The 137,548-nt window shown below is 46.9% G+C and overlaps 2 protein-coding genes across 3 annotated transcripts; both read right to left on the bottom strand.

The window, feature by feature from the left end:
- Positions 1-61,293: 61,293 nt before the first annotated feature.
- AMOT (angiomotin) lies at positions 61,294-117,649 on the bottom strand. 2 transcript variants are annotated; one of them, XM_050310548.1, is made up of 13 exons: positions 117,501-117,649; positions 93,030-93,195; positions 90,706-91,624; positions 83,941-84,397; positions 82,024-82,168; positions 80,579-80,671; positions 77,797-77,942; positions 68,736-68,885; positions 67,029-67,219; positions 64,992-65,114; positions 64,097-64,329; positions 63,049-63,273; positions 61,294-61,994 (listed from the first exon to the last, which is right to left on the bottom strand). In XM_050310548.1, exons 3-13 carry the CDS (start codon positions 91,575-91,577, stop codon positions 61,894-61,896), a joined length of 2,736 nt encoding a protein of 911 aa, XP_050166505.1. In that variant the 5' UTR covers positions 91,578-91,624; positions 93,030-93,195; positions 117,501-117,649; the 3' UTR covers positions 61,294-61,893. The 2 variants fall into 2 exon arrangements, with proteins under 2 accessions (XP_050166505.1, XP_050166504.1); XM_050310547.1 differs by lacking the exon at positions 117,501-117,649 and adding an exon at positions 106,414-107,156.
- A 2,166-nt stretch (positions 117,650-119,815) lies between these two features.
- On the bottom strand, positions 119,816-131,014 carry PGK1 (phosphoglycerate kinase 1). Its single transcript, XM_050310549.1, has 11 exons — positions 130,834-131,014; positions 128,439-128,489; positions 127,729-127,884; positions 127,476-127,620; positions 125,273-125,376; positions 124,460-124,579; positions 123,423-123,537; positions 122,948-123,127; positions 122,223-122,400; positions 121,859-121,957; positions 119,816-120,267 (listed from the first exon to the last, which is right to left on the bottom strand). The coding sequence occupies exons 1-11, from the start codon at positions 130,896-130,898 to the stop codon at positions 120,227-120,229; spliced, it is 1,254 nt and encodes a 417-aa protein (XP_050166506.1). The 5' UTR covers positions 130,899-131,014; the 3' UTR covers positions 119,816-120,226.
- Between the last annotated feature and the right edge of the window lie 6,534 nt (positions 131,015-137,548).

Below are 137,548 nucleotides of genomic sequence, written 5' to 3'. Positions count from 1 at the left end.
ATACACGCCTTACACACACCGAGACACCCGCCCTACACACACATCCATACACCCGCCCCGCACACACATCAATACACCCGCCCTACACATCGATACACCCACCTTACACAGAAACACACCCTTGCACATCCACACCCTCACACCCCCCAGCATCCACCTGCACCGCCGTACACAACCCCTGCACATCCACATCCACAGACACACACACCCCTGCAGACCCACACACATCCACACTCACATCCATCCACCCCCCACCCACTTCCCTGGTTTGGGCTGGGATGGAGTTAATTCCCTCCCCAGCAGCTGGTGTAGGGATGTGTGTTGGAGTCAGTGTGAGGATTGTGTTGATCACATCCCGATGTTGTAGTTGTTGCTGAGCAAGACTCGCCCAAAACCAAGGACAGTTCAGTGTCCCATGCTCTGCCAGCGAGCAGGTGCACAGGGATGTGGGAGGGAGCATGGGCAGGACAGCTGACCCAAACTGGCCAAAGGGATATTTGATTCCATAGAGCTTTCTACCCAGTGTAGAAATTAGGAGAGCTGGCTGGGGTCATCTGTCACTGTTAGGGAACAGGCTGGGCACAACATCGTGGCATTCAATTGTTTTTCCTTTTTAAGCACCATTATTGATACAACGAGCCTTTCTTTCCACTTCACGCTCGAGACTTTACGCTGAAAAGTTTGTAATTGGCCTTATAAACAAGTCAAAGCCATGTCTTGCCCTTCTAATGATCCAAATTGTCGCCAAACTCCCCTAAATTTTGCTGAGATAGCATTAAATATCCTGGTGTGCCAGGAACACATCAGCTAAATCGGTCAGAGCATCGGGGCAAACGCTTCTCCCCCTGCAAACACCGCTAGGAGTCAACTCCGTATTTTATCGTGCAAATGTTGAGATGCCCTCCTTGTCCCCTGGGGTTCTGAGTAGCGAGGAGTAAATAATTCACAGCAAATCATTTATTCAAGACTTCTGCCTGTGTTTTGTGTCAGTCCAAGAACATAAAAACCACGTCCTCCTTGCTCAGATTCAGTCAACCCGTGCTTAGAGTTTGGGTTGGAAAATCCAAAGGCTGGGACATGTAAGGAGCTGCTGCAGGGGTTTTGCTGCGCTGTACATGCTGAGTGGGTGCAGTTGGCTTTGTCAATGCCATCCATTTGTCCCTGTTCCAGTGGCATGAGCTGAATTTACTGCCAGGGGATGGCCCTGAGCCCAAAGAAAGAGTCCCTTTAGCAGACAAGATTAGGTTCAGGTTGTGGACAGAAAATAGTTTTAGTGAGAAAGAAGGTCATTTTATAGTGACCATTTAGGTTAGGGCTTCTCTAGCCATTCCTCCTGAGTGGTGTTAATCATGTCCTCTCCTATACTCTCTATAGGATGTTTATTCTCCCACATTTTAGTGCAAATCCTGGCCCTGGGTTCTGCCTCTTACAGGGTGACCACAGTCTGGAAGAACGAACGGTGCACATGTTATGGCTGTTATGCCATCCCAGGGGATCACAGGAGAAGCTGATGCTGGTGGCACAGCCACCCTGAGAGCTGGGACAGCACTGCCTCTGTCCCCTGGCTGGGACAGGGGGCTGGGCAGAGGGGAACTTCATTCAAAAAGCAATGCAAAACACCCCCAAAATCCCAGAAATGCATGTGATTAAAAAACAGGGTGATGTTTAAAAAGCCATATTAATCCAAGCACCATTAAAAAAAAGAATATATTTGTATATCCTGCTTGGGAAGTCATTCCTTTGGAGCTACCTGAGTGATTCTATAATTCTATGTATCTGTAAGTTCCCTTTGGGAATTCACCCCTCTGGAGCCACCTGAACTAAATTAAACATCAAGGACCAGAGTTCCACATACACCAAGCTCTGGCAGTGGTATCAGTGTCAGTCAGAATCATGCCCAGCAGGGCACTGACGACCCATTTAATCTCACAAAAGCTGTCTGGTGCCAGCAATCTCAAGAACAATAACAATTAAAACGGACACAAATGTTTATTTCCCATTTCTTTGCCACAAACTGAAACAGGACAGTTGCTGAGCCCTAAAAATGGAAAGGGAAGCAATTATCCTTAGAAATAAAGCCTCTGGAAAATTTCTTTTTTTCCCCACTGTATTTCCTGTATGAATTCCTCCCTTCATGCAGAAAGGGAAATTTTGCATGTTTTAATTAGATCAGTTGAAAACTTGGGAAAAAGACAACCTGCTTTGCTGTGAAGCTCCTTATTGAAGAAAAGTTTTGAAAGTTCAGGAACTTGGAGAGAGCTTTAAATCTCCACGGCTAAAAATAATTTGTCCCTTAAGAAAATGCCTTTTTTTTTTTGATTTATTTATTTTTTTAATCTCTGCCTTAGATGACTTCAGGTCATCAGAACATGGAAACTGAAGTAGGAAACTGGAAAAATCTTTTTCTTTTCAACTTTCTGCTCTTCAGAATCTCTTTGTTACTAACTGGGCAGCGGGTGATCCCTGCAGGGCTGCCATTCCACTTGGCTTTGCAAGAAGTGGTGCAGCTTGATGAAATATGACTTGACAAGATGTTTGGAGCTACAGCTGGGGATGCAGACTCCAGCAGATTTCTACACCTCCTCTTCAGTAGTTTTAATTTTTTTCTGGATTACCTTTATTAGCCTTATTTTGAATTCTTTTCTTCTTTTTTTTTGCTCCAGTGATCACATACTGAGCAAACACCCCAGGCCAGCTGCTCCACTGGTGCATGGTCAGGACAGCTTGGGCCATGTTAAGGGCAGAGCACCAATTCACCTCAGGGTAAGATCAGGCCTCAGGACTTACACCTGCTGCTCCCACCAAACTGTACAGGAAAATTAGTGTAATTCCCATTGTCACAATACTCTGTCTGTTCTTCAGTGGACTATAGGGTCATGGAATCATTAAGGTCATAGAGTCCAACCACTAAGCCAGTACCACCACGTTCACCACTAAACCAAATGCCCAAGTGCTACATCCACACACCTTTTGAACACTTCCAGATGCAGAGATTGCACCACTTCCATGGCCAGCCTGTGCTGGGGCTTGACAATCCTTTGGGTGAAGAAATTTTTCCTGATGTCCAACCTAACCCTCCCCTGTTGCAATTTGAGGCTGTTCCCTCTTGTCGTGTTACCCGGGAGCAGAGACCAACCTCACCTGGCTCCAAACTCCCATCAGGGAGCTGTGGAGAGAAACGAGGTTCCCCATGACCCTCCTTTTCTCCAGGCTGAGCACCCCCAGTTCCCTCAGCTGCTCTTAATGACGCTTGTGCTCCAGCCCCTTCCTCAGCTCCCTTGCCCAAGAGCAATTTGTCTCCATTTACTTGTAAGGCTCATGGTCCTGTTTCCCTTTTGCTAACGCAGAATTCACACCTTTGATTCCTGCCCGCAGACAGACACGCCCTCGGGCTGTTTGGCTGCCCAAAATCCTGACGGGTATTTTCTGGCAAGGCTGACATCGAGCTGCATCATTTCGCAAGTGGTGATACCTGCGGGAGCCGGCAGGAGATTGATAACCTCGAGCAGCAGTCACCCCGATCCTTAACTTGATGCCATTTGCTCCTGCCGTGTGTGTGTGCCTCTCTCCCCCTGCAAACAGAGGGTGTGATGTATTTGCTGAGCCCTCCCGGCAATCCCTGTGCGTGTGGTCCATGCACGGAGCTCCGCAGCTCGTGTTGGTCCCAGCACGGCTTCCCTGCCCCTGCCGGCAGAGCTCAGGCTGGGGCACCTGATGTCTGCTCTCAGAAATGCCCCATCAGTTCCCCTCACAGGCACACACGTGGGTTTACTACACCTTTGAATTGTCAGAAAGGAAGCAAAACCTCAGACTGGGAATAAATATCCTGGGAAGAGTGTGCTGTGAGAGCGCACAGTGCCAGGGAACGGGGGAGGGCCTGGCAGTTGGGGGCACTCAGGCACGTCAGACTATTTGTATGAGACCACTATTCACCTCTAATTTTAGCCCTTAGGATGAATACCTTTGAAGCTCTTATGCTCTCTTGCCCTGGATATCTGTCCCAAACCTGGTCTCAGGTTTCAGATATTAGGAAGAAATTCTTTCCTGTGAGGGTTGTGGGGCACTGGAGCACAAAGCTGTGGCTGCCTGATCCCTGGATGTGTTCAGGACCAAGTTGAACAGAGTTTGGAGCAACCTGGTTTAGTGGAAGGTGTCCCTGCCCATGGCAGGGGGTGGAACAAGATGTGCTTTAAGGTCCCTTCCAACCCAAACCATTCTGTGATTCTATGATTCTATATATAAATACTCTGAAGCTAGTCATGGTTTACTTTGCATTAAGTGACTGGAACTATTTTACATTCCATCACTGCCTCACGTTATTTTTGCTATGTTCAGTCCTTGGTTCACAGGCTTCCTTTCCCCAGCAACTCTGAGCCACCCTGCATTTCAATAAAACCCCTGAAATCTCTAGACAGAACTGGAAATTTACTGGCAAAATCACTGCTTCCATCCCACATCAGCTGGGCAAAAGCAAATGCTCTCAAATGTGTGTCTGAGAGGGCAGTGGGAAATGTTTGCTGTCACCTTTACCTGCAGCAGGTGCAGCATTTCCCCTGGCATCTTATTCCCCATCCACAACTTCAGGATGAACCCAGGGGAGACCCCAGAGGCAAGAACAGGCATGGGGATCTGGAGTGCAAACTGCTTGAAATGCCAAGCAGGGAGGTGATCCCTTCTGTACTGGCTGGTTTGTGGCCAGCACTTCAGAAATAGAGGGGTCGTTGCAAAATCCACGGTTGGCTCTGGTTCAGACACTCAGCACTGTCAAAGCAAAGGGAAGGGGGCAAAAAAAGAAGGAGATCTGCTGGGGGTGGTGGCTGCCCAGTGATGTGGATTGGAGAGTTCAGCCAGAACTTCCCAGACAATATCTCAAAATGCTGTGGAACCACATAGCTATTTACTGTGCCTGCCCCAATATAATTTATATATATATATATATGCTGCAAATGGATGCAGCATAGCCTCATCTGTATTCAGTTAGGATTTGCATATTGGGGATCTTAGATTTAGTGCCCTATCCACATCAGGGCTCTGTTCTAGCTGAGTTAGAGAAAAAAAAGGCAGAGAAACGTATTCTGGATGTAAGGGGAATAAACAGCCTGGAAAAAAAGGCATCCTCCAATCTCTGCTGGCAATCAGCTTCTGTGCTGGAGCAGGAGGGATTAAAGACCTTAGAGAAAGATAAACTTCCTCTATCTGACACAGTGGAGAAAACTCTCACAGTACAGATAAAGCTCCCTATGTGCCATCTTCAGGGCTGTTTATCCTCTATGAATCTCCCAGAGTAATTTACAGGCAGTGGCTTTCTTTGTGTGCAGTGCCCTGCAGTTTTGATCCTTGTGCTCTTTGCTTTTGCATACCCTGAAAATCACGGACTCAGGAAAAAAAATCTGCAAATGCAGAATATGCAACAAATGGTTCATGTCCATCCTTCCTTCTGTGCATCTGTGCATCACCTCCCCAGCTGGAATCATTCCCATCTTTTCTCTCTCCCCCTCAGCAACTCCATGTATTTTAGTTCAGGATTTTGTCTTTCATACTGAGGGTTGCCCAGGTCCCAACAGTAAGACTGCTGGTGTACTCTGGATTTGATTGAGTCTGCAACCAGACTCTGATATCATTTATACACAGGTTGAGCCTAAAGAAAATATTGATTTCAGTGGTATTTCTTGTGATTTACATTTGTGTAGCAAAGTTGCTTCTGTTACCAATCCAATTTTGTCTTCTACTTAAAGGAAGTAGAACTTAATGGTTCTTCACGTGGGAATAATTCTGTTTGGCTTCTAAAACTGGCTGCACTGGGGACTGAGTTTACCAAATAAGAAACCCCCTGACTTTGCATAGTTCAGACTGCAAGTTATTAATTGGGAATATGAACCTCTTATTTCTCCCGTGGCAAACTTTTACAAAAGGAGTTCATTAAGTCGTATGTTCATACTTTACACAGTCATTAATGAGCTCAGAGATGGAGTCACAGTAGAGAGGTAATATGCTGATGATCACTTTTCAGTTTTATTGAAGCTCTGCTAGTGTCACGGGACTTAATATTGCATTTGAGAACAAAAAAAGTATTTCTGTAAGGAATCAGCATCTGTCTGCCATTTCAAGCCATGGTATCAAAATAGATCCTTCAGTAGGAACCTTCAGAATTGTTTCCTTTGCTTGTGCAAAGCCTCCAGTACTTTGCCCTTAGTTTTTCTATCCATTATCTTTTACTACCTTCTTTCCTTTTTATGACCCCATTTTTATTTACAGTACAACCCTTAATTTAGTAGTGCTAACACAGTTACATTTGCAGCAATAGCTTAATTACCATATATTCATGAATAGGGGGGTTAGGGATAGTAGCTACCAACATGACAGATTCATTTGCATCATTGTCATTAGCATGCTGCACAAATGAGTTTATGTTTGTGAAGGAACTGTTTAATGGGGCTTTATTGGTTCCATAAGAACCTAAGTCTGGAGGAGAACAGGGAGCTGCCACTAGCACTCTACTGGTCTGAAACTTCTGCAAATTGCACTATGATCATGCTGACAGATGGCGTGCAATGCCATTTTCCAACTCAGCAGAAAATGGAAAAATATAATAAAGACATGAGAGAGATTAGAGTCTTTATCAATGGGACTTGAAATCTAGTGCACCATATGCTTGGCATAAAAAGAAACATTAATCTGAAAAAAAGGAAAGCAGGGCATAGTCTGAATTTATCTGTTACTCTTTGTAGACCTCATGGATAGGTTTGAATCCATAATTTTAAACATAAATGTAACTGTAATGAGTGATAACTTGGTGCTTTAACGTCTTCCTTGCTCCCTGGTAGTGAGAACCTTTCTCACTGTTACGGAAATGAGACTCTCTCTATGCTGAGGTGATTTTGCCAGCAGGAAATGAGCTGGCACCAGCTGGCACTCCCAAACCTCCTCCCCATCCCATTTGTTGATGGCAGACCTGACCCAATGCCCGGGAGCAGATGGATCTCATCCAGCAGTGTCTGACCTTGCCACTGGCAAAGACCCAAAGATGCATCTTCAAATATTCACAGCCAGTGCTGGTGTTTCTGCAAGGATTGTTATAGCTGCTTTTTACTGAGAGTTCCTTGGTGGCAACAAAAGAGCTGCTCACTAGCCTTGAAGGACTTCACACAGTGTTTGAAATCTAGGCTTAAAAATTCTGTGGATAAATCCATCCCTTTCAGGTAGCATGCAGGGATAGCCATCATTCCTGACAAAATGCCCATGGCCAGTTCAGGTGTACAGGAAATGCTGAACTGCTGATGCCTGCACATGTTTCATTTCTGCACAAAGATAAAAACTGCACTTCTTGAATCTCTGAGACACTCAGGTACGTGCCTGATGCTTGGCACAGGAAGAGTCCCACTGGAGTTATTGCACTTGCTGAAAATCAGCTATTTACTGAAGTGCATCCCCTAATCTGGGTCAGGATCAAGTCTGAGGGAACAGGGAAGCCAAAAAACCACTGTGACTCTCCCCTGAGGACATGAACTCTATTTATGTAGCCATGAGATAAAGGTGGCTGGGAAGGCTAGTGATGCAGAGAGGGATGGAACCAGTGATGAGTCTGCTACCCCAGGGGCAAGGGGAGATTTATGTATCTGTGATTCACAAAACCAGTACTTTGAAAATATATTCATTTTCCTTTCTCTTACCCCACCTCTTAGCTTGTTCTCTGGGGTAGGCACTAGCCTAAACAAGATCTGCTTTCAGCCACTCCATGAGAAAACAGGAATTTGTTTGGAATGGGTAGAGAGGCCATTCAGCTCATTTTCATTCTCTATTCACAAGAATAAGATGAGAGAAAATGAGAGATGTCTTCAGTTTTCTTATTCATCCAGATGAGATTGTTGGGACTACAAAACCCCAAAGCTGTACCTGCCTGAGCCCTGGGAAAGCTTCATCACAGAAAATAAATATGAAGACACTTACAGTATAGCTTGTGTGGAAAACTGGTCTGAGGAGAGCTGAGCTTGATAAAAACTGAGCTCATCTGTGTTCAGAAACACCAAGCTGCTGGGTTTATCCTTTCTCTAAGGTCACTCTCAAGTCCCTACATAAGAGACCCTCTCTTACAAGAGAGAGAGACCTCCAAAACATCACTGCTTTAGGCACCATGTATTCAAATCCTGCTCACATCTGGTCTCCATGGCACGATCCTGAAGATATTAATGCCTTATCTGCATCATGGGTCTTATCAATTTAACCTTAACAAAGTCCTTGTTCTCTTTGTCCCTGAATCAGAAAGGCCTGAATGCTTAGGGGTGATAAATCCCATCATTTCTTGCCATTTTAGGTCCCTATTGGTTATGTGCAACACAAGGGACAGAGGCATACTGATAAACCCTTTGCTCAGAAGTTAGCAGTGTCCATGCTGGACCGTGCTGGACATCAGAATAGCAGACCAGAGAGATGAAAAATGGGGCAAGCACACAGAAACACCTTCCTAGGAAATGCTCCCACACTCCTACAGCTTTCAGCCCTGGCACTTCCCAGTCCTGAGATGTAGACTTTGTATTTTAAATCCCTCAGTGATGTTTTCTTTCTCTAACTTTCCCTGTTTGCTTTCAAATTCTGCAGTCTTCTAGAACCCGCAGCATCCTATGGCAAGGAGTTCCACTGCTAATTCACATATTTGCTAAAAACCCTTTTTTTTTTTTTGAAACTCATTATCTACTTGTTATCTTCCATTCCTGGAGTCTTGATTGACTCCCACACAGGCAATCTGATGGCCCTGGTTGTTCATGGATTTAGGATGTGTCAGCAGGATGCACTTGGCAGGGTTGCAAAAGTGTTCCATTGGAATAAGACTTGGTCTCTGTGTTCCCAAGCAGCAAACTCCACTGTATTACTCAGCAGTATATTCAAGCTATAAATACACGGTTTTTTTTTTTTGCATTAATTCATCCTTATTTACCACAGCAGATAACAGAACTCCAGGCTCAGATTCATGTGGCAATAAAAAACGACAGAAATTTCTCCCGGATTATAAAGATTTGTCATGTTGTCACTACGTTTATTTTCTCCATCTATTTCTCTCCTTTCTCTGCGTTGCTTTATGCTCTGCAGGGCCCTCAGGGGAGGAAAAGAGGGTATTGTTTTGAAAAATATAAGGGTTTTTTTGATTAAAGGATACAAAATTAATTTGCTTCACAGAGCCTGGAAGCACATTATTTGACAACTGTACTCCACTGAACAAACACAGCACACATGGCCAAATTCATCATGCTGATCACCAGACCCTGGCCATTTGTGCCTCATCCGTGGCGTCTCTTTTGCAGTTAGAGAATGTGAATTTGGTAAAACACATGGAACCACGAGTTGTTGTTTTTTCTCTGACTTGCAGGAGGTTAAAGTCGTGGTGTGGTTACAGCTGCCACTGAACTGGGAAGAGCAGCAGAGCAGGGCATTGACCACACTGCTGACACAGGACAGCATGAACACCAGTGGTGTCTGAACCACTGAACCTAGACTGAACCACTTCCACTGGTAAACCCAAACTTAGATTTGGTAGCAAGGACCCAACCTTAAGAGCAGGGAGATCAGAAGAGTCACAGTGGCTTTCTCTGAAAAGTAGTTTTTTCCCATTTGAAGGGCTGGGAAGCACTGAGGTTCAGAGTGACATCTGGATGGACACCAGAGGACCACCAATGCTCTTGTGCTGGTCCACATCAAAGCTACTTGTACTCTGAGGTTATTTTGGTTATTTGATGCTCTCAAAATAGGGCACTGTCTGTCCTTTGGGCAGACACCATTAGCAAGCTGGGAGACAAAGCTGAGCACAGTTTGCTTCCTGGGGTGTTTCCACACCAGGAAATGGGGGACAGCAATCTGTGTGGCTGCCCTGCCCCAGGAAGGCAGGTTTGTACAGTGCTGTCCCTGTGGATGCAGCTCCACTGGTCCCAGCTTGGACACCCACTTGATGCACAATAGTTACATTGCCTGTTACACCTTCTCTTTGCTTTGTGTTTTTGAGTGCACAGGGAAGAGCCCAACATTACTCATGCAGGCAGAAATGTCACTATGGAAACAAGGAGACAGTTTAGCCTGGTTTGGCCAGTATTGACAGAGCTGCTGATAACCCAGAAGATGGTGAGACCCTGGGTGTCGACAGGGGAGCTCCTGACAGGCACAGATCCCTGAATCTTCTAATATATGTGTATATACTGGGCATAAGAGACATTATCAACTTTCTCCTATTTTCACAATTCCTTCCCATATTTAAAGGACTTTGGGAGTGCACGGACAGGATGAGACCCGAGCAAGCCACGTAAAGACCCCATGTTTTGCCTGACTCAGCCTTTCTAATGGACCAGATATGAGTCTCTCCATCAGTGGGAGTTGGGAAATCACATTTTTTTATGTGCACAGAGCAGCTAAGGTCTGTTTCCTGCAGCCCCAGAGGGGCTGTGGTCCTGAGCTCAGGATGGAGAGTGTCCCATGTGCTCACAGGCAAAAAACACACAGGCAAAAAACCCCACAACCTGCAGCGACATTTGCCACAGCAAAACATCTCCTGTGTACAGTGCAACCGGTTCTGCCAACCCAAGTGAAATTAAAGTTATAAAAAGAATTTGAAATCCTGCTGCTTGTGAGCCCTGGAGAGTGCCTTCCCCCCCCCATCTCCCTTCTCCCTCTGACATTTCCATCCATTTGCCTCAATCCATGGTGGGTGCTTTCAGAAAGGTGCTGCTGGAACCACTTTCTCTGTAGCTGTGTTCTCTGTGGGGTCCTACACCACAGCCACTTGTCTGAAAGATGAGCATGAGGAATACTTGGAGATGAGACTCTTGCTGCAGATCAGCACAAGCTCTCCCTGCCAGCACAGACTCTCGTACCTCCTGTGGTATAAAACCAATTGAAGTTAAAAATACAATGAGAAGCAGGGAGAGTGTAATGCCAGTGTTTAAAATACCTTCCCCTGCACCCAGGGAGAAACTCAGTGTGCCATCCAAGTGGATGGTCCCTGTAGGGTGAGTGGGAAGTGCTCTCCAGGACCACCTTAGGGAAATTTTGGATAGTTATTTCAGCCAAAGGTGTGGAATGTACTTTTGTCTCCCACCACACCTCAGACAACCTCAGCTTGAGCCGTTTTCCTGTGGCAAACAAAGGAATTACTCTCACTGGGAGGGCTGTGCTGTTTTTATTGTTTCCTAGAGGCAATTATTGGTGAAGAAAGAAAAGAGAAGGAAAAGACAGTTTTTACCCATCTGTGTCTTGTGCAGATCAAACCCTCTCTGTCCTAGAATACCAAAAGTGGTCAATGGCCCTAGGCCTCCTGCAGTGAACCTGGGAAGCATTTCCAGTCCTGGTGGGAACCATAGGAGAGAGCTTCAGGGGAGGTGCTCTTGTCTTAGAATCTGAGAGCAACCCCCAGCTTCAGGTCAGCCTTTGAACACAAAACTCGATCCAGTGCTGTCAATCCCACCATCCATCCCTGAATGCCAAGGGAAAGCAAAAGCCTTCTATCTTTTCAAGACTTCCCCCAGCTCAAGTCAAGATTAACTTGGACTATTTTTCCCATTCATCTTCTCTACATGAAAGCAGCTGAGGCCATTCAGCCATGGGAGCTGAATTTGGGGAGAGCTGTAAGAGACACACACACACACTCCCACCCCTGATTTCCTTAGCATGCAGTAGATGATCCTTCCAGTACAACAGGCAGTTGTGATCAAAGGCCTTTCAGAAATTGTGTCCTTCAGAAAGACATGATATCCTCCGAAAATATAATTTTTAAACATAATAAATTGATCCATCTCACCTTTTTCTTTTATTCTTTTTTCTTTTGTCTGCTTTTTCCTCAGCCCATCATTCCTCATCTGTCACCCTCCACACAACCACATTCCTTACAACAGACAGCTTAAAAGAAAATTAATCCTAAAGAGTCAAATGTGTCTTGGTCCTTTCTGGGCTCGTGTCTCTGATCTGACCCATTTTTTCCATGCTGCTCAAAAGCAGTGGAAACAAATCTTCCTGCAAATCGCTGCCTCCTTCAGCCTGTAATCTCTATTACATGATTCATTTAGTTCTGTATGTGAAATAAAACGAGGAAAGATGATCATTTCCTTCCCGTAAGGCAAGTTTATATCTGGACCTCTTGGAGTCCAGCACTTCTTACTCTCCTCATTCTCACTGTGGTACTATTAGAAATATTTCCATGTTAGGAAGCACAAGAATTTTGTCTGAGGCTGCTCTAGTAAACAGAACGAATAATAGGTTACCCCAGAGCAAAAGATGGAATAAGTTCCCATATATAATATAATTTCTGTGGGAGGAAAACGTCTGCATCATTAGTTACATTGAACATGCTCTCGTTTGCTTGCACTGTGCTTCCCTTCCAAGTCTTGAGTCTCAGAAAGATTCCTCCTGGAGAACATAAAAATTAAGGACTTAAGAATTAAGAGTGAGTTAATTGTGTTCCCTAATTGTAATGCTCACGTTAGCCAGCCCTTTGGAGCAGTGGGAAGAGCAGCTGCTGCTCTGTCATGGCAAGGTTCTGTTCCTGCAGCCAGGGAAGAACTGAATGTTTGATTTTAATGCTTATTTCAGTCTCCAGCACCTCGTGAACACATGAAATGTTTGCTGATGCCAAAGTCATCCCCTATCCTGGGAGGAGCCTGGGCAAACTGCAGGGTCCTGCTGAGCTTTGCCAGAGCATTTGCTTTCCCAACATCTTCCCTGCTGTAGAACGACTTCAAATTCAGCCAGGAAGGCAGAGGTGAAGGAGTGCCACATAAAATGTAGCTTTTCAGATTCATTATGTCAGCGTTCAGTGATGCTTCAGCTTTCCAGGCTCCTTTGCAGACTGGAGGTCACCCTGCCTGGTTGACCAGGGTTGTTAGCAGTGATCCGGTCAGCCTGGCCTCTGGTGACCCCCCTCCCATTCCAGCATACCACAGCAGTGAAAGCTGGTGGCTGCAATTTAAGATCCAAATAGTGCTGTGTCAGCTGCACTCTCCCACTAAATATCACCCTTCCCAAGGGTAAGTTGTCTGCCACCACCTGGGGAAATGACCCATCTTTGTCAGACGCAGCAGTGTGTGCGGAGCTCGTGCCCTGGGCAGCTGTGGCAGGCGACTTCTCCTCTGGGAGCACCATTTGGATTCACACACAGCGTTCTCTGGGCCTGGTTTGTGGCCATCAAACCAGTGGGAACATCTCTGGTTGCGTGGCAAGTCTTCAGTGTCCCCCATCCTGGGGAGATACCACAGTGTCCCTTGTCATTGGGTGTGCCGAGGAGCACTCTGCAAAATCGGATGGGAAAATAAGAATAGTCCCAAAAGGCATCTATCAGTATTATTCCTCACTATTCCTGACTACTCTTAATTTTGGAAGTGTTTCTGCTGTGCATGCTGTCAGCTCATCAGCTCTTTCACTCAGCACGGGCTGTCTTGGACTAGTCCAGAGGTTCCTGCACCGCTCAGGAGGTGCAGTGGGGGAGAAGGAGAGAGAAAAGGCATCTGTAACTTGGATACTCCCTGCAGAGAAATGTTGTCTCTTACCCACAGACCAAGTGCTCTTTGAATTTCCAAGGTTCACCTCCTCTTCCAAAGTGGCACATAAAAGCCCCCAAACTCTCAAGAGAGTTTTATGTTCACTGACTTTACAACACATCATAATGAACAGAGAGAGGTAAAAAAGCCACAGAGAACCACCTGAGTAAACACTTTGGTTCTGGATGTGGCAGTGGCAAGACAGAAGACAAGCAGATACACACAGCCCAGGTTTTTTTTCATAAGAGTGTACTTTAAATGAATGTCATCCCTATAATATTTTTTTTAGCTTTTAATGAGAAGTTTCACCCCTTTAAAATTAGCTTCACTTTTGACATATAGTGATGCATTGCAATTCTTTGTAGAATCTTTGATTCCACATTAGCTGTTGAAATAGAAGACATTCCCCTCTTTTTTGAGTGTCTCTTAATAGCAAAGTTCAGTTAACCAAAAAAAAAGTTTTGTCTTCATACGCATTTCCAAGGCATGTGTAAAACCCACAGCCTGCTCCTGAACCCAAAGCCTTCCATGACTTTTTATAAACTCCACAATATCTCCCTGTCACGTCGTGTTTAACAGCAGGTGCCTTTAAAGGACGTGGATACGTCAGTGTAAGCCCCGGAGGAAATGGGAGAGGGGTGTCTCGGTTGCAGAGCTTTGAGCACGGAGGGAGAGTGACAAGTGGTGGGTGTTTGGTTCTGGCACGTTCCCCTGGCAGGCTCCTTGCCTCGGGGGGTGGAGAGTTACGGGACGACTCATGTGGCACCAGCTCTTTTATATCTAAATTGCAAATTTAGATCCTCCTTTTTTGGGGGTAAGTTGTTTTTTTCTGGGAGGGAGGGGGAAGGCGGGGTGCTACTTCTAGTTTAGCAAACATTTTTTTCTGATGTTCCTAAATGGGGAGAGGGGAGTGAAAGGAAATTCCTAATGATACAGGAGTCATCAGTCATTGTTTACACTGAATCAGACCGGGGTGCAAATGCACCATTATCACATCAGTGTCACCCCTGGACTCCAGCGAGAAGGTGGTGATGGACATTGTGACAAAATCATAGAATCCTAGAGTGGTTTGGGTTGGAAGGGACCTTAAAGTTCATCTCATTCCAGCCCCTCTGCCGTGGGCAGTGACACCTTCCATTAGACCAGGTGGGAGGTGTTGGAAGTTACTGGAAGTCAGACCAACGATTTTTAGTGTAACCCGGAAAACTTTTTCCCATGTAGTAAACTTTGAGCAGAAAGAAGCAGCAAAAATTCTGAATTTAGATCCCATCTCTGGATGGCACTTGCTGAATTTCACCGAATCTGATGTATCCCCAAGACTTGGCAGAGCACAGGGTGCTGATATTACCTGAATTTCCCAATCTAATGTAGGATCTCTTTTCTGCAATTTAATTTCAGACATACACTGAGATAAAAAAGTTCTCAGTGGTTCTGTGCACATGTATGTGTATATATATATGAATATGCCTATGTATATTCATTCATCCTGTAAGCTTTGCTGAGCCCTACTGCGAATCTGGAGCACAGTGTGCCTCAAGCCCAGATTTAGATAAAGGGCAAAACAGTGGGGTTTTCATAGAATCTTTGAATGGTCCATGTTGGAAAGGAACTTAAAAGATGATCTTGTTCCAGGGCCCTGCCATGGGCAAGGACACCTTGCCCAGAGCCCCATCCAAGGCAGCCTTGAACACTTCCAGGAGTGGGGAGGTGTTCAAGTGTTCATTTCATCCTGGCAATATCCAAAGAAGAAGGATTTACACCTTTGGGAACCCTCTGTTACAACTAGGCTCTCATTTGTACAGCAAATGGAATGCAATTTAATGTAAAATACTCAATAGAATTAAAAGCATCAAGGCTGTGGCCATGTAAAGTGAAGGAAGGAAAATGCTGGTTTACTGGTAAAAAGAAAGAAGGATTAATTTCTAATTTCATACCTATTTAATCATGGATAGTATCAATGAAGGCAAAATGGAAATGGTACCAGGAAGACCAGAAACCTCCCCTAAATCAGAGTTTCTCACCCTTTCAGGGGAGAGCAGTTCCCTACCTGAAAATCGCCATGATTTGTTATAAGAACAAGAAAGTGCAAAGGATGGTAAGTGATGTCAGTGCAACTGAGGCATGGGGTGTTGTGAGAGCACAGGAGAGGGAGGGAGTGTGCTCTGGAGCCAAGAGGCTGTCAGGAGATGGGGAGTGAGGCTTTACAACAGCTGGGAACCTGCTCAGGACTGCCAGGCAAACGCTTTCCAGTCTGGTGTGGATCCCATCTCCTGTGCACAGTGTGAAGGAATAAAAAGTAGGCTCTGGAGGAGATTAATGACATCATTAGTTGTTTCTGACTTACTAGCTCTCTGTGCCTGGAGATTGCCGTCTCCCGTGGACAGGAGTTGGGAAGCATCACTCTGAAGAGGTTGGGACTACACAGGGTCTCTGGGCTGTGGGTGGCATATCCATTTATATATACACACATCTATATGCACATTTATGTACACTTGGGCCTGTTAAAATGTAGAAAGCAAATGCTGTTGCAAAACAATATTTTTTGTGATGTCTTATGTTCTCTATTATATAGAGAACAACAGAAACAGGGAAGGAAATGGGTTTTTTTTTTTGCTCCAAGCAAAATAGCTGCAGCCCTTGACATATATTTAACTGGGAAAAGGCAGAATGATATTTAAAAAATAATAAGAACAGGAAAGCAAAGACCCATTTTTCAAGTTAATTAAACACATATAGCAGCCCAACTTCTTGGTAGACTCCTTTGAAATGCACAGAGTTATCACTCTTGCTTTAAAGCTGACTGTAAAGCACATCCTTTATCTTTACTCTCCCAGCCACCTGCTCGCTGTAGATGAGTCCAGCTGCAGTCCAAGGAATTGCAATAAAGCACTGCAAGTGGAGAAAGAAAAAGAGGATGACTCCCTGTCACATGTCCAAGGATCTCCTGGCACAATGTAAGGTGTCAGGCATGACATAGCGTGGGTGTTAGGTGCAGCTGTGTCCTCTAAGAGACAAATATTTCTAGTGAAAGTGGCCCTCAAATAAAAGTGGTCCCGCTTTTACCTGTGCCAGGGTGCATCCAGGGCCAGCTGGGGTGTTCACAGTGGAAAAATGGTGTTTTCACTGTCACTTACAAAAGAGATCTGTTTACCGCAGTCTGTTCCATCTGAGGCTTTCCAGATGCTCCTGCTGTGCATTAATCACCTACAGAAACCCTGAGGATGACTGGAAGAGCTCTCAGCTCCTGAGGGAGGCAAAGGCAAAGGGCTGGTGCAGACAACTGGAAGGTTTCTGCAACACGGCTTGTTTGCATCTGTGCTGCAATTTTGAATGTTCTTGTGATTTCAGACCACAGAGCACAGAATGGTTTCAGTTGATAGGGACCTTAAAGCTCATCCTGTTCCAATCCCCCTGCCATGGGCAGGGACACCTTCCACCAGCCCAGGTTGCTCCAAGCCCTGTCCAACCTGGCCTTGGACACTTCCAGGGCTGGGGCAGCCACAGCTTCTCTGGGCAACCTGTGCCAGGGCCTCACTGCCTGCACAGTGAAAAAAACCCTTCCTAATATCCAGTCTAAACTTACTGCATGGTTTCTTTGCACCAGTTTGTCTCAGAGAGTAGTGGGTGATACTGGAATTGGTGTTGGTAGGTGCCCAGCACTTCTTCTCTGTGGTGACCAAGTGACAGGACCCGAGGGAATGGCCTGAAGTTGTGTCAGGGGAGGCTTAGATTGGATCTCAGGGAAAGGTTCTTCCCCCAGAGGCTGGTTGGGCACTGAACAGGCTCCCCAGGGCAGTGGGCACAGCCCCAAGGCTGCCAGAGCTCCAGGAGGGTTTGGATGATCCTCTGAGGCACAGGGTGGGACTCTGGGGCTGGGTCTGTGCAGGGCTGAGGGTTGGACTGGATGATCCTTGTGGGTCCCTTGCAGCTCAGCACATCCTGGGGTTCTGAGTGCTTCAGACCAGCATTTGAAGCAGCAGATGATGTCTTGCATACTCCTACAGCTTTGCACCTGGGTCATGAATGAGAGGCATGGTTACATGGTCACATCTGTCCCTGGTCTCGTGGGAAGGACTGAGTTTGAGGGCATCTGCCTAAAAACTAGGTGATGCTCTGGAAATGTTCTCTGTCATTCTGTCCATCCCTGCCTGTGAGCAGGTGTCTGAGTGAAGCAGCAGTGACAGGAAGTGTCCCCCAGCCCTGCCCTCCTCCCTTCATCTAGTACAGCCACATCACCCCCAAGTTTGTATTCCAGAGCCTGTTCACAGGGCAGCAGACGAGAGAGCCCAGAAGGGACAGGGGTACCACAGGTCAGGAGTTCTCCTCCTCTCTAAAAACCAGGAGGTCTTGATAAAGATACAAATTCTTTCTCTCACTCACAGTAGTCAAATTGCCTCTGCTTTCCCTTCAATCCTGATATTTTCAGAAGTGTGCAGGCACCCTGGGAGCCCTCACAGGCCCCGTGGAGAGGCTGGGAGAGGAGGAAGGAAGGCGGGCACACGGGCACGGCTCCGCTCACACCGGCACGAGAGCACCGACAGCCAGGCCAGGGGGCTGGAAACAGGGAAGTTATTTCAGAGGTTTGGGGGAGGCACAGCAAAAGCCTGGCAAGGTCCTGGCGTGGATGCTCTGGCAGGGCTGGAGCTGTGGGCAGAGCCCAGGGCGCTGCTCGCGTGCCTGCAAACACGCCACTCACCCAGGTGGCTGATTCTGCGGTTTGGCAAGGCAAGATCTTCATTATCCAACTCCACTGAGTTCTGTGGAAGGAAGCCAGAGGCTTTCTGGCTCTGTGGATGCATATCACTGGCTCATGAAATGTTTAGGGGGGGGAATGTTGGCTTGATAATGCTTTCTGTGCCCGCTGGCAAGAGAGATTTTAATAGGGTCACTACCTGGAACAGCTGTAATGATACACTGTATATCCTGAGGGTATCATTTGTTGGAATTGTCACATTTATGGGAAAATCAATAACATTTTGAAAATGCTTTAATGTTTTATGTCACATGTACAGCTTAAGTAAAATAATGGAATTTATCCTCATTTATTAAGAGTGATATCTTCTTATGGAAACCAACCTCTTAAAAAATTAATTTCCACATCAGATGTGAAGCTGGATGTTTGATATGTAGATATTAGGTTTTTTGATTAATATCTTAGTTCCTCTGTTCATAGAGCGGTGTTATTAATATCGACAGGGAATATGGAGGCAGTCTTTCGTGCAGGTTTTTAATAGAAAATTTTACTTGAAACTTTATCTTCAGAAAAACAGGCGTTTCACACAAGAAAAAAAAAATTTGGTTAGTTTGCAGCCAGTTAGTCTGCTAAAAACCTGTTGCTCAGAAAGGTTTTGCTGAGCTAGGGGCTATTCCCTTCATCATTTCTCCTAGGAGGCAAGGGCATCGCAGCAAATTCTGCTGAAGAAGGCATTGACAAGAGATGCAGATTGACATTACAACCCAAGCAGCTGTCACAGCATGTCCTCATTATCACATCTCATATTTCTTTATCATCCAAAACGAGATGAAACCTTTATGGCTCTCTATGGCAACATTTCTGTATCAAATGGGAGGTTCCCACTCCCAGATCCAGTGAACTACGAAATGAGCCCAAAACCTGCAGGTGACTCTGGGCATAACATAGCCCAAGTTGGATTTCAACAACATGGAATTCTGACAGAAAACATCACTTTCAGGTGGGAAGATGGGCATGTTTCTGTGAAAAGAGTCCTTGTAAATAGCCAGAGGAGAGGAGGCTGGAGGAGCTGGGGGTGCTGGGCTGATGAGCTGCCTGCTGCTCTGGTGGTCAGAGGTGCATCAGAAGTACAGTCAAGCACATGGCTCCATAACTGACTACACAAATAACAATACAGGATCTGAGAATAAAACCAGCTTGGCTGTGATTTACATCTCCCACAGAGCCCATCACCCCCAATTCACCATTCCTCAAGGCACCCCTCTCAAAGGTGGTGGAATCCAAAATCCTCACTTGCCAAAAAAGTTTGCAAACTGGCACAAACCTTTCCCAAACCTCTTCTCTGCAGCACATTTCCCGTATCCTCCCAGCAAATGCCTCATGTGCTGTGAACATTTCACTGGCACAGTCCCTGGAGCAACCTACACTCAGCTCCAGTGCCTCCCTGCTGGCTTCTGTGCCCCAGAGGAATGTGCCTGGAAATGTAAGAAAACCCTCAATCAAGTCACCCTTGTGTGTGTTCATTCAGCTACACAGAGACAGGTGAGCTGCCATGTGAAAGGAACAGGAAAATGATTTAAAATTGTAAATAAATCTTTTTTTTTTTTTCTTAAAATACATTTCCAGGCTAAAGCCCACCAGGCAATACCGGTCTGTTAAAATGGCTCTGTCTCAGATTTTCTCTTGCAGGACCATCCTGGCTGGCTGGGTGCTGGAGATGCTCCTTGAGCAGCTTCCTCCCAGGGTGGATGCAAGCCCAAATCCTGACAGCCCATCCTTTTCCTCCCTGCTGAGGGAGGCAGGCTCAGCTGCAGAGTTCAGTGAAATGAGGACTTTCAGCCACACAGAGGTGATTGCAGCCAGAAGGAACAGAACAGGGATTTAATCAGGGCAATGTGCTTTTAATTTGCCTTTTTTCTCTCTGTAACAGGCCCACTGAACAGCCTGGGAAGAGGAATAATTAATACATGAGGCCTGAGAGCAGCCTGGGTAGCAATTGCAAAAATTTCATTGTGAGCCAGGTTTAATTGTGCCTGCCAGCAATCTTCCAGCAAATCCCTGCCACACCAAGCACTTTGGAGGAGAAAGGGGACCATTTGCTGAACTGCTTTGATGTTCTGGGCTTTTTCAGGCTGCCCTGGAGAACATTTCATAGCATCACTGGTTTGGGTTTAAGGAACCTTGAAGATCATCTCATTCCACCCTCCTGCCATGGGCAGGGACACCTTCCACCAGCCCAGGGTGCTCCAAGTCCTGTCCAGCCTGGCCTTGGACACTTCCAGGGATGGGGCAGCCACAGCTTCTCTGGGCACCCTGTGCCAGGGCCTGGCCACCCTCACAGGGGAGAATTTCTTCCCAATATCCAATCTAATTGGTGGGTTTCTCTCTGCCACACAGGGATCCAGCTTCTCTGAGTGAGACAGGGGAAGCATCTATATGGCATGAACCCAGAGCAGCACAGAGCTTCAAAGCATGAAGATAAGGACCTTAGGCTTATAGAAAAAAAGCTGATGTTGTTTCTCCAGTCTTTTTGAAAACCAAACAATCGCTTTTCTGTGAAATAATGTGTTCATGTTGATGAAAATCTTCAATGTTTTGAACTCCTTCAAAAAATATAAAATTCCCCATCTCCCTTTCTGCATGCCAAAGTCCCTAGACGTACTCAGATGAGATTCACCAACATCAGTCCTCTGATCTGCATTTTGTGATGACCAAACTACCTTCAAAACCTCTTGGGTCTAGGTGAGCCTATGGGAAGAAGTCAAACAAGCAGAAATTGTTGCCTTCTGGTAGTTACGCCATCACTGACATTAAAATAATGACTTGTGAAAACTAGACTGCCCTCCAAAAGTGGAAGCTCCCCCCAGGTCTTTAATTAGTGCCTGGATAATGAGAAATCTCGTTGTGCCAACCTTCCAGTAGCACAGGGCAGAGCTAACATTCATCTCCCAGTGTTAGGGACACGTCCTGGTGATGGATCCTTCCAGCTGCACAGGCCCCACCACTGCTTGCTGCCTATTCCTAAAACATTATAAGAACTGGCACACTGGAATTCCCAGTCAGGGCATTCCCACCACTTGTGTTGGCAGCTGATGCCTGGTCGGGCTCCGAGCCGAGAAAGGCCAGAGGGAAACTCCAGCTGGGAGGGGAAGAGCAGGACAGGGGGCACCAACTGTGCTGGCAACCTGGAGGCAGGTGCATCATCCAGGGAGGACACAGCAGCCAGCAATGCAGGGGTTAGTCTGGGGACACCATCCCAAATTCCTCTGTGCTGCCTGGACTCCATAACTGGCGGTGACAAACACGGCATCGGTTTTTCCCGACATCCTCGAGCCACTTTGTGAAGCTTCAGATGGGCATCAGAACCCAGACCAGGGCTGACTGTTTGAGACTCCTTTTCTGAAGAACTGGAGAATCATAACAGTGAAGGAAATGACAGGGGAGAGAAAAAAAAATGCGCTTTTTGAGCAAGACACTCTTACCTGCAAGACCTGGGTGGGACCTTCCCTCCCCCACCACTTCCACTATAATGTACAGTCTCCTGCTATAACAACAATATGATTTGGTGTTCAAACAGAACTTTTTAGAGGAGGAAACAGCTCCTTTCCACCTTCAGGAGAAAATGGAGGTCAGTTGTCCAGGGCTGCAGGGTGAGACTTGGCAGAGACAGCAACAGATGAGGGCCGTGGGCTGCCAGGTCCCCAGCTGGATTCTTGTCTCTCTCAGCCAAATTGCTGGTGACTCAGGGTTTTTTTTCCATCTTCTTCTGAATCTTCAGCAATTGTGAGCTGTGGGGGCAGTATGACCCCTGGACACAGAGTCCAATCAGGTTTTTCAGTTCCTAAATCCTTGGGTAGATTAGAAAGTAATTTTTGTTGTCATATTTAGGTTCATTAGTAGCCTGTCAGATAAATTATGTCCGATCCTGCTGATGACACTTGGCTGGGCTCCAGCTCCAAGCACACCATGATGCTGCTGCTGAATGCCTGTGTTATTCCCAGCCACTTGTCAGCAGGAGGAAAAAAAAAATCATTACAAATTTTGTCACTGTCATTTGGTCCAGATTGGACAAATTATGATGGAAACCTTAATGTTTCAGGAAAACAGAACGACTGAATGTTTGTTGGTGCTTCCTCTCTGTGCTCTTCAGAGCTGTCTCTGAGTCATTTCCGAGCAGCAAGTATTTGAAAGGGCTGGCTGATCACAAACAGGATCCCAGGAGTTTTACCTCCATGTGGAGGTTCCCATGGGAGAATGGATTTAAACTAAAAGAAGAGAGATTCAGATTAGATATTGGGAAGGAATTCTTCCCTGGGAGGGTGGGCAGGCCCTGGCACAGGTTGCCCAGAGAAGCTGTGGCTGCCCCTGGATCCCTGGGAGTGTCCAAGGCCAGACTGGACGGGGCTTGGAGCAACCTGGGCTGGTGGAAGGTGTCCCTGCCCATGGCAGGGGATGGAATGAGATGATTTTTAAGATCCCTGAAACACAAATCATTCAATGGTTCTATGATTTAAGCCACTGGCATGTGGTTGTTCTCCGCAGCCAAGGCCTTTGGAGCAGGGAGACAAAATGAAAGTCAGAAGTGATCAGCAACAACATCTCCTGCCTTTTAATTTATTTCCCACCAATGACTGACTTGTTGTTACAACCTGTTCACACTTTAAACAACATTTTGGCGTGTTTCCACCCCCTCCTATCACACAGATAATTCTCTCACGATGTACCAAAGATAATTCAATTAGCATGGAATTTCCATAGGCATGTTTTATATTATCTACTTAAAATAATCCTATTTCCTTCCCGTAATCTAATCTAGCTGTGACTTGGTGTGCCCTGAACAAGATATATGGTTGAACATAAATAATAAGCAAGGAGAGGATAAATGTATCCTTGTGTTTCCATTGAGGCACTGTGGATTTGGAGTAGATTCAGTGCTCTTTGTGTGACAGTGCATATTTTAAAGGCATTGCTGGTACAGAAATCATAGAATTCTTGTGATAAACATGGCTCCACCATCCCCAAGGTGCAGGAAAGGCACAGTTCAAAGCAAAATGATAACGGTTATTAGTACTGGAGTAAGATCTGACAACATGACTAGCAGGTTAAATAAGGATTAATGGGGCTTGGGTGACAAACTGTGTGTGTTTGTCATGGGAAACCCACATTCCCCACAACACGTGGGCACCAAGCCAAGGACAAGTCAGCAGGCACATGGAAATGCCGCAAGAAATGCCGAGCGCATCCCTGGCACAGCTCAATCACGCATTAATTACCGGGGAGGGGGGCGCTTTGCTCTGCCTGCGCCTCTCCCTGGCAGGGGAGCTGTGAGAGGGTCCCGGCCCTTCTCCCCGCCCCAGCCAGCGCTCCGTGCCGAAGGCAGGCCCTAATGGCAGGATTCATCACTGCCATCACACTTCATTACAGCGGTTTGGTGTTTAATGGAGCGAGCAGGGCTCTTCGCGGCGCTGGTCCCCCGGCTGCAGCTCGCCGGGAGGGAGGGGGAAAGGCTCATTAGGGGCTGTAAGCATTAATTTAAGGAGCCCGTCAGCAAGACAGAACTGTTTATCTTCATTTACCGTGAAGCTAAAGCCACGACACCTCCGGGGGGGATGCCCAGAGCCCCGGAGTGATGGCAGCCCCAGGTGGGACAGGCAGAGCCCTGGAGGCGCAGCAGCCCCGGTGGGATGTGCAGAGTCCCAGGAAGATGACAGAGCCGGGTGGGATGTGCAGAGCCCTGGGGCTATGGCAGCCTGTGGCCAGGTCCGTGGCACAAAGGAGGCAAAATCTGGCAAAAAAGGGGACCAATCTGCCCAAAGAGCACGAGCTCATGCTGCAGGTCTCGTCTCTACCCCAGCAGGAGGGTTCAGAGGGTTCATGGCTTTTGCAAGTCTCCTCTCTGATCAGAGCAGGTTTATTAAGAGTATTTATAAACATGAACACCGTAATGAGCAAATAATGAAGTCTCCCTAAAAATAGAGAATAATATACTAGTGGTTGAGCAAACAACAAGTGGTTTGGAAAAGTTAGAGGCAGTAGCCAAAAATCCTGCTGTGTGATCGTGTTCTGGATGCTGGCTGCCAGATGCAAAGGCACAGCCAGGTAATTTGCTGCCTCTAGAACTGAAACAACTTCATTTTTGTTGCTTGAAATGTTATCTTGGTGCCAATTGCATCTTGTGCTGCCTCTGTTGTGCTCTGCCTCCCCCAGCCATGCTCCTCTGTTGTGGGGTGATGTCAGTTGGAGAGATCTCATGATCTCTGATTTATTGCTCCTTCAATTCATCCAAATTCTTCCAGTTACTTTGATCACAGGACCAAAGAGGGCATAGAGAGCCTCCAATTTGATATCTGCATCGTGTAATACATGTAAAAGAGCTTGGAGAGTTAAGCCAGGCTCAGCTATACTGCTTTAATTTTTTAAATGCCAGAGCTCCCCAGAAAGCATCCTTTAGAGGAGGATAAGTACTTAAATCCTAAACAGTCTAATAAAAATGCTATTTAAAACATTGGGATGTATGAAAAAGAGGCACTTGAAAGTGCATAAAGCATTCAGCAGAGCAATTGTGCACACACATAAAACACTCACCCAGTGCACACTTCTCTGGTTTTACATTCTAAGCTGCAAATAATGATCCATGATTTAATGCTGAATGTAGTGTGAAGGTTACAGAATTAAATAAAGTACAGTAGCAAAAAGAAAAAACAACCCAAGCCCGAAAAATAAACCCTGCCTCCTGTCCTGAGCTGTCCCCAAAACACATGTTCCTGTTTCACCCATGAATTGTAGTGCCTGGTGTATCATCTGTCAGGGCTTTAATTTCATTATTTCATCGAGGGAAGATCGTGAAACTTGATTTTACAGCTACTGTACAGAGACTGAAAAACACCCAGAGAGGAGATGGAGTACACTGTTATTCCTGATGGACTTGAGCCAGTTAGATTGATTTCATCAGGAGGAGAATATTTATTAACATTTCAGCCACTAAATTAGCAGAATTATTTAGTGTCTGTGACTGTGATACAGGAGGTCACACACGTCCCTGCCCTCCCTGGAACAGACCTGATGATGCTGAGGAGTCTATTTCTCTGCAAGGGTGAGATTTTAATTTGTAGCACATTTAGCATAAAATATCAATATACTCCCTGCCCCATCTAGGGGCTCACTCAGCCCCTTTTGGAGGCCACCTCGTGCATAAAATGATCTTCCATCCCATCTGCATCTTCTTTCCACCTTAGTGGCCCCACCTCTCATCTCAAAGGCATCTTCATAAATAAACTGAAATAAAGAAAAAAGAAAAGCCAACCCAAACCAGCTCCAAATCCAGCTGCTATTGAACTACTGGGAAAAACTCAGGAACCACAGCCTTTTTCAAATAAAATCAGACACCTGCACAGCCTGCAGGAAACAACGCACTAAAGCAGAACTGTCCTCGTGCACCAGGTTTAAGCTGAGCCTCTTTTTCTTCCACCTTTCAAAATATTAATGCTAATATTAATACTCGGTCTAATTTTTAGGCTTCTGGTTCCCTGCTTCCCAGATGCAAACCAGACTGGGCCAGAGCAGCAGGTCAGCAGGGCAGAGCTCAGCTCTTGCCCTTCCTTCAGTCTTCATAACTTCTCTATCTTTCTAGACTGGATTTGATTTCGTGCCTATTGGCACAGGATAAGCTGGCTCCTGAAGGGAATTAATGAGAGAGCGTCTTCCTCAGTCACTGGAGAGCTTTTGGCCTGTCCATAATCTGTTACAGGCTATAGTGGTATTATATTATCCTCTGTTATTACATTATCCTCTTGTTCCTAAACTGAAGGATGAGTTTCATTGCTTGGATGGCAGAAGGGAGAGTTAGAAAGACCACCAGCTGGTGTTCATTCCTCAGGGACCTCTTTAGGGTGACACTGAGAGGGGGTCAGGGCCACCCCCAAGTCCTTGGGCTCCAAGCCAAGCCCAGGCACTGCCAGTCCAGAGATGTCTGTAAGGGTTTGCTTGACTCACAGACAGAAACTATGCAAGAAATCCTAGCAGAACCCCCTACTTTTATATTGAAAAGTGGAGGCTTAGGGCAGTGTTACCAACCCAGCTCTATTTTAGAACCTCCAGATAAGCTGGTGCCATTTAAATGACTGAGCTGGACCTATGCTCTGCCAAGGTTCCAGTGCTGTCTGCCCCTGCAGTTAATGTTTCCAAATATTTCTACATTTCTGTCAATCATTGTGAGACTTCTTGTTTCTCTTAGCGTGCCATATGCTGGAAACATCCCCTTAAAGGGGAAGGCCAGGGTGAATTCAGAACCTCATCTTGTAGTGAAAATGCTTTGTAGTGGCCTCAGGTTTCAATATATCAAAAATACAGATAAAATCCTTGTTGGCATTTGGATGTGCTCAGTTGATCCCTCTGGTAATAGAAGATACCCACCTGGCTTTGGGGACATCTCTGAGGACAGATGTGTTTGTAAAGCACTTGGGGATCCAGCAAGAAGCAGCAGTGCTGCTGTGTTGTTTAGAGCTGAGTCCTGTCCTTCATGAGGACAGCAGCAAAGCTGGGGCCCAAAGATGGTTTCCAAGACTTGGAGATGCTTCACCTTTCTACTTCGATAATACTTAACATTCCACACTCATAGAATGCATATATATATATATGAAAAACAATAAATAAGTTTTTTCTTTCCTGGTAATCACACAGCTGCACTATTCTGGGAACAATTTTAGTGCAGCATTTAGGCACAAATTAGTCTTGTCAATAATTCCTGAGTGACAAGAATGTTGTGTCATCTCCCCCTGGATGTTTCCATCTTTCCCTCACCAGACCAGCACTCCTCCCTTGCTGTTTCTCTGCACTGAGGAGCAGAGCTGTGACTCCTGTCTAACCCTGTCAAAGGAAATGGACACCCAGCCTCTCTTCCCAAATAGGTTTCTGCCAGATAAAAGGATTCTGTGAGCTAATGCTGGGATTTGGTTGCTCTGAGCTGAGCCTCGCTGCCACCCCATCAGCCCTTTGGATGGTTAGCCCAGAAATGGGGCATTTACCTCTTAGAGAGTATCCCAGTCCTCACAGTTCAAACAACCTTTTTTCTCCCTGTGTGAATTCTGAGGTGCCCATCCATTCCAGGAGCTGGTGCCCTCCTTCCTGGGTGTTCTGCTCTTCCTGCACCACACAAAAATCAGCATCCTGCAATGCCTCTGTGTGATGCCACAGGGCTGGGCATTGGGCCATGCCTTGGGTGGGAGATGCAAAAAGTTCATAGAATCACAGAATGTCCTGTGTTGGAAGGGATCCACAAGGATCATCAAGTCCAACTCCAAAGTTTAGTGCTTCCACTGAAATCTTAACCATGAAAACAGGGTGATAAGGGAAAAAACCTTTGGCCTCTGACCCAGAGTGTGTTTGGCCCTGGAAGTGTGTTCAGTATCTGTAGGGATCAGCAAAATTTTTGTTTTCTGCTCCTCAAGAAGAACCCCCAGTGTCTGCACCCATTGCCTTGCCTGGGGCAGCTGGCTTGGGGTGTGGGACCTCCCTACCCTCTCTTATTCCCTCCATAATGAAGTCAGAGCAACCTTTTCCCTTCATTTCCCTCTCTCTTCCCCAGCAGGCAGGGCTGTAGAGATTCAGACTTTACCTCCAGGCACAGGCAATTGTTTTGTACCAGAAAATCCAGCATCCTCCACAGCCTCATCCCTCCAAATCAAATCTGGCTCCTCACCAGCGTCTCGCTCCCCTCTCTGTCTCCTCCCTGTGTGCTGTCCTGTGTCTCAGGCAATCAATCACATCACTGCTCTTACTCAGACCTGCAGCTGAGCTAAAATGCTTCTTTTTAAAGAAAACACTTTGTGCAGAGCTGGCCACTGCACCTGTGACAGAAGCTGTTGATATGGGTGAACTCTCCACAGACCACAGCTCCTCTCACGGTGCTCGTGGCCCTCGTTGGGGCTGGGCAGTGTGGGCTGGGGACCAGTCCCCTCTGCTAGAGCTGATGGAAAATGCCTTTCTCAGCGTCAGGGCTCGATCTGCTGAGGAGAAAAGCTCTTTGATCTGTTTTTTGCTGGCGTTTTTGCAACAGAAATGCAGCAACAAACCTACTCCTGCAGGAATTTTCTACTTGAGATATCAGGCTTTTTAAGATAAGCTGAGGCTAAGCTGCCCGGAAATCAACACAACAGAGGCAGCTCAGCTCTTCTTTGCTTTGTAAAAATACTCTCAGACATGATTTTGGGTCAGGAAAAGGTGTGATGGAGCAGGCAAGAGCCTCCAGCCTCTCCATCGTGCAGGGAGGAGCTGCAGGGTGCCCTGTGATGGATGTGTCACAAACCATCCCAGAGAAAACAATTGCAATCCGCAGCAGTTTAGCTCCAGCTCTCACAGGAGTGGCTGGCACACCTCATCCCTCATCAATCCTTTCCAGCAGCCCCCACCAGCCTCTCTCACAGCCTGCTGGGAGAATGGCACCAATCTGATCCCGCTGTTCTTTAGTCTCTTGACAAACATTATTTCCAAATTACAGCGCTGGAAAAGCGTTCGACATCCTCAGCGGGAGCAGGGGGGAAATGAGGAGGAGATGGTGAGCTCAGCCCTCACACAACTGCTAAGAGGTAATGGGGAAACTGCTGATGACAACATTAAACCTGGCACTCACCTCGGGTGAGTTTCTGGGACTGGGAAAATTCATTTTGAGCTTCGTGGGCCGTTTTCTCTGAAAACAACTTTTGTGGTGTTAAAAAGCCTAAATATCATCCACACACGGCTGCTTACCAAGGAGAGAAAATCACAACCCTTTAGGAGAAAACGACCCCCCTCTGCCCTAAGAGTGGGAGATGCCAACTCCTCCGTTGGCATCTCGCTGCTGGATCCTCCAGGTGCTCATCTCCCCCTCGGGACGCAGCTCAGGGACTCTGGAGTGTGACACAGCACCTTTTCACCTTCCTCTTAAACCTGCAGTTCTTCCTCTCTCTCCCAGCCAGGTTAACATTTCTTAGCTTGTTCCTCAGTTCTTGAATAATTAATACAGCTGGAAAATAAAAGTTGTAGGGGTTTGTTTTTCTTCACGAGAGACTGCTGTTATTCTTTATTGTGGCTTTTCCCCCCCCCCCAAGCTCTGCCCACTTCACCTGTGGGCTTTAGAAGCCTCCCTGCATATCCTGGAGGGACTGGAAACATGTTCAGGTGCTTAATTAGGGATCTAATTACCTGGAAATCTAGTCTCATTTCTGATTTTTATCAGTAGCCCAAAATTAGGGTATGGCTTAAGGAAAACTCAAGGCAAAACCATTTTGGTTTCCTGCTAGAAACTGGAGGGGAATCGACTGGAACAACCTGTTAAACTGGGCTGAAAATTAGGGATAACTCATGTGTAGTGTCCCTTCTGACACATGGAACACAGCAGACATCCATCAGCCCCAGTTCTGCTCCAGCATCAGCATCAAGCAGGTGACTGCACACCCCAGTAAGGCAGGTCTGGAGGACAAGCATCGTTGCTGCATCGAGAGTAGAAACCCTCCCAATCACTCCTAACAGCCAAATAACTTCTAAAAACACATTAGTGCTCTCTGGAGCAGTGCTGGAGCTGTATTTCTCTGCCACCTTCTCCAGTAATTGCCACTTCTTTGGGCCTGTGGTGGGTCAGCAGCAGAGATAGATAGGCAATAATGTAGCAGGTTATTAATTATTCTGCTTTATAAACTCTCCATCTTATCTACAAGCAGGTCTTTACTCCGATGAGAAGCCTTTACACTCAGGCACAGCAAGTTACAAGGTGTTATTAATTGTACCACATCACTGTTTACAGAGATACGACCCTGCTTCCATCTAGAAATGGATTAAATGAAACCTCCTCCATAAATGTGTGTGAAAAATGGACCCCAAATGAAATTCTTCACCAGGATGCTATTTTTAAGCCAGAATTGCATTTTCACTCTGCACACACATCAGCCCCACAGCAGGGGCTTTAGATTAAACTGCAAAATTTAAATAAATGGCCCTTTAAAAATGCCCCGAAGTCATTCAGCTCCCGGAGATGAGATGTCTGCAGGGAGAGATCGTCAGCTTGGTTGTGGTGTGGGCATCTCCCCTGGATGGGGAAGCTTCTCTGCCCCACCCAGCCCAGCTCAGGAGAGCCCCATCTGACCCAGGGGCAGGGCAAAGCCTCGTCTTTCCCTGTAAAGATTGTTTGGACAGTCTTTACAAATCACAAAGCCATTGGACAAGAGGGAAATTTGCATTAAAGGTGGCCATGGCTCATGTTTTCAGGTCAGAAATCACTTGGCACCAGAGCTGGGAAAGCTCCCTCTGTCCTGTCCTGCTGCACCAGGAGCCCATTGCCACAATTTTCCCAACATAAACCCACAGAGTTTTTATTTCTGCTCTGTTCCATCAGTTGGGTTTTGTACAGGCTCAGAAATCTGGCTGAAATACGGGAAGGTCCTCAGGACACAGAGAATATGACCTCAACAAACCTCTTTGTTCCTATGAGCGTTTTAGCAAGAAATGTTTCACCCTCCCTGCCAGGCAAAGTTGTCCCTATTTCCCCAAAAACACCCAAGCCAACAAGCAACCTCCCCATCCTCCCCTCCTTGTGCCATTGTGACAACACAGAGGCACTTTAACATAACAACTCGCTGTTATTGATGTCAAATGTTGCTAAAATAATCTTTGTACAAAGTTGTTTGATTTATGGTAATTTTTTACTGCCGGGCAATTTTTTTATTTTTTTATTTTTTTTTCCTATTAAGAAAATCAATCCTTTTGTATTTTCCTCTTTGGAAAATTCTTTTGGTGAATTTCCTCTGAATTGCTCTGACAGAAATCCTGCCCTTTCTGCTTTTTAAGAAGCGGGAAAATCAGAGACAAAAAAATGACAAACCTCTGAGCCTCACTGACAGAAATACGACGGTTCAGAAAAACATTCTATAAATAACTATAAATATTATTTATAGTTATCCCTATTTTCATCATTTGTTTCTGTTTTTTCATCTGTGCCTCCTGAGCCTGTGATGGGATGGTATTTACAGCTTTTTTACATCTCTGGGATGGTATTTGCAGCTTTTCTCATGCAGGCACTCTACACCTGGGAATGACCCCTGTATTTTCCAGCCCTATTTCCAGAGGGGAACATGTTGGTAGGATTTGGCATCAGAAAACAGATACAAAAAGAAAAAAAACCCAGTATTTAAGGAAAAAAAGCACGAAAGTGAGCAAAAGATGATGTCAGGAGATGACTGCAAAATCTCAGTCCAACCAGGAGCTCTGCTGCCACGTCCTTGCAAGGAAAACCCAGGGATTTTTCCAGGGAATGGTGAGCAGTGTGGAGAGCTGGGCACAGGAGGGCTGGAGAGAGATCATCTGGCTGCAAACATGATGATTTGGGTGTTGTGGTGCGAGACGAGTCAGCTCCAGGAGAGTCCTCCCTCGCTCCGCACGGTCCTTCCTCCTGCTCCATCTCCTGCTCCCGTGCTGGTTTTTGGCAGTGAGAGGGTGTGGCACCTCCTGTCCCTATTTACACGAGCACCCAGCGGTGCTCCTCAGGAATTTCCCTCCTTGCTGCTGCTGCTGCTGGGGGGAAAAAGCAGGTGGTTAACTGGGATTCCCAGCAGCTCCAGAGGCTGGAGGATGACTCAGTGTTTGCATCAGGCTGTGAGAGCTCAATTACTTTTGTCCTTGTAGGGAACCAGTGTTATCAGCCTGGCTTCTGCTCGTGACAAGCAGTTTTTCCATCATTTTATGCACAAGTTCACAGTAAGGGCTGTTTTATTTTTGGATCTCGCAAAGTTTGGCGGAGGGAGACAGAATTTGGACGGAGGAAATCAGACAGGGCTCCACCCCACGTCTCTCCAGCTTGGGCAATTTGGATTTGAGCAGTGATGCCTTTTTTTTTTTTTTCCATTGCACAGAGTGGAGCTTTGGGACTGAAGCCCCACAGTGGGAATCCATAAAACCAACACCTAGTAGGCCTTTGGGAGAGCCAAGTTTCTTCCCCAGCCCCCTCTAGCACCCCTGGGGATGTCACTGGGGAGGGAGGACCCTCACCCTGCCCCTCCCAGCTCACACCAAGTGCGAGGTCACCCCAAATCCAACCAACAGACCATCCCTGCTGGGAGATGATTGCAAAACCTCCATCCAACCAGGAGCTCTGCTGTCACCTCTAAATCCATCAGATGTACCTTGTTGGGGGCGGGGGGAAAGGCCTGAGATTAGATTGCACTGCAATCTTCAAGAAAAACTGCTTTTGGATGACAAAGATGACGAATTGCTGTCCATTCTGGGTAGATCATATCCATGTGCAGCAGGGGATGGCACTCAGAGCCGTTCAGTACCTGTGGCTGGGGGCGATGACTCAGTGGAGTGGAACTTGGTGGAAAAATCTCTATTTTATGTATATATGCCCATAAATATATATATATGCATACACATACCTCCACACCTGAGTATCTTGAGTTTGAAACCCATTTTTTGCTGCCCAAAAAGCAACCCTTTGCAGAATAGCCAGGGATCTCACAATCACCTGCTCACGCCTTGGTTTGCATTTTGGGGGGTGCAGGACAGTATGCTGTGATACAGGATGATGCAGGAAATTCATAGTGGCCCAGATAATGAGGTTTCATTCACAAACTGTTTATCTGTGGCAGTTCAGTGACAGATTTCTCCCAGGCTGTAACTGGTCTAGATTGGGTGGGGCTTTGAGCAATTTGATCTACTGGAAGGTGTCCCTGCCCATGGCAAGGGGTTGGAACTACATGGGCTTTGAAGTCCCTTTGGATTCTGTGATTCTGTAATTCTATGATTTCATGAAAGCACATATAAAACACACAGCCCCTTCCCCTGCCAGCACTGTGGTTGATGTATTAATGGAGGAGAAAGAGCCAATCTATTAAAAGGCATCTGCTTTTAAAGATAAACCCAGCTCACGTTGCTATTGCCAAAGTGACTCTTTCATTCCCAGTTTATTTCAGCCACCAGCTGGAAATTGCTTGAAGGCAGGGCAGGGGAGGAAAGAGGGGAGATCATTCCCTCTCTACCTCAGCCCTGTGTAGCTGCTTCCCTGGGGAGAGGTTTGGCCAGGAAAGGGAAGGTGCTGCCCTGGCATCTGCTAAAGCCTCGGCAGGTTTTAGTGCTGCTCCTCGTTTGTGGTGGGGTTTGGCTGGTGGCTACAGGACCAGCTCTGGCTGCATAGTCTGTTTGCTGTCCAGGCAGGTTGCCATGTGAGAAGGGGTCAGGATATGCAAAATGTCCTCCTGCATCACTGCAACAGCTTGTAAAATATTTATGGCACCTGCAAACCATGCAAGACCAGGGGCTGACGTGACACTGGTCTTTCTCTTTCCCAAACAGGGATAAAAACAGCCTGTTGTCAGGGCCATATGTCAGGTTTCTTCACATCTTTATGGTGGCCTTAAATAATGCCTGGAGGAGGTGGTTTGTTTTTAAGCCCTGTCATTGATCCCTTGCACAGAAGTGGCCAGGAGCAGCAGAGGAGCTCAAGACACCTCAGCCCACACTTGTGGAGGTACATCAGCATCTTCATAAAATCCTGGAATGGTTTGTGCTGGAAGGGACCTTAAAGAGCATCTTGTTCCAAGCTCCCACCTTCCACTAGACCAGACTGATCCAAGCCCATTCATCCCAACCTTGAACACTTCCAGGGATGGGCCATCCACCACCTCTCAGTGGGAATAATCCCATATGGATGGGAATGATCTCACTGAAGCCTGTCCCTTTGGGGAGCCACAGGGCCCACTAGAAAGGGCAAAGGTGGCCCCAGGTGATGGAGAGAAGAAAAGCTGAGCCCCCCAGGCTGAAGGTGCCACTTGCAGCATCAACACAGCCTCTGGTTTCCCACAATATACCAACCCTGCTTGCACACACTATAAAAATGCCAGCCACAGCCACAGAACTATTAATAGTAATCATTTTCTCCTAGCTAATATAACTATTATTTATATGAGCCTAATAAACAGTGTTCTCACACTGATGGTTCTGCTCTGAATAATTGATTTACCGTCACAGTCAGAGACACACAATAAGACACTTTTCACCTGTGAGATGTTCACAGAGATTTCTTCAGAGCTTCCAACATCCCACGTCCCACACTAACATTTGTCCTGCCCTGCACGAGACCTCCCTGGGCCCTTGTGACCCCTTGCTGCACCTGACAGAGAGCAGGTTTTGATTAGACATTGGGAAGAAATCCTTCCCTGGGAGGGTGATGAGGCCCTGGCACAGGTTGCCCAGAGAAGCTGTGACTGTCCCATCCCTGGAAGTGTCCAAGGCCAGGTTGGAGCAACCTGGGCTAGTGGAAGGTGTCCCTGCCCATGGCAGGGGCTTTGGAATGAGGTCATATTTAAGATCCCTTCCAACCCAATCTGTTCTGTGATTCTATAGTTCTATGAGCAACATCTGGAGATGTAGAGGTGCCACTCTGTCCTGGACACCCCTGAACCCTATTTTGCATCATATCCCCCCCAGAACAGCTTCTGGGCAGTGTCACTGCACCCCTCAGTTTGACCAAGGTTTTTGAGCTGTTTCCTTCACTAGACCAGGAAATTCAGTGTCTTTGGAATGCAGTAAATCTCCATACAGGCTGTCTTTATAGATCCAGCCAAGAGGTTTGGGTGGATAATTTATAAAGGACAGTAATAAAACAGACTGCACAGTTTAGATCTTAATAAAACCGCGATGCCTCATGTCTGATTTTATAGACAATTTTTATTAACTTAGTGCCTTAGTACGAGAAAGGTCTGACAGGTTTCTCATGGCTGAGAGCTCTCCTGAGCAGGCAGGCATCTTCTGAAGAAGATCTGAAGCATGCAGTGCCCAACAGCAGGAGATCCCAAACCCCTTGCAAACCCATCCTCCTCTGATGAGTCAGGGCTGTGATGGAGCTGCAGGGAGGGGGCCATGCTGGGGAATCACAGAATTGTGGAATGGGTCGGGTTGAGAGGGACCTTAAAGAGCCTCCAGTTCCAACTGCCTGCCAGGGACAGGGACACCTTCCAGGACAGGGACACCTTCCACTAAAACAGGTTGCTCAAAGCCCTCCCCAGCCTGGCCTTGAACACATGCAGGGATGGGGCAGCCACAGCTTCTCTGGGCAAGCTGATGGTCCCTTGCTGCCCCTGGTTGCCAGGACAGCACGAGGGACAGCGGGTGCCTGACAGCCGGTAATTAGAAACGCTTTGCTGACAAATTTCATCCCGAGCCATAGTCAGCAGGACTGAAGCATCCAACCACAACACCCCTATATCCCCCCCTCCAATCCACATCACAGAATATTACCCCAAATTATGGAGATAAGTCCTGGCCATGTGGCTGTGACAGAGAGGGATATCCCTGCTGGAGCACTCCTGGGGACAGGCAGGGGTGGGATGAGACCATGGCAGTGGCCTTTCCTCCTCCCACTTGGTGCATGGATGTGTTTATCCGCTACTGATTATCCAAATTATTTGCATCTTCTCTAGGACTCAGCCCAGCTCCCCTTTGTGAGTGATCCCCTACCCATTTTTGCCTCACTTGATGTATCAATTGCTGTGGTAGGTGAATTCCTGCAGTGCTGACTGTGACACTCGTATATAAGAACTTGCACCCTCCACCCTGGCCATAACCATGGAATGGGGGGAAATGGCCTTGGGGAGCTTTCCCACCAGGAACAGCTGTTGTTTTCCTTGGAGAGCCTTCATCCTGATGCATGGCTCTGCCAGGGGAGGATGGGGCAGTACCAGGTCCACCAGGTTTAGCGTGTTCTGGAGATTCACTAACAATAAAAACCAGAACAAGGCATGAAGCAGGGCTGCTACAAGCAGCTCCCAGCAAAGGCAACTCTTATCCCCAAACCCATCATCCCTGGCTCATTTTCCTGCATTCACAAGAAATGCAAGTATGGATTTAAAAACAGTTATTAACAGCATCAACAGCAGTAAATATTTGACCCCAAAACCTTGTGCTTTCTCCTCCCTCTGCCTCCCTGGGTGCATGTGCAGTGAAGGTGCAGATTAACACAGGTCTTGATAGATCATTTTAGTCACTTTATTAAAGTAGATTTATGTCTGATCTATTTATGCCCTGCTTCAGCTGCTTCCCTGGGTGTGTGCTGGGTTTTTATTTTACAGCAGGGTTTTTGGAAGGTTCAGCACCTCACAGGTAAGGGCAACTCTCCCAGGCTGTGTTTGGGACATAGCACTAGAACTCTCCTTAAAAACCTGGCCTGGCTGAAGGGGTCTGTAGCTCTCGCTGGTTTCCCTCTCAGAAAATAAGAGAATTTGTGTGTCCAAGATCTTAGGAGGCCACATCCTGGGCAGTAGCTTTTCATGAAGCCTTGAAGAGCCCCTCCCAGACCTCGCTGAGTTTTATGTCCTACACGATCTGTTGGGTAATTCCAGCCAGATTTGGGGCTTTATTTCATTCTCTAATTTCTATCTCCAGATGACACAGAACAGTCACCATTCAAACTACTGGAAGAAGTTTCTACATGACATACATGCCTTCAGTCCTGGAAGGTTGGGTGAAGGACCATGCTCCTTGATGCCATTGATGGACAAAAGCCACTTAGTTGGTTTCCTGTGGAAGTAGCACAAAAATGAGGATAGAAATTATCAGAACAGACACCAAGGCTGTGAGAGCACTGCTATGAACAGAACATGGTTGGGTTAACAAGGCAACCAGAGCATCCAGGGATTCAGGACAGGGAAAGATGTCCAGGGGGGTGTCAGTCTTGGAGATCCCTGATGGACTCTCTTAGAGAAGTTTTTCTGTCTGCAGAAATTCATATTTTCCCCAAAAATAGGTGGAAGCTGTTCTTTCAAGGGCCTGGGTGCTGCCCGTGCCCCTTGCAGTGAGACAGTGCAGGATGCTTGGGTGGGATAAAGGGATTTTTGTCCAGCCAGTGATGAGCAGCTTTTCATTTACCCCCTCATGTATGTTCAGTGTAGAAAACGTCACATCCAGCCTCAAAACCAGCAGGGCACAGCCCTTATAAAGAGGTCATCTGTGTGTTTTACCCTGCTCCTTCCTGCAGATAGGACGATGCCAGCAAGATGTGGAAGGGTAGTGGGGTTTGATCGGGACTCAAACCCCATCCCAAAGGCATCCACACTGCTGGAAGACACAGCCAGCATCCTTCCCCCCTGCATTACAGGGTTAAAAAAAAGGGAGGAGGGGGAAAGGAAGAGAGAGAAATTGCATTCTCGTTTTGTTGCCATAGCAGCCTTCTGGATTATTGAGACTGATAGCATTTGTAAAAATTCAACAAAGGGTAAAGAATCACTTGGAAATGGGAGCAGATGTAACAGTGCATGCCATATGCCACCGGGAGAAAATCTATTGGCAAAGGCAACATCATCAGAATGAAAGCCTAACCCATATTGTGCCGTGGAAAATGTCACTTTCCCTAGATTACAGGGTAGAGCTATAAAGCAGGGAAAATTATGTTCACATTTGTAATTGCTGAAAGCCGTCCCCAGCAAAGAGCCGAGCGCTGCCGCCGCGGGGTGGGCTCTCCTCCCCTCCAGGACTTGATGAGCCATCATGTGATACAAAGGAAAGGTTGTTAACATTAAAAATTCATTAACCCTCACACGCAGCTTAATGGAACTCACTCCTGAGAAACGCTGCCTGCACAATAGATGAATTATAGGGGGCTCTGGGGGCGGGGTGAGTAACAGAGCCCCCAGAAAGCCACTGGCTTTGCACCCTGAGCTGCTGCTGCAGCAACTGCTGAATAATGACTGACCCTCTCGGAGCACAGGATCGCACCAAAGAGCTGCTAAAGGGCTTCAGAGGCTTCAAAGACCTTTAGCTGGTGGTGCTTCAGAGAGTTATTCTGAGCAGGGGTCGGGACAAAACACTCCCAGTGCAGAGGAAGGAGGGGATCAGGGGCTGCAGGCTGGCAAGGAGTGGGGAAGTTGTGAATGAGGGGGCTGCTCCTCATCTGCACCATCACCTCATCACTCATGAATAGCATTGCCCAGTAGCTCCCCTCATCCCCAGCTAACACGAGAGTCGTGCCAGAAAGGTCCACAAGGGCTGAACTGAGGCTGGCATGTCCAATAGAAGAGGAGGTTGGATGGGGCTTTGACCAACCTGTTCTAGTGGAAAGTGTCCCTGCCCATGAAAAGGGCATGGAATGAGGTGGCATTTAAGGTCCCTTCCAACACAAACCATTCTAGGACTCTGTGATAATACTTTGGACGGTGGAAGCCTGGAGGGGGAGAACTGTGGTTGCACCTCCAGAACCCTTCCTCCAAAGCTCCCTGTGATGGGAGAGACAGAAAAGCAAGAGTTCTCATCACCACTCACCCAAGGCTGCAATAATCAGTTATTAACATGAACAACAGCCCTGGGTCAGCTGAGTGCAGATGTGATGAGTTGCTTTGTCCTACATGTGCATTTATAGGCATCAATAGCCATAATGTGATGAGAGCACACCTTAGCAGAGCCTAATAAATCATTTTTTCCTGGGAAGAAATGAAGAACAGATGTTTTCTTGCTGCAAGGACCATCCTGAGCAAGCCCAAGCAGGAGAGGTTCTGGACCACCAGGGCGCCACCAGCATCCCACAGGTCCTTTCCTGACCCTTCATCCTGGGGGGGAAGCAGCCTGAGACCTGCTGGGGCAGCAACCAGAGCTGGGGACAAACCAGGGAAGAAGTGACCAGGACCACATGCCACATGCCAGCATGTCCATGGGCAGGAACTGGAGGGACAGGCCCTTCTCAGCTTTCCCTGGGTTCACTTTCCATCCATTTCTTTCTCAGCAGTGAATTTTGGAACCCGGATTTCATCTGGGTGAGGTCCCCTAGTGCAGCATCAACTCGGGTGATGCTGCTGCTGTGTCCTTCAAATAGACAGACCTGGACAAAGCCAAGGCTGTGAAGAACACAGGGATGGCCTTGGCAGCCTGGCAGGTGTGCAGTGTGTGGGAAGACTAAAAGATAAATCCCCACTGAAGGGATGGAATTGTCAGTCAGCATGCACTGGATGGATGGGATGGGGGAAAATGTGGTCATGATCAGTGAGATGGGCACAGGGAAGCTAAGTCAGAAAACAGAAACCTTTTTTCCTGCAAGAAAATGTGCCTTTCTCACTGCTCAGACGAGCTGTTCCATGTGCCTGTTCCCTGGGAAGCAGGGTGACAGCAGCATCACAGAGGCTGAAAGTCCTGTCAGAGCAGACCCTGTGGCCTGGCACCTAAAAGTGCCACTGTCACCCCACTCTGGGACTTTGCTTCTGGGGGAGCAACTGCAGACCTACAGGAGGGCTCTCAGGGAGCCCCCTCAGTGCTGGGCAGCCAGGAAAATATCCAGCCCAATCCAATGAACTCAGTGGAACTGAGGTCAAATAAAACAACTGCAGCATTTTCTGCAGGGACAATGCAAGGGCAGGGGTTTAGCTGAGGATAATTGGGCAGTTTGTCCCATGTACAAACGTGAACAAGGAGACACAGACCATTTACTGCAGAGGAGGGAGCAGAGCCACTCCCTGGCCCTTGCAAAGCTTTAAACAATGAATGACCCTCAGAAGATGTTTTCTTTGGTGGGTTTTACCCCTTTTCCCCAGCTTGGCACACATCACTAATGAATTCACTCCCAACCATCACCACTGTTAAATGTTTTTTTCCATGGAATGGGTAGGCTCTTGGATGGCCCCCTGTGCTGGCAGGCAAAGGGCTCAGATATAGAGGAGGGGTTGGCTCATCCCCAGGGTGCTGCACCCCCATCAAGGGGTCCTTGGGGAAACTCTGACACAGCAGCTACACACTGTGAGGCTTAAAGGGCATTTATTGTCACTTATTTATCAGATCCTCACTACCAAAGGGGCTATTAAATGCCCAGACCTTCCTGCTGCAGCTTGGGCAGCCATCTTTGCCATGTCCCTTTGCTTTCTGCTGAGGCAATTTAAAAAAAAAAAAAAAAGAATTAATCAGAATGGCCATGTAATTACAGCAGATGAAGACACATGTTAAGCTGGAGCAGTGGGGAATAATTATTTGCTGTCCTTCAACACTCGGCAGCAAACAAGAGTGGAGGGGAAACTTCCTGTGGGCAGGAGCAGGGGATGCCAGCTCAGCATCCTGCCTGCTCCGTGTTGGGGCTGATCCCGAGGCTGCAGGACCTGTTCCCCATCTACAGCACCAGTACAGCCCCAGTACAGCCCCAGTACAGCCCCAGTACAGGCTGCCAGGAAGGGGAAGCAGCCACCGGAGCCGCGTGGTTTCTCAACCGTGAGTGCCAGAGCCACGTGCAGAAGGAAGGAGAGGACATGGCTGGAGGCACAGCATGGGCAGAGATGGGGAAAGGAGCTGGAATATTCCAAACTGGTGCACACAGAGCCCCTGAGCCACCCCGGGCAGGAGCTCTGCCCAGCACCAGTCTCTGCACGTGGGCAGCCCGAGGGCAGCAGGGCTCAGGGACCAGCCCCCCACGCCTCTTCAGGGGTACATCAGGGCAATACAGAAACAGCCTGAAGGCCAGCAAAAATCACTTCATCTGCACTTTTCAAGGGGGAAGTTGCTTTATTAAATTACCAGTTTGTGGAAAAGGTAGAGCACGTTCCTCTCGAGAGGAGAGAGGCGCATAAAATTTAGGCTCATTTTGACAAGATAGCTGGAGTTAGGGTAAATCACTCGTAGGTTGGTTAACCTCCCTTCTCCAGCAGTCCTGCCAGTTAAATGACAAAACTTCCTCTCATCCTTTTACTGAACTTGTAATGAATCCAGGTATACTAATGTCTTTTTTTAATTATTGCTATAGAGCCAAAGCAGCACAGTGTCATTACTGCCTGGGGGCTGTTTGCCATCAGTACACTTGCTGTTTATCTTGTTTTCTCCTCAGATATCAGTAAATTTAAAAAAAAAATGGAAAGAGAATTTTGTCAGCCGTGACAAATAATGACATTTTTTTATGCGTATTCAGAGCAGCAGACCAGGCATTTTCTGATGTTCCTCCATTTACGGCACAAAAGGGACAGGATGCTGGGTACAGCCTCTAGCAGAGGCACACAGGGGAGAGTGGACAGGGTCACCATAACCAAAATACTACAAGAATATCAGAAATCCCCAGAAAACCCAGAGATTCCCCAAAGTGGCCACAGCCAGTTTATATCTGCCATAACGACGGCACCAGAAGCTCCCAGGGCTGGGGGTCGTGCAGGGCCCCTCCCCAGGTGATATTTACCTCCCAACATGGCTTCTCCTGCTGAGACACCGAGGCACTAAAGATGAAGTGCTTTGCAGGCTGCTCAGGAGCTATTTTAATTCGAGGCATCATTATTTGAAACAGCAATTATGAGACTCAGACAGAAACATCTCCAGCGTCCCATCCGAGCGTTGCAGGTTATTGCCCGTGGCATCCGTGAGCACCCTGATGGCCACAGGAGTTTTGTTCCCTTTGTGACCAAAGGAGGAGGATGAACATCTCTGTTCCTGGCTCTGCACACCTTCACCCCAAGGGATACAAGCAGTGTTTACCCCTGGGAAGATGCCCCCAGGATGGAGGAACCCCCTTCAGCTCCTCAGCTTCATCTGCAGCACTCTGCCTGTGAGATCACCACAGCACCATGAAAGGATCTTTGGGACCTTAGGTGTGTTTTACTCATGTGTCATACTCTGCAATGTGAAATAGAATCATTTTTAAGCCCACCTGTAGCAAAATTTCTCGTGTGCAGGGCAGAGAGCTGGGGCTGGGGCTGCTCCCCTGCTTCTCCTCCCTGCAGAAATTCAGATAAAAGGGGGATAAGAAATCCTCAGCTTCCTACAACCAGGCTCAGGCAAATCAGGGACGTGCCACTGACATGAGAGGCCTGATCCTGTGAGTGGCTGAAATGTTTTCTTGGATTGACTAAGAATAAAAGCTAATTTTTCTGGGCTCTTACAAGAGCAGGGACTGCAGCAAGGAGGGAGGGACGAGCACCTGCCCTGACAGGGGCAGTTCCTCAGCAAGGCTGGCAATGCCTCTTGCACTGCATATGGGAAGTCCAAGTATCTCTGTGATATGTCAGATAAGCGATAGTCCTTTAAAATAAATGCTGTCAAGGAAGGCTGATAGCAATAAAGGAGTTAAGAGAGGAAATTTGCCACTGAGAGAAAGATAACCTTGCAAATATTCTGTGTTCCTGCCGCAGAAAGAACAGAACTGACACGCTCCCTGCTCTGCCTATTCATCCCTATCCAAGGAATCTGAGGTTTGCCACAGGCTGAGAAAGGATGATGTTTTATCTGCTCTTCCCAGGTTCAGTTGAGGTTTCAGCAGGAGCCTGCTGAACTGTCGGTGCCTGCAATTAACACTCACAACTATTTTTACAGCAGGATCTGGGCTGGGTGTTGAGAGTCCCCGGATAGATGTTCAGATGAGCGCTGCAGTCAGCACAGCCCTGAGTCTGCAGGCTTCTCCCTCCCTCCCTTCCATCCCCAGGATGCTCCTGGATCCATGGAGGAAGCCTGAAAATCTTTGATCTTGGCCTAACTCTTAGGCACCCTAACACTGGGCACCCTAAAAGCAGGCTCAGCGTGGTCCTCACACCCTGCTGCTCCCTGGACGTCATCACCAGAACAGAGCAGTCCGTGATTTCCAGAGCCCTGGGGTTGGAAATCTGTCCAAAAGGCATTCTTTGGGCTGCAAGGGAGCCAGCCTGGAAAGAAGGGGCTGGAGCCAAAGCCTGGGGAGCAGGGGAAAAGCTTTGGGCTGTGCAGTTATGAGCTCTCCTAGCAGAGCCTGAATGTTTTTGAGAGCAGGAGGAGGCTGTGTGCAGGATAGCTGAGGGAGGCTGTGAGAAACTGTCCTGAGAATGAGATCCTGATTTATTTGGTAGCAGACTCAATCCAGTGCAGCTACAGCATTACTCTGGGTCCTTCAGCCCCAGGACATGCTGCCCACTGCAGGTGTAAATGTGTCCTCTTGTGACATGCCCATCTCTGCTTCGTCTGACATATCAGATACTTTCTATAAGCAGAAACAACGGGCTGGGTGTGGAAGATCTGGGGCATTAAAGTCTGGAACTGAATAGACCTTTGGCATCCCGAGGTCACTTCTGGTGTGACCAGGTCAGTGGTGACCACAAAACCCGTGGTGATGCCCAGTGCTATTGGCCAGGCTGAGGATGGGAAGCACAGCATGTTATTATCTTATTCCTAGAGTGCCCCAAGTGTAGATGGCAGGCCATCCTATGGGGCACTCATAGCCACCATGATAACATTTTTTCCTCTTTCTTTACTGCAGGCTCTGCAGAGCCATTGACCACCCACCCTGCCCCAAAGGGTACTTGCTGGAAAACCACAGGCCTAGCAGGAGTAAGTAAAAAAGCTTTCAATACAGGGGTTTTTTTGGGTATAAACCCAAGAGAAGCTGTACTGCCAGTGGAAGGAGACAGCATGGGAGGCACAGTATGGGGGGAAGGTCTTGGGGCTGCCACAGGCATTTCTGTCCCACAGGAAAGCTGCACGCACCAGCCTCCAACAAATTGAATTTGGAGAGAAGAGGGCTTAGTTTTGTATTTAAAGCAGTATTTCACTCCCCTCTAATGGCAAGAAGGTGCCCATTCTCCTCCCTCAGCAGCCTTTTTCCCTGGCAGCCACAATCCGAAGCTTCTGCTTTTTAATCTGCCTGGGAGAATGGGGATAATTAGTAACGAGGCACACGTGCTAAGAACATGCAATTATAACCATTGGGTTATAATTTGTGTCTCATCCTTCTGTGCAAAGTAATTAATATAGTAAAAGATTATTTATACCTAAGTGAGTAGAAGGCTCGGTGCTGAGATCCAGCTGAATGACTGAGCCCCAAAGGGGCTGGAGGCTGCAAACCCAGCAGGGACAGGGAGGGGCAGAGGAATTCCTGGTGGAACAGGAGCTGATGTTTAGGGAAGTCTCCTCTTCTGGGCACCTTACAGTGGAGGAAAAGAGAGATATGGCTGGTCCTGCTCTGCCTTTGCTCTGCTCCCACTGCAGCTCCTCTTCAGGGCAGGGGCTGTGGTGTGGGACAGGTCCGTTGACCCTGATGAGGTTTTGGGTTTTCTTGTGGGTTTGAGATTTGTTAAAGAATAATTTAGAGGCTCTGCTCCCCATCCACTTTTCCTTGTCTCCTTTCCACAAGCCTGCAGTGAGCAAGGCAAAGGCTGGCCTATCCACAGGCTTAAAGCATCCAACAGCAAGGTGGGGTAGGGCAGGGTGTGGGGCTGTGGGGACAAGGGACGTCAGCCAGTGCCACTGGGAAAGGAAACTGGGACCAGATTTCAGCTCCAAATACCATCATGCCTATGCCAGTGCAACAGTTTGAGCAAATTAGCAGGGACTGATTTTTTTCTGAGGATTCAGAAGCAGTCAGGACCCTGCAGTTTAATGAGTTTTCATTCCTCAGCTCTGACCTGCAGCTGGTCCCCACCATCATCAGTCCAGCATGCATATTTTTATCAAAAAACTCCTGCCAGGTTACAGAGATAGGGAGTTATTAACCTTTAGTGTTCAAGGGAAGGTTGCAACGTGCCCACACAGCTCAGGGATGAAGTTTCCTTGCCCTGTGCCTGTTGTTTGTGGATCTGCAAGACTCAGGGACTAGGGATGAAGGCAGCAAGGAGGGATGAAGCCCCTCCCCTGCCAGGACCACCTCGGTCCCTGCTCAAAGATGTATTTTGTGTGCCTTGGCTCTGTTTCCATGGCAATTTGCTTGGGAGTACCCTTGCAGAGGGAGCATCCAGAGGGGATGCACCTGGGAGCAGCATGGGCTGGACACATGGTGAGGTGGTGCCACAGGGTCCAACCCACCAGCCTGCTGGAGGGCTCCTGCATGGAAACTGTGGGAAAATAGCATGGACTTGGACTCAATTTCAATTTTTGACTTCAGCTTTGACTTCAGTTTAACTTCTAAACTGCTGCTCCTCTCCTGTGCTGGTGGGATTCACAGCTCTGTGTTAACCCCCAGCTCCAACCCATCTGGTCTCTCCCAGCTGGGCATTAAGGAGCTGTTTTAGCCACCAAGTCCCAAAGTAAAGGGCCAAATGCTGCTGCCAGCCTTTGGCATGTACAGACCAGCCAGGCAGGAGCATGAAGACAGTGGCTTGGGCACCAAAACAGCTGAGGGGTTCACCACTGTCATAATCTATGTCTATCCAAGCCAAAACCTGGATGCTCAGAGAGCCAGGTCTGTCTGGTACAGCCATGACAGAGCTGAGGGTGAGCATAAATCCTCCCTCCTGCAGAATCCCCCAAGAGAGCTGCGTTCAGGACGTCTGCAAACACATTTGGATCTATCTGAGCTGAGGAAAGAAGCCTCTGCAGGTGGTTTGGTGGCCAGAGTTGGCATGAGAGACCTGCTGACCCATGTTGGGTCTCCCCTCTGCAGGGGAGAGAGAAGAGGGGAAAAAGAGGGTGTGTGCTGAGCCAGCTGGTGCTGTGCCAGATGAGAGGTGACCCAGGGGAGGTCATGGCCCTGTGCAGGTTGCAGGTCCCTCATGTCCTGGATGGGCAGGAGCCTCTCCAGCCTCTCTGCCCGTGGGCTGCTGCTGCTGGTGTCACTCAGGGCACGATGGACACATGATCACTGGTTTCTGCTGCTGGACCAGAGCTGAGCATTTAATCCCTGGAGCAGGAACAGGTGTAAGAAGGCAAAATTAAGTTGGAGCAAAATTAAGTTACTCAGCTGGCTGCCTAACAGCAAGGTTTAGCCTTTTTTGTTGTTGTTGTTGTTTTTTTTCTGGCCCAGCCTGTATGGAGAGTAATTGCAAAGAACCCTTTGACAGTCATTCATCCTCCAAGAAAATGGGATAGTTTATGAATTATTAAAGGATTATTGTGCTCTGACAGTGCTGTAAACACACAGGTGTCGCTGGTGATGGTGCAGATGAACGGTCGTGTCCATCTGGCTCTGGCTCTGCCTCAGCTTACCCAGCCCTGGGGTGCAGTGTTGGTCTGATGATCTGAGCATCCTCACCTGCTGGAACAGCACTTGCTCCTCAGCTTTGGCCTGGTGGCTCCAGGAGCTCATCAGCACCACGGCAGAGCTCACCTTGTGCTTTATCCCACGGCACCAAAACTTCCTGCATGAAGATCCCATCTGGGGCACTTGTGCTCATCCTGAAGGTCACTGCCATGAATCAGGGGGATTAGTTCTCCCTCCAGGCAACGTGAAAACTCGGGCAGGCCTCGAGAAATGCTTAAAGCTCATTCCACAGGGAAAGAGGAGCATTAATCAAGGCAAGAAGGATGTGGCAGACGCTGTCAGCGGAATTTATATTTTAAATTCTTTCCGGCACTGTAAAGATGGGGAATTCAGCAGCAGGCTCTCAGGGGCCCTGGCTGGTGGTGGGTTTTGCTGCTCTGTGATGGAGTGGGATCAGCAAAGACACAGCTGCTCCCTTCTCCACCTTCCCTTCTCCTGCTCAGCAAGGATCAGCTCCAGCTCTGTGAAGTGCCCCTGCTCAGCTGCTGTCCTGGGCTTGAGTGCTGCTCGACAGTTCTGGTGGCCATGGGAGGGATTTGTTGGCAGATGCTTCTCGCTGCTGCTTTCAGAGATTGTATTATAAAGCACTGTCTTGAAAAATGAACAGATAGGGCCCTCCAAACACCACTCTGACAGCAAATGCTTCGGGGTTTTTTTTCTTCAGCCTCTTTTTGGAGGAGGCTGTGATGGTGCAGAACTCTGCAAGGACCCAGCTGCCAGCACCAAGCACATGGTGCCACCAAGGGTCCTCTCACCCTCCTAGCAGGGCAGCAGGAGCTCCTTGTTCAGCTCTCCAGGGAGGTGTTTAATCACAGGGAATCCGTGCAAACCCCTAAAACTTCCCAGCCAGCGCCCGGCTTTCTCCCTGCCAAGGAGAACATTCTCAGTGAGAGGCCAGTGACAGGAGAGTGAAGCTTAAGAGAAAATTTGATGTGTCAAAGTGTGTCAAAGGAAGATCTCAGGCTTAAAGTCCTATGAGGAGTCTCTGTGGGGGCTCAGCCTGGAGGAAAGGAGGCTCAGGGGGGACCTTCTTGCTCTCTACAACTCCTTGACAGGAGGTTGGAGCCAAATGGGGGTTGGTCTCTTCTCCCAAGTAACAGGACAAGGGAAAATGCCTCAAGTTGCATCAGGGGAGGTTTAGATTGAATATTGTGAAAATATTCCTCACCAAAAGCGTTGCCAAACATCAGCACAGGCTGCTCAGGGTAATGGCAGAGAGTCCCCATCCTTGGGAGGATTTAACAGTCATGTAGATGTGACACCTGGGGTCATGGGTTAGTGGTGGGCTTGGCAGTGCTGGGGGAACAGCTGGATTCAAAGGCCTTGGAGAGCTTTTCCTGCCTTTCCATGATTCTGTGATTCAGTGTCCAAGATAATCAGAGCAGGCATCAAGGACTTCACATTCAAAAATCCCTTACCCTGCAGCCTTTGGCAGGCTCTGGGCAGACTTCAGGAAGAGGCACATCCTGGGACCCACACCCAGCATGGGAGAGCCAGTGCACCAGAGAAACCTGTGAGCACCAGCTCCCTGTGACACTGTCAGCAAGGAGGACAAGCAGCTCAGGTGCGTGCTGCCTCTGGTTTAGGATCCCAAATCCCAGCACTTTGTGTTGTTTGTGGGTTCAGGTTGGGACTCAGTTTGCTCTTAGCAGATATCAGTGCAGGGAGCTGGGGGGCTGAGGGGGGCCCTGCCCTCTCACCTCCCACTGTGCACACCCTGTGTGGAACAGCCATGCAAGAAGCTGTGGACAAGGATAAACCCCCGCTTTTCCAGCCCATCCAAGTTGTTGGATGAGTGACAGCTCTCACTCTGGGTCAGTTGTCAGTCTTGGGTATTTAGTGCTGCAAAGTTTCTTTAAATGCCTGCTGTCCTCTGAGACAAGGGATGTCCCTGCAGTGTTTGTGGCACTGTCCCTGCCTGAGGGGCAGGGAGGGCACCACTGCCCTTGGCCCCTCAAAGGACCATGCAGCCTCCCAGGGGCAAACCTGCTGTGGGTTCTGCTGCTTTGCAGCTGAGCTCAGCACAGGGCAAGCTGCAACCTGTGGCATAGAACTCCCTTTGCATTCATAGCCCTGCCAGGCAGCTCATTACTCTGCTTTTCCCTGGAACAGATCTGTGGCACAGCCTGTGGGCTGTGCGAGCTCCAGTGGGTGAGTGATGGTCCCACTGAGCATCAGCTTCCCTGTCCATCATCACCATCTGGGTTTTTCCCATTGTGGAAACTGAGGCAAAGCAGTCAGTGAGCCTGGGATGAAGGAGGGGAAGCAGAAACAGAGGATGAGCCCAGAACAGCCTGTCACTCTTGGTGACTGATAAGCACTCAGTGGATTGATCCATAGGGAGAGGAAACTGCCAGGTCTGGGGTATAATGGTCCAATTTTCTCAGCTGTGCTGAGACTGCTCTGACCCCAGAGGAATTGCTACCCCCTCTGTCCCTACCAGTGCTGTTCAGGACCTCCCTGCAGGACCCATCCCTCACCCAGGTGCAGAATCTGGAACCAGTGGGGGTGGATTGGTGTCTGGGACAACACAGGTTGGGCACATGTCCTGCCACACCTGGGGCAGAGCACCCCATGCTGGGGGGGTGTGATGGGGTTTGGTCCACAGCAACATCCTCTGCTCTGATCGACACATCCCTGCACATCCAACACCCCAAATATCCAAAAAACCACTGAGAAGGGGAATATCTTGGGATAACATTTTGGAAGTGGCTGTGCAGAGACTTTGGGGCGCTGCTGGGTGAGTGCAGTGGGGACAGGGGCAGGCTCAGTGCTTTGCAGCACTGCTGTTTGTCCACCCCCCAGCAGCACTGAGAGCCACCTTCCAAGAGGATTCTCCAAAGCCAGCAGCTGCAGAGGAGAGGGCAAAAGCCAAGCAGCCTTCAGAGCTGTTGGCTTTGCATCTGGCTTCTGCTTCAAAGGAAATAATTAACAGGAGCAATCACCCAGGAGCAGCAGCACACCACAGAGTGGGGCACGGTTTATCAGTGCCAGCTGACGCTGGACAAGGGGACATCTGCCTTCTCCAGGGGCAGCAATGTAAAAAGCAGATGAATGTAAAAAAGCTCTGCAAAAGGAGAGAGAAAAGGAGGCTCCAGGCAGAGCTTGGGGAGTTTTCTCCCACACCAGGCACTGGGCAGATTTTTCAAAGGAAATTAAATAATTCAGCAGTGACCTGGCAGGGAAGCAGCACTGTCATGTTCTGAATCCCCTTGCAGAGCAGGGATCAGCTGCCCCAGTTCCTGGTGTGGTGACCAGAGTGCTGAGAGGAGAAGTTTCCCTGTGGGATTGCTGCCTGACCCCTGAAGCACAGCAGGGCCAGCTCTGGCACCCACTGCTTCTTGTCCCATTTGTTCTGCAGCACCTTGGCATCTCCAGCTGCACTGGCCTTGCTGTGTGGTCACAAAACTCCTTCCCACCTGGGTGGCATTGGCATCCTCTAGAAAGGGAGCTGAAAAATCCTCATAAAGTGAAATGAAAGCACTTGAAGACGTTCAGAGTGCCATCTGTACTAAGTCAGTTTTCTAAGGAAAATGAAGTGAAGAAACTTCTCTGAGCTCTAACCCTTCCAAGATACCAGCTACAACAAGTCATTAAAATACGTCTTTACACTTACAAATGACATCACACACGGTGCATCCCTGGAACAGCCTTTCTAGTGCTTCTAGGGGGGGAAATAGGATGAAAAACCAAACCAGCAGCAACTGGGGAAGCTCCTGATGCAACTGTTGATGCATCTCCTGATGCAGGAGGTTGCCAGTCAGATCCAGACAAAGCCAAGCTGACCCATTTCTGGGAAAGAGAAGCAGAGAAGCTCTTGGTTTGGATGGGCCAACACATGACAGTGGTGACTCCTGGAACGGTCCCTCCTTGCTTTGCCGTTCACACCAGCCCTGCTCTCAGCCAGTCGCTAAAGCCAGGCATGAAAGAGACTTAATTACGTTAGCAAATGGCTCCCAGGAAATAATTGCCTCTTTATGGAAGTGACCTCATTAGGCACCGTTAAATCGGGCAGTAAGGCAGCCATCTGGTGCCTCTGACATCACTGCACCAGCCGGGGGTGGGATGCAGCCACGTCCACGCTGGTATTCCCAGGGTTCAGTTGTGGGTGTTTTCTATCCCTACAGCCTGATCCTAACACGGGTGTCCACATCTGCACCCAGAGACACCCGAGTGCAGCCACAGCAAGGTCTGTGCCAGGGAAGGACAGCACTGATTTCTGCCCCAGGAGCTGTGAGTCCCACACACAGACCTGCAGTGTTAACAGAGGGAAGATGGAACAGCACAGATGAAATCCCGGGCTGCCCAGGCTGGAAACACATCTAATAACCAGGCAGCATAGCATAAATAAAGATAATTAATTACCTCTCACTGCATTATTTATTATTGCAGGGATTTATCGTTTTCTATAATGGTTCATCATTTTCTACTTGCTCCCTTCTGCAGCTCTTTGTCCCTGGTGCTGAGCCAACTTCTAGCCCTGGGCAAATGTCTCACCAGGGAAAAGCAGTCTTGCAAAGCTGCTAAGAAGCTCTTTGATGCTCAGCATGCCAGCAGGTCACCCTGTTTCTGAGCTGGGGGGAATGAGCAGCCTCCTTTTTTGGGGGAAGGTAACTGGTGACTGTGCCCAGCCATGCTGGGTGACACACAGGGCTGGATGTGCTTCACCTTCACCTGTGAATGGTCCTCTGAGAGTCAAAAGGGATGCACCTTGGGGTCAGAAAGAGCCCAGGCACCTTCCTCGAGAAATCTGAACATGTATCTGTGGAAGGGTTGTTACCTGGGAAGCTCAAGGTGCAGGGTGGGCAGTGGGATGAGCCAGGGGTGCAGGATGAGCCAAGCCTTGTCCTGAGCTGGCAGAAGGATGTAGCAGATACAGCAAATCGAGGGTCTTCCTGTGAAAACCCCCTGCCTGGCTGCCCACTCTGTAAGCCAGCTCAGAAACCTGCAGAAAGCCGAGATGGGAATCAGGGAGCAGCAGCGCCTACGTGTGAGCCTGAGGACACACAGCTGGAAGGTGACTCTTGCTTCTCCCCATCTCCCATCACTGAGGTTGAAGTCAGCTGTGACTGTATTCTCTCAGAGAGAACAGCGATGTTTGCCGGATTACCTGCCCAGCAGCTGCTGTGAGCAATGCCCGGGGCTGGGAGCGCTCTTCTTTCAAGAAAATAAATGCCATTTACCGCTCCCATCGCCGGGGACAGCCGATATTTGCAGTTTCCTAGCTCAACATCTCTCCAGTCTCGGCATCCGCAGCAGGATCCAGCTGGTCCCTGTCCCTCAGGGAGAGGCGCCCGGCTTGGGGCAGCCAAACCTGGGGTGCCCCGGGCTCAGCCCCCTCAGCACCCACGGCAGCGAGACAGCCAAGCCGGTCACCCTGCACTTAAAAAGACACTTTTAAGTTCGGATACGCTGGGGAAAGCCTTTTCCAGCCAGCTAGGAGTAAAAACGGGTGATTTAATGATTATTTTTCTCCAGGTGTGTTGTGCCCCTGCAAGCCACAGGCGCTGCTGATGTCGGGGCTGGTGGCTCGTCCTTCCCGTTCCCAAAGCAGCGTGCCGGGAGAGGGGAATGGGAAGGGATGCAGCGTCGGGGAGCTGCTGTAACCCCCTGCACAGCCAACCAGCGGGGAGCGGGGCAGCAAAGGATGCTGAAAAATAACCCCGGGCTCTGAGCATTATTCCTCAGGACGCAACAGCTACGGTTTCTGGCGAGAAAAGGGGTGGCTCCACGAGCCTCGGCTTTTCCAGCGAGCTCCGGAAAGCGGCAGCGCTGCCAGCGATTGCCATCTAGAGGCTTTGGGGGAAGCAGAGCCCTCAACCCCCAAAAACGCATCCCGAGCCGTCAGCGCCCGGCCGAGGTGACACTGGGGACACGGGTGGCTCCTCCAAGGCTGGAGGTGGCCGTGCTGTCCCACGACACCCACGCCGAGCGCTGGGATGGGGTGAGGAGGCTGCAGTGGCTGCCAAAGGCTGCAGCTTCAGGTTGTGCCAGGTCAGGCAGGGAAAGCAAGGATGATTGTGGCAGGTTCGGCAGCCCCTAGGACAGAATTGTACAACGTTAAGGGTTGGAAGGGACCTTGAAGATCATCTCGCTCCACCCCCTGCTGTGGGCAGGGACACGTTCCACTAGACCAGGTTGCTCCAAGCTCTGTCCAACCTGGTCTTGGACAATTGCAGGGATGGGGCAGTGTTGGAATAGGTGTGCTTTCAGAAGAATTTGTAACAGGAGGGTAGAAATTTTCTCTTTCCCTTCTGTCTTTCAGAGAAAGTTGCTGGGAGAGCTGAACCAGTGCTGAACCTCTCTGGAATGCAGAGAGAGAATATTTGCAGGCATGTACAGGGCCTCCTCGGGACACAGAGGGTGGGGGAAGAGAGAGAGGACAAACAAAGCCCAGGAAGAGTACAGGAACTTGCCTTCCACCTGAAGCCCGGTGCTGTCTTGTGGCACTGCAAGGTTTCATAAGTTTTCAGTGTCCTTGCCTCCAGAATAAACCTTTTTGAATCCTTTCCCCTGCCTTGGCATTTCTGGGGAAAATATCTGCGTATATTTACTTTACAGGGAGCCACAGCTTCTCTGGGCAACCTGTGCCAGGGCCTTACTACTCTCACAGGGAAGAATTTCTTCCTAATACCTAACCTCAATTTCTCCTCTTTCAGTTTGTACCCCTGACACCTGCTTTCTTAACACCAGGATTTTGCAGCTCTGTGTAACCCAACAAGACACCGAGTGTTTTCAGAAGCACAAAGGAATTTTATAAGGCTCTTGAGAAGTCTTTGAAACCACGGCTGCCTTGTCACACCTGGGGCTGCATTTCCTTATTGAGCTGTTTCCTTATTGAGCCTGCCCTGGAGCCAGGCTGGGGTTTGGGGACAGAGCAGGAGGGGTGCAAAGGGCTGAGGTGTTTGGGGGTCTGAGAAACAAAGTGCTGGAGGAAGAGAGTGTCTCACGTGTGATTGAGCAGACTAAAGTGAGACAAGCTGCTCTGGAGGATCTTGAAACAGTGTCATGTCTTCCTGAGCTCCTCTTGTGCACCCTGGGTGCTGAGTGCTCACCCTTCACCTCAAACCTGACCTCACCATGGTGCCAGAGTCAGAGAGCAGGACAAGCAAATATACCTGTTTTCTTCTATTCTTCTTTGTCTTCTCTTCCTGTTGTGGCTCTGAAGCCCCCCAGGAGATCTCTCTCCCACCCCTGAGCCGTGGCAGGCTGGGCTGCAGCCTCTGCTGGGAGATACCATGGTGTGTTCAGGTGGGGTTGAAGCTGAGGCTCTTCTCTCCTGCTCTGGGATCGCAGTCAGGGTTATCAAATGCAGAGGAAATCGTCTCTTCAAGTGAAGGACTGGGAGATCGCTCCAGCATTCTGCAGCCCCTATGCTTCACCCTTTACCCCTGAAGGGTGCCTATGACCTTCCTTGCTGGAGCTTGGCAATGCTCTGCTACCTAAATCCTATTTCACTCTCTGCAGGTAGAGCGATACCAACCTCATTAAGCAACAAACCTGAGTGGAAAAGCTTCTTCCCAGCCTGTTCAGGGACAAAACATCAGCACTGTGCCCAGTTCCAGCAGAAAACACCTTTCCTTGTCCACCTTGGGGCACACCCCAAAGCCACCTGAAAACGAGTGGCCTGAGATGTGGCTGGCACCGTTGGAAACTTGGAGGCAGAGTCCTTGAAAGTCTCAGCTCCGCTGATCTGGTGAACTTATTCCAACATCTCACCTCTGCAGCCACGTTATCCATGATGTGGACTTAGAAGAAACAGGATTTGTGAAGGGAGAAGGGCTGGAAGACTTAATGAGCTGCCTGTTGGCACTCAGCAATTAGTGCTGCCCCAATTAGGGCACTATTAACTTTCGTTCTCTGGAAATTCAGCCATTAATATTACTAATAATTCTCCTGACCTCAAAGTAATTGCAGAACATTAAAGGAGAAAACTGTTTCTAATTGAGCAATTCTCAATCCTTCTGTTTTCCCTTTTCCTAAGCCTCTGGTGCCCTCTCTGCTGTCCTGGCGTGGGGCTTGCCTGGCTCAGAGACAGGACATGTGGCAGGGCAGAAACTGCTGTCCCCCATGCTAAGAAGCAACATTCCTGGACCTCTTCAGTACTTAAAACCCCAAAGTCTGGACAAACCATAATCCTGCACTCTCTAGATCCCTTCTGATGGGCAATCTTTGTTTCACTGCCCAGTTAACTCCTCAGAAGGATCCCCAGAAGCCATCAGCAGTCCCCAAATCACAGAATCACAGAATGGTTCGGGTTGGGAGGGATCTCATTCCACACCCCACCATGGGCAGGGACACCTTCCACCAGCCCAGGTTGCTCCAAGTCCTGTCCAACCTGGCCTTGAACATTTCCAGGGATGGGGCAGCCACAGCTGCTCTGGGCAACCTGTGCCAGGGCCTGCCCACCCTCACAGGGAAGAATTCTCCATGATATCCAACCTAAACCTACTCTCTCTCAGGTTAAAGCCATTATCCCTTGTTCTATCACTCCATACCCTTGTCCAAAGTCCCTCTCCAGCTCTCTTGGAGCCCCTTAAGGTACTGGAAGGCCACAATAAGGGTCACCCCAGAGCCTTTTCTTCTCCAGGCTGAACAATCTTAATTCTTGTAGCCTTTCAAATGCATCACTGCAGGTTACAAAGCAGGAGAGCTGCTGGAACATCAGCAACTCACACTTGCTCAGCATCTGCTCTTTCCATGGGCTCAGGATTTAATCACAGAGCTGAATCAGAAGGGAAATATTCCCCTCTAGGAAAGCTCATGAGAATGATGGAACAGTCCAGACTTCTCCCAGCTTCGTGTGGGGAGGGCAAAGAGATGGGAAGGAGTTGAAAGAAGATGAAAGCTTATCTGGAAAAAACCCAAACAAATCAACTGACCTACCCATATTTCCATGGGCTTTCCCTGAGCAGGAGGGGCTGAAGGGATGCCTTTCTGGAGCACCCTGAATGCCAGGCACAGCCCCAGAGGCTGCCCCTTTGATGCTGGTTGGCTCCAGGAGGAAAATGCTGGTGGTTTTTACTTCCTTCTGCTGCAGCCAACACTGGGGGCTGGGCTGGGACAGCTGGGCAGGACGATGTAACCAAAACACTGAAATAAAGAACTGAAATGCTGCAGGCAGGGAGGGTTCTTTCTCATTTTTTTTTTAGTTCTAATTTTCAGCAACAGAAAACAGAAGAGTAGAGAAATAATGGTGTTCCAAAACTGCCCACGTATGTTTAAAGAATGGCTAGGGAGGAAAATTTCATCTTGCACAATGAGGTTCTCAAAATTACCAGTTTATATAAATTGTATGTATTTACGTGTGTGTGTGTGTATAAAAGCCTTATATTTAAAAGGTTAGTGCTGCTTTTGGCAAGGGATCAATGCAAAATTTTCCTCTCAAGTTCACTTCCAAATTACAAAGTGAAGATTATCTCATTCCAACATGTCACTATACAGAAATAGCACTTTAAAAGCACCTTTACAAGGCCAGCCTTTTGCTGCCATTTCATATTATTCTTTCTTCCAAAATTCAGATGAGTGTTCCAGAACATATAAAATACTCAAATTTTGTCTTGGGGAGGAGGAAGGGGAGGCGCAGAGCTGTCCCTAGGAAAGGTTCCTGTGGTATTATGGAGTCTTGCTTTTCTCCAGAGGTATTTAACAGCAATAACATGCAACACTTTACAATAAATAGAATAATGCAAGCCTTGGGACTGGACTGTACTCACAGTGCCCTGTTTTAGCTTCTCTCTTCTCCTACCCATGGGGGCTCTTGTGGAAACCACCACTACCTACACGGCACTTAGTGAGGATTTGGAGCCCAGGCCATTTTTCCCCTAAGCAAACCTAAACAACCAACCTTTTAATTTTAATTTTATTTCCCTTTTTAAGCCCCAGCCCCTGGCCTGCCAACAGCAGGTAACAGGATTGGAGATGGCTTTACCGTGCAGGTGCCCAACAGACGCATCAGTGTCCGGCCATGTGGACAGGACGGCCCCTGGGAGATGGTTATGCACAAATCAACACACTCCAAGAAAGGGAAGGGGATGTGAAATCCCCAACCCTGCCTGCATGGCTTTGGCTGCTCCCCAGGGAGCAGGGCTTGGATCCCTGGCCGCACGGCCCAGCCCGTCGTGCTCGACGGGGCCTCGTGGAACGCCCGACCCGTCCCCTCACACCCACGGGCACGTGGCCCACACTTGATTTATTAAACAAACCAGCTGTTTGCCAGCTTCTATAGTTGTGGGGGTTTGTCTGACTGGGTTTTTTGGGTTTTTTTTTTTTTGGTCTTCTTGTTTCTACTCTGGCATGCCAGAGGGATTTATAGAAAAACATCAAAAGGCCTGAGAGCAGAGGGGATGGATGTGCTGAGCTGACCACTGGCCTCAGATTTGTAAGGCATCTGTATTTATTACAGCAGGGGAGGTGACAGCTCTGTGAAGATAAAACCCAAAAGTCAACAGTGAAAATGCATCAAGGCTGACAACTCTCAAGCAGCTTCCCAGTAATCCCTGCTCCTTCCTTCCACCCGCGGGATGAGAGAGGAGAGGAATCGGAGGCAACAAAATGCACCAAAAATACATGAACGAAAAGCACCTGGGTCTGTTGGAGGTTGTGATGTAGAAAACACTCCCAGGACTGAAGGCTGCTCACCCTCCAGGGTGCTGATATCCTCAGATGTCTGAAAAGGGGTCCAGGCACCAAAGGTTTGGTGAGTGCACTGTCACTGCAGCTCAGGGTGCTGTTAATCCGGCTGCTGAAGGGTGTGAAAGCCGTGGAGCTGTGGGCAACTGCAGGGGGGGCCAGAGGGAAAAAGTAAAATGGGATGCTTGATGGAAAAGACTGGAATGGCAATTATTTTATCCTGTAAAATCTCTAATTAGGAGTCAAAAACTTAAAAGACAGAGGCCGAGCAGCAGTGAGGGGTAGGTAAGGTGAAGATTGGTTTTGCTTTATATTCAACAAGCTTTTCATACTAAGCAAATTTACTGCAAAATGAGCAAAGCAGTGGAAAAAAGTTGAAAACACAGGATCAATTCTTTAAAAATACACAGATAGACATTTACAAGGCCTCTTAGTGCGTATTTACCCTGACTATTTTGTTTTCTTTCCTAGAATTAAAGCTGCCATAAACCTTCAAAGACTTTAAGGCTGCTTCAACAGCTGAATTACAAAACAGCTCAGTCACAAATTACCAAATAAATCTGATGGTTCAAGTAAAGAGAAGAAAAAAATGCACGTGATTCACTTCAGTATAGAGTTCTATAGGAAATATCCTTCTCTTGGCACACTTTCCACAGCTGTGAAGTGGCAAACTTTCAGTATTGAATTCATACTTTGGTATTTTGGGTCCTAAAGAGCAGCAGATAACTGGCCCCCTGTTAGACCACAGCCCTGCTGGAAGGCAAACTGGTTGAAGCCATTTACACCCCGAAACTCCTCCCCTACAAATGGAAGAGACCAAAATGACCAGACTGGCATCCCGGGTGACAATCTCTGGGGATGAGCCCCACCCCATGGCCAAAGCAACAGGGCAGCATTTTCCCAGCCCTTTCCAGGGGCTCCAGGCTGCTCTCCAGTTATTTCAGCATCTCCACTGCTGAGCCTGAGCACAGCCCAAGCTGAACAAACCAAGTGTTCCAACACTTCACAACTGGAGACAACACAGGTTCTGCTCAAGTCAGGAGGGCAGCTGGTCACCTTTTCCTTGTATCTCCACAGTTTGGCACACCCCTAAAGCTACAGTCAGACAGCACAATGCAAACCACTTGGGTTTCAATGCTTCTGAAAGCCTATGAGATGATATTGGTGAAAGCCAGACTCTCGAATCAACTTAGAATAAGATCTTTTTGAAAAGAAATGTATTTTCTTCATAAATACAGTACAATTACATTTTACAATGGTTTTTTTTTTTTACTTCCTAGACATAAAACCACTAGCTTTTACAAAAGAGTTCCTATACAAATACATGAAAAGAGATCCCCCTCTCCCCACAGCCCCTTGTCTGCCCGCCCCTGGCACGGGGCAAACCCCCCAGCTGTGAATCCCGGGATAACTGTGCCAGCCCCAGGCAGGGAGAGAAACACCCCCAGGGTTTTGCCCGCCCTGACTGCACCGAAGGGCCCTTGGTCTGGCCCCAGCTGCCAGGATTCACCGTGCAGGTGTCACACACACGCTGCCACTCACCGCTGTGGGCTCCAGGAGCAGGAGCTGTCCTTGGGAACGGGTCTGGCCTAAACCTCTGCAAGTTCCCCTCCCTCAGGCAGTCTCAAAACGAAGCAAAGCTCCTTCACAGCAAAGCTGCTGCAAACAGCACAGAATTTCACCCCATAAGACACGCTGAGCTCAGTCCCTGGTGCAGACTCCTGAGAAGCGACTCACACAATCCCTTGAGTCCTCAGATGCAAAATTGCTGCTCTAGACCCCGCCAGGAGCTGCCAGGTAGGAGCTGTGTAAGTCAATTAAAAAAAGCCTCTGGATCTCAGGCAGTTCCCTGAGCTGCCAAATCCCAAAGGAACTGCCCAAGGGAAGGACTTGAGAGTTTGGCCATCCTGTAAGCAGTGAAAGGAAAGAGGAAACATAACTAAACTTAATTTTCTCGTTTTGCTCTACAAAGAAGAATATGTGGCTTTCTTTATAAAAAAGCTACAATTCTGCTTCTAATACCCGAGTTTAAGAAAAACTCTTAGTCTAAAATTTTGGTTTGCAAAAGGTCGTTGCAATCGCTGTTAAAAATCGCTTCCTACTAGAAATAAGCTCTACAGAAGGCAAAGGAAGTAGGTGTGCAGTTTGTCTCCTTAAAGCAGTTTCTGTTTAAGAACAGAGTAAAGATCTGGACAGAGACTGAAGGCTGTAGTACACATCTTCCTCAAGGCAAGCGGCTCGTTTACATTCACATCAGGATGGGAAAGAATACATTCCTGATGGCTCCTGGTTTGTCAGCACAGGAAAACCACCTCCAACTTCCACGTCAAAAAGTTTTGGGGGGTTTCGCTTTTGGAAGAAATAAAAACTACAAAATGGGGCAAAGAACCTGACCTAAACAACGTCAAGCTGCAACATCTTCTTCCAAAATTACTTCCACAGGCTCTTGCCAAGGCTTCTGCAATCCTGATGGTTTGGACTGTCAGGAACCACCAGGCTCCCATTTCTGGAGGAGACAGTTGCTGTCAATCATCTGCATTTTATTCACAGAAAGCTATTATGTCAGGTTTTTCATTTGTAAAAATAAATCACAGTGGTATTTTGTTTGAAAACAATGAGCTGCAATGAGGATAAACCAATTACATTTACCTATATAGCCAAGATTGATTGGGGAAAATCAGTTTTCTAAAAGAGATTTTACCTGTAAAGGATCCAAATTTCCCCCAGATGTTTTAGAGTTAATGTGAATCAAGTGAGTTGGAGCCTTTCATCTAGAGCTGACAGTTGCAAAACTTCTTTCACACTGCTGAGAAGTATTTGTAAAGATGGAATATAATTTTTCCTGACTTTAAAAGAACAAAAGTATTCAAACCCGCTCTGACACAGACACTCAATGGCATTCGATCTCCCCTGTTGTTCGTTCTGAGCCAAACCCACAAAATATAATATAGATATTTATGCTGAAATGGCAGAAAGATGGGACACCTTGAGCTAATGAGCAAATCTCCTGCATTTCCAACAGCTGTGGAGGAGGAAGAGAAATCACTTCAAATCATCCAGGGTGGACATAACTTCATATAATGGGATGGGGTTAAGCCAAGAGAAATAAATGTAAGACATTCTCAGGGATGACAACGAAGAGGCTGTGGACGGTTTGCTTACAAACACTACAAAATTTGCCTACCAAGAGGAGAACTGATTCAGAGGGAAAGAAGGTCTGTAACTGTGCAGAGAGATGTTGTCCCACGTGGCACAGACAGTCAAAGCCTTGAAGGGCAGCTCTGAAGTGTCTGAAGCGGTGCTGGCAGGGGGTTTTTGGTGCTGCCTGGCAGAGCAGTGACTGCTAAAGCTGAACACACTTAGTGCATCTCTTACCTTGCACACTTGGCCATCTCTGACTTCTGTGGGACTGAAGAACACTAACAAGGAGCCAATCTGCTAGAAATTAGGGCAAGTGTGTTTTCCTGGCAGCTTTCCTTTCCTTTAGGCACCACCAAACCCCCTGTGCAGCAAACAGAAGGCACCTCCTTTCCCCTCCCAACCCTCCACTGTGAAACTCGTGTGGCATCTGCTGATCTGATAAGGCCATTTCGATTGAGCATCACAGCAGTAATGTCAATGAGGAAGAATTCAAGACATTCACTAACTGATTATTAATTGCTGGATTTCCTTATTTCTGAGGTGAAATGATCAGAAAGGAAAATCTGGCTACTCTAATGCTGCACAGAAAGCTGAAACCAGCCAGGCTCCCCTCGTGTGACCACTGGCTGATGAAATATTTTAACATTCAAGTACAAAAAGAATAGGTTTTTAATAGAAATTAATATTGAAGTGTTTTAATAAAATGCAAAGACAGTAACAAAAAAAATATTTATGTACTCCTATTGGTCTTAATATCTCCTTATGGTATCTGTAACCAGAGCACTGCTGTGCTAGTTCCCAAAAATCTGAAGGTGAACCCCATGACTTAAATGTGTAACTTTCTTCTGTGATGCCTCTGGGACTTGAAGCCACTCTCTCCAGTTAGATGAACTAAAAAAGCATCTTGGAAGGAAAGAATCTTCCATCTGAACCTCTGCATGGAGTTTCTCTTTAAAGCTCTACCTCTGAGGCTTTGCTATATGACAAAGAATCCAGTCTCTCCAAACAGGAGGGACGTACAAAGTGAGATGGGCATTTGAAAAATAGAAAAATCTGCTCCAGAGAAACATCTCCACAGATGGAGCAGATTAAGTTGCTAATAATGAAATGCAACAGGTCTTCCCACTTCTTCTTCTTGCACTCTGGTAAATTTGGAGTAGTTCCACTAACGCCAATGGAATTACAATGACAGAAATCTGATCTAACAGATCAGGAGCGGGCCTGTAAACTCTCCTTTTTTAATTTATATAAAACACGAATGCAATATATTATTTACTATCCACTGTATAAATTACTGAAAAAGTACTTAAGTAGAAAAGTGTGGCAAATCTTGCAAAAGAAACTAAAAATGTGAAATGCGACATTAATCACCGGAGTAATTCTTTTTTTTAATAAAGAAATAATAAAGGGAGAAATTTGGAAAGTATAAAAAAAAAGTTACCACGCTGAAAATGGAAATCTTTTCAGCCTATGAATATGAAATACCTATTCTGAGTTCTTACACTGAGAGGAAACAGGAAGTGAAAGGGAAATCTCCCTTGATCACAGCCCAGATTTACAAAAGCTTCTCAGAACACCTGTGTTCTAAAATATGATGCTCACAACAAAGTCCCTGGTTCTAACCATTATAAGGCCATTAAGCTCACCTTACTGCATTTAAGCTGGACATGTAACCAACACCTGTGAGAGCAGGTCCTTTAGTTTAAGAGGCTTTAAAAATACTGAAATGAAGTATCAGATGTAGTGCACCTAACTTCTAGGGTTTTTTCCTCCAGATATTATCAGATCCGGTATTTAAAAAATAAAGGGGGGAAACTTTCAAAGAAAAAGTGTTATGGGATTTTTATAATTTAGAACAAATTATAAATTAACCTGTCCATACTTGTGAGACATAATATACAAGAGCAAACAGATGACTGTTCTTTTATTACTCAGGTACTACATTTTTTTCCCAATAAAAATGTCTTTTAAAATTTCTTGCTACTGTTATCCAGCTCAGATCCTGGTACAGGCTTTCAGATGAGGTATTCTACCATCTCTCCATCTGGAAGGTCCTGCCCCATGGTCTGAACAGGGGCTTTTCTTTCAAGAGTGCTGGAATGGAAGAGTGGCCCATCTACATGATGAGGAAAAACAAGAGACAGACAAGACAATTATAACAAGAAAGTTGTAATTTCAGTGAGGTTAGAAATATGACATTAACATTCTAAAAGTCCTCTTCTATTATTGGCCAAAGATAGCTAACAACTTATTTCATTTTTAAAAATTCAATTCTCTGTGTGTGTAGCCAGATAAATAAAGATATTTTCTCAAATTCCCTTCGGGTACCTCCCACTGATACACAGATCCACACAAAAACTGGAGTGACTGCATTGAAACCAATGTATCAGCACAGACTTCCACCACCAAACCTGTCCCCATCTCCCTCGACACCCATTAAATAGCAGAGCATGGGCAGGATGCACAGCAGCCCAGCCAAATGCACTCTTCCACAAAGGACAACATCATTGGAATGTGTCTGTAAGGAGAAGAGGCAAGGTTGTGTAGTCTGCATTGATTTGGCAGGGTGGGCTGGAAAATGAGCAGCTCTTGCCAGCTCGGAGCTCTGTGGGAAGCAAATTCAGCTTCTGTGACAGTCACTGTCAACTGGATCAGCTTGTGCCAAGGCTGAAGCTGGTCCTGCGACCAGGACAGTGAACTAAGACAGATTCATCAGGATAGTTCCCTTCCCTTCTTTCTCCCATTTTCTGAGTGGCTTTGAAACCCCACTGCATGCAATGGCCAGTTTCAACAGCCCACTTTCACATGCTGTTAAACCCCACATGCTGCTCACATTTACTTCAGAGTCAGCACTGACTCAGAGACTGCCCTGGGGTTTGCCTCTCCCTGTGAGGTACACAGGTACCACAGGCAGATTCTCAAATCTCACTGTACCTCTCTAACCAGTGTGTCCATGCTTATGCTACCACTCTTAAAGCTTTCTTGCCTTCAGAGCATTTGAGACCTCTCAGAACGCTGCCGTGTTTGCCTCCAAACCCCACCTGTCCTCACAAAAACCAGCCCCAGTTTGCCTGAATTGCAAAAGGGCCATCAGGGCCTGCCCCACGGAGCAGAACTGATGGTGAGTGGGCAGCAGGGGCCCCTCTGGGACAGCAGCTGAGCCCTGTTACCTGTTTTCTCTGCACTGTAGGTCAAGCTGGTGCTGGGGAGCCGTCCTGGGGTAGGAGCTGCAGGGGAAGGTGCAGCTTTGCTCTGTTCACTCCCCCGGTCTGTCTGGGTGCTGCAGTCTCTGCTGCCTGTTTTTGAGTGGGCTGACAGCAGAGGTGTGGAAGGAAGGACAGGAGAGGGGGTGGAGGGAATGGATTCGGAGCGATATTCTGTTCCCAGCAGAACACCTTCATGGAAAAAGGGAAGGAAATGTCACAATCACACAGAAAACTAGCTGGCATCAGTTCCTGTGCCCCTCTGCAGTACTTGCTCTAGAATCTCAAAAGTGCTCCATGCTTCAGGAGACAGCACTAATTTGCCTTTCCATAGCACCTGTCACCACTGGGTGCTGAAGTACCTGAGGAACAGCAGTACCCTCATGTTGCTGCTTGAAGGTGGGCACTAAGAGTTACCCGGCTCCAGGCACTGACCCACCTTTGGCAGGGTAAATCTGCACACTGAAATCACCTGCAACAGGGTCTCATTCACATTTCAGGGTCTTTTACTCTCAGAGGGAAACCTTGGGGCCTAAATTCCTCCCTGAAAAGAAAAATCATCTAGGATTTGCTTTGTTCCATCTCCATTTCTCAGAGCAATGCTGTTGAGCCATTCCAGATAGGAGTCACGTTAGTGCAGGCACAACAGAAATCCTCATCAGCATCTCTGCTCCTATTCAAGGAGACTTTACACCTCCAGCCAGCTGTAACACCCAACCAAAAACAAGGGCTTGAGAAGAATTTTGAAAACTGTATCCCAAACATCCCTTATGTCAGGTACCGAATTTGGAATAAAGATCACTTATTTTAATGAGAGAGCCTGGACATCAGAAGTCACTGTTTCCCAAAAGTGATTAAAACAAGCAGCTATTCCAAAAGTGTCCCACCTTGCCTGTAGTCAGTTTTACCACATGCCAGGCCAGCTGGTCTGTCTTGTCTAACACAGCTTCCTCTGCTCCTCCTCCTCCTCCCCTCTAAGCAGCGACCTGAATTGCCACTGGTACTTAAAAATTACCCAGGCTGCCTTTCCAGCTCTTGTCCTCCCTCTTCTCCTCCAGGATGGGAGTGCTGCTCAGCGTTGAGGAGTGGGACAGCAAGCCCGAGCCAGCGTTGGAGATGGACATGAGTGACTTGGCGGGTCTCATGGAGCTCAGCTGCTCCGTCTTGCCGGGCTCCTTCCGCGAGCGCTGCTGCAGGACTTTGATCATGGCATCCTTCTCGATGATCTGAGCGTGCAGAGTCTTAATCCTTTGGGGGAAGGAAAATGAACAATTTATGAGTCTCCTGTCTCCTTGGACTGAGGCCTCAGTGTTCCCATGGCTGTGACTGGGACCTTCTTAGGCATTTGGGGAGATGGAGAGAGGCTGACAGTGAGATTGTCGCCCTGGCCACTGGCTGCTCACTGGCCCACAGAGCAAATTATGCACAAGAGAATGCACTGAGACACCCACCCACCCAGAGGTGGAAGCTCCTGGAAGCTGCTCTAAACAGCCCTGGAAGTAGCTTTGAGACAAAGCTGAGAGTTATGGCCAGGACATGAGACCAACAGAAAGAAGAGCACTTACACATTCTGGGGAGCCTGCACTGGACCTAACCCCAGGGAAAGCAGTTCTGTGAGACTGTCAAGAGGTGGTGGAGCCTAGGGTCTGATGAAGATGCCCTGAAGAGAGAAACAGAACAAGATAGATGCAAAAAAATCTAAGACAAGACTTTTTTGCATTAGCCCTCGGTATCAAGACAGATTTTGGATTGCTATGTAGGTACTTCCTTGCCCAGATGAGTGTCTGTCATCCCACACCATTGCTGTCGGTGAAGATACAAGAATTGCTGAGGTTCTGAGGGGTCTATCCAAACAATTAACGTAAAATCCCTGTCCCAAGGAAGCCAGGTAGGGCCAAACTGCACTTTACCTTCCCTCCATGTCAAGACATCTCCTGTTGGCGAGCAGAATCTCCTCCTCCTCCTTCTGGATGCGAGCTTCCAGTGAGGTGTCATAGCTGGGGTTGGGCGAGTGGCTGATCACCGTCGTGTCCCTGAGAACGAGCAGTACAGCACATCAAGGGCCTGCCATGTTTGCTGCTTCCTTCCTGGCAGCACAGAATTATTGCTCAAAAGTAACAAACAAGAACATCCACTTTTGATGAGTTTCAGCTGGTTCAGTGTCTCCCAAAAATCCAGCTCCCAACTTCATTAGCATCCTAATGAAGATTAGATGGTAAAAACATGCAAGTCATTACAAGAATGTCCTGTCCATCTCAGGCCAGTCCATAATCTAATGTAGATTAACTGCACTACTGTGAAGTGATCAATGAGGCAAATCCAAGGACAGGGGGAAAGGGAAGGATATGGAACACCTTCAATTGAAATAGCACAAACTTCACTGCAGATATAAAGCTTTTTCCCTTCCCCTTCCAACAGGATCATGCAGGGAATGTGAGTATCAACAGGAACAAGGCAGGGAAGTTTCTTAAGCAGTCCTAAGCAGCATGGTCCAAAGCACTTGAAATGGGCTGAAAACAGTTTCAGACTCATTCTGTACAGTGCCTGATGTTAACACTGTGATAGCTGTTCAGTCCACTAACCAAAACATAAGGAGTATTTTATTCTACCTGTGAATGTGAAAGGCATGAGGTCATTTACCAAATAAACCCAAAGTGACCCAGATTCCTGCCTGTGCTCTAAAGCATCCTTCCTGCAACCTCAGCTTCCTAAGGGATGCTAGTTCCCACTAGGAAAGAAAAGGGAAAGAAATCTGTACACAGTGTAGATGAGGTTGCCACCGAGATTAGTGGAAGCCCTCCCAGCAGCTCGATGGAAATGGAAAAGCAGAGGCTGGCTCTTCCCTCACTGGACAGCATTTTTGTTCATTTAACAAAAGCTGACCAGCAACACATCCCCTCTCATTCCTCGATAAACAACAGACCAGGCCCCTACTTATCAGCCCATGCTGAAAATATAACACGGCCTCCAAGGGCAAGCAGCAGCCAAAGCCTTTAGGGAATCTCCAGGGAGGCAGAAAACAGTGCACCAGAAGCATCAATATGCTGAAATAACAGCTTGCTTCTGGAGCAAGATAAGATAAGTCTTTAAACGCTAACACAGCAGCTCTGCAACTTTACCCCTGTAATTCCAGTAGGATCTCACAAGCTGGAAAGCCAGGAGTGATAACAGCCCTATCTGGATCTGGCTCATGAAACAATCTACAATAAAATCTGCCATCAAGAACCATAAACTAGAGAGCAATGAAATGATATGTAAGCAATACCTAACGCTAAGGAACTGCACTCCAGTACAGCTCTTGTTTACCAACCAGCTGAAGCACTCAGGCCTATTTACAGCCATAATAAGTGTTTCTGTACAGCTGCCTTGGAATGTGAGCTTGTAACCAAATTTCAGACACCCTTCCCACCCCCACAAGCAGTGCTCTCCACACACAGCAGAATGTTTTGAGCAGAATTTCCTGGTAGATGGTTCTGGTTACTAACCATGCTGAGGACAATACCACAAAGTGATTTGCAAAAACATTCTGGAGAACAAGGAAGCCATTCAGGGTGAATGATGTGAATCACCAAGCTCACCCCATCTCACATGACTTCAGAAAGGACTGATTCCTGCTTTAAAAATAAAAAAAAACCACCAAAAAAACAAACCCTTTCTCATACACCTATTTTTGAATCAACAGCTTCTAGGAATGGCTCAGAACAATTCTAGTGTGGAAAATGGCTCCTGCACGTGGAGGAATCTTCCTCTGGAAAAACGTTTCTAATTGCTGGCAATTGCACAGCTCCCAGGAAAAGCAGCCAAGCTCCACTGACATGAAGAAGTCTGAGGATTCAGAACACAAAGTGATCATGGGAGGGTGGTATGACAACATTCCCTGGTGGGAAATATGACATTCAACTGGAAAAAGAAAAACAAATCCCAGTACTATGAAAAGTCTCATTTACCTCTGAGCAGCCACAGTTGCAGCTGCATCCAAAGCAAACTGTCTCATCACACTTTCCTCCAGGTATTTCTGCTCCCACTTGGTCATGTCAGCTTCCAGAGCCAGGATCCTTTCTTCCTTCTCACGCAGGAGTTCCATGAGCGCCGTGGCGTTGTACTCGGAGACGTTGGCAGCCTGAGAGGTGCCCTGACGCTGATTCCCAAGAGAAAAAAACCAAACAAAACTAAAAATAGAAGTCTCAGGATGCATCTGTAAGAGTCAGGGTTGGTTGGTCTGCTTTGTGTTGGAGGGACAGAGGCTGCCCCAGAGCGGCACTGCTTCGACACAAGAAGCCCCCGAGTGGAATGCAGCGGTCTGGGCAACGTTGGGCAGACTAACAAGAAAATGGCCGAGGTGGAAAACACTCCTAAGGCTTTTTTCCCATGTGCAAAGCCCAAAATATGCATCTCAGAGCTCCATTATGCTGCTCAGGGGTGATGTGTACAGCCCATCCGTGATGCCTGAAGTAACATCGAGCTACCTCCAACAGCGTTTAGCAAAACACGAACCAGCATACAAGAGCTATCACCCCTTTGAAAAAAAAATGCATCCAAAATATTTTTAAAGGATTTGGTTATTAAATTAATATTATCAGTGTATACCTGGGGATTAAGTAGCTGGGGATTAAAATAATTCAGTCCTAAAGCAATATTTGGAAGACGGGCAATGTTCCCTTTCAAAACAAGAGTGGAGATTTGCTGAGCTAATAGTTCAGTGGATAATCTGGGATTAGCAGGATATTTGACTTAAAAAAAATGAAAAAAAAAATTTTAAAAGAAAAGAAGTTGGGTGGACAAGCTGTTTTATGCCCAGCTTAGAATTTTTAACCATGACAAGGAAGCAGTTTTTTGTGTTTACTCAGGCTCAATGTAAAAAGTTGTTTAGGGTACTTAATCTTCCAAAAGTAACACAGAAAAGTTTATCAAATTACTGTAACTCCTACTAAAACCAATACAAAAAAACCCAAGTAAGATTTAAACATCCATTTGTATGCAGAGGTGAAAGTTGGGGGATAAAAATAACCTGAAAATAATTGTAATTTAGACCACAGGCCTGCATCCTGTTTCCAGTAAAATTTACACACCTGACAGTTCACCTGTGTTTGACATAGGTTGAAGTAAAACTTCACATCCAATCCATAACACCCTGTACAATCTACTTCTAATTCATTCTTTCTACTGAAAAAGGCTCACATTACACTCACAAGAATATAGTCTACATTTCCATCAACTGCATTTATAGAATTGAGATTGCTGGTTTAGTGGGTTTTTTTAAATGCAAAAGTTTTTTGAAGGGCCTCTCTTCAGACCAGTTGTTAATGAATTTTATATAAAATCCCAAAGTGAGAACAAGATACTAAAAATAATTTCAAAGCAAGTATAACCAGGATACTTCAAGATAAAACAGCATCTACACTATATGGCTGTGTCTGCACCCTGGCACAGGATGGATCCCCTATTGTTGCTTACCTACATTTTCTGATTAAAATAGTATAAAATCAGGTCATAACAATACAACAGTCAGCAAATCCATGACTCTAGCTAGCAAAAGAAAAAACTCTTAATAATACAAGATGCCAAAACCCCCACTGCCCTTCTCTTCTGTGGGGTGTAGGGTGTGGTGTGCAATCCTCCAACAAACCCAGCACAGCCCAGCAGAACAGGGGTACCTGCTGCATCCGGAGGGACTCCAGTTCCCTCTCCAGCCGGGTCCTCAGCCTGTGTTCCAGCTGTTCCCGCTTCTCACACGCTGCCTGCAGCTGAACCAGGGCCTGCTGCATCTTTTCCACCTTCTCTACATAGACCTGCTTCTTTTTAAGCTGAAATAAAGGAAGAAAATGCAACGTAAATCGAAGAATGAGAACGAGCGAGTGAACTCCTGGCTTTGCACAGCAGCCAGCAGGATGTCCTGATGACCTGCAGCACCTGAAGGGAGCTGCAAGAGAGGTGGAAAGAGACTATTTACAAGGGCCTGGAGTGATAGGACAAAAGGGAATAACTTCACATTGACAGAGGGCAGGGTTAGTTGGGATATTGGGAAGAAATTCTTCCCTGTGAGGGTGGGGAGGCCCTGGCACAGGTTGCCCAGAGAAGCTGTGGCTGCCCCATCCCTGGAAGTGTCCAAGGCCAGGTTGGATGGGGCTTGGAGCAACCTGGGCTAGTGGAAGGTGTCCCTGCCCATGGCAGGGGTGGGTAGAATAAGATGGTCTTTAAGATCCCTTCCAATCCAAACCCATTCCATGACTCTGTGATTCTCTGACTGCTGTCAGTGAGTCTCAGACTCCTGCTCCAGACTCAGCCCTCAGGGTTTTACAGGTCTGTCCCATCTCAGCTTTCCTGATGGGTGTATTTGTCCTTTTCGTCCTCAGCAACCCCACAGTAACAGCAAGGAAACTGAGGAAAATACCTGTTGCAAACATCTGAGAGCAGCAACAGACTGGAAAGGGCACCTGGGTTCATAATATTGTTTGAGTGTATTGGCATATGTTTCCATGGGAACTGCAGCAAAGACAGTGTTTAGAGCTGGCCCACAATGGGGGAACACTTTCAGTGCAACACCAAAAATTGCTGCCAGTGTTTTTACAAGATTAAGCAGAAACTGATTCAAAACTTGTAGGATCCTATTCCAGTCCCATAATAATAAAATAATAGGATGAAAGCACACACCAGCCTTGTCCTGTGCTCTCCCCATACTGCAACCTGGTTTATTCCAGCAGCCTGGAATAATCTTGGCCCAGAGTGACCTGAGAAGTCCTGCTCTGTTCTTGCCCCTGCCCTTCCCTCCTCCTCCATCATTCATCCTGCAAACCAAGCTGCTACCCTGTCTCATAATAAGCAACAAATACTATCATGCTGAGCCCCCCAGTAACAGTCTTAGCAAGGTTAATACACAGTTAAGGCAGAAAACAACCAAAGTAAAATATTAATAAACCAAACAAAGGAATAAAAACACACCCAGGGCCCAGCTCTATTTACAGGGAACACTGCACACCTATGGACATTACTTTCTATTAAGGAAAAGACTAACAATTGCAATCAGCTGGCCTTCTGCAGCAAATCTGGGGTACTGCTTTTGTAGCTGTGATTGTCATAAACCCTGAAATACAAAACCAGAAGGAAGAAGGCAACGTTTCCCAACAGTCAGAGCTGAAGTCTAGAGAATGCAAAACACAGACTCCCTTCTGTGAGTTCAAAGAGCTGCCCCTACAGCTTCGTGGAAGAAAAGTCCACTGAGGGATATTAAAGACAAAAGATACCACTTTTGGCTCAAGAAGCCCTTCTTGGAAGTGGAAAATATTCTGGGAAAGTATCACTGCTTGTTGGTCCCGTTCTGATAATGGTCCCTAAGAATCAGCTCTGAGTTTCAGCAGACACAGGATACTTTGATCTGAACAACACGAGCCATCCTGACATTGCACCTTTGTTCCAAAAAGGTCTTATCATGGGTTTCTTCAAAAATTTTCCCCCTTTTTCTCACTCCTGTTCCTCGAGGCAATGCAGAGATTGCAATGTGAATAGTGGAGAGAGAAAAATCTCCAAACACTATTAATCCCAGACATGGTATCCTTTTCTTCTCTTCACAAAGTCAGCAGGCATCCAATCTCACAGCGTGAATGTTGCTGCCTTAGAGGATTTTCCCCAAACAAGTATTTTACAATAAAAGCTGCAATAAACAGTGAGCAATCCAGCCAAAGGACTTCTCACCAGTGCCTGTACAGCAGAAAGGTATTTTTATTCGATTGCTCAAGATTTCAAGCTCATTTGGGATGGGAGGGAAAAGCAACATTACACTTAAATTAACAGCAGCTCAAAGTGACCAAGAGAGATAAACTATGGGGTTAGCAGCAGAACTTAGAAATGGAGAGCACTCAGTATCCTGGATTTTGACCTGGACAAGAGTAAGGAACAACCTGATAAACTCACTAGCAGTGAAATACCATGCACCAAGCTGAGCAATAATACCTTGCAAATCAGCTGTCCTCCCCCTCTCTTCTGGATACAAAAAGTTAAGGATGCAGTTGATGCACATTTGGTCTCTTATTACCTACTGCAAAGCATTTAAATTTCTGAAACGTTTTTTAACACACAGGCAAAATCCTCCCTGCAAAAGCAGCCACTGACAGCATTTTACTGGTTTCAGAATGACCAAACCTGAGTATGGGTATGTGTGGATAAACACTTTGGCCTGCATTCAAAGAACACCAAGAGACCAGCCAGAAAACAGAACCAGGACACAGAAATTCCACTGAAACATTCACTTTGAAAGTGCTCCCATCAGCCAAACCTGCAGGTGAAAAGTTGCAACACAAGCTCTTGCCCAACTTCCTGCCCTGCCTGCACATGCCTGACTTGGGCACCGGACCCAACCTACAGGCACAGCTTGTTCAGTGGCTTTGCAGAAAGGCAACGTTTTCTCCCCCTGCATAAGGTACAACCTCATCTTCCAGCATCAGGAAGAATTAGGAACGTTAGAATATTTGGGGCTCGTGTGTGTATTTTTTTAACAACTTAAAAACCAGAATTAAGTCAGGAATTCCTTAAGTAATTTTCAGCTTTTTGGAATCCAGATGTTCCATAAGCTTTAAAGGCATGGATGTGCTCCAGACAACTCAGCTTTCCTAATGTCTTTTGTCAGAATTATCCTTTATCTGCAAGATTGTTTCATTTCATGCACTCCTTGCACTCAGTCAACTCACTGCATATTCTGGCATCTTTCATTTCCAGCTCTGCCACTCTGCAAGTGGTTCGTGAGAACAATTTACCCTTCTGTGGACCAGGACTCTCCAGGAGTGGCAGAACTGAAACATAATTTTTATATTTTTTTATTTCTTAATCCTTATGACTTCACCTGTCCTCTCAAAGTAAAGAATCACAGAATCAGCTGGGTTGGAAAGGATCTCTGAGATCATCAAGCCCAACCCTTGATCCAACCCCGCCGTGGTTCCCAGCCCATGGCGCTGATGCCACATCCAGTCTGTCCTTAAACACCTCCAGGAGTATCCACCCCCTCCCTGGGCAGCCCATTCCAATGGCTGATTACCCTCTCTGTAAAGAATTTCTTCCTGATATCCAACCTAAACCTCCACTGGCAGAGTTCAAGACCGAGCCCTCTTGTCCTACTGCTGGTTCCTGGGAGCAGAGACCGACCCCACCTGGCTCCCCCTCCTGTCAGGAGCTGCAGAGAGTGCTGAGGTCTCCCCTGAGCCTCCTCTTCTCCAGGCTGAGCCCCCCCAGCTCCCTCAGCCTCTCCTCACAGCACTTGTGTTCGAGTCCCTTCCCCAGGATCAGGAATGATTCTCCCAAGCACAGAGGGATTTCATTACCAGAAATTGAGAGCATGATCTTGTTTTCCTAAGACAGGAATTGGAAACAATTTCCTGAGTATTGCCAGGGTGCTGAAGACATAAGTAAGTTGGGAGGAAGGAAAAAAGGCAGCATGCTGAGGCTTGTTCTTGGTCATCTGCCATGGATTCCCAACCCTCTCTCTTCCATCACAGAACCTTAGCTCAGTGCCAAGGGCCACAGCATCATCTACCGCAGCAGAGATGGCATCAAAGGACGCTGAATTCTCTCCTCTGCATCAGGCCTTGCAGTGAACACGAGCTCTAGATAAGAGTTCATTCCTGAAGCTTTACAAAGATGCAGTCACACCCTTCAGTCTGTAATTTTAAATGAATTTGACAAGACAGTAATTTTTTCTTTTGATGGTACAACATTTAACTAGGAAGCAAACTCATGTTCACATAATGTATACAACTGCTTTGCCTAGAAGGGTGCTCTGAAAATGCAGAGCATTTTGCTCATGAGGATATCTTTATTATAACAGCTATTGAAGATGTAAGATCTCCAATAACCTCAGTGCATGTCTGCAAGCACGTTTCCTACAGCACAGAGCACAACTTTATTAATATCCTTATCTTCTCCAGGCCAATTCCTGACTGCTTTGGAAAATGTCCTAACCAAGCATCAGAGGTCAGGTTCTAATTTCATCAACAAGATTTTCTAACTAAACCAATGTAAACAAGGGCAGTCACTCTCCAGCTTCCATTTACTACAAAGCTTATGTAAATTCTGCAACAGGACCGAGGACAAGGAAAAGAAAGAGGACCAGGAGTGGCTTGGGCTCTGCAGAAGTCCAGTACATAAAGTGCAAAGTGATGAAGGGAATATCACAAATGCAGTCCTGGACACAGCAGGTGAGGGGGAAGGAAGGATCTTCTTTTTGCAGAGATTGTTGCTTCCAGGTACATTACTCAGCAAAGATTTTTTTTTCTGGGGAAGAAGAGAAAACTTCCTGCATAGCCATCTATGACTCAGAACTCTCCAGGCAGTTTGTCAAATCCAGCCATTACCTTCTTCATCTTGGACAGCTCCTGTTCCAGCCAACATCCGTCAGCATCTGCTCATCTCCCACCCACTATTTCTGATGTCTTCAAAGTCCTTTGTTTAATATATTCAGGGTGTTTTCATTACATCCTGGATTTATCCTAAAGCTGAATGCATTCAGGCACAGCTGAAAATGTGTTTCCCCACAAAAATTTGCCTGCTATGGCAGAAATGTATTAAAAAAAAAAATGAGACAGCGAGCACGTTTAAACCACCTCTCCCTGTGCAGTTGGAATATATTCCTCTAGGATGCCTTTGAAGCCTTGGTTTGTTTGAATTCAGGCCCAACAAGACACCACTGGCCACAGCAAGAGCTCATGCTGTAACACCTGCCCTCTTGCTAAGGGAATAGCGTTTGTTGCATGGCAGTGTCACAACGGCGTCGCTCCGTTTGTTGGTGCTAAAATAAGTTCCAGCTCTCAAAGCCACCTCTGGAAAATCACTACCTGGCAGAGTATGTGAGGCAGTGACAGAGCAGTAAAAAGCCAGTTCTGTTCTGTTACAAGAATGTAGGTCATTGGACACACACATCTCAGTCCCAGGGAAGAGAGGGAGTTTTCTCTCCTCTGCCCACCCAGCAATGACAAGCCATCTGAAAAGTGTCCCCTTTAGAAGCAGTTCTGTCCTGAAAGGAGTATTTTGTAGCTCTCAAGAGTCTAAGCATTTATGTGAGACAAAGCTGTGGAGACCAGGAATATTTTTTTTATAGACCAAGAAGTGACTGGAAAAAAAAAACCCAGACAAGCCTTCGAGCACACAGCTCTCCTGTGGGTCTCCTCTTGTGCCAGAGCTCTGTTCTGAAAGTATCTCAGACAAAGCATATGAAGTACAATAGATGTCATCGGGAAATGCATTTTCACATTTCCCTGTAGACAGAACCCTCGGTGTTATCAGAAATAGTAGGTTATTTCTCTCCTGAATACAGTATCTCAGCCCTGATATCTGTTTGTGTTAAATTCTGATGGCTGAAGGACCTTATAAATACCAGCATTTTTAGAAAAGATACTTCATTCAAACTTGTTCTCTCTGTCAGCCCCCAATTTCCAGCCATATGAGAGGGCATCAGTCTCCTCTTTCCACTGCAAGTTGTGTAAAAGAGGATGGCAAAGAGTAGATATTTTTATCTTCCTGGTGGTAGTCACTATTTTTCAAAGTTGTCTCAAGGCACTCAGTAAAAGAGTGGTTTGTAAAGTGGTGGAGCAAAGGAGTACAATCTACACTACTGCAACAAAACCCACAAACTTTCTTTGAATTGAAGTTTGCTCTTCCATGGTATCAATTTAACCAGGGTAAGCAGAAATGACCAAGTTCAAGAAAAGCTCTGGAAATTCCTTTTTTTTTTTTTGAAAAAAAAACCAGTTGCAATTGTACCCTCTGCACCTGGCAGTTGTGGTTAGATAAAGTCTTTGGCATCAAACTCCTTCCGGCAATATTACAAGCCCAGTAATGCAATAATGAGCATTTACTCAGTCTCAGGTGGGTCAGAATGGTCCTTTCTGCAAGCACAGCTACTCTGCCTCTGGCCCAGAGCAAAACTGTGGAATATCTACTAAAGGGAAGAATGAAAATGCAGAAGTGAAAATAGGGGGTTAAAAACTGGGTACCTTTAATATTATATACAAAACATACATACATAGCAGTTCTGTTTTCAGACATATTTAAATTTGCTTTAAATATTTATGATCAATCACCCTTTTTTGCACCTTGCAGAAATAAACTCCACACTTTCAAAAACTTTAGTGGCAGCTTGTTCTAAATTTGAAGAGTCATTTCACCCCTACAAACAGGGAAAGTGTTCTGTGAATGTCTACTTTTGCTTCCAACTTCACACCACACTTCAGCATCTCCAAGATCATTCCTTTCTCCATCACATTTAGCATCCCTTTATCTCTCCTTTTGCTCTAAGTTGGATGTTAAAATATATATAAAAACCCTCAAAGCACCACAGGAGTGGACAAGTATCTACATTTTTACAGATGGGTGGTTTTGTCCAAACTGGCCATTCAAGCAAAAGATTTTTAAAAGAATCTGAAGTTGCAATTCCAATGCAACATTTAAATTGTTATGGTGACATAAGGCTTACAGCTCTCCTTAGAACGGAAATATTCTTTTTATGAAGAATCTGGTGCATACAAGGCAGGGTCACTCTGCTTAATAGGAAGTCAGAACGGAAAGGGAAAACCAAAAAAGCTGAAAACTTACATTACAGGATGCAAGAGCTGAAATGTGCACACCCCCCTCAGGCCCTGAGCCAGAGTAGCTGCCAAATTTGAGCGTAAGAAACTCCACCCTCTTCAGCAGGACTAGTTACAGGGACGATTACAAGTCATTCAGATGAAGTAGTCACTCAGATGGCAGGAATAAAAGAAATAATCGATATATCCTGGTCACTGAATGCCACTCAACTCAGAACAACGTTTCCAGTCCCCTCTAAATAGTGCCCTGAGCTCTGAACAGCTTGTTTGGCTGCCCTTTGAGGGGTTACCAAACAGCTTGGGGATTTGAGAACTTTCCACAATTTAACACTAATGAGGCAACAAATGCTTTATAATCCTAAGTATTTCATTAAAAAATGATTTGAGGAACCTGCAAAAGCGACTCTTTAACCTTTGTTTCTTGTTTCTCCCTCTCAGCTTTAGGAAAAAGGAGAGTTAATTCCTGCTCCCTCACTGAGATGCTTCCATATTTATCTGCAACAGGAAGGGTGGCACTTCCTGCACACCCTGGGATTCGAGCAAAGGTTGGATGCAAATGACCTCGAGCCCTCATGCAGGGCATTTCACTCTGTCTTAGTGTACATGTGTTTTTTAAGCTCTCATGCCGCCTAGCCCAGAGTCACTTTCCTACTTCACCAATCTACTTAGGCAGCAATATTTCGCTTTAGCTTTCCTGTGAGGGAGCCAAAATTAGTGCCTGCACTGAGGTTCAGGCCAGGCAAGTGCTGGCCTGCTGATCACAGCACCTTCCACACACGCTGACTCCAAGCAGGGGAAGCCACAAGGATGTCCCGTGCACTTGGAGTTGGTGACACATCAGACTTTTAGTGTAATAAGGTGCTGAAATTTGAATGAAAGCCAAAGAGCTCCAATACATTGCAGAATCAATGACAGAATAGTCTCAGAGCCAAAGAGAATCACGTCACGTGTAAATAAATTACCCTATAACCTAATGCTCCCTGTCCACTGGGTAACCAAAGTGCAAGTCAGCCATGCCAGGCTAGTAAGGTTATGACAGCAGGTAACCCTACAACATCATCCTGGATGAGCAGAGCAGATCCAGGAGGAGAGACACTGAGGAAAGGCTTCCATGAAGGTGAAGAGATCAAAGGAAGGGGTGAAAATTAAGGATAGCAGGGAAAGAGACACAAGAGGGAAGGGCTACTGAAGCAAATACAGAGTCAGAGAAGAACAGGCTAAAATTAAGAAAGCAGCTACATCTGTACCTGGGAGAGGAGGATATTCCCTTTCTCTTTGATCATTCCTCCTCTCTTGGCACACAATGGGATCCTGAACGGAGAGAAAAGTAGAAGCAGACAAGGGGAGGGTTTGGGGAACGTCTCTGAAAGCAGCAAAGTTCAGGTGCACACAGGAACTGTGCTCAGCTGAGGGTGACGCTGAGTGCGGATAGGCAGGGAGATGGCAGAAAGGGAGAACAGATCTGCAGTGAGGAAGTGAGCTTGGCCATGACATTTCCTCCTGAGACTCTCCAAGGAGGAAGAGTAGGAGTAAAGGAAGTAGAGGCTGGGAGTGGGAAATGGGGCCTCTGGGAGGAAAGAAGGAGGCAGGAGGAAAGAGGACGGACGCTGTGACGCAGAAGGGCAATGAGGTGAGAGCCGTGAGTGGCAGGGCCAAAGCTACAAAAGCAACTGCTGTGAAAGCTGCCCAGCTAAGCAGCTAAAATGCATTATCCCCTCTTGGGAGGAAAGGTAGAGAGAACAACTAAGGTCGTGCCCAGCTTATTACAAATGCTGGGCACATACAGAGATCAGCACTGTCCCCACACCTGGCAAGGGGACAAGCTGCATTCATCTCATATTATTTGAAAGTCCATCCAAATCTGAATTCCTGCCAAGTTCAGGAGGTTGCCAGGGCTGAGATCTCACTTCCAGCCCACTTTTACAAGTTGAAACAAAAAGAAAACAAAATATGGCTGCTTAGACAAAAGCCCTTCCAAGGAAATACAGATTTATGGCTTATCTGTGCCCAGTTCAGTGGTTTAGCTAGTCAACACAAAGCTAAGCAGATACAAACAGCTTTGAAGAAAGCAGATTTCCTTAAAACTTCCACAAGACAAACTCATTCCCACAGTCACTTTTACTGGAACCCAAGCTCCCCTCATCCTTACCTCCTCCTCCAGTTTCACCACCTTGGCCTGGGCGTTGTTCAAGGCCTGGTCTCGGATCTCGATGTGTCTGCGTTGGTCCTCGTTGGTGGAACGTGCAGCAGCCAGTTCTATTTCCAGTTTCTCCTTTTCCCGCTGCGTTTCCTTGTCTGTGAAAGCAAAGGGAGAGTTATCAGTGGACAGCACTTGCCTCTGCCTAGCTTTCAGGAGTTATTTTCACTCCAGAGGTGAAGGAGAGATTGTACTGGAACTTCTCACAGGAGAGAATGCAAATCTAGGGCTAAGGACAGAAAAAAAGGACATGGCTTTCAAGGAAGAGGAAGACTTAATAACCCTGAAAAACAGGGTTACCTTCAAGTAACAATGTGCCACAATGGTAGTAAGAAGGAATAGAAGGTGCATCACTTAGTACAGTTAGTCAGTGAGGTAATTTGCTGTGATTATGCAGATGGTTAGTGAAACTTGGCACCTCTTCACATCTGAGCTTTCAGTGGTGGAAAACAAACTGAGTAATTGTAATATCTCAGGCTGGGGAGAGAGATGGCAGACTTCTGTGCCTGAAAAACTTGGGCTCCTTTTTTTTTTCCACACTGACCTCACAAACAGGAAGGCTGCTCTGCCCAGGGCAACTGTCCCTTTTCAGAGGAACCCCCAGCTGTCCCACTTTGCTGGCAGTACCAGCAGAGGAGTCAGAAAACAAGTGACCAAGGAGAACTCCAGAGTGTTCCCCTTAAAAATGACACCCTGGGCCAGAACTGAGGCACACACATCTGTTTGCTCACTGCTCAAAGCAGACCTGCAGTTTTGCCCAGCACTGAGAGTTCACCTCTGATGCTTTAAAGCCACCCCAAGCACAGCAGCTCATCCTTTTCTGCTGCTCTCCAGAAAGAGCTGAATCACATTGAAGCAGCAATGCTGTTTCAGGAACAGGGCAACTGGTTTCATAAAAAAACAAATAGGATAAAAATAATCGTGGACTGGAGAACTTATCACACAGGGGTGTAAGGCAAAGCCACAAGGCAGAGTTGATGTCCTCTGTATATGTTGTCATTCCCAGCTCAAGCCAAGCAGCAACAACGATAATATTAACCCACTTGCTGGATACAGAACCACAGAATACTCCTTGGAGTGATCTACACCCAGCACTGATGACACCAGAGAAACTGCATTCCAGAAACCAATATCCCACGACAAAGGAATGAGGACAAGGAGTGGAAGGCCTGAAAAACAGGAACTAGGTGCTGGGTGTTAGGACAGACTGCATATGGAGTGCATGGGCCCGTTTGTGCAAGCATGTGCATAACTATATTTACAGGACCACAATTACTCCCTTTCTTCTGCCAGCAAAAAGCCAGGAGCAAAGCTTTAGCAACGTGGAGAAGCTACAGATTCCCTTCTGCTGGGGAATCAGCGCAGCCCACACGCAGGTTGCAAAACAAACCTGTCCACCAACAGCAGCCAGAACTCTGCAGAGCAAACCCTGACTGCAGCTCAGAGCCAGCCCATGGCACAAGACACAAGGACAAAGGCTAACGTCACCTGTCTGTTTTTTAATCCATCTTTGCCCAGCATTTCTCCTCCCCCAAGGAGTGAGCTGCTGACAGTGTGAGCACATTAAAATGTGCTGCAGAGACTGAGCTGCAATGAGGCAGGGTGGCATTATGCCAGCAGGTATCAGTCAGTGCCAGCAGGCTGTTTGTTAATCTCTGAGTGCTTGCAGAGAGCCTTTTGGAGTTTTGGTGCAGAATTTTCCCCAAATGAGAACTGCTTCACTCGACAAGTGCCTACAGCACTCCTGGAAATGCTGGGACTGATGAAATGCAGCACTGTGGCTTCCATGTTCCTCCAAAAGGAGAAATGGAATGGGAGGCCTCACAGCTTTGACCTTCCCACCTCTTTGGATGCACTTATGAACCTCAGCGTCCACCCAAACCAGTCTGAAGGGGAGACTAAACCCACAGACTTTCCACTGGCACCAGGAGTTTGGAATTCACCCCCTGACAGCCATTTGTTTGCAACGTAAGCTACAAGGAATAAGCTCAAGATGATACAAGACAGGAATACCAGCATTTGTCAGAGTAGCAGCAGTGTGTGTTGCACTACAGAAAAACTCTATTTTGCAATTTTATTGTGCTACCTTTTCATGTAACAATTGGAGAAAAGTGAGCCTTGTCAGGAGGGTGGAGTACACCATGGGATGAGAGAAAAGTTGGCTCATCACCATCAGCCTCAAGACATTTCAGTACAAAGGAAAAGCAGCATTTCACATCCGTCATTTTGGTTTGCCTTGTGATAAATCCACTGCTGTGGACAGAATTCCTGACCTTCATCCAGCCCAGCAGACTGCAGGAGTTTTCATCCTCTTTATTTTTGCTGAACAGGATAGGGCAGGGGCAAATAAAAGAGGAAAAGAGTCAGGAGACCTAGCAGGCTCCAGTCCCACTGGCCTTAACTCACGCCAGGACTCCTGTCATCCTGGGAAGGTTTAATTCCAAAGCTTTCAAGGAATAAAACAGGTGAATAAAATATCCTGTAAATTATGGGTTAAACATTAAATTTACAGTTTAACTGCAAACTACCTTTGCTCCGAAATCTCTAATAAATCCCCTCAGATGGACTTTAGGTACTGACAGAAAAGGAATCCTTGAATCCCTCCTCCTTTCTCCAGTGCCAGTTTTGGATTGTCACTGAGCCCATTTCTGTCCTGATAATTAACCTGCTGCACTGCCCTCCGCCCCTGGATGGCTGGAGCTTTCCCCTGACCCACTGTGATTGTGTAACTCACTTTGTGCAAAGAGCTGAGAGATGGTTTTCCGATTGTCTTCAGAGCCCTCGAACTCCTTCTCCGCAAGCTGCTTGTTGGCCGTCTCCATCCGCTCTGCGAAAATGTGCAATAAAGGCAAACTAAGTAACTGAAAACTTTCAAGCATTAAGTTACATCTGCTCAGGGCATTTCTAACACAAGCTGGGGGAATGGATCTCCTAATTCTACAGAGTCTAAAGTGAAAAGCCCTTCAGAAGCTGGCACTCACTTTTGAAATGTTTCTAATTATGCCCTTGAAGAAATGCGCTCAATGAGACAAAACAGGTTAAAGTTCCAAAGAAATTACTTTAAACAATTATAACACAGAAGAAGTTTGGTTTTTCAATTTATACCTTTATTTCTTCCACACAAATCTCACCACACAATTAAAAGATTCTCTTATAATTATCCACTAAAACTTAACAGAAGATTAAATCACTGTTGTCCAATTACCTGACTTGAGGGAATAGTGAGAAATGCTAAGGACAGCTTAACAGCTCTGCTGCTTCAAGATGCTAGAAATATGTATCAGTCCATGAAAATTAGAATGAAATGTGTATGCTGTGTTTTACTCTGAGTAAGATTAATTATTGCAGGCATTTGTGTACTGTCCTTCTCCAGGGCACTGGGCACTGCATGGCTTTACTGCATGGATGCAAAGTAATTTCTGGGAGCAGGCTCTTAGCAAGAGGCACGGGGCAGCGACATGCAGGACGATCAGAAGGCTTCCACAAAAAATTAAACTTCAGTTTAAAAGACTGTTTGTGCAATTGTGGATGTTTTTCACCTTCACCTCTTGAACTAATGCTTAAACTTTTACTCCCGTTAAGGTCAAACACCACTCAACAGCACACTCCCCTGCCAGCCTTTGTGCTGCTTCAGCCTCTTAGCAAGAACCAGACACTAATAACAACTCACTCTGCAAAAGGAAGGGAGATCCAAAAAACCAGATGCCTACACTGATAAGGAATGACAAGACCTGCAGGAAGAACAGACAGTCTGCAGTTTGTATGGAAGTGCACAAGGGTCACTGGACAGGAAATCAAGTGAACACGCCTGGTGTGGGATTAGGCAGTCAGCAAAACCTCTTTCCATTTGTGTAAACTGAACAAATTGTACAAATTATCTCTAGGATAGAAGACATGAGAGAATTCCAGGCTTGCATCTGGTTTATGGTATTTGGCTTATCACATGCTTCTTGTCAATGAGAAACAGGCTGGAAATGAAAGACTACAGCACTCTCCTAAAACCTGTTTTTTCCATTCTCCCAGCAAGTGCTTCAGATCTCCAACTACTGAACAGTCCTGAGGATCCCATCATATTCCATTGTGTCACACACACAGTGAATTCTGCAGCAAAACACTGTCCTGCCAAGTAAGTCTAATAAAAATCCCAACACTGATGAAGAGAAGTTTTACTTCATTTACCTCTTAGATCCCTGTTGAAATCATGAAGCCTTCGAATTTCTCCTTCCAGTTTGTTTCTCATGGCCTTTTCCAGGGCATCCCGCTTGGAAGATGATTTCTCCAGGTTTTTGTACGCCTCTGAAACTTGCTGAATTTCTGTTTCCAGCTGCAGTGGAAATGAAAACAATCACTTACTATTTTATCACTGACAATACTCATTCAGTCTCCGACAAGAGATTACTTTCTCTCAAGTGTTCTTTATTGAGAGAAACCTACACACTTAGACACTGAGTAAAATGACAGTCTGGATCCACCTGTATAAAGAATTTCAATGTCTGAAACAAAGTTCTGGACCCTCCTTCCAGACTCTCACTCTGCTTCCCCAATGTGATGGGAACATGGATATAGCAAACTGAAGAAGTGCAAATGTAATCTGTATTTTTTTCCAAGACTGGAGCAGTTTGACACTACAGTTAGTTTGGGCAAAAAGCATTTATTTATTTATATTTATAATGCAATATCAGGTAAGTAAAAATAAAAAAAAAAAATAAGAGGCAGATCAAACTATGCCAAAAAAATCTTGTGACAGACCCTTCATTTCTGATGAACTCTGCAGATAGTTGTTATGGTCCAAAATTCTCAATAAAATCTCATGATCTTCTGTGTCTACACTCCTACAACCTAATTGTGCTTTTAAATACGCAAATTATAAACAGGGCGAGGGCAACTCTGCAGTAGAATATGTTCTATCCTTCTTTCTAGCCTTCAGTGTAAAGTTTCTCTGATCATCCAGAGCAGAAGGAGATTCACTTCTAACTGTCCTCACTAGGCATGGTTTGCCATGGAAGTGTGGATTTATGTTACAGCAAATCCCACTAGGACTGTCCACAGCAAGTGATCAACAGGGAGGGAAGTGCATTTTTATCCTTCTGTCACCATCAGGAAGCTGCCAAACACTTCTCTAAAGCATTTCCTCGTCAGGAACCCTCTAAAAATACAACAAAACAAACTCATGTCCCTGAAAAGAGGCACCATAGCAAAAAATGAGCGTGGAAAGCCACGCTGGTCAAACCTGAACTCAAACAGGCATTTTAAACAGTCACACATTTTTATGGCCCTGGACACTGCTCAGTGCAAAGAGAACAGCAAGGCCCACAAAGTCCTGAATTGGAAGTAGCATCAGCCTTTCCACAGCTGCAAAGCAAAAGCAAAGCTGACCTGCTGCACAGTTTTAAACCACTGGTCATCAAGAAGTTATTTCTACAAGGAGGTATGAAAATACCTCCAGACATGCACATGAATGATGGGTCTCACCGGGATATTTTCTTTTCAATGTTTTAGCATCATATGCTCTGCTTGTTTCAAACAGCCAAAGGTGGCAAATAGCTGGGTCCAAATCAAGACATTAAGTTTTCAGGGAAGTTGTGTGGCACTGAGACAGAGACAAAAGAAGTTTCAGTCCCAGTGTTGCAGTCCAAATGTCTTTAATGTAGCCATAGCAGCACTACTTGCACCGCACTCTGTCCTGACGACCAGTTCTGTAGCGATGTCCCCTGTGCCTCCTCGAGTGACTGTGCTCTGGTGCTAGTCCAAACAGGCCCTTCCTGCAGCCTCTGAAATCTTTCAGGGAAGACAAAACCTGCTGCTATCCTGGGCACAAGCCTTAATTTAACCAAGCAAGCCAAGCAGTCGACCTCTTCAGCAGTGATGAGGACGTGTTTTGAGCATGGTCAATAAACTGTTAGCAGAAAACTGAAGGCTTTGATTCTATCTTCTGACAAAGTTAAGCTGATGCCCAAAGGGGCAGGATACAAACCAATCGATCTGCATGTGAAAGGTTCTGAAGTAGTCAATCAATTTGTTAAGCAAGGAATGTAACAGTGCAGAGTAGGTGATTCAATTATGGGCTGTACCTGAATTCCTACCAAGAACACCCACCTTTTGCAGCCGGGCTACTTTCTCATAACACCCGTCCAGCTCCTGCCGTAGAGACCGGTTCTCTTCTGACAGGATTTCCACCATCTGCTGGGCCCTGGAAACGATGGCAAAAGGATCTACTTGCATCTGCTGATATGGGGAAGGGATCTGCTGAGCCCGGGGCATCACGGAGTAGGAGTCGCCCTGTTGCTGCTGCTGCGGGCCAAGGAAGGGCTGGCAGAGCCGGTACAGATCTCCCTGATGGACTTGGTTGGACAAGAAAGGCTGCTGGGTCCGTGGCAGAATGCCAGGATCTGCCTGGCTTGGAGTCAGAGGTTGCTGATGTTGGGAAGGGGACAGCCTAGACGGTGGTGGAGACTGAAGCAAAGTCAAAGATCCCAGGGATGTCAAGGAAGACGTTGGGCTGTGGTGGTGAGGTGGTCTCTGTTGTAACTGCAGTGGCACATCTGGGTTCTGCCTGGAAAACAGAGGGCAGAGGCTCCATCACAGTCATGCAGAAGGTGCAAAAACCCAGTGACAAGGTGTGGGATGACCCAGGTAGCTCCCATGCACAGGTCTTCCCACACAAAAGACTCCGTGAAGTTTTTTTTCAATTTTATATGTTTGTTTTTAAAAATGTTTCAACATAAAGCCTTTATCAGAAAATATATTCTAAGTGCACACAGGTCTTTCCTCTTGAGACTATTCTTTAGACAAATACTAAGTCCAGCAACAACTACTGACCAAAATTATTTTCATAACTTTTCCCCACACTTTGCAGATAAAACTGCTCAACCGAGGTCTGTTAGGAATGGGTTCTTTTGTTCTGCCCTTACGACCTCAAGTGCCATCTCTCATGAGAAAACAATGAGTTTTGTTCTGCAATTCAGGATACAGAGCTAAAAGGATTGGCTAAGCTTGATGCCAGTATGCCAGCACTACTGATTTGAGCTTTCTGAGCTATCAACCGAGAAGCTGCAGCCTGGTTAGATGAGACAGTTAAAAGATCTGAAAACCAACCTAAGAATCAGAAGCAGCCTTTTGATTTCAAACCCTCCTCAGTCCCATGCAGTGGGTATGTTCACTGTTCCTAACAATAGCCTCTGCAGGATATCAAAGACAGATCTAGCAATCTGTAACATGCTTGAGTCCATCACAGAACTGACTCCAAGCTACACCAGCTCACATTTCCCAGGCTCTGGAGATCCCCAGCTCAACTTCTGCTGCCTTAGCCAAGTAAGAAATCTTTCTTAGGAGACTGTGTGGATTTATCACGCTTGGACGACCTCAGGAGGCAGGTTTTGCTTTTCTCCTCCAAAGACATTCAACCTTTAACTTCTCTGGCCTGTTCTTTATTCCAACAGCTGAAGCCACTCCCTCTCGGTGCTGCAGCCGGAGCTCAGCCTGGTGCAGGCCCGGTCTGGCAGTTCAACGTCCTCTGAAACACTCCTGCTGCTCTGGTAAAATTTCCCACCCTTTGGGATGCAGTTCAACCCTACAGCTGGAAAAGCACACACCGTTGTTGTTCCACCTGGCCACGGCTGCTACAAAATATCCCCAGGGCTCTCTGCGCTCCTGGGAGGGACCCAACACACCCTGCGGGGACCTGGAGCATGAAGCTGAACTGGGAACTAAAGGGTTACACAACGGGCTTCTCAGCCCAAACACAGAGACTCAGCATCATCGTCCTTCCTGTTCTCAGCAGAAAGAAGGAATCCACTCCTCATCCCTGTCCAAGAGGAAGCTCCGGCATTACCGGCATTCCTCACATCTGGCTGGCAGCGCAGCCGAGTTCAGCCGTCCCCAGCCTGGCACAGGCTTCTCCTGTTCAGTGCCATGCACCTTAAGTCTCATTTCCCTGCTTCCCAGCAGGGAAGGTGTGTGGAAAGCTCCAAGCTCATGCGACAGTTCCTTGACAGGGAAACAAATCTGGCCTTTGTCAGTTAGAAAAAAAAGACAAAGAATCACCGCTCTAGCTACTGTTTCTCTCTTTCTCACGCTCACAGGTGACTGTGGTCCCTGCCAGCAACATCATCTCAGCAGCTGTATTTCCCCAGAAGTCATCATATGCAGCAGGAGGATTTCAGGGGTCACTCAGGCAGAAGAGTGATGTGCAATTAATTTCCTCAGGAATGTTCCCTTTAGTAGCAGCAATTTGGTTCTTTCCCCTCCCAGGAGGGCAGCTCTACTTATTGTTGCTCTGATTTCATCAACTTTATTTGTCAGTTCTCATAATGGAGAACGAGGCAAAGCCATCACAGGCCACGCTCAAGGTCACCTGGTTTGTCTTAGGTGGTTTCCAGCTCCCTTCTTAGCTCACCCATTTCAGAGTTAAAACTTTGCATCCTCACAAACCACTCATCTCCCTGAGCTTATTCTTTACCTATCACCAGGCAGCTCTGCTTTGATGTTATAATCAATTAGGGAATGGCCTTGCTGTGACATTTAATCTGGGAAGACCTACAGAGGTTAGATCAAAAGAATTATGCTCCCAGTGTGCCTCATGGATGCAAAAAAACCAATTTTCAACCTACAAAATACTCTCTTCCAGTCTGAAAACAACCTGAAGCAGTTACTCAGAGACTGATTCCGCTGCTCTCAGTGAGTTACTCTTACAAGCCTGAGGAGGACTATTTAGATGCCAATGTTAACAATTTGAGCTGTTTGACTAGAAACATGTTATTCTGTTCTCAGAAACCCACTGGCAGAACCTTGCCATCCTGAGCACTAATGAAAGGCACAAAATGATGGGCAAAGAGAAACAACAGCACCACTTAAATTCTGAAGGGACAGTCCTGCTGACACACCTAGTAATGCTTTTAAAAAAAAAACCCAAACACTTCTTGTAAAGAACGACTCTAGGAAACCATGGGTGAGTATTTCTAAACAGGATATACTTCCAAGATAGCCAGCATCTTGGCACTCACATCCAAAGCCTCCCATAATCTTGAAATTAGACTGATTTTGTGGGCTCAAGCAAAACAATGAGAGCTGGGAACCTCTAGTTCTGTGCCATCACCAACAGCATTAGGGCTTCCAAATGTCACAAATGCATTTATATTCCCAGCAGAACAAGATAACATGGCTGGAGTAATACATCCTACCTTGAAAAAAAATGTATTTAAAACCCCTAGTAACCTCACAGTGACACTAGACCTTTTAAGATCTTGCATGTAAACTTTTAAATACACATTCACAGAACTTTTTAGCACCCCCACTGATTACAGTTTTGTCTTATAAAAATGCTTACATATATTTTGTGGGTACAAAATACCTGGCTCTGAGATTCTTTCATATTAACATGAGGACTGAAGAATTTGTTCCTCTGGTAAAGCAATTTTGAGCTGAGAGATTCCGAAAAGGTAAATGAACATAACCGGAATTTTCAAGATTTTTGGGCCAGACTGCGAATTTTAAGGTTCAAATGACTACTGGTGTCACCTAAGAGTATTGCTGATAGAATGGAAGTAGAAAATTCCCTTCATGAGAGAATGAGTCCTTGGGTAAACCTGCCACTAGTAATCAAAAGTTCATCTGAACTAACCACTTCAGAAAAAATATAGTCTCTCAAAATACATGGAAAACAAAATTATGCAATCTGCTCTCACTTGCCTCGGTGCCATAGAGACCTGAAAAAGCCAAATGCAGGAAAAAAAGACCTCAGAGCAATAATTCCAACAACTGTTTAAGTTTGAAAGCGTAACTTTAAGCACCACTTCACTCTGCAGACTGTATCACGCAAGAATCTCTGCTTGCCTGACAGCCTCTGGGGCATATCAGAGAAACACTCCACATGGGCCAAGTGCAAACCTGGATTTATGGTTCTGCAACCACAAGGGTCACCTCAGCTTTTAAGTGATGAAGACAGAGATAGGGAGTGAGGCAGCCGAGATCAGGAGTGCTGGGGCAGCCAGGACTGCGGAGTCACACAGAAAATCTGGGGGCAGAGCAACACAGTGGGGAAGGCAGAAGAGTGAAGGGCTCAGGAAAGGTCTCTGGCTCGTTACATTTTTCCTGGCTGTTTCATGTTCGAGAAGCTCCAGTTCCCCTCTCTTGCCCAGCCCTCCTGCACAAACCAGGAAGTGCTGGCTGCGGGAGGGAGCAGGCTCCACTCCATTACACAGCTGAAATCAAACCCAGACATTTTTGTTCTGCTTCCCAGTCATACCTGATTAGCCCCCACTTTGATGCCGCTCAGGGGAACGCAGCGCACAGAAGTGATTTACTAATTATGGGACAAATTCTGCAGACCTGCCTCTCAGAAACTTTCTGTGAAGTCAATGGGATTAATCACCACAGCGGGAGCTCGGTCGCTTGGGCTCCAAACAGAGGATGGCACTTGAATGGGAGAGACAGGAATTTCCTCTGCACCCAAAACTGCACCAGCTCTTGCTGTGCTCTCACAGGAGACCCTGGACATCGAGTCCAAGGCACTTGTCCTCCCCCTGTTAGACCTGGGGGCTTGTTTTCATCACCAAAGTGCAGTGGAGGTATAAGGGAGAGAACAGGATTTTGGAGCTTCACAGGCAGCCAGCCCTCTTGTGAGCCTTCCTGAAAATTTCCAAATAACAGCACACATGCCTCCGGCATGCCTGGTATTTACATTAAACCAACATCATTACCAACATACACTGTTCCCAAACTTACACCACCCAGGAGCAGGTGAGGCAAACTGTTTGCAGACTGGTTTAAACTTACCACACAGCCCATTCCTTTCCCAGACTGGGGAGGGTGAAGCATGAGAATGCTGTGAATTCCCCAATGTTTATCTTGCTCAACGAGTTTTATTTAACTGCATCATTAGGTCACCCTCAAATTCCCCCGAACAATGAGGGGAAAAACCCGCAGAAAAGGGTGTGGCCTCGGGAGCGGAGAGAAGGGGCTTGGTTTCCTTGACGCACAGTTCAAAAAATGCACACATTTACCAATCCGAATGAATGCCGATAAACACCGAGCTGCGGCGCAGGAAAACTGGAGACTGCAGAGACACCCCTCGTGGGAGGCAAACTCTCTCCCCAGAGCGGTGTGCCTTTAAAATCCCCACACCATCACCCAGCTGCACCTTTAGTAACACAGAAGGTTTCTTGTTTAAGTTTCTCTTACAGTGTGTGGGAGAGGGAGGGGAATAGAGGACTCCTTCCCTTCCTTTGCTACGCTGCTCTGTAATTTATGGATTAGGCTCGCAATTGTTCTACTTCTTCAGCATTTGCTTGCAAAGGAAACCTCTTCTCTGTGCAGCTATTTAGGTTAAAAAGTAACCTCATTAGATTCCCAATGCTTTGAAGACAAATTTCATTTGCTTCCCCTACTGGAAACCTTGCCAGCTGAACCTTTCTCCTCCCCCCGCTCCCCCCCACCATGTTCTTTCAAAGCAGCCAGGATCCATCCAATACAGACAAAAATCACCCTGTCTAGAGGAGCTGACTATTGGCGTGTTTTCAAATACCTCTCCCTTAAACGGCAAGCAGGCTAAGGCCACTTTCACTGCATATATATTTGGAGTATTTCTGATGCAGCATAACCATCGAGGATCTGTTTCCCTGCCCCGTGTGACAGAGGTTTAAGGTCTTTGAATTTTCAAAAACATTTGCAACAAGCTTCTACAATCATTACCACCCCCCCAAACCCTTTACTTCCCCTTTTCCTGGCCTCTTTATTATTTATTTAGCCAGATCAAAGGGCCTTTTCATCAGGCTTGTATGCTGCTGAAGTCATTTCAGATCACAAACAATGGTGGACAAACTCTGAAAATAGCTCCTCATAGGACTAGGAAGATTCTGAGCAGACTCAAATTCTGCAAAGCTCAGAATCTGCTCCCAAACACTGACTGGTTTCTTCATCGTGCTCCCCTCAGAACACACCATAATATCTGCAAACACAAACCCACAGAGACCACACCATTTGCTTATTGCAGCAATGCCATCCTGTTGCTCCTCTGTATTAAGTGTTTTAGCTTCAAAATGAGGCCAAAATCATCACACCAAATCCCACCTGGTCTTGGATAGAGATGGGATGGAAACAGGTAAAGTAAAGCTGGGGTTTAAGAGCCCACCTTAAGAAAACTTCATCTTCCCCCACATGGACATCAGAGTTTGACTCCAGCCAAGTCCAGCTCCTCATCTAGAGCGAACCAGAACAGGCTGAGACTTCAAATGATGCAAGGAAAATGAGCAAAAGCTAAACAAGCAAGTCTGGGATGAGGTACTAAGCACACTCCATTTTCCACTCCTACACTTCAGTCCACTGAAGATAAAATTTGAAAAACTCTACAGGAAGCTCAGGTGATTTCTGTTACCTGCACCTTTCATTCACTTTCTCCTTTCCTATGTGATGCAGTTTTTAAAACATCTTTTGTCTGGACAGACATAATTAAACAACAGCTCAAGCCTCACAGTAACTAACTGCAAGTTTCTACAATGAATCACACCATAACTTTGGCTTTCGTAGCAAAGCTTTTGTAAGGCTCTGGAGCCTCAGCATTAAACTTTCCCATGCCACAGAATCAAGCTGGCTTGTTTTGAGGGTTTTTTTGGGGGGGTTTTGCTTTGTTGTGTTTTTTGTTTGTTCACTGTTTTGGTTTTTTTAATAAAAAATAGTCAGTCCTCTCTAGTCAGCAACTGAAGCAGGTAACACTCCTTCCAGTCAGTCTGTGGGTGAACACAATATGTCATCTCCCATAATAAAGATGGGATGACAGAAAACCTGCTTCAGGAGTGAGGGCAATGGACTGAGTCTTACACCATCTTTCCCTACGTGGCTTTCATGGAATTCAAGATCTTTGCTTACCTGACTGACCCATACTCGGGGGGGTGCTGATACCTCATCATAGGCCCATCAGATCTTCCCTGCTGGCTCATGCGATGGTCACTGTAGAAATGTCCCGAGTCCTGAGGTTTGCAGTTCATAGCCGGGGTGGACACGTTTTTGTACGGATACTCGGGAGGAGGGCCCCGCTGCTCCATTCCTTTCATGCTGGGCTGGGAAGGGGGCTGCACCGAGTTCTTGTAGAACTCATTGGAGCCAGAATTTTTATAAGGGTCGCTGGACTGCTGAGGAGAAAGCGGAGAGAGGGGGGAGAGCGGCGCGCTCGTGACCGGCGCGTGGGCCTTGACCCCGCTGGTGGCCAAGGACAGCTGCATCAACCGCTCGCTCAGGGAGCGCACGTGCCCTTGCTTGAGGTCCTTCAGTCCTTCATCCTGGTGGACCTTCCCTGGGCTCACCCGCTGCACCGTGGGCCGCCCCTCAGTCCTCATCTTCTGGTTGGTGACCCCCGTTACGTAGAAGGCTGCCCCGACGCTGGCGTGCGGCTGGCCCCGGAAATACTGGGACTGGACTTTGGCTTCCTCGTAGGTCGGGAGATCCTCGCTGTTCTGGAGCCGGGGGGAGAGCTGCTTCTCCATGATGCTGTTGTCCACCTGTATCTCCTGGCCCTGGGGCTCCTGACGGGCAGCATGAGTCACGAGCTGGTGGTCCTGGGAGCTCAGCCCTTCGTTCTGAGATGCTGGACTGCCAGTGCTGCTGAAAGGGGGGGCATTCCCTGTGGCCTGCTGGTGTAAGGCAAGAAGGTTCCGGTTGTCATTTGGGTTTCCGTATCGGAGTTGCTCCTGCAGCAGGCGCTGTAAAACTGTCGTAGCTGCTTGCTCTTCTGAATTCCTCATCGCAAACTCTGGTGCCTTTTGGGTGGAATGTGAAAGCTGCCCTTGACCTGAGGGAAGGAGACACGGATATTAGCGCCCGAGCGGATCAAACAAGGGATATTTAAGAGCAATGGCTGGAAATACAGAAAAGAAGCAGGTTAGATTACCAAAGGTTCCCACAACAATGGGGGGTCATCAAGGTCCTTGACCTAAGAAGGACTTGCATGCCAGGGAGCAAAGCCTCAGAAAGGTGATGAACAGGTTTATTGGCAAATCGATCAACTGCAAGCAGTAGGCATGCATGCCAAATACCTCAGACAGCATCTCAGGCAAAAAGGAGACCAGGAATCCACAGGATGATGGCAAAAATGCCTGAGACCTGTCTGCTTTACTCTCAGAGTTGCCAATGGTGAAATACACTTCCCATATTTGCAGGCCGACAAGGATTAAAGGGCAAAAAATCAGCAATTCGTCAGTTTTAAGGGAAAGAAAAAGAGAGAGGTCCATTGAGATAGTATATGGTTCAAAGGAAGTAAAAAAATCTCTTGGCTTAGATCGTTTGAAGCAATTAATGAATACCTCGTTAGCCAGCAGGTTTTCAGAGTTATGAAATGCCCAGAGTGAGATCAGCACCTATTCTCCCTGCTGCAGAAAACACCACGCACGGTACAAGTGAGGACTCGGCGACTTCCTGCTACACAAAGACAACCAAATCCTCACACATCTAAATATCATCAGCAGAATGAATGCATGCAAATGCAAGGGGAGGAAAGAGAGTTGTCTGATCTAAGCGACAGAAAAAGACCTCTGAGTGGCAGGAAAAAAACACTGTGTCCCAGTGAGAGAAACACAAAGAGCCAATGTCAAGCACATCCTAAGTACAGACTAACCCAGTGACCAACAGGGATTACATTTCACTCAGTCTCCCAGTGGAACCAGGGACTGGTCATGGAAACTCAAGCCCATTGGCATTGCATTGCATGAGCTGAAATATCAAAAATTAACGATACCTTTGAGACATCCAACTGAAAGCAGAGCTCCTTTTGAGCTAGAACAGCTCAGAATAGAGGGTACGCCTCACTCGTGGGCTAAACTGTGGCTCTGCCCTGACAGCAGAACACATCTTGGTACTCCAGTATTTTATTTTGACACCTTTTTTCTGTATGACATTGTCCCTTGGCAAAAGGTAACTTGCTCCGAACAAGTTCCGTGGCAGAATCAGGAACGGACTGCAGGAGTCAACCCCTGAAGGTTCTGCTTTGTCCTGCATCTCCACAACCACCCCCTTTCCTCCCTCGGGCCAGCCAGCCCCTGAAACACAAGGACCCCATCCAGAGACAAAAGCCTTCTACAAATGTTAAGGAAGAGAAAGTCAAACTCCACCTTGTTCCAGGCTGCCTCACCCAGCTGGCAGTTCAGGCCCTGTCACCTGGCCTGGAGCACGACTCTTGGGAAGTTTGAAGAGGCACATACCTATGTCCTTCACCTGGAGTTCCCTGGTAAGGAGGAGCAGTTCTGCCACATGGGGGGACACACTCAGCCTTCCTCCTCCAAGTCCAAAATTTCCCCTCGGAGATGGCTTCAGGCTCCTCTTCAGTAGGCCAGATCACTTGATACTCTCCTCCCTTCCAAAATAATTCTGAGGAAAGCATTGAAAACATCGTTTTAATCATGAGATGAGACCCTAGAAATAATAAACCTTGGCCCATATTTCAGATTTCCCTTTTGTAGCTTCTTGTTTTCTCCCAGAGCCCAACAATTTCGATCCCTTTAGGATGAATGAATCCCCCTGTCCCTTGCAATCTACTCCAGCTGCTGCTTTAATCATGACCATTTCTGCTCCAAGATTAAACGCTGCCAAGTAATGCTCTGTCCCATCTGTGCCTCCAAGTGAAACAGTGATTAAAACCCACTAATTCTTTAACTCCATTGTTTTATTTCTTTGCTCAGAATGAAAGCTGCAACACAGATGAGGATGCCCTGTGCTTATGGCTCCTTTGCCAGTGGTGCTGTGCATTTTGAACCGTATCAGCAGAAATCCTTTGATGAACCACGGTGATAAAGTGAAATACTTTATAAACTTCAACACCCTGTGCCTCAGAAATGACTCTGAGAATGATCAGTATACAAATATTAGCTTTATTTTACAGACTGGGAAAGCAAGGGGAGGAAAAGGACACTGACGGGGTTTATGCCAGAAATATAATGCAGAGCACAGCTCTAATTCCCAAAACATTCTTTAATTACGTGACTTTTCTCTTTCAGAATATGAAGCAGTAAAGAAACCTTAACCATTGAGTGGAAAATCAGGAGAACATTAAAAAAATGTGTATTTAGGTGTGTTATTCAAGCAGTTAAATCTACTACTGAAGGTGTCCTGAAGAAAAACTCAAGTAATGCCAAAGAAGAGAAAGGTAATTGTGCACTCGGTGTGTTCGTACTTTAAGGGAAGGCAATGAAAACAGAACTTCTGACATTAAAACTATTCATTGATATGTATAATTTAACCTAATTTCCTGGAATGTTGCAAAAAAATTAAAATGAACAGATGTAGTGAAGGAATGCAGACATGGATAGTTCTGTCTCTGACTTACTATGGCACACATCCACACCCAACGAAAACGATCTCAGATCTGCAAGTTAAATACTTGAGGTGTCAACAGCAATTTCAAGGCACATGAACAATATCTAAGGAGAGAACAAGGCAGTGTTGTGTGGTGTGGTACTTCAAGATGGTGGTTGAAAAAAACAGCTAATGTCAAATTCTTAACTGGTGACTTAGCTCAAGAGGGATATATTGAAAACAGCTGCCAGCAAATATGCAGTAAAGAACCTTTAAGCCAGGCATTAAGATAGCAGATAACTAGAGCAATTTCTAACCTCTTTTCCCAGTGTTACACAACTCAAGTTAGGGATTCCTCATCCCCCTCACACCAGGATCATCACTGACTCTTCTTTTTTTTTTTTTTTTATTCCTTTTAAACCAAGCTGCCCTGAGCAACCCTTTTTATTGGAGCATAAAAAGGCTTTTATTATGCAATATGATGCTGCCTTTCCACCCAAAGATTTCTTTTGTCTCAACTGGAAAAATCTAAGCGGGTGGGGGGGAGTGTTGTTTATTTTTTTAATACAAAGATACAACCCAGCTTGAGATTCTGCCTCTCTGCCTCACAGATTTTCTCAACAGACAAATCCAATCTGTGCACGTTTAACTCCTTCAAACACTCAAGGAACCATTTCACACACAGAGCTTCACTCCTCAGCACTACCAGCTTACCCTGCTGAGCCGAGGAAGGGAGGCCCCAGTTCACACTGAAAACATTTGCTGGAACTGAACACTACTAATTTTAGTGTGGATGTACCTGGAATCAGCCTGGAAATCCAAGACAAAAGGTGGACTGAGATACACCATAACAATATTCTGGCCAACAAATATCGACTTATAGCATTAAGGCTATTTTTTTTTCCAGTTTTATCCCATTACGTTTAATTAACAAAGAAAATCTTGTGCAACTAACTTGGGTGGCAGCATTCCTGGAATCTGCTCTCTGAGCAAGCTGGAAACTCCTGGCAGAACCAGTGAGTTAACTTTTCTATTAACGAAACACAAAAATGAACAGTACGAGCAGTGCTGGAGCCCATGTGTTATTTATTTGGACCCAAACTCAATTTGTGTCAGGCTCTTCCAGCAATTTCAGTTTGCAGCGTGCCAAAGATGGAAATTAGTGAGATGCACTGGAAAGGTTGTTATGATAGAGCTGGAAGGAAATTGGAAAGGTTCTGCAGACGTTTTAAACAGACATATCTGGGAGGTTAGCCTAAATCTATTATGAAGGACAGGGTTGAAATCAGACTTCCAACAACTCTGCCAAACTGTACTGGCTTAGGGATTAGATGGTGCACTCTCCATAGCCAAAAAGCCTAGAAACACCTTGCTTTTGCAGTGGGAAATTCAGGTTGGGATCAATTCTAATCCCAGGAACCACTGTGAGATTTCCCAGGAAGAACCTGTTTCACAATCTGCTCCCAGCATCGCAGTTCTGTCCTCTTACACCTCATTCTGACCTCTGGTCTGAAATTATCCACGGTAACTTGAGGAAGAAGCTCTTGAGGAAGCATCAGAACCTAGAGCTGGTAGAAGCAACACAGTAACTGCAAATAGAGTTTCACCAGGCTGAGATCAAGAATGGGCACAAAAGGGGAGGTAGTGTGGGTATTATTTAAGGAAGAAAAGCCTCGTATTTGTAGGGCATTGTGTAAAAACCCAGTAGCTGAGGCTTCTGTCCTAAAGATCATGTAATTATGCACAGGAACCTTGCCAGTCCCTCATGAGAAAGAAAGATTAATGAAGAATTAAAAATGATAATACTGCCAGGCTGTAGGGAATCAAAGCAACACATTTCTGTACAGCATGCAAATACTTTTCAGCATTATAAAAATAAACAAGCTTAGACAAGTGAACGACTCACCACTGATGATGAGTGCCTCTAATGCTATAGCTCAATTAACCTGCATGGAGCAATAATAACCTCACAAGCAAAGAGAAAGATCTTTCTTTAGCTTGTGAAACTAAGAGGAATGCAAGAGTCCCTGTGAGGACAGCCTGTGCATACTTGCCCAGAATTACTGCTTAGCCAAGGAGCTAATTATCTTAAGCATCAGGTGGGACAAGAACAGGTTCACCACCTCGAGAGGGCTGGAGGACAGTTAAGCACTTTCAGTTTTACTCCTAAATTTTGTGTCACTCCTACACAAAACAATCCAGTTACAGACTTCAAACTCCAGCAGCAAACTCTGGAAAATAATTCTGTGTTTTTCTTAGAAGAGGTGCATGTGATACTGTTTACCCTGGTTGGCAACAGGTGATGGCATGTTATCAGCTAGAAGAAGTCTGAGGTTGGTTTTTTGGGTGCAGAGTTATCTTCAGACATACCTGCACACTGTAAGAGAGGAGGGGAACACCAAACAGAGATAGCACAGAAAGGACTGGCTGTGAGGTCCCCAGGCAACTGCAGGGACCGGCTCCCATGCTGAGTCACCCGCTGGTTAATGGAAACACGCTGTTGCTCCACGGCCCACACAAACCCCAGCAGGCTGATGGCCTGATCCTGCAAAATTCACTTAACCTCAGTGTCTCCAGGACCACTGGAAACACGGCTATTCTGCACACACATTCACTTTGAAGTGGCTGGCAGCACCAGACTCCCAAGGGCGAGGTCCCAAATTATTTCATGAACAGTGCAGGTTATCACTGAACGCTCTTTGCTTCGTTTCAGTCCTACCCAAGGAGGAGGAAGGCAGAGAATGCACACCAGGACAGTCCTTGGGAATAAAGGCCCCCAACATCTGGCAGCAACACCCAAACCTGCCGGGTGGCGGCACACACCAAACCCCAGCGCCGCGAGGGGATTTCAGCACCTGCTCCTAACCAGGAGGAGGTTTCAGAATCCAACCATAAACACCTCCCCAGCTTCCATTCAACCCTGCCTGCCCCATGTGCTGCCTCTGGCTCAGGTGATCTCAGAGGGTGGCACCGAGCAGGTGCATGGAGCGGTGCCAGCATTACTCATCTTCATACCAGAGGGCCAGAGTCACCGGGCAAACCAGAAAAACTTCCTTCTTTTCACCAAAAACAAGGACAATGTCACCCGGAGGGGGACAAATAATATGCATGCCCGTTCCATTAGATCACGGGACAGCTGCAGAGAGAGGCCACCACAACACCTGAAGACCGAAGCATAATCCCAACAGCTCTCTGGGCCAAACCCAGTCCACCTGAGCAAGGACTAGAACAGTCTCAACAACAGCCACTGATCCTTCTCCTCAGACACTCAGGGCACTGGGATCTGGGCACAGAACAGCACAAGAAAGCCTGACAGGCCTGAAGAAAAGGCAGTAAGTTGCTCAGCCTGGACTGAGATAAATAAGTCAAGACATCAACACAGAAAGACCCTCCCTAAATAACATCTCTGAGAAAAAACTGCAAAGACCTTACTTGACCTTTGAGTTACTGCTCCCTCACTAAAAAGTATCAGTTTCTTCACAGGGAAGTTCCTATAATCTTCTGCAACATAATTTAGGTTTTATATTACAAAGGGGGAAAAAAAAAAAGAGAAGAATAAACACTTACAAAGCCCAGTATAAATAGGAATGTGTCATGGCTTTTAAGCATTTTGAGAAGAATGCTGTGGAATTTCAAGTTCCTCCATAAAATTTTAGAAGTCACAGGGGCAGGAGGATTTATTCTGAATATCCCAGTCCTAATAGCAAAACCAGCCTAGCTGTTCTTATTGGGAATATTTCTCCAGGAACACACCACACCACTCAGTTATTTAAACTCTTATGCAGAGCTACCTAACACTACTCACACATCTGCAGAGGCACAACCCTTTAGGGGCAGGTACAGGAATTTCTGCATCGCTAATGAAGCACAAATTCCACCACAGGCAATGGGTGCATTGCTACCAACTCCAGAAAGGCCAAGATCTCACCTCTCAGATGCCTTCCTGCTAAAAGCAGCTCCAGCTCACAAAGCTTTAGTCAGCCCAGCTCTCATTTCAGAGTGCTGCCTCCCAGACCAAGGAAGACTCATCTCCTTCCAGCCTCACGGATTTCCAGTTGTTATCCCTGCAGAACTGGGGAGCTGCTGCAAAGCCAAGGCGCGACTTTGATTCACCGTCAAGTTTAGTTTCGCCTTCTCCGAGGGCTCCACGCCTCGCTGCCTGGCGTCAGCAGCCCCTGCCCCACAAACATCCCAGCTATGCCTCAGCACCATTTTCATTGCATTGTGTGGTTTCTCCATTCCTTCCTCCCTGATTTAGTCCAGGCCTCTCCTCAGGGCTCTGGGATAATGAAAACCATGTGAGAGGAAAATGTAACCTTCAAACACACAACCCATGTTTCATGTGCATTATCTGAAGGGAGCAAAAATGTTGACAGTGCATCATTTGTCCCTACTGATAGGATCAGGCTCTTTTAATTGCTGCTAAGATTAAAAAAAAAAAAAAAAAAAAAAAGAAAGAAAAAAAATAGATTGGAATCACCACCTATGTTAAAAATAAAGTCCAAATTCAAACCTAAAAGCTTAAGTAGTCCTGAAAACAATCGAGATATGATCCCCAAACAGATATATCTACTTTATACTACCTTAAGGTAGCTTTTTCTCATATGTCAGTTGTGACATCCTGAAAATTTATATATTAAGTTGACATAAATAAAAACCTCAGGTGGAGAAGGACGCAGAGATAAAAACAATGACTATGGCCTAACTTTAGAATTGAATTTTCTGGCTTTTTCTAGCAATACCATAATTTAAACTATTTCAAGTCCCCATATGGAGGGGCTCTTCTTATTTCACAAAGGAGTTTTGTAGAATTTAACAGGACCAATCCCAGAATCCAGAAAAGAGGCAGGGTCCCTCCTTTTTGTTAAAGGGCTGCCTTTTTTTTTTTATAAAAAAAAACCAGTTAAAGTGCAGGCACCTTATCAGTTGTCAGGTACCTTATCAGTCAGTCAGCTGGCAATGCTCTGTCCCAGATGCTGTGGCTCAAGGAAGGGCACAAACCCACTGCAGAACTGCTACAGCACAACACCACCAAGTGATCTCCGTGGATTAGAGAAATGAATTAAAGTAAAACCCAACAGAGGATCCAGACCACCACATTTTTAGAAAGCAACGATGTTAGAAAAGTGGTTTTGGTGTTGTTCTTTTATCGTAACCACCTGGGGGTTTCATGTGCACCTTGTAAAAAAACCTTTAATTACTTGTGAGATGATTAATTGAGCCTCACCACCACACTGGGAGGAAGATATTACTGCATTCATTTTAGCACAGCAGTGACTGGCTAAGTCCTGGCCTACATTTATGTTTTTTGTTGCCACAACTGTGTCACTGAGGGAACTGATTTCTTTCAGTGTAACTCTTCCAACAACCACTGCAAAGCAGATGCAGTTACAGTAGGAAATAATTGGTTTTAGGTGTATTGCTTAGGAAACCTTGTGTAAACCATACCAGCACAATCTCTTCCTTGCTAACACAAACCTCATTGCCAATTTTCTGTAATACCTGGAACAGCGAGGACAGATCCTGCTTAAATGGTCTGGATCAAGGATGTCAGCACCCCAGAACTTGTGCAAGCAGGAGACAGGGGAACCTTCTGAATGTTTGGAGAAGCTTTTAGGTGGAGAAGATACTTCTGCCAGGTACCCCCAGCAGCTGCAGAAAAAAGGTATTGCCCTACTGAGCAAAGGAACTCCACCAAGTGCACAGAAAGCACAGGTGGCTCCCTGGGCACAAACCCATCAACCTGATCTGCATTCCAGCCTCTGGAGACTGCTCCATGGAAACATTCCTTCCAAATCCACCTCAGCACCACAGCATGGGGCCAGTGGTCCCTCACACAGTTTCTACTGCCATCCCTACTCCTGCAGATCAGAACAGTATCGCTGTCACCAGGAGGTAAATCCTCTCTTCCCTCCAGGGAGGTTAAGATCTTTCTATTATTTTTTTTCCTTTTTTCAAGAAGATCCAAACGTTCCACACCCAATCCCAACTCAACAACAGCAAAAGCTGCTTTTTTTCCATGTGGCTCTGGAATGCTCTTTTCTGCCTGATCTCCATGGCCCTGATCTTCTCCAAAGGAAGAGTGGGATAGGCTATTTGCTCTTGGTCTCTTCAACCTTCATCTTTCTACAGTAAAACACGTTGCAAATTTGTTTTTTACCCAGTGAGAATATCAGCACTTGGTAGGGATGATTTCAGAAAACGACCTATTCCTAATTCCTTGTGTATCTCCACAGGCTATCCCAGACTGGTTTGGGTTGGAAGGAACCTTAAAACACGTCTTGTTCCACCCCCCTGCCACGGGCAGGGTTGCCACCTCACTGGTTTTAAGTTCTGTCTCTCCAGAAATACTGAGGAGGTTTCAACTCTGTTTTGTTTCACAAAGACAATGGGAAAAGTAGGAAGATGTGTTTTCCCACCCTGTTTTTTCCCAAGCCCCACAACAAGACGGGCTAGCCCTAGTATGAAGCAATCAAATTTGTTTCAGCTGAACACAGAACCACCCAAATTAGAACAGCAGGAAAAGTCCATCAAACCCTGATGGGAACAAAGTCACTGAAATGTGGAATTACTTTCCTGGAGGGTTACAGTAAATAATCCTAAGAGAATAAGTAATTCTTTTAAAAAACAAGTTGTGTAGAGCACAAAACATTTTAAAGCAAACAAATATTACTGTGATACAACTCTTAGACAAGGTCTTACAAATGCTAATTAATTCATTAAAGAAAATCCTAAATTAGCTTAATTCATAAACATTCTCATAAGAGAACTGCTCAACAACATCTTGGTCTACAATTAGACCCTGTAAGTGCTTTGCTAATACACAACAGGCCTTTAAAAACCAATTTTATTAGATCAGTGAAGTTTTTTGTCACTTAAACAAAATCTGGTTCTATATTGTAATCAACACTGATGAACCTCATACAGCCCAACAGTAGTTACCAAGGAAAATGACCAAAGACTTCTCCAAACTCCCAAAGAATTTCAGATATTTAGTATTTTTTAAAAATGCAAAAGTTTATTTTCAGCTTAGACACAACCAAATGACAACAGTCATTCTCAGAGAGGATGAGAAAGTAAAAAAAAAAAAACCACAAGTATGAATGGCAGCATTTATGTCTGAAGCCCTTCTTCAGGACCAAGAATGCAGACTGCGTGCCAGTAACACAGGAGACACTGAGCTATTAGAAACAGGAGGGAGCCTTCACTTCTCCAGTGCCAACCAAGCTGCTCCCAACCAGGAATGACACCTCCAACAACCATCAGGAGAGATGACAGCACTGATGATCCCCAGGCACCACAGGAGACTCCAGCACGTGTTCTTCCTTCACTTAAGCTGAGCACCTCACGGTAACCTCACCACTCTATTAAAACAAGATTTTAAGGCTTTGAGAATTTTGTTTCCACAGGCCTTTCTATTTTGTTCTCAAGGGGTTTTTTTGTTCATGACTTTTCCATTCCTATTTATTCACCTATTCATTCCTCAGTCACTGATGTCCTGCTGACATCAAATGTCTGGTTTGCCCTGATCAGCCATTTATACAAAGAATTTCAAATATATTCTTACATATAAAATTACATCCAAGTGTCAATGTAAACACAAATTTCATCAATCCTGAAAAACTCCTTTCACTCACAGGCATAGTAGGCAAGTAAGGCAAAGATTATATTGCAGATTTAAAAATTAACTGCTCCTAGGAGCAAGTTTAAACTATTATTCCCCAAAGCTGGTTGAGATTTTTTTTTCTGTCTTGAAGATTACATTTCAAGGCTACTCTGGAGAGCCAAGTAATATGCAAGACCTGGATATTTGCTGACTTTAGAGTTCTCCATACAGTCCATTACTTTGAGATGGATACAATTTCAGCATCAGCTCTGTCCAAGGCATGAACCAAACGGTTCTGCAAAAGCTGAAGGCGCGGCTGCAGCGCAGAGGCCACAGCGTGCAGTTCTCCCTGTGGCCAGCACTGCATTCCAGAGCTGTTTGGGAATACTCTCCCGTGTGGAAGGGTTTGACAACTGAGAGGCTCCTGCAGCCACACCGGCCTCACAGGGCAGCCATGTGCCTGCTCCTTCATCAAAGACAGTGATTTGGGAATGCAGTACGGCGATGCTGCCACGTCCACGGGGCACGTGCAGAGGGAGGATCAGGCACAAGAGGAGATGCAAGTTTAACCAAGAAAGTAACTGCTCATCAGCAAAGAAGTCCTGAAAGCAACGAGCTTACAGAAATGGGTTGTGGCCCAGATTCAACACAACAGACTAAATCACTTTGACAAATCCCCTAGTGCTTCCTGAAACTGTGTAGCCCCAGTAATAGGCAATTTGGAACACTTCTATGCAGAACTAAGAGATCCAAGTCCTCTCTTGTATTTCAGGGGACAGAAAAGGAGAAAGAGAGCCTTGAACCTTTTTGCCAATCACCAAGAATGGCTGTTCTCACACTATTACAAACATTTGGTCTCCATGGAAGGAGAATACCTAGCAGCAAACATTGGCAACCAAGGACATTCCACTCCCACTATACTGTCCACAATAACAAGGAGAAAAAAAAAAAAATCCATAAGGCTGTTTTGATTAGGAACCCTTTGAGAGGACTTCTTCGGAAGTGAGTGCCTGAAAATACCTTGAAATACGGGAATGTGCAACAACAGTCAGATGGGGGAAAACAGGCATCTTACTTTATTCTGAAAGCATTCACACTTCAGCCCAAAGAGGGAACACCTATTGATCCATGAACCTTTTGCCAAGAACAAGGTCACTGTTTTCTTTTTAATTCAGAACAGAACCTAACACACAGCATATTCTGCATCTCGTCCTTTACAGGTGTTTGGAGCCAGGTTTTAGTTTAATACACCCTCTGAACATGTCAGAACTTCCTTATGTAGGGCTTTGTCTTCCCAGCAGGGCACAGCTCTGCAGCTATTTAAAAATCATCAGTAAGAACGAAGCAAGAACTGTGCAATGGAGTTCTGCCCCATGAGGGGTATGAACAGACAAATTCATTCACAGCTATAAGTATTTACACTTTAACATAATCTTGGGCTGTTGCTAAATCTAGAATTAAAGACCTATCTTTGTGTTTACATTAATACAGCAACAACCTAAACCTACATCAGATTTTGCTCCATGTTAAGAAAATAAAGCTTTAATGAGCTCAAATTCTACTTGAGCTGTTCATTCATTGCAGTTGATTGTGCTGGGCCCTATAAAGAATTAAATAGTGCAAGTTGTTCCATCAAAAAGAAAAAAAACCCACCCCCCCAAACAAAACCAAAGAAACCAAAAACACCAACACAGAAAAACCCCAAAACAAACCAAAAAACAACAAATCCCAAACACATTACACTTAACTGGAGACTAAAGGAAAGGAGAGAAGTGGGGAGAAACTTTGGGGACTTGGGGGATGCAAATTCTCAATTTCACTGTCATGGTTAGGAAAATGTGTCAGTAAAGCAATGGAATCTTATTCCTAAATAAACAAAAAGAGTGGTCAGTCTGCTGATGCAAGACAGACTAAAGAGAACAAGAGAACTATTAAACTATCTCCACTTCTGAGATGCTGGCTATTCTTTTGCAAAGTGAATGGCTTATGCTAATCAGGATGCATCTGAAATGCATCATTCAAGCTTTCTTGGACAAATATAGTTCTTATTTATCCCAAAAGATCCCCACCAGCTGGCCGTGTTTGCATACAATGTTAAACCCAACCTCAAGAGCCCATGCACTATGAGTCATTTTACACTTAAAAACATTAGTTCCCTTCACAGTTCTTGAAGATGTGGTATCCCACGAGAAGATTTTCACTGGAATTCAACAATAATATACTATGTTACCACCCAACTTCCTCTAGCACAAAGAAGTTACAAGTTTTCTGCTGTTCGGTGGGGTTTATTCTCCTAACAGCGCTTTTCCTTACAGAACATCTTTGGGGAAGGGACAAAAGGATTTGCACCAATCCCTTCTATATGAATCAAATATTTATGCTTTGCCCCCTTGAAGCACTTTCATCTAGTAACCCATGGAATGTGATCTCCTGACCTTAACACTCAAGCACGTCTAAATCAGCTGCCCTTTGAGCTGTATTACAGACTGCAGAGAATTTTTATACATTTGTACTCCAGCCATATGAAAACCTTGTGGTCCAGCTGTGGCATTCTCTGCTACAGAGAATTACTCTCAGGTTGCTTGAGAGTGCTCCAGGAAAGAGGAACGCTCTGGTTCTCCCACATTTATGGCACAGTCTCACAGTGTATGTCACCATGAACAGGCAGAACGATGAACCACGCTATCAGTACATTAACCAGCACAATTTAAATAAGTGTCATGGCAAGCCATGCCCCAGCCATGAGGTGCCAGCACCGCTCCAATCCCATGTCCCACTACATGTCCCATTCCCAGCTGCCTTTCTGCCTCCAGCCTCCTCCCCAGGGCAGGCAGCACTGCCTGCTAAAGATCTCCACAATCAGAAAGACAAAGAGATTGGGAGAAGACCAGGCACCCCCTTCCCTCCATCTGTAAATCCCTCACTTTCCTCAAGAAAAAGAAATTATTCTGTGTTGCGTTTGTGGCTCCCAGGAATGTTTTAAGGAGAGGGGGTTATGTTGCCTCTAAGCGTCCTGGAAGCAAAAGAGAGGGAGACCAAGTGTCATCCCAGATGAATCTGCAACTTCAACTACAGGACAAATTTTTCCAGGGTCAGCTCATGACCCTGTTTCCCTTGAGGAGCAGTCACTGAGGTAACCCTGGTGAAAAGTCTGACCCAAAGATTTAACAGGGTCATGGTCCTGATGGTAGGGTTCATGTTTTCATATCAGCCCTGAAAACCAACCTGATGCTGCCCACCACTCACCCAGGAGCAGCACAAGGGTGCAGGGAAAGCTCGAGAACACGGTTCTTGTGTTTCCACCCTGATCTGACAGAAAGGTTCAGTCCACAGAAAAAATCAAGGGTGGCAGAAAAAAGTGAGACAAAGGCAGCCAAAACCTGTGCCATGGGGACAGTGAGCCACCCCAGTCCCCTCACGAGGTGCCCTGCTGGCTGCTGCAGCTCAGCAGAGACTGAGTTCTCTGAGGGTCTGGCAGCTCAGAGCACACTGAACTTGTTGCCCCTCCTCTAAGGCAGGAGGAACAGGACACTTTCTTTTCCCACAGAAATCCCTATACAGAGAGGAAGGACAAAAAAAAATTAAAAAGAGGAATGAGGACCAGGACCAGGATAGACAAAAATGTAGCATTTCCTGTATCATCCACAGGAAAAACCCACGCAGTGGGGGAAGAGCTTGATGTTAAGGCTGGTTTCACCACGTGAACAGGCAGTTCCTCCTGCTGGGGGATGTTGTGTGTTTCCACAGGGAACAATATAATCCTCCCTGACACAAGGAGTCCTGCTACCAGCCACACAAAATTCCACAGGTCCTTTCCTTGCAGGAAAGGCTGATAGTGATGAAACTCTGGCCTTTGGGAAGGGGGTATGCGGTTACAGAGCTGAGGGAGAAGGAAAATGAGACAATCACAGCAGTATTATCAGTTGTAAACGAGGACACTTCCAGCACTTGGCCCCTACAGAAAGGAGTATTCTGCAAAATACGTTTCCCTGCACAGAGACTGGGCCTTCATCCAGTTATTATGTGCACATCTCCACTGCATTTTTAGTCTTACTTTGAAAAAAAAATCTCAAAACAAAGGACACATCTCCTCATGCTCTCTCTGCACAATGCCAAGCATGTTCCCAGCCACGTTCAATAATCTGTTAAGGCAGGTTGATTATAGATGCAACAACTTTACACCCTGTGACACAGTAGTAAAGCACTTAATGTAAAACGAATTCCAGCGTGAAACAAGAAATCCCAGTCAATTGTGGCAGCCCTGTTTGCATGCCTGATACTTAAAGGCACATACGTGCTCCTCCGTGGAGCACAACAAGCAAAGGCAATCTCAACACGTGCATTACGAGCACAAGTGATTGTGATTATTTTCTCAAACGAGAAGAGCACCGCAAGAAACGCAGCTGCTTTCAAACACAGCCTGACACAAAACCACTTCAGCGACTTCCACAGAGTTTTACCCGATCCAGTTACACACAAGTACAACCCTATTGATTTGGCAATTTTTACTACCCGTGGGAGTGGATAAGTGTAAATTTTTATCTTGCAGGAATTTTGCAAGACGAAAAGTAAACTTTACAGGAAAGAGAAGTGATGGGCAAAAGCTGACAGAGGAGAGCCAGTCTAACTCCCAGGTTTAGGCTGAGGAATGAAGGCAGAGTCCCTTGTGCCGTGAGCACGTCTCTTACCTACTGATCCGCTGAAGACAAAAGGGTTTTCTTCTTTTCAGAAACTGGACACTTGTAGCTCGTTGGGTCAGTCACACAAAGCTTCCCTGCTGCCAAAGGTATTCTTTTTCCCCTCGGGTTTTTGTCGTTGTTGTTTGGTTTTTACCCCAGAGAGTAAAGGGCAGAACAGTGGATTTAGCAGGGGCAAAGGGTGGAATTCGAGACTCAACAGGCTGGAGAACTGCAGAGCTCTCTCCAAAAGATGCTGTATTTCAAGGCGCTTTCATTTGCAAATCCTTCTTCATCCTCAGTGTCAATAAAACTGGAGGAGGAGGAGTAAACTTTTTTATCTGCAGAAATACACCGGACTCCACAGAACGGGGGAATGTGATACGAACTGGATTTGCGGCTGGACTTTTCCTTTTATTAAAAATAAATAATACTTTCAGACAGGAGGTCGAGACGGAAGGGTAAAAAAAATCCAATACGGTCAGCCAGGACCTGCCCGCGGTGCCTGGGAGGAGGATAGCGGTACCTGGAGAGCTCGGCAGAATAAACAAAACAAAAAAAAAAGCAGGGAAAGTCGCGGTCGCCGGTGGGAGCGGCGCCGCTCGGCTGTCAGTGGCAGCGCCGCCCGGGGCTCCCGCGGCCCCGGCAGGGCAGGGCGGCCCGCGGCATCGCGGCCGGGCGGCTCCGCTCGCTCCTCCGGCGCGGTTACCTGTGCGGGGCCGGGCGGGCTCGGCTCACACGCGGCGGGACGGGCCGGGATGGGATGGAACGGGACAGGACGGGCCGGGACGGGCAGGGCAGCTCCGCTCCTTCCGCTGCTCCGGGCGCGGGCGGCCCGCGGGACGCGCTCGCTGGGGGCGGGCAGGAAGCGCCCGCCGGGCCCGCCCCGCCCGCGGCACCGCCCCGCCCGCCGCTATTGTGTGCGGGCACCGAGCCCCGGCGGGGAGGGACCGCGGGCATCGGCCACGCCAGCTCCCGGCCCTGCACCGACACCCCAACAATGCCCCCCTCGCCCTCACAGCCTTGTCCAAACGCTCCCGGAGCTCTGGCACCCTTGGGGCCGTGCCCACTGCCCTGGGGAGCCTGGGCAGTGCCCACCACCCTCTGGGGGAAGAACCTCTTTCTAATATCCAGTCGGTCCTGTCACTGGTCACACAGAGCAGAGACCGGAGCTGCCCCTCTGCTGTCCCTCGGGAGGACCACAATGTAGACCACAATGAGGTCTCTCCTCAGTCTCCTCCAAGCTGAACACACCAGTGCCCTCAGCCGCTCCTCCCACGGCTTCCCCTCAAGGCCCTTCCCCATCTCCGCTGCCCTCCTTTGGATGCTCTCAAATGGCTTAGTATCCTTCTTATGTTGTGGTGCCCCAAACTGCCCCAATATTGCAGGAGCATCCACAGAAGTCAGACCCAAGGCCTCGCACCCGACCCACTAAGCCAGTGGAGTGAAACAGGTTTATACCAACGTCCACCGGCCAAGGGGCTGACTCACCCACTTTTTCCTGGCCAAATGCTGAAAATCATTGAAAGAGAAGCAAGACCTGATCATGACTAACTGCACATAGGCAGTATGTTAAAGGAGTTCTCCATATGTAATGTTCTGCTTAAAAACCAAAATGTACGTCACGGAATCTTCCAAGGCTCAGCCCATCCTAACAGGAATTACCCACAGACCTCTACCACTCTACCACAGCTGGACTGATTGGTCAGTGTGGGAAGAGGAGGTAGAAGAGACTTCAATTCTTTTCTCCAAATACAACCATGGTTTTGCTTTGTTTCAGCTTTTTACCGCACAATAAAAGATGACGGCCACGCTCAGAGTTGTCTTCTGTCTAAGGCTCTAAAGCCTGGGATCACACTGTAGAATTTCAACTTCTAAAATAGTTTATCTTTAACTATGTCACAACCTTTAAAGTAAAGCACTCAAAAGCCAGTAAAAGGACCCCAAAATGACAATAAGAAGAAAGACTTAAGCCAGTCTCCCTCTTTTAGGCCTAAGAGCAGTTGGAGAATGACAGTAATACTGTCAGCTCTGCAGTGGAACCAGCCTCTGCATCAGAGAGCCAAAGCTCTTGCTCTGAAATGGGGTAAGCAACACCAACTTCTCCTTGCCCCATCCCTGTAATCAGGGCAAATCCCCAGCCTAAACAAAGCCGAGATAACAAACTGGTCCTTGAATTGGGACTTACTTGTGTACAAACAACGGTACCCTGCCTTTCTCACAATCCACCTCCAGCTTTTGCATACAGAGCACTAGAATCCTCCCCCAGTGAGGTCACTCCTGTCCTGAACTCAGGAGGAGAATGATCTCCCAGTGACAGCTTCCACTTGGCTCCTGGTCACTAGCTTGGAATTTCAAGTAAGAGTGAAACAAAAAAAAATGAATGAAACTGTCACAGTGTGTCCACAGCTGGTTTGATACATGAAAGCCTGACCATGCAAATATGAAGCCCATTAAGTAGTCCCAGTATGACAAGGTGTGGCCATAAGATGCCACCGATTTCCAAAAGCACTAAAAGTGAAAACACTGGCCACATGTCAAATCCTTGCACTGTGAAATTCTGCCTTCACGTGAGGAGAGATGACATGATTCAGCCATTTACCTTTTAATTGCTCTGTGCAATTAACAAATCCTTTCTGACATTCTCAACTCCTAACACTGAAAAGAAGCTCTGGACAAAAGTTCAGGAAGTCAAATTGCAGAAATCCCAAATGCAGCATATATAAACCTCATAACCGACATCCATTCACTGGAACATTTCACGGGAACAAACGTAGGAACGCACATGTAAGCAGCTCATGAGCATCCCATAACCTTACAGTCTGAAAACGCCAAAGAGAAAGGGCAAGGCAGGAGGAGCTGCTGAAGCACAAATTTGCTGTGGGGTAGAGCTGTAAGGGAAATACACAGCTACAGCGAGTGCAAGAGTTATAAAATGTGCCTCAGTCACACATCCTGTCTCCCTCCCACACGCTCCAAGAAAATATGGGAGCAGAGTGAGAAGGCAGAATCATCAGGAAAGCACAACTCTCGCTTGGTGCCGGCACTGGGAAGGGGTGAGCCTTGCCTGAGGCGCGTTAACCCCAGCTCCTCTGCCGCTGTTTATTCCAGGAGCACTGCTCATGTTTAACCCACAGTTGGGGATACCAGCACTGTGGAACTGCAAAAGAACAAAGCTGCGTGACATCCAAATTCTTCTCCTTAGTAGAGCATTCTCCCTCTGTATCCTCCCTTCACCCAGCTCCCGCCCAGCCCATTCCTCAGGAGCTCCAGCTCATCTGAACGGCTGCCAGCAGAGGAAGTGAGCGGTTTCCATACACACATCACGCCACAATGTGGGAATTCAGGAAACAACACAAGAAAGGGGTTCCTAATAACTGCTCCAGCGTCCTGGGGCCAATCTATGCACAAAGGTGACGGCAGTTGTGTTAAAAAGCACGGAAGACAAACTCCACAACGGCAACTAGGTTCAAAGCAGGAAAATAAATCTTGGGCTTAGGAAGTGTTTGGATGACCTGGAGTTGCTCCACCTACAATTTTTTAAGAGGTTGTCCTTCACATTCTTTAAAATTCCTCCATCTTAGACTTCCTCCCTCCAGGAATCAGTGTAGCTCTGCTGCCCTTTGTCCCCAGCAGCTGCAGCTCAGGAAGCTGCTGATATTATCCCTCCTGCACAGACACCACCGCTCAGTCAGTGGAGAGGGGCATAAATTAATTTCCATGGCTCTCTGCTCTTGGGCCAGTTTAACAGAGCTTTTCTTCTTACACATAAAAGTAAACCCTTGGCAGGGCTCAGAAGTGCCATTACCTCTTGGGACCAGACAGAACATCCCCCTCACCACTAAGGCTGGAGGTTCTTTGCCCAGTCTGTAAACACGTTGTTGGGTGAAATAAGGTCCCTACAGTAGATAGACAGGAATGCAAGAAACAGTAAAAAAGACTAAGAAGAGGAGCTGAGTACATTTCCCAGGTGAGCAGGAGCAAGGAAACGACATTTCTGAAAAGGGAGATTGTATTTCATGTCACAGAAGCCAAAGTCATAGAATCACAGAATGGTTTTGGTTGGAAGGGACCTTAAAGACCATCTCATTCCACCCCCTTGCCATGGGCAGGGATACCTTCCACTAGACCAGGTTGCTCCAAGCCCCGTCCAGCCTGGCCTTGAACACTTCAGGTCAGTTTGACAGATAGATTCATTGAAGAGAAAGAAGTGAACCAATACAGGTCCTGCCATTGGGTACAGCTGGAGACCAGCTGCAACTTCTGCAGAGGATCAGAATCGATCTGACAGACACGAGACTGAGGCATGAATTATGTGTAAACCCAGTTATCATTCACCAAGATGGCAATGACAGGTATTCACAGACCAACAGCACCAGAAATTACTACCATGAAACTTGACATGCACGGAATCACTAGAAAAAAAATCTCCTTCTCAAAACACACAAGCAGGAATAGTTCCACACTGTGTACTCCTCTGGCCTTCACTAAGTAATTGCTGTGTCTTTCTACACAAATGTATTATTTTGCCCATTCTATATAATCAAACTTTGATGACCACATAACTTCTGGGGGGGGAAGTAACTGATACAGAAACTTTTGCATAGCCAACTCAACGTCCTGCCTATATTGTGATTTATGTTGTAACACAGCTCCTGCTCATCTAAGGTTTTGCAGAAAAGATTTTCAAAAGTATGTCAGCCTGGGAGGTACCTCTAATGGAGTGGAACTCCAGTGCAGCATGGTTCCTCAGGAGAAGAAAGGGCCTGCACAGGAAGGGGCAGGAAAGGAGCAGCTTACACAGTGAAATGCAATATAGAGGTCAGCAGTCCCACGTCACCCGTGAGGTGATTGATCAGGTACCACCTGTAAGGAGAATTATTCTAACTGCTGAACTCTGGCCCCTTTCTGTGCAGAATTTCAGAAGACGGACGTGGAACCAGGAGAGTGATAAACAACTGCCAACTATGAAAAACTAAACGTTTCAGCTTTGCCCTAAACACATTCACACCCCAGTGCCCTACAGCTAAATGCCCCCAGTACCTGGGGCAAAATACGGACAGCAGTCCCTACAAGACACTGTTCTTCTCCTAGAAAGGGTTCTGTAAGCTGTTAACTGATGTCAATTATATATTAACAACCTTGAGGTAGGAAAGTTGACCATCTCCCTTGCTTCCCTGCACTCTTGCCTCTCACGTCTCTTTAAAAAAATCTGCTGAAATAAATTAAAAGATTCCTTCAACGTCCAGTGGATTCAGATCAGAGTGACTGTAAGAGTAAGACATGGAGGCCCTGGACTTCAACACAGCATCTGCTTGGCCTCAGTGACTAAAGAATGATGAAATTACACAAGAACAAGATGCACAGCAGGTTCTGCAGCAACAAAAGAGATCCTGATATTGCAATGACCATAAAGACTGTGAGGGGACAACCATGGCTGCTGTCAACCAAAAAGCCTCTTCCAAGTCCCCAGGCCTTATCATGGTGCAACTGTACTGATACAATACCACGGGGATGGGGGAGAGGAGGTGCTTTTTGATTTAAAGCTCCTGTAACTTCATTTTAATGCTGATGTCAGAAGCAGACTCAGGACTGAGAAATGAAAGAGGCCCAACCAACAGCAATCTTTGGCTGGAAGCAAACTTCCATAGGCTGGGAAGTTTAAAGGTATGAGCTCAGTGAAATCCTGAGTGCCACACACATGCTTAGAGTTCTACAAATTGTAGGAGCAGGACCATGTTCCCCCAGCACAGAGGAGCTGCACTGAAGAGTAAACAGCTTATTCTGAACATGAAATTAAAGAAGAGAAATGAAAGGAGAAATAATTTTATGTACAACAAAGGTCAATGCATTGGAACAAAGTAGATTAATTTCTGTTAAATGACTGCTTCAAAAAGTGGTGATTCGAATTTTTCTGAACAAACATAGTTGTGCTCCTAAAAACAATCCTGTAGTAAGCTACAAAAATACTGATAATTAGAGACAGCAGGGTTATCAAGTTGCAGGTAATTGATTAACATTTTGTTTTCACTTAAATGAAAAACTAAAAGTAGAATTAGGGAGCAAAGTCTGATTAGATTTTAGAATCGATTTCACACACTCTGGAAGAGTGACAGCACTCTCTGCTGGTGATCTTCGTTCAACAGTTATTGAGAGAAAAAGGAGGAATGAAAATGCATTATGTTCTTGTTATGAAATGCCATTTTTCTTTTAAATGGATGATTAATTACATCTTAGAGCTAGATATGTTTTTGGAAACAACACAGTCATTACTAAGAACTGCACGTACTATGGGCAATCATCACTCACTGGGATAAATTTCACTGTCACAAATAAACATCTGATGTAGATGCTTCTCTCAGCAGAAAGCACTTCTGTGGTGCTGTAGCACAAAGACAAGCTGGTGTGAGAAATTCCCATGATGCCAAATCCCTTGGCTCCACCCTGACTTTCCATCAATTTTAGAGCTATGCCAAGAAAAACAGCTCTCCTTACAAAAGTCCTAGTACAGATCCCACATCTTCCCTGTCACAGTGGAGATGCTGCTGCTTTAATCAAAGCAAACCTGCTCCCAAACCTGTCTCTGTTCCACCCTTTGCCCAGGAAGCTGGAAAGGCTTTGATTTCCTCTCCCCAGGATGCACCCAAGCCTTGTCCACACCTCCCCTGGATTACCTCACCACACCTGAGCCTGCACAGGGACAAACACACCAGCAGCAACAACATCAACCCAAAGCCAAGCACCCAGCTGAGAGCTGTCCCAGTTCCCAAACTGTGCAGGGATCAGGCATCAGTAACAAGGGTAACAACTGGCAAATTGAATCCACGTGCAGCTCATGCAAGTGTGGGAAACAAAAGAGACAATGTTAAGGACAGAGTATGCATTAGCAAAGGGTTTGAGTTTCTTGGCTTTTGCCATCTGCTTCCCAAAAGCCATTTTTCAAGGTAGTTTTTTGTTTTTTAGTTTCAAATGTAGTTGTGGAAGGACATCATACTCCTTCTCAGCTAACTAACTAAAGCTCAGTACACACTGAATCCAGAAACTGCAGCAATTAAGGTGAAGTTCTGGAAGTTCAAATAGAGGGTCAGAAATTGAAACCCAGGGCCTATTTCACTGTTTCAGTCAGTAGATATTTGTGTATTCAGTGCAGCAAGATACACAGCACTTTCAACCATTTTTCTTTATGAAGTAAAAATTGGGAAGAAGAGCTCCTGAATTAGAGAAACTGCAGAAACAGCTTAGAGCCTTAAAAGGAATACACACACTGGTAACAAAAGTGAGTTTCAACATAGTCGTAAGCCAAAGTCAGGAATAATTGTTGTAACGCCTTCTGCTCCTGACAAATCTCAGATTCAGAAGAGCTTCACATCTGCTGAGAGTCCCGAGAAACTTTCCAAGCATTCAGGGCTCACCGACACTTGGCAGAGTAGGACAGAGTGACAGCCAAGCACAGCTCTGAAACACTGCAGGAGGAACAGACATTCCTGCCTAAGGGATCCGAGCAAGTTTCCCGGCATAGAAAAGGACAAAAGGTTTAAAACCTGAAGTTTTCTACTTTTCAAGGAAGTTAATATCGTGGACATAACAGCACCCAGCAAGAGATCAGTGATCTACCAGGATGAGAAGGTGCTCAAAGCCTTGAGAACCTGAGTAACTACAGGAAATTAACACGATTACTTCTTTAATGTTATTAACTATACATTTCAGACTGCTCCCAAATATTCTCTTCCCACATTCCTACCCACACCTCTACCTCAGTACCATAGGAATTCTGTACTCAGCTCTGTCTCTTGATCATTAATGCACAGACTCCTAAGCTTCAGACTTCAAAGCAATGCAGGGCTGAGAGTCACAGGCACAGGACTGGGACAGTGTCAAACCCTCCCTCCATCTGCTGTTTGACTTCACTGTACAAACACCTCCTTCTACAGCAGGGCTAGGAAATCCACTGATTTATGTAGGGCTTTCCACAGATTAAGTTAATAAGGGAACCCAACAGTGCTTCATCTCCCTCTGCCTTCCAAACAGTGGGAAATCAAAGGAAATGGGAATGTGTCCCGGGGTAAGAGAAAAACGTGAGTGCTCTACAAATATGCAAGGGGAGAAACCAAAGGCTTCATTGTGTGGAGATGCACTTCTCCAGGAGCCCTCTACCCTTCTCCTCCCTCCCATAAGTCACACATGATAATGTTCTTAGGGAAACTTGGTTCAGCTGCAAAGCCTCGCCCACACTGATCGTCACCTATAAGGGTGGTGGTTTAGTTTTATTCCTGATTTTTCTTTTATATTTTTCCTTCCTTTGTCCCTCGCTGCTTTCTTCTGTTCTGACCCTCCCTCTTTCTGCTTCTCAAAATGTCTGCACTCCCTGCTTATCTCTGCAGGTTCTCTCCTCTGTCATCTGGAGCACATTTCCAGTACCACCATCAATGCTCAGAGCTCCAGTCATGCCTCACTGCCCCAAAGCTCCCAGCGCATCAGATGGAATTACACTCAACACGGCACAAATGAAGAAATTACAGCACAGATATATCAAGATATAGGTCTCTCCAAGACCTAGAGGGCTCAGGGACTCATTTTAACGTAACTTGCAATCAGCATTCCTTTGAGCTACATTTGAAAATTACACCAGCATTCCCTGGCAAAGATTAAGCCCCATGAGGGTCAGGCAGAAAGGCAGTCTGGGCTTTTCCAGCTTCATTTGTAGCTGCTCTGGTATCACCAACTTTCAAGGAAACTACACACCACCAGACTAACACAGGTGCAGTTTCTTTAGTGGTAAGAAAGCTAAGAAAGCCACAGGTCATCAGACTCAGGAATTTTCATGGACAAGATGGCCTGTGCCTGCTCTGAGCTGTTGGACATCGCGGTGGTACAGAGGGAGAAGCTGTTGTAGACACACACCCTTCAAAGTGCCTTAACCAGCCTCGTGGTCCCTCACAAAACACTGGGCTAAAGCAAAGTGCTGATGTAGACGGTGTAACAGAGGAATGATTTACCTTCTGGGAAGGTGAAATGTAAAGCCAAACTCAGAACTTTCTCTGCCTGATGAGAGCGTTGTGATTAGGTCATCGCTGAACACTGTGGAACCACAAACCGGAGCAAAAACGTTCCCACAGAATAAGTAATATGTGACAGCGGGTATTTGGAATGAGAACAAGATTTCATCCACATAGCCCTGCTGCTGAATCATACAGATAAACAGCTGCCCTGAGATGGCCAGCTCCCCACACACAGGTGTCACACAGTTTAGCAATCCAGAGCCTAAATTCCCAAACAGGAGAGTTCACGTCCAACTTTGATGAAATCTGACAAGGTGTTCAGAGCAAGTTTCAGGGTCAGAATTCTATTTAGGTTGTGGATCAACTGGATCCAGGCTACAATCTTCTTTATACCTCTCGGACTCTGGCATGAGCAATGCTTCTAATTTCCAAATCCTATTTCTCTAAAAAACTCAATCAGTTCTATGCCCAACCCTGCTCAGCTCAGGCTGGACATTTTGGTAAGCACAAGATCTGTGTTCAAATGACAAGGTAAGGGACTTCAGTCTCCAGACTGCTTTGGTCACTGAAACACCCCTGGGGTCCTGCACTTGGAAGTACCTGTTGCAGGGGCAGACAAGTCAGGAGAGGGAAGATTTGTGGGATAACGGGATACTCTCCTGATCAGGGAGATTGGGTTACAAGGCCATGCCTTTGAACACTGTCTTCTTCAGTAAAGCACTTCAGTTTACAACTGGGGATTTCTCTTAATTAGATTGTACTCTGAATTATTTATGGCCTATAATATCTGCAGAGGCTGCCCAAAGCCTAAGCCTTAATAAGGATAATTGGAATAATCATATTTTTACCTCTTTTGTAAAGCACCTTGAGCCTTGCTGATGAGAAATGCTAGGGCAGGATTAGATGTTTAATGAAAAATTATCATTAAAAAGTGGAGTAAAAATGTAAAATGAACTAAAGTGGAATTTGCTATTTTATACTGCATTAGAGCTGAACTGAGGATCATTTATCAGAGGCAACACTGAAAATTTTAACCAGAAAACTGAGTGGGGATCTTCTTGATGCATCTCGTGATGGGAGAGTGCAGGTGGGAATGCCAAGGACCAGAGTCTGGGCCTGGATGTTGTGAGAAGTCCAAACAGCCCACCAGGAGCCTAAAATATGAAAGTGCTGGGCTGTCCCACCACAGGCTGGACACTGGTGGGACCCTGGCTGGTTACAGCACCCAAGCAAAAGCAATGAGTATTTAGGATCACACGAGTCCCTGTGTCCACCACAGCTCCTCCACAGTAAAGATCTGGCCTTCCAAGCACTCACCTTCCTCAAAAAGTAACCTGGCATTGAGGCAGACGGGATTTGAGCTGCTTAGACCATGCGGCAGATACCGCTGTGAGTATTTATGGCCCCACCTGACTCAGTCTAAGGAGAGGCCTGAGGGCAGAGGGAGCAGCAGGGACGGCCAAAGCCAGCGCCTCGAATGGGCTGGTGGGATCCCACCCTCCGACAAGGCACGGACACAGAGGCAAACCCGTTAATTCTTTGGGGATTATCACCCTCGGACTGGCATTCTGTTCTCTCGGAGATCAAAGCGGGAGGATTTGGAGACGTTCCTATTCATTTGGAGTTGGGGCAGGTGCGGATGAGCTCCTGTGGGACCGGGACGAGCGTGAGGGAAGAGGAGGGCAGAGCAGGGACCATCTCCCGCAGCTGGGGCAGAGGCCCTGGACTGTGGGGACCAACACAGCTCCTGCACTGTCCGGAATTGAAAATGGACCTGGCAAGGGGCAGGAGGGCTCCGCGTCCCCTTCGCACCGACCCCGCTGTCCCCACTCCCACACACCCCCAACAGCCGCCACCGCCCCTCATCGCCGCCTCCCCACGACCACGCTCTCCCCACACCGCCCGCGGCAGCGCCCGAGGGGTGTCCGCGGTCCCGGGGGCTGCGGGGTGAGCCACAGAACCGCCCCCCAGCCGCCCTGGAAGGAGGCCATCCCCGTCAGGGACCTCCCCTCCCCGCCTCGGGGGGACCGCCCGGGCGGTGCGAGGAGGGGACGGCGCCGGCCTTCAGCCCCCTCGGAGCGGCCTCCGCCCCGCTCTTACCCCGCGGGCGCCTGCCCCGGCGGCCGCCCGCTCATCCATCCTGCGCCGCTGCCCTCCGGGCTGACAAAGCCGGCATGGCAACGAGGGACACCGGGGAGCTCTGGGAAGTGCCCACCCCAGATGCAGTGATTAACTTTCGCCAGGCGGCTGCAACTACGGCACCCGGCATCCCCCGCCGGCCGCGCTGCGGTGGCGGCCGGGAGCTGTAGTTCTGCCCGCCCGGGCCAGAGCGGCCTCGGCTCGGCGGAGCCTCGGGCAGCCACGGCTCGAGCCAGGAGGAATCCCAGGGTCGATTAGGATGGAAAAGACCTCTGAGATCATCAAGTCCACCCTGTGCCCCATCCCCACCTTGTCCTCCAGCCCAGAGCACTGAGTGCCACGGCCAGTTGTTCCTTGGACATCTCCAGGGATGGGGACTCCACCACCTCCCTGGGCAGCCCCTTCCAATGTTTAATCACTCTTTACATGAAGAAATTCTTCCTGATGTTCCCCCTGCCCCTCCCCTGGCACAGCCTGGAGGCCGTTCCCTCTCCTCCTGTCCCTGTTCCCTGGGAGCAGAGCCCAAGCCCTCCCGGCTCCCCCCTCCTGTCAGGGATTGCAGAGCCAGAAGGTCCCTCCTGAGCCTCCTTTTCTCCAGGCTGAGCCCCCCCAGCTCCCTCAGCTGCTCCTGCTGCTCCAGCCCCTTCCCCAGCTCCGTTCCCTTCCCTGGGCACACTCAAGCCCCTCAGTGTCGTTCCTAAATTGAGGGGCCCAGAACTGCCTCCAAGGATTCAAGGTGCAGACTCGCCATTGCCACGTACAGAGGGGCAGTCAATCACTTCTCCGGTCCTGCTGACCACACTGTTCCTTATAGAGGCCAGGATGCCACTGGCCTTCTTGGCCACCTGCTTTTAATGTTTCTTCCACAATGCTTCTAACTAGCACTATTCCTTGTCCCACAAAAACTCTCAATAAAAGCAATAAAAATGTAAAAGCCAGACTGTCAAAGATTCATGTCTAGAAAGGTTGCCATGTCAAAATAATTTAGGAAGACCAGTCTGACTTCAGAGGACATAAAATTTAATAAGAAATCTCTAGCTGCCTTAAGAACATTTTAGTACCTGGCAATAGAACCCAAACACAGGTGCTAAAAAGTATTAATAGGCAAAGCTTAAAAAAGTCTGGAAACCCTGTCACTCAAGTAATCAGCAACAGGTCATCAAGTGTACGGCTCTTGTGATCTCACAGTGAAGTGTTTCATCCATTTTTATTTACAACCCATAAAGTATCTCTCTGGCCATGCAAGGTTTGCTGTGTTGAGCACACAGAACACTGCATGAAACAAGCCATGTGGAAATAAAAGGACATTTTAGAGATGTGAGTACGAAGCATCCAAGGTCAGGTGGAAAAAAGCTTTTAAGCACGGACATCTTCACTCACAGGACATTACTACGTGCTGTGTTTGATTAAAGATAGCTTTGTTTTGTTACTTTGGATGAAGAGAGGAAAAACCCAGCAGAGGTAGTGGCCACACACCAGCTTCCACTGGAACCATCCAGAAGGGAGGGATGGAGGGAAAGCCTGTGACTGCTCCATGGGAATCCAGCAGCATGGGGGCATAAGAGGGACACGAAAATGGGCTGTGCTGTCACGAGGCCTTGTTTGCAAAAGCAAAGACAAGGAGAATGTATCAAAAAACATGGTGAAATGTTTGCTTTTGTGGCACTTGATTTCCAAAATCCAGTCTTTTTGTGGCTGACAAGCTCCCTCCTTTCTTTGCCTCGTTCCTGCAGCTGTCGGGGGTCTGCACTCCTGCCTGGGGAACATGAGTACAGCAAACAAGCCCTCCCAGAAAAAAACTGCAGCATTCATGCACAATCAGACAATGCTTGGGAGAGTCACAAAGGAGGGGAGGAGGAAGAAACCATGGCGCTGCAGTCATTTGCATTATTTCTAGTTCCTTTGCAGTAGTCACTTTTAGCTTCAAAATGTAACAATTATGTATTTCGTATTTATTTCAGCACTACTGGGTTTTAATTTGCATCCCACCATGATCAAGTAAAATCTGGCCAAGAGGCTGTGGCTGTTGAAACACATGCTTTCATTTACCATTAGGTACATACACAGAAATTAAAAGTTTGAACATAACAGCACATCCTTAACAATTTATTTCCCTACCAACCAAGTTTGGGTGCTTAGACATCCACTGGACAAACATAAAAAGGAGATTTAGAAATATAAGTAGTTCAAGTAGGAAAATTAACTCTGATTCCCAGTGCTAGAAAGAAGATATTTTAATTGTAAAATCTGAAATAAGGACAACACACAAACTGGGAGCACTTTAAATATGTTTATTCAGCAGCTATTATAACCAACCTCCAAAAAACTGGAGTCCCCTCTTGTTTCTGAACCGTGTAAAGTGATGAAATGCCTCTAAGACGGAAGCTGAACAGTGCACTCCTTTCTGAGATACATGTCTAACAGGGATTAATCTCTTTGAAAAGGCAAAATATAAATATATACACTCTAAATTCACAACAACAGTTTCAACTCACTACGTTAATTTAAGTGGGATAACAGTGGACAAACCCACATCATGTAAACTGCAGTTGGAAAATCTCTGCTGCCTCCTCCTCCAAGCCTGTCCCGTTTACATTCTGGGATGTGCCTCTCACAGAGCTGGAACACAGAAGCTGAAGTGTTGGATCTCAGGGGCGTGCACAGGACGGGACGTGGGGCTCTGCTCTCTACACGTTGCTCAAGGCATCCACACCAGGAAGAACCTTCCCTGTGAGCAGATAAAACACACCAATAAAGTTAAGAACTGTGCTCAAACAATCCAGCTTTCCTTCACAGCTCACAACTGCAACGGTTGTACATGTTAAAAAAACCAAACAAAAGTAAATCAGAATTGCCAGGTTGAGAGTGGAAGAGCTTGGCTCCACATATGCTCCTGAGGACCACTGTGGCCACAGGGACACTGCTCCACACAGCAAGTCCTCCTGCAGCCCCTCCCAGTCCCACCTGCATGTCAGCAGAGAGATTCCCAAAACACCCAGCCATCAATTCCCAACTAACAGTAATTCAAGTCTCTAAGGTCACATCCAAACATCCAGCGTCTTTTTCCACTAAACTGGATGGCAAATGGATTTTTTATTGGATTTAAGGAGTTGCTGCATGTTTTCTCCAATCCCCAGTGGCATATAAATTAGAATTTTGGACCGTGTGGTGGACATTTTAAGAATTAAGGAAAAAAAGCCTCCTACAAGTCATAAGTCTTTTACTGGGACTAAAACACCCAGATCAAGATATTTACACGTCTCAATCCAACTGATGGAAGCAAGGAATATGCTCATCTTTCAGTATGAGTGCCCAGATTATTCAAGTGCAATGTTTTCTACAGCCTTTTTAGCCTTTTTGTCCTACTTTAATAATGAAGAGACACCGCTCTGGTTTTGCCTTTTTTCAGAAAACTGACCTTCTAATGCTCAAGCTGTGCAACAGGACTGAATTTTAACATTGTTAACAACTCCCTGGTTTGCTGCATTTTCAGGGATTTTTTTTTTCCCCCTTTTTAATCTTCAGAAGCTTTTCTAATTAGCCAGACTTCCGTTACATTTAAAAGATCACACGCACAAACCCACATTTTGGGCCAAAACCTAAGACAAGTTTGTCCTTTTGAACACAGTGTTTCCTTCCAGCCATCCGCATTCCTCCCCTTTCCCATCACTCCCTAGGCAACAGAAACAAAAGCTCTGTCTCCCATCTAACTGCTGGAAATAGCAGCTGCAAGGCAGTTTATTGCAGTTTCTGCTCTGCAGAGAAGCTGACAGCATTAGGGAATTTACACCCGCTGGGGAACAGCCAATGACCAGGGGAAAGGAAGAGTACAATGGGAGCACAAGTAAAATTGGAAGAACGCTGCCAATCCTCACCATTTTGAATTCCAAGTACCCTCCTGCAGGGCTGTCACTGAGCACTAGAGGGCTCCCCAGAACCAGGGAATTCCAAACCTCTCGAGAATTCCAGACTACTCCGATGAGATTTCCTTGGCAGAAAGGGGGCACTTTAACAGGCTGGTTAGCATGTCCTGGGGAATCACCTACAACAGCCCGCTCTCAGTTTTGGTTTCTATTCCAGCATTTTTGGTTTCTGGGAGGGGCAGACTGGGCTGTTTGCAGGAATACTCCATTTTCCTTCCTCTATGAGGACTACAAAAGAGCAGCAGGAGGAGCTCATTGCTCCAAAGCTATGCCCAAACTCCACACGGTGGGACAGAGAAGACATTCACTCTATTGTTGTGCTTCCTTGGCTACCAACACACAGTAGAGCACCCAGAACTCTGGATTTACTCAAAGTGAAGATAAAAGAGCAGTTACCCTCTAGCAGCTCCAGGCTGGCACCACCTCCTGTGCTGACATGGCTGACTTTATCCTCAGTGTTCCACTTAGCACAGCAAGTAGCTGTATCTCCACCACCTGCAGCACAAACAGAATCAATGAGACACACAAGAAACTCAGATTTTATTCACCTGAAGGCCCACAGCCTTGCTACAAGCTGGTTCTGCTCCCAAACACTCAGCATCAGGACATGCAGCAGTTTCTAAAGCCCCATCTGCAAGCTGAAGAACAGATGAAAACATGAGGAAAGGAAAAAAAATTGACAAGTATTTTTAACACGATGCTGGCGAGCAGAAGCTCCCTTGGGGCGTTTAGAATAACAAGAACAAACACAACTACTAACCAATAATGGTGATGCAGCCTTTTCCAGTTACTTCCACAACTTTGTCCATCAGGGCTTTGGTTCCTTTGGAAAACTTGTCCCACTCAAAGACCCCGACTGGACCATTCCACACGATCTGCTTGGCCCTTCCCACGACTTCAACAAATTTCTTCACACTTTCAGGGCCGCAGTCCAGGCCCTAAGGCAAGGGAGAGAAGCCACAGATACAGTCACTGCTGACCCTCACCTCACATCCCCCATGTCCAGCTGGGATCCCCTCACCCTGGATCTGAGGCCAGAGTGTCTCTGCATGCACTGACAGATTTGCCAGCAGTTGCTGCAGGAGGGGGGAGTCTGGTGTGGTATTTATCTTCCTAATACCAGTAAGTCAATTTTAAACCAATGTCAGATGCTCGAAGCCTTAGCTAGAAACCTTTGCCAACTCTACCTCAATTCCAAATAAAAGGGATTCCAAATAAAGGGATTTCTACTGCAATCAGATCTGAAAGTTGTAGAGGAATTTTGCTGTTTTAATCCAAATCTCACAAAAGCTACTTTAGACTAAAGATATTCAGGATAAACAACAGGGCTGCAATTTCATTAAACCAACCAACTCTATGCAGCCTGAGTGCCCTCAGAAACATTTGCCAGGGATCACAATTACTCCTTCTAGTGCTTTAGGAGGAGTCCTGCCCACCCCATTGCTGCCTGCGCCTCCTTTCAGTGCCTTTCCTCTTCAAACCCACCATCCAGCCAGCAGGGATGCCTGAAGCCACTGTGGCTTCCCCAGTCTGTGCGTGCTCATCAAATTTGTCAGCAGTGATGAAGTCAACGGGCAGAGTGATCTTCACACCGTTCTTCTCTGCCTTGGCCATCAGGTCCTTGACAATTTTTGACCCTTCCTCATCAAACAGAGAGTTGCCAATCTAGAGAAATCATTTGGGAAAGAGAGCAAAACGTTTGTTTAGTTGCTGGTCGTTACAGAAGAGAACAGCAGCAGCCAAACCCCCAGCCAAACTGCTCAGCAATTCAGGAGAGCCTATTTTTTAAAGCATCTAGTGAGACATGGGCAGTAATGTGATTTTTGCAAAGGGATTTTCAAGTAACTTCTCTCTCTTCCAGAGAGCTGAGATAGCCAATGTCCCACAGCAGGACATACAGGGGTATTCAGAGCAAGTTCTTTACTAGGAGCAGACACAGAATTAATTGCTCTCTTCTTACCTCCATGTTGTTGAGCACTTTGAGGAAGGTGAATGCCATTCCACCACCTATGATCATCTCATTGACCTTATCCAGCATGTTATTGATCAGCTGGATCTTATCCTGAACTTTGGCTCTGGTAAGAGAGAAAAAGAATGAACAATGTAGCCAGTGGCCAAAACTCCTCAGACAAAACTATCTATCTAGTAATCTTCAGCTAAGACAGAATGAATCCTAGTAAAGAATTTTGGATCAAACCTGAATTAATCAACTTGAAATTTGGTAATGCCAATGTGTGATTGTGGCATGTCATGGTTGTTTTGAGGGAATGAACCAACAAAGGAGTTGTTGGGAATGGGCAGAAGGGGAATTTGGCAAGTTAGCAGGCCAGCATTACACATCAACGTACCAGAGCATTATTCAATTCTCCTTTCATTTTTTTCTATTTAAATATAAATCTCATTTGGCACTTCAGAGCCTGATTTCCCCTGACTGTCCAGCAAAGTTAATTCACCTGAGGACATACACCCCCCAGAGCTGCCCCCTAGACTGGGCACAGACAAAAACAGCCTCAACTGGAAAATATTTGGGCACAAAAGCAGTTACTTGGTTTGCACCTTCAAGTCCCTTTGCAAAGCAGCTGCCAGGGCAGAGCAGGGCCCACCCAGCTCCAGCAGGGCACTGTTGCATAACCACAGGTCGTGTCAGTTTACAGAGTGCTGAGCCTGCAGCTTGTCCCCTGGCCCGGGCAGGGAAGGTCACTGGCAGTGTCTTGGGCCTTGCCGTGGATGTCACAGCCCTACACTGGGGACTGTCTCAGCCTGGGGAACCCAAAAGCTCAAGAGATGATGAACAGACCCTGATCATGTCATCACTGGAACTGAATGGCCAGGGAGCTCCTCTCTAATGCACATCTTACAGAGATCTCAGGACTCAGCCACATATCTGAACTGGAGGTACACTTGAAAGGAAAGCACTTGTTTGAACCAAGGCAAAACAACTTTTACTTTCTTACAGAGCAGTTAGACAAATACAGTCACTGTGTTTTTGAGTCTTACCCCCCAAGGATTGCCAAGAAGGGTCTCTCTGGACTCTCTAGAGCCTTGGCAAAATAATCCAGTTCTTTCTTCATGAGGAAGCCAGCAGCCTTCTGAGGCAAATTGACACCTACCATGGAGCTGCAGAATAAAAGAGTGAAAAAAGGGAAAATTTTCTATCAGTACAGGTGCAAACATCCTGGTGTCTCACATCATTACAAAGCCAATCCTTCAGTCAGCTGCAGCAATGAGAACAGCTGCATGAAAGCACACACAGGGGCTTTGTTTCCCTAGTTTGATTAGATGGCTGTAAGTGCTCATGTTCTGAGATTGGTTTTGCCCAGAAATATTGGTATGCAAGACATTCATAATATTAACTAGTGATCCAAAACACTGAGGGACAAATAAGCATAGCTAGAGCAGAAATTTCATCTTCCAAGACAGCCACTACAGTTTGCAAGTACATATATTTAAACACATTCCATGAGAATAATCACTGAGGAGCAATTAATCTTTTGGAGAAGATGTTTGTTGCAATTGCAGGACAATTTACACAAGTCCTAAGCAAGTAATTTTTATATCTTCATAAAGTCTAAAAAAGTCACTGCAAGTCTTAGGTTCTTGTTTCAGCTGTCTCCTGTTCCCAGAGGCAAACTTGAAAGAGCATACACTGACAACAAATACCGCCAGTAAATCCATTACTCAGGAACAAACACAGCCCAACAGTACTGGGACAAGCCCAAAAGGAAGTTAAAACTCCTTGCAGGCAAAGCTGTGTTCCCATGGCAGACATGGCTCTGCAGCTGTGCCTGTGGAAGGGAAATGGGAACACACCTGTGAGCTCGGTGGGCAGTTCCAAAAGCATCGTTGACATAGATATCTCCCAGTTTGGAAAGAGAGGCTCTGAAAGCATCCACTTTGGCAGCATCAGCCTTGATCTAAAAAGAGAAAGAAGGACAAGTTTGTACATTTTAGAGCTGAATCTGAATCAAAGTCAAAGTCAGCAATGTGTCTCATAAGCCCAAAGCAAAGAAGGGTCAATGGGAGGAACTCATCTGTTCATCCGGTGGGTCACTGTATTTCAGACCCTCTTTCCCAGTCCAGCAGGAGGAACAAAAAGGTTTAAGTGGTTTAAATTCCAGATTAAACTCCCTGAGACTGCTCCAATTCAAGTTTCCATTCCATAAGCAGAGCAGGAATGAACTGCAGCACTACCAACCTCTCTCTCTCCAACAGATTTGCAGCTTTGTGTGGTAGACACAGGTAACACAGGAAGAGATCAGACTAAACAAAGTCATGCTCAATTACTGAAGAAAGCAAGCATGGTCTCCAAGTGCCACAGGGAAAAAGATGAGCTCCAGGAGGACAGATTTAGCAACTGCACTGAGGATTAACTGATGAACAGTCTGATAAATAGCCTGCACACTACCAACATGGCACAGTGAAAGCAGCCAGCTCTGGAAAGCTAGAGATAGGCACAGTGTGTAGTGGGCAACAACAGATATATTTCTGTTAAAAGACTTTTTCTCCATCTCCCAAGCATCCTACCAAATCCTTCTGGAATGGCTTATGCAGTACAGTTTTCCTTCCCACCCTGAAGAGACAGCAGAACTCACCTGGACAGCAAGTGACTGCTCAGAACTAGTTTCAGCCACTTGCTCTTGGAGAACAGCCCAGACTGGCAGTCAAGCCATCACCTCTCCAAGTGCTTTTCTGCTCTAATCAGCTCTCCATCTCATGTCAGGCCCCTGCCAGCACCCAGATGTGACACCACAGGAACAGTGGCAGGAAGGCACTGCAATATGCAGCAGGTGGGTCCAGCACAGCTTGAGCAGAGACAAGCCAAAGGGACTACACAGATTCTGCAACAACGCTAACAACTGCTCCTTCACTCAGTAAACTGCCTGGCTTTATGCACAGACTAAGTGCTCCTGCTGAAACCAGCACCACCTGTGAGCAGAACACAAGAGGTTCCAATGAAGGAACCACTCCCACTGCACTTGCTTTGGAAAGCCCCAGTTTAAGCACTAGTTAGTAATTAGTTGGTAACCTGCAATTACTAGTTAGTAACCTGCAGTCTTGTGCTGCACCACTGTTTCCACAGCACTGCCCTTGCCCTCTGGCAGGATGAGGAGCAGCTCTGACAATGGCACATCTCTCGTGCTCAGTGTGTGCAGTGTGTGCTCTGTATGCAAACACCCACTTAAATCATCTGGGAATTAGAGAAATGCACAAAACCAAAGGACTGCTTCCCAAAGAAAATCAAATCCTGACCCTGCTCTTCTCCCTGCCACATGCTGGCTTGCAGCAGCACGCAGTTCTACCACTGAGTAACTCCAGACTTCCTCGCTTCTCCTTGCCATCTGCACAGGCCCACTAACTCCGAGCTGCCTTCCTAAGGTACAGGAGTCCTGTGTCAGCCCATAAAGGGCACCACTCTGTCACATTCCGCTCCACGCGCTGGATCTGAACGCAGCCAAGGCCTGTGGAAAGCCAACGGGGTCAGCATTGCTAAGAAAAGCAGCTGTCTGGAGCAAGCACCCTTCCTGACCTTCAACAAAAGGTCAGAGGTGCAAGGCTGCCTGGTTCTAGAGAACTGCTCCCAAGAGCAGACAGGCTTCAAGAAGGGTTTGATAATGCCTGTGCTGCAGAATGTTTAAATATTGCATTAACATATTAGCCATATAACCAAGAAAGAAGCATCATTCTTATAGGCCTAGTGGCAATAAACTATCTCCAACAGACCTTGGTTTTTATTTTAGACATCCAAAAATAAAGTCTAACAAAAGCAGCAACCAGTTTCCTGCACAGTCCTATTTTGTTCCTTTCTCCTTCTTTTACAGACTACACCACCTTCAATGGAGTCACCTATAGCCTTTCACTTGAGGGACATGCTGAACTATAGATCTGTGACGTCCCTCTGAGAGGAAAATCACAATCAGTGTTTTAGACAGGCTGATGATTTCTTGTCAATCTGCAGCAAAGGAGGTCGTAAGACCAGAGCTGGCACACAGGAAAGCCAGACTTGAAGTTTCACCTTGTTCCCTGAAGCATCCTTCCCTTTCCCTTCCTCTTCCACGTGGAATCGGAGGTTCTCTAGCAGGATGACAGAGCCAGCAGCAGGACTGGCACAGGCCTTCTCCACCTCAGGGCCAACGCAATCCTTCAGGAATAAGACCTCCCTGCAGACACAAGACAGACCCTGTGTGACTCTTCCTGCTGGGAAGGAAAGCAGCCAGGTCCACTGCCAGGGAGGGCCTGATGCCCACCAGACTGCCCCTCCACCTCACCTGCCCAGGAGTGCCTTTAGCTCCACGGCTACCGGGGCCAAGGAGAACTTGTCAGGCATGGGAACACCATCCGGGCGGCCCAGGTGACTCATCAGAACCACTGATTTGGCTCCGTGGTCCAAGCAGTGCTTGATGGTAGGAACAGCTGCCTTGATTCTGTAATGGCACAGAAAAACAAATTATTCTCCATCCCAGCCTGTTTTCGTGTTTCACTGTTACATTCCAAGTGATGGAGGACACAGAAGTAAAATGGGTTTTGTTGTCTGAAGCCTGTCGGTTGCTCAGCTATCGTAAGAAGTGCCAGGACAGTCTTGAGCATCACTGGGCTTCCTGGGTTAGTCTGATCCTGCACCAACAGAGATGATGGGAATACTGGGCAGTGAGCACACAGTGGTGAACACAACTGGCACCTGCCTGCAAGTGGGAGACAAGCAGGACAAGACATCTGGTATCACTGTTTCTGAACTCCAAGTCTGTGTGTGCTACACTGCAACAATTATTCTAACATAAGCCAACAACTTAACGAGTTAGTGTAGTTTGCTAATAGTTGCAGAGGGTTAATTAACAGTTGCTGGACTTGCTCTGAGACACCTTTAATATTCTGGGATGGGCAATGGCAGCTTAATCACTGTAACGTTCCAGGTACTGGGCTAAAGTCAGAGAGGAAGAAGACTTTGGGGTCTCCATCTGGGATGGAAATCAGGGCTCACCTCTGATTGTTGGTTATTTTGTGATCCTTCATTGGAACATTGAAGTCAACCCTAAAAAAAAAAAAATCAGAAATAAAATTACATATTCAACAAATGTATTTAATAATGAGTGAGGGAACCTGCCAGTAATACAGGTGCTGGCTTGATCAAATTAGAGTAAGATGTTCAGCTCTGCCTTGTACTCAAGTTCCCTTTGGAAATCAGTGTGTTATCAGGCATTTCTGCTTGTGATAACAAAGCACAGAGAACAAACACTGCTTGGATGACTCAGTAAAGCTGGGTCACCAATACCTCCTCAGGCACCTCAGTGGCAGTGATGCTGAACAGGAAATAAAACTGAGACTGAACCTTTTATTTTTAAACAGCATCATCTCAGATCCCCGACAAGGAGACTCCATGGGAAAGACAGTGAATAATGACAAGTGACCTTGTGTTCTCTAATGAGGTCTCTAAAATGCTCGGCTGGACTCCTGTGGCCAGCAGGCAGTTCAAGGAAGCTTTCATTTCTGTTCTCTGCAGCTCTAATCTCTCTGCAGCTGAGTGCTGTGGCTTAGCCCATTCTCCCTGGAAGACCTGACTTAAGATCTAGAGGTAACTTCCTCAGCCGTGCCAGCTGAAGGGATGGGAGGGAGGAGTTTCACCAGCCACGTCTCGCTGGCATCCCTTGTGCCCATGTGCAGGAAGCCTCGTTGCATAAGCACAGAGGCACAGACTGCCCACGACTGGAACGGTGAATCACGAGAGGAGAGCCAGAGTGCTGCTACGGTTCATCTTTCGTCCTGTACGCTGAACAACCACCCAATTCAGCAAGTTGCACGAATGAATTCTCTGACAGACTACTCAGCACGTGAATCAAACGGGAAGATGGAGCAACACAGGAGTAGCTGAGCAGAAAGGAACTGAACTGGCAGCCCCAGGGCACACAGTGGGCTGATTCTAGAAAGGGGAAAGAAAGGCACCATTACCGGGCCATTGTCCCAAAAGGAGAGAATAAAAGAGCAGTTCGCTTTACCTACCCGTCAGAACTACAAAAGAAAGACCCAGCTCAGCCTTCTTCCCCACTGCAGGCAATTGAAATCTGAGCTGCCCTGAATCCTTTCTCCTCCCCATTCCCGACTTCTCCCGAAGCTTCGGCATTAGGGCCGGAAGCTAAGCAGGGTGTGAGTGTACCAAAATCACGATGGACAGAGCAGAGAAAGAAGAGGCATCGGTTTTAGTACTACTGAGAGCACGTGGTGACTCGTTTCAGGGAGGTGAGATGCAGGCAGGAAACACAAAGCCTGGCAGGTCACCCGCGGTGTTTGAGCACTCTCCCACAGAATTGCAAAGGCAGATTTGTGCATTAATTATCAGAGATTTCAAGAGGGCAAACCCAACCCATCCTCAGCTGAGGCCCTGCTGCTCTCTGTAAAACTGCTCAGAAAAGGGAAAAAAACCGGTCAGATAGAAAATAAAAGTCAGTTGCTACAGAGATAGAAAGATCTTTAGTTTTACCCGCTTTAGGAAGCACATGGAAATCCTGAGCAAGCTTCTTCAGTACTCGCTACAGGGGCTGGTTTCTGGTAATCAAATTTCTAGGGAACTACTTCAAAATAACGTTACAGAGACAAGATAAAAAGAGCAAGTTGTCTGACAGACTACAGGTAAAAGAAATTATACTTCTGGTATCCCTGCCTACTCACAGAGTAGTTAACAGACACGCAGTAGCCACATCACAGTGACCTTGAACAAACTATCCCATAATAAGAGCATTTCGAGCAGGCATGTATCACGATGTACCTTGGTGCCCTTATCTCCCAGGATTTGGCAGCAATTCCAACATTAGGCTTTCAGGCCTTGATACTTCATAAATAAGCTATGAATTCCTATTTTAGGGTTTTAGAGCAGGACGCGCTGAATACCTGCGATGATGCCCCATCCCTGGAAGTGTCCAAGGCCAGCCTGGATGGGGTTTGGAGTAACCTGGGCTAGAGGAAGGCGTCCCTGCCCATGGGGTATTTGGGTAGCTGGACAGACCCACAGCTTCACTTTTTTATTAAAATGCTTTTTGAATTTTCAGTGAGGAAAAAATCCCTCGGAAATAAGTCCTTTGGGGTAGTTCTGCTGACTGAAAGCACGGCAGTCCGGCTGGATTTCCCCTCAGGCAGCTTGCGGCCGACACACGTGGGAGCGGAGCGATCCGGGGCGGCAGAGCCGTGCCGGGATTTACACCCTGCCCGGCCGCCTCGGCTCATCGCCGCGGGATGTGGGGGAAAAACGTCACCAAACCACCACAAATCCCACCGCGCCCGGCTTGGGAACAGCGCTGCTGCCTGGGGACACCCGCCCGGCCCCAGCGCGGAGGATGGGGCAGGGCGGCCCTCGGCAGACGCACATTTCCCCCACAACGCCTCACCTCATGACGACCCGCTTGCCCTTCACGTCCAGCTTGTCCAGGGTGAGCTTGTTGGAGAGGGACATGTTTGCTACCGGCCCGAGTCACTCCGCTACCGATCGACCCCCACTAGACCCGCTCGCCTCGGCCGCCCCCGCGTTCTGCCGCAGCGCCGCCCGCGCCGCCGCCACCCCGCCCGCCTGGCCCCGCCCCCGCCGCCACCGATTGGCCCGTCCCGCCCATCGCGCATCGCTATTGGTGGAGCCGCCTGTCCGTCAGCGGGTACCGCGCGCCGCGGGGCGGGGCGGCGGCGCCGGCCCCGGTCACGTCCCACACGCAGCCGCCGCTCCCTGAGGGGCGTCTGGGGCGCGCGAGGTGCGGGCGGAGAGCGCCGGAATTAACAGTTCTGTCTTATCGGAGCGTAAATTACCCATAAATGTGGCGAAGAAGTGTGTGGGTTGGTGGGAATCCTTCAGATGAAGGGCAGCGGCTTCCGCAGCTGAGCCGTAGGCCTGGGGCAGGCCAAGCATCGCCACTGAAGGATGAAAAAAAAAATGGGATATTTTTAAGTGACTTATATAAATAGTTTTCAAGTCAACTGGGAAAAAAAACCAACTCTTTGAAGGGATACACTTTCCGGCAGCGTGGTTTCACAGAATCACAGGATAGTTTGGGTTGGAAGGGACCTTTAAGCCCACCCAGTGCCATCCCTGCCGTGGGCAGGGACACCTTCCACTATCCCGGGTTGCTCCAAGCCCCGTCCAACCTGGCCTTGGGCAGGGATGGGGCAGCCCCAGCTGCTCTGACAACCTCTGCCAGCACCTTACCACCCTCACAGGGAAGAGTTTCTTCCTCATATCCCATCCAACCCTGCTCTCTGGCAGTATGAAGCCATTCCCCCTTGTCCTGTCACTCTAAGTAGTCTCTCTCAGTGCTTCCTGTAGGCTCCCTCCATGTGTTGGAAGGGCACAATTGGGTCACCCCAAAGCCTTCTCTTTTCCATGACAAACAATCCCAGCTCTCTCAGCCGTTCCTCGCAGCAGAGCTGCTCCATCCCTCTGATCAACCTCGTGGCCTCCTCTGGACTTGCTCCAACAGGTCCTTCCTGTGCTGGGGATCCCAGAAGGGAATGCAGCACTAACCCTGCCCTCTGGCAGTTCAAAGCCATTCCCTGTTGTCCTGTTACTCCATACCCTCACAGCAGGTCTGTGGGAGCTGTCAAAAAACCACCTGCCCCACCATCCATGCAGCCTCTAGCACAGTGCAGAGGGCTGCGCTCTGGGTGACAATGGCACAGTGCAAAATGGACTGTACTGGTTGAAAAAGGAGCTCGTGGTCTTTTGTCTTTTCCCCATAGGATAGGCCTTTCTGTTTGCTGACAGGGTTATTTTTCTGCCACGCTCACAAAATGTACAGACACGGCTGAGAAAATGGTGATGGTGAGCTGAGTGCCTGAAAAAATCGGTTTCTCTGCTGGCAGTGAGGACAAATGCAGAGGGAGGGCCTCCGAAAGGTAAGCAAAGTGCTGGCAAGAAGAGTGCTGTGCCCAGTTCTGGACCCCGCAATTCAGGAACGATATTGAGGGGCTGGAGGATGCCCAGAGAAGGGCAGCAGAGCTGGGGAGGGGTCTGGAGAACTCCTGAAGGAGCTGGGGGGCTCAGCCTGGAGAAAAGGAGGCTCAGGGGGGACCTTCTGGCTCTGCAGCTCCCTGACAGGAGGGGGAGCCAGGGGGTCGGGCTCTGCTCCCAGAGAACAAAGGAGAGGAGGAGAGGGAACGGCCTCCAGCTGTGCCAGGGGAGGGTCAGGTTGGACATCAGGAGGAATTTCTTCATGTAAAGAGGGATTAAACATTGGAAGGGGCTGCCCAAGATGGAGCAGGGTCCTGGCAGGGACCTGCTGACCCATGGGGAGAGGAGCTCTGCTGGAACAGGTTTCCCTGATAGCACTTGTGGCCCTGTGGGGAACCCACACTGGAGCATCTTGTTCCTGAAGGGCTGCACCCCACGAAAAAGTGCCCCATGTTGCAGCAGTTCGTGAAGGACTGTTGCCTGTGGGATGGACTCACGCTGGAGAGGTTTGTGAAGGACTGTCTCCCATGGGAGGGACCCCAGTGGAGCAGGGGAAGGACTCCAACTCCGCTCCCTGAGCAGCTGCAGAAACAACAACTGACCATAACCCCCATTCCCTGTCCCCCTGCACCGCTGGGGGGGAGGAGGGAAAACCTGGAAGGGAGGAATGGTGAGAGTAAGGTGTTTTTAAGGTTATTTTACTTCTCTGTTTTGCTCTGATCCCATTAGTAATAAATTTATTTAATATTCCCACTTTGAGTCTGTGTTGCCCGTGATGGTGACCAGTAAGTGACATCTCCCAGCTCTTCTTTCAGCTCATGGATCCCTCATTGTATTTTCTCTTCTCTGTCTGGTTGCAGAGGGGAGGGAAAGAGTGGCTTTGCTGGGTACCTGGCATCTAGCCAGGGTCAATCCACTACAGGTGGAAACCACCTCCTGTTCACATGGAGCAGACCAGGAAACTTCAACTTACTTTGTCAGCATGTGTCACCCTAGTTTATCATCTATTGCTATAAATCATACAATTGGCGTTCAAATTAAATTAGGTCCAGTAATGGTCTCAATATTGACTGCAGAATATAAATCTGGAGTGTGCCCAGTGGTCCCTCCTGTGATGCAGCAAACCAGCCCTGACCTTGCAATCGACCTCACAGGGACCAAGTGGGTCTCTGTAACCTGGAGCACCTGGATGGTGTTCACAGCATCACCCATGGGCAGGGACATCTGGAAAGTGTGGATGCTCTTACAGCCAAGAGTCAAATCCTAAACTGGTCCTGGATCCAGCCTTCCCACGAGGCGAGAGCACTCCACCTTTTCAGGGTTTGTGGAGCAAAAGAGCTCTCAGGAGGGGTGATCACCTGCACATGAGCACAGCTGCACAGAGCCCCTCCTGTCTGCTGAGCCAGAGGCACAAGTGACAGCAGGTGAACAAACACTCACCTTAAGGGACTGCAGGTGAGGAGATAAGGAAGGAGTTCTGCAGATCCATTGGAGCTGTAACTGTTTAACTGTTCTGAAATTAATCCATTTCCTTCTCCCTGTTCTACTTTGTGCTGTGCTGTTTTCTCCAAAGGCAAAGGTTAAATTCCTTAATGCTGACTCAGAAAGGAAAGCTCTTCCCAGCTGCAGTCCTTGTGGCACCTGGTGCTTTCCCTGCTAGATGGACTCATTCATTAGTACAAGGCTTCATTTTAAAAAGCTTGCATGTCACCTCCTAGGGGTGAGAAAGCACAGAGCAGAAATGTCCTGGTGTGTGGCACACAGTAACCTGAGCACCCACAGCGTGCACATCAACTGACAGAGGAGAGGGGACAAAGGGACACAGTCCTGGGTAAGAAGTCTGTAGTAACCTCAGAGCACTTATAAGGATCACTGTTCAGGCAGAACTGCAGCATCATTCAGAAGATGTACTGTACTTTTTCCTCCATCTTTGTTTTGTGGAAAACATGAGGTAGTGGAATAAGGAGAATGTCACCTGAGAAGTTGCAGTGGCAGAACATAATTCCAGGTGGGATATGGCCAAGGCACCTGAATTTGTGTTTTATAAAGAAGTTACAAAGAAAGGGGGAAGTAATACAAATGCATTTGAGACACAAAGCTCATTTCCAGGCTTGAGTCACCTCTCTGTCCTTCCGTCCTGTTGTGAAATATTTAGAATATACCGCAAATATTTAAAGAAAAAGGCCCATGCAAACAGTTCAAACCCTGTACTTTTAAATTAACCAATGCAGCAAGGCCAGGAGGGCAAAGGGCTGGTAATGAAAAACCCATGGTCATGACAAAGGTCTGGGGTTAGACCTGTGACCATCCTGGGAAGTCATTCCTAGGAATAGAAGCAGCTGTACTTTAAACTGGCATAGCCCTCACCTGCACCACAGTGCCAGCTCTGTTTAGCCAAAAGGAACGGGACTGGGGCAAGTTTAGACAGATGGTGCATGGGGGTGCATGTTTATGTGAGACAAACTGGAGAGCTGTGGTTTGGAGACCAGTAATCTGCATCTGTGTCCCGTGATCTGGGCCACAGAAACTTCCTGCTTTTAGAACCACCCACTGCAGTCGAAGCCTCCACTTAAAACCAGGCTGCAGCACGAGGTCTAAGCCGTGCTTTTTCATTGCAGTAGTATAATTTTCAAACACAGGGATCTTGTAGAAAGGGTAAGAACATTCTAGAGAGAGAGAGATGGCAAGAGTTCAGGAGGGAGGCTGAGAAATAGCATACTTTTTTCCCCTAAATACTGGCTCTCAGCCCTCTGTGCCCAGAGTCCAGAAACAGAGTATCACTGAAGGAGTCTGAGCAAGACCAGATATTTTACAAGGCTTTTACACACATATCACATATGGAGATTTAATACCACAGTTTAAAAAAATTGGTTTTTTAAAAACCCTATTATTTAAGACCTCTTGAATTGATTTCTAGTAGAGATTTTCTTGGATAGTCAAAGCTCAGTCTGTTTGGGGCATGTATTTTGATATTCAATATAACTATCATACTCCCTTCATCAGTCTTAACTGCACATTTATCTACTCTAATGCATCAGCTCCTGTCCTTTGGTTTAGCCCTTCAGAGGTGTCCACTTAAAAACGGGTAACAAATTAACCTGACACTGATCACCAGCTAATGAAAGGCCAAATCCCCAGTTAGAGCCTCTGGTAGATTTGCCACTGAACTGTGCTTTCAGTGAACAGAATAACCCCAAGGGGAGAGTGCTTTGGGGCACCTGCCCCCTGCCTGCTCCCCACTGGATGGAGCTCCAGCACAGTCACAGCACTGCTGGGACTTGGGAATTTCTGAAGAGATGCCATTTCTGGAGCTTTTAAAAAGCAGGGCCCTTCAAAGGAAGATGGGCAAGGACTCACTGGGAAACTTTAATGCTCTGCCAGTATTTCATAGTGGTTTCCCAGTGCCTCAAGGTGCAAGGGAAGGCTTTTTTCTGTCCCCCAAATTCCTCCTCAGCGCTCTTCCAGGTGCTCCTTCTCTGCACTTTCCCTGTTTTAAGTTACCTGATTCGCTTTATTTTATTAAATATTTCTTTAATTGTGCTTACTTTAAACTTTGGTACTTACATGTCTGCTTTGCTAATTTGTCATTCACTGGGTTCCCAAACCACCAAGCACTGAAGAAATAAGCAGATTGTGTCTTTTCCTCCTCAGTTCCTCTCTTACCTCTTTAACGGGGCAGTTTCTCACAGCACAAGCCAGTTCGGATGCTCCAGGGCAGGCTGGGAGGATTTACCACTGGAAAGCCATCCCAGCACCCCGAGAAAGAGAAGACAGGAGGAAGAACCAGCCAATTCTGCCTTGGCTTTTGTCTCCTGAAACTGCCCGTGGGAAGAGGCTCCTCAGGTGCTCCTGCGGGTCAGGCCCTTCAGAGAGAAGAGCTGTGATTGATCAGGCTGTTCTGTGACCACACCCGCTCGGAACTCCGGCATTTTACACGAGGGGGCGTCTGGCTACGTGCCCTGTAAACGATCACCGAGCTGTGGCTCGTGGGATCAGCAAAGGCTGGGAGGAATTACAAGGATTTGGGGCAGTGGGCATGCACAAGGTCAGCTGCCACCTTTTAATCCTAAATAAGTGCTGGAGTTAACTGCTCCATGTGTGATTGTAGGCACTGTGAGCATTGCCCGTTTGGGAGCATTAGAATTTAAGGACAAATTAAGCAAAAATATTAAGATTTGTACCCCCAGACTTGCTGCTGATCTGGAGACTAAAGTTTATGTGAATGCACATTCCATAAGTTCTCACCTGCTCTAGCTTGGCAATCCTTCCCTGCTTTTCCTTTTAATCATCTATTGGCATAAGGAGTTGGAGCAGCCAAACTAGGATTGTGGGAAAAACTGCCTGAAGAATGTTGAGATGTAAGAGAATAAAGGTCAGTGTGTCCTGGCTGCTCCCCTCACCTGCCCAGTGCCAGCACACAGTCCTATCTCTACCATCTGCAGAGACAAAGGGCTTCAGGGCTGTCCAAGGATCAAATTCAATGAGGAGTTAAACCAAAAATGCTGAAGAATCCCACTCTGTGTCTCTTTTTCCTGCATCTGTGTGTGTGTGTGCATACAGTTCTCCAAATGTCCTTAAAAAAAATCATTTTAGAGATGTGTTTAATGGGATGCAAACAGTCCAACCTTACCTCATCAGCAGTTTTCCTTCATGACTGAGCAGACATAGTACACAGTCACAACCACTACTTAAATTATCCAGTCAACTGGAAGGAAAAAAAAACCCAAACAAACCAATCTTAACATTGCCAGTGGCACAGCTCTGGTATTGAGGCAGATGCTGAATTTGGAATCAGCCTGACCTTAAGAGCTGGTTGAACTGTTCTGCAGAGATGTGCTTTAAAAATATTACTTAGAAAAGGAAAAAGAAAATGAAAGAGCACCTTCAAAGATGATGCAGCCATACTGAGATGAAAGCATTTAGGGAGTGGTTAAAAAATCTATGTAGGAGCTGCGTGCTGGTAAAAGGGATCCTGTCAAGCTTGAAAACATCCAAATAGTTTAACCTTTCTCTTTTTTTCTCCAACACAACAGTGATATGGAATGGCAGAGCTCTGCTCACCACTCACAAGGTGCCTGCAGCCACCAAGGGAGGTTTCTAAGGTTTCTTGTTTCTAAGAACATTTGACACAGTATTTGAGGCCTTCTTGCTACTTGATGAACATGTGA

The sequence above is a fragment of the Myiozetetes cayanensis genome, unplaced genomic scaffold, assembly GCF_022539395.1.
Source record: "Myiozetetes cayanensis isolate MyiCay16 unplaced genomic scaffold, myiCay2020 scf15, whole genome shotgun sequence".
In the NCBI taxonomy this organism is placed as follows: domain Eukaryota; kingdom Metazoa; phylum Chordata; class Aves; order Passeriformes; family Tyrannidae; genus Myiozetetes; species Myiozetetes cayanensis.
This window is presented reverse-complemented; position numbering and strand designations above follow the sequence as displayed.

What these genes read in the sequence shown, in the direction of transcription:
- PGK1 (XM_050310549.1), bottom strand. Translation starts at nt 130,898, where the DNA reads ATGTCCCTCTCCAACAAGCTCACCCTGGACAAGCTGGACGTGAAGGGC. An exon ending in CTAAAGGCACTCCTGGGCAG is followed by an intron (nt 127,621 to 127,728) that starts GTGAGGTGGAGG and finishes TTGTGTCTGCAG; the next exon opens with GGAGGTCTTATTCCTGAAGG. An exon ending in AGGCTGCATCACCATTATTG is followed by an intron (nt 121,958 to 122,222) that starts GTTAGTAGTTGT and finishes TTTGTGCTGCAG; the next exon opens with GTGGTGGAGATACAGCTACT.
- AMOT (XM_050310548.1), bottom strand. Translation starts at nt 91,577, where the DNA reads ATGAGGAATTCAGAAGAGCAAGCAGCTACGACAGTTTTACAGCGCCTG. An exon ending in CTCTCAGCTCTTTGCACAAA is followed by an intron (nt 77,943 to 80,578) that starts GTGAGTTACACA and finishes TTGCTTTCACAG; the next exon opens with ACAAGGAAACGCAGCGGGAA. An exon ending in TGTCTTGACATGGAGGGAAG is followed by an intron (nt 64,330 to 64,991) that starts GTAAAGTGCAGT and finishes CTTCCCCCAAAG; the next exon opens with GATTAAGACTCTGCACGCTC.